Raw genomic sequence first — 144,179 nt, 5'->3', positions numbered from 1 at the left:
CATGAAGTACATTGAATTATCATACATAAATGTGATTTCTATGATTATGGATATTATGGAAATTGTAAGTTCATATGATTTTTAATAAGGCAATGTGTAATTTAATGTTATTGCCTTGATATTAAATGAGATGTAAGTTTATATGTAAGTAATACATCAATATTACTTGTATTATGATATTTTATAATAATATTGGAAATATGTTTGTGGATAATTACTTGATTGGTGAAATTGTTGGAAAAGAGAGAATCCTGTTGAACCTTGAAAAGATTGGATGATCTGAGATAGTATGTAGCTAGGTCACATGTATGGTGCTGAGTGCACATCATGTGTACAAGAGAGCTACAAGACATTATGATGTAGCTAGGTTGCATGGGTGATACTATGTGTACACCATGTAGACAAGAGAGCTACGGGATATATGTAGCTAGGTCGCATGCGTGGTTCCAGGTGAAGGACACCATGTAGACAAGAGAGCTACAAGATAAACTGGCTAGGTTACATGGGTGGTATTGAGTGTTCACCATGTGTACAAGAGAGCCGAACTATATGATGGGTGGAGCTATGTGCTGAAACCACCAAGTATCGAGGATTGATCTGAAGTGTTCAATGAGAGGCTCTCTATGTATTGCTTTGTGAGTTTTATGATAAATAAGTGCATGAACTTGGTTATGTGAATGATGTGTTCATTAAGTGACTAGGATGTGGTAAGGTTATAAACAAGTAATTTATACATGAGGATGATTTTATGGTGACCTTGTGATCATGGGCCTATACTTGTGATGTATGAAATATGGTGAAAATGACTTGTGATATGTATGTTAAAATGAGGTTAATACAAAGAAAGTGTGAAAGAATGAATTAGCAATAAATTTGTTTTGGACAGTAGCAGTGATGTGATTTTGAAAAATCACCAAAAATAGTATAAATTGAATCAGAGACTGAATGAGATATTAAATTAAATGTTAATGAGTCTATTTTCATATAAAAGAAACAGAGCAAGAAAAGGAGTTCTATATTTTGATATATTTATGTTTTTGTGAGACTGGTTCAGAATGATTGCATGATCCCCTGTTCTGACTTTAGAAAATCACAAAAATTTGGATAAAAATAATTAGAGGCTTAAAATTATATTTTTAAAATCCTTAATGAGTCTATTTTCAATATAAATCAACAAGAACATTATCTGATTTCTGTATTGTGAGATAATTAATTTTTAGTGAAGAGAGGTCAAAACTGTCAGAATGTGAAACAGGGGAAATTTTAATGAATAAACTGTACTAATTGGCTAAACCAAAAATTATGAAAATTTTATGGTGCAAATATATGTGAGTCTAGTTTCAAGGGAAATTTATGGATCTTAATTTGGAGCTCTGTAGCTAAAATTATAAATAATTAAGTGACTATGACTTGTGTGGACAGTTTGATGTGAGCATTTATTAGTAAATTGTGAAATCGTACTTACAAGAATGCTATATACATTAAGGATGTGGAATGGAGAGGAGGAGGAGGAAAATAAATATATTTGGAATACATGGAAACTATGGTATATGAAATATTGATATAATGAAATAAATGATATGTGTTTATAAGAAAACAGAAAGAGAATGATATGTATCATGACATGTATATATATATATGACTAGTCTCAATGTAATGCTTGTAGGGTATGGAGTTGAATTAAAATGTTTTAGGCAAACATGTTATTTGCGCATCTGAATTATGGTATTTTATAAAGATATGATCTAGTTTTAAATATGAATGCTTGATGATTAAGCTGAAGAAATTTGGTAAGATGATAATCTTGGTATAAATGTATAAGTGGTACTATAATAAACAAGGTAAAATGAGTATGAGAGACACATGTATGATGATATACAAATGCTATGTTTGTGGTTTAATTGAGAATATTTAATCATTAAATGAATACCATGTTATATGCTTTTGATGTTGCTTTTGAAATTTCTAATATTTTCGTAAGTTCTCGGTTTAGTCCCGAACCCTTTCTAAAGTATGTTTTGGGCTTCGTAGACTCAAATAAGGGACTATGTGTAAGTGAATGAACATTTTGAAATATGAATGAAATTTTATGGCCGGTATTTTAGTTTAATGTTTGTATGTTTGTCCAGTAACGCCTCGTACCTTATCCCGGCCTCGGGTATGGGTAAGGGGTGTTACAACAGAAGTTGTATGCGGATCTAAAGTGCAAAGAGATTGAGTTCACTGTTGGGGATATGGTTTTCTTGAAAGTTTCACCTTGGAAGAAGATCTTGAGGTTTGGCAAGAAAGGCAAGTTGAGTCTGCGGTTTATAGGGTCTTATCGGGTTCTTAAATGGGTAGGGCCAGTAGCGTATCAGTTAGAGTTACCACTAGAGTTGGACAGAATCCATGACGTCTTTTATGTGTCTATGTTGAGACGATATCGATTGGATCCTTCACATGTCGTGCCAGTGGAGGAGATTGAAGTAAAGCTGATTTGACCTTTGAAGAAGAACCCGTACAAATTTTAGATCGAGAGGTTAAAGTTTTAAGAAGGAAGTCGGTTCCATCGGTAAAAGTACTGTGGCGTAATCATGGAAGGGAAGAGGCTACTTAGGAGTCAGAAGAGACTATGCGTCAACAATACCCTCAACTATTTAGATCAGGTAAATTTCAAGGCCGAAATTTCTTTAAGGGAGGTAGAGTTGTAGCATACGATTTTCGGGATTTTTCAGTTTCGTGATTTTGGTAAATTTTGGAATTCTGGTGTTCTGAATAATGGAATTGTGTTTAAATGTGTTAGCCGGTCTTTAGAAGGCCCAAGCCTAGGTTAAACATGGTAAAATATCAAGGTTGGATTTTAAGTGAATAGGAGACTGGGTTAAGTGGGCTTTAAGAAGAACTTCGTAAGTCATGACACAAATATGGCTTTGGTAAAGTGGCAAGGTGGCGCCACTAGATTCCTAAAAAGATGGCGCATGGAAAGGAATTGAAAGTCCAAGGTTCGAGTCGCAAGGTAGGCATGTAGTTACTTTTTAATTTTGGATATGTGCTGGGACATGATCACTCAAGAGAATTTTGGCAAGGGCTTTAGGGAGGTTGGGCCGATTGCTTTAGTTGATATTAGGGTAAGGTTCTTTTCTTTTTCTATCTTGGAGGATTAGGGTTAGCCACCTGAAAGTTTTCATTCATTCATTCTGAGTTCTCACAAAAGCCGAAAACGCATGTTCCTCTTCTTGATGCCGAATTTTATCCCTCTCTTTTTCTCCATTTTCTTTCTTCCCTTATGCTTCTTCTGTTAGCCGAAACCTTCTGACCACCCTACTCACCTTCTCTGTCGATCCCATCCTCCACAAAACCTCTATAGCCGATTGCCATAAAAGCTGAATCCTGAAACTCACTGCTTGTGCCGATTTCTCCAAAGCCAAAATCCTTCAATATTTTTGTTCCTCTTGATCAACATTCATCTTCTCTAAACCCTTGCTACCGGTCGACAGCATTATTCCAAGGTTATAGCCTCGAATCATTATCTTCTTCACCACTTAAAAAGCCGAAATACCATAAGACTTAGGGGCTTATAGCCAAAACTTCAGATCTCCTGGATTCGGGTTCTGCCATCGTTTAGAGGATAGATCTACATCAGATCTGCGTAGAAATCAAAAAGGAATAAGTGGTAAGTGCTCATTACTTCAGATCTAGTCTTATTTCTTTCAAGTTAGAAAAAGCCGAAGTCCCCAAAGGTTAGGGAGGCTGTCGATTTTGGCTTGTAGCTCTAAGAGATGTTATAATTGTTTTATTTTGATAATAGTGTGATCTAGAGGCTGCTGATCGAAGGCTTGGACAAGTGGAACGACTGGATCTAAACCTAGTCGCTAATTTCGACAAAGGTAGGATCGCTAGTGCCTAAGGTGCTTTTGGCCGAATATGGTAAGGGGGTTAATACGTAGTTTGTATTTGATAGTTAGATTAACGTGTTAGTAATCCAATTGTAGGTAGTTCGTGTGTGTGGATCTCGTCAGCATATCATCCAAACAGGTGTGTAACTGACACCCTTCCATAGTCTAGATCGGCAAAAGTGGAAAAGCTGAAATGCCGAAAAATCGGTATTTTGTGGACTTATGAGTGTGCGAATGCTCGTGAGGTAAATCTATTAATGTTTTTGGTAAACTACAATGTTTAGATTGCAAAGTGCATGATTTCTGTGCCTTCGATATATTTGGATTTTATGGACCAAAATTGGGATAGTGGGCCAACAGGCCCAATTCGGTAAGTACCCTCGATAAGTGTTTCTGTTAGTACGTGAAAGGTGGGAATATGCATGAAAACCCTTAAAACTGATAAATTACTGAAATACCTTTATAGGTGGACAATTTATAGATTTACTCTTAAGAGTAAAATTACTGATTTACCCCTAGGGTTAAGGTTGACCTGAATGCATGTTTGACTGCTTTTATTTACTGCATGCCATGTTACTATTATCTGATGCATGGGACTGGGATATTGACGGAAGAAGTACTGAAAGTGGCTTATCCACGTACTGGAGGCTTTGCATCAACTTACTGATAACTGAGCAGCAATGCTGCAACTGTAGAGTGTAGGGCTGGGTGGGTTGAGCTATTCTCCACATAGAGTGTAGGGCTGGTATGGGTGGAGTGTAGCGGTTGGTTATAGGCTAGGTTGGGCTTGCATACATGAATATGTCTGATCTATTCTGGAATGGGCCTTTGGGCCATACTGTTATCTAAAAATGGGGCTAAGGTCCAGTTTATTCTGAAAAGGGCTTCGGCCCAATACATACTATTATCTGAATGGGCTTAGGCCCAATGGGCTTGAGCTGACTTGGGCTTTGATTGGGTTTTCCTTACACACTGAGTTTTCCAAACTCACCCCTTTCCCTTCCATCCTTGCAGGTGAGCCCTAGTTGGTGGACTTGGAGCTGGGCGGGATTCAGAGTGGCCACGAAGATTAATTTCTATTTTTTTAAAGTTTCGCAATTATTATTTTGATTATCTTGTTTCTGGTTTAAGTTGTAATAAGGCCGATCTTTTTATTATTTTATTTATTTTGGGTTATTAAATTGGTTAGCTTTAGGGCGCGTTTTATAAAAGTTTCCTATTTTCAAAATATCACGATAACCGAGCAAAGGTTCCGCAATGTAAACATTTTTAAAGGAAATGAATATTTTAAATAGACTTAAACTTAATTAATTATTCGGGGACTAGTAGCAGGCTTAAAGTGTGGCAATAGATGTGTGCATGTCTAGGATTGGATCCGTAGAGAGCTTGGTACTTAAGCAGTCCAACAGACTCACCTCCTCTTTTCTGGCTTCCTACCGTACACACTTAGCTCACTTTAACTTAAAACAAAACATTCTTCAAACCCGAAGAAAGATTTTTAGATAAAACATGAATTTTATAGCAACGCTTCAATGTGACACGCCGGATTCGGCCGTAACGTCTGTGCTTGGTTTGGGGTGTTACATTTCATTTCTCTTTATTACCCAAATGGCCACACTTAAAACCCCATTCTGTTGTTTTTGAAGCCTACCCTTGTCCCAATATCATTCCTTACCCCAAACCGTACACCACCCTTGTAAACCGACTACACACCGACGGTCACTAAGTTTAAGTAGTCCTTTGTGAACTTAGAGAGGAGAAACGAGCAGTAAAAGGCACGAGTGTTGAAAAAACACTCTAGTGTAGAAAAAGCCATTTAATGAGTGCATAACACGAGTGTGAGTGCCATCCAATTTTTCTTTGTGAGTGAAACGTGAGGTTTTGTGGTGAGGTATTTACTTTCTGTTTTGTTTTAATCACTTTTCTTTTCAGCAATAAATTTATGTTTCGAGAAGAATCTTCAGAATCGGAATTCCAATATGTGATGCAAGAGATGCGAAGAATGGTGAAATCTAAATTTTACAAATTGCATGAATGATTGGACCGAGTGAAGGAAAGAGCCCGACGAAAACAAATTTCGCCAAGTCGAGGGATGGAGATAAGATCATCACGGAGGCACGCATCCAATGATTATTCAAGAAGGGATCCATACAGTGATTCTTACATGACAAAAAATTCAAGACGAAGCAAAGCAAGCTCCGAGTATGAAACCCTTCAAGTTGACAAACGCAAAGGTGCGAGTATCTCTTCAAGTGCGCCAAAGTACTCATCTATGAAAATTCAACCACAAAGAGGTGATCATGTTTCGTATGTAAATCATTCTATTCATACCCAACGAAAGTCTTCCTGTTCTGATTCTTACATGATATCTTCTTCTTGTAATGAAAGAACAAGAGAAAATTAACTTATAAGAAAAGAAAGGCAAGAAATGTTAATAAGGGAAAATGAGTGAATATGGAATGAATTTGGGAGGAGAAAAATGAAAAAAAAAAGAAAGCGAAAAAGAAAAAGAGAGTGAAAGAAGGGAAAAAGAAATTGAAAGAGAAAAAGAGTTTGAGCAAGAAAATTAATTTGAAAAAGAGAGAAAGACTGAAGAAAGAAAAGACGATGAACAAGAATTGAGTGTAAAATAAAGTGAAAAGAAGAATGAAAGTGAGTTTTCAATAGAAAAAGAGATGAGTGAAAAAGATGAGAGTGCACAAGAGAAAGTGAGGAATGTTTCTACTAACCTATATGCAAGTTGTCCTCGTATTGTATTTTCTTCTTTTTAGGTATCTAAAGAATCATTCAAAAAGTTCCAACTTTCATACCTTTCCGATGTGAGAAGATTCTAAATGATCGAGAAAGGTAACATCAAAAATGACATTAGTCCACAAGTGCTTAAAGGTAAGCGAGGTAAGGAATCTTTATCAATTAAGTCATGTCAATCTGATTGGAACATTGTTGAAAAAGGTACTGATGACTTAGTTTTCGAAAGATCTCCGCACCCTATTGTGATTTATTGTCATTCTCTAATTGTTGTTGATGATTTTTTCTCAAGTGGCGTCCAAAAGAGTTTGTCTTATGACATGTATTGTGTTGGTAAGTCTATTGATGCCAATAGAATAAATTGTCATATACAAAATTTGGTCACATGTGATAAAAGTTTTCTTGTAAGACCTTTAATCTATTTGATTGCGATGATAGTGTGAAATCTCTAAATTCCTGTACGAAATACTCTTGCATTTACATGCCCATTCGAAAAAGATTTAAAAGACTTAATTGTTTGCATATTTGTTTGCTTAAATCCTTTTCATTTGGCATGAGTGACTTATTGATGAAAACAAAATTCTTGCGGTATTGTGGAATAAGTGACCAAAACCATGTGTTCAAGCCCGGAGTATGCGATCCTAATATGTTGCTAATTAAAGGTGACACATTGAAATGGTTGTCTCCTAAAGAGGGAAGGCATGTTATGTGTGATTTTCAGGTTCTCGGGAGCAACTATGCCAATTCTATCGACCAAAGGGTTGGTGATGATGCTAAATTTTTCTCGACCAAGTGGCCCGATTTGAGAACAAATAATCTATCCAGCAATATCAGCTCAATTCAACTCTTAACTAAAGGCCAAATATCAGCTGATTAAAATCTCCATTAAGCTGTCCATTGGCATTCTCTATGCAGAAGAAACTACAAGGAAATTACTTGGAAAGTTCAAGGAAGCTTCCAGCTGCAATAAGTTGTTGCATTTGTCCATTTAGTTACCTATGTGCCTATTCGGCTAACTTAGAGTTCTAACTATAAGTATATGTTTCAGCTGGTTGCAAAAGGTTACTTACTTCTAGACTTTGTCAATTTTATGAACTATATTGTTCTAGTGAGAATTCAATTCTCTTTGTTCACTAAGGACTGAATTGACTTATCGAGATTCATCTTGTGGTGTCAATCTTTCCATGTTAAACCAAACTTATCACCTTTTCTTGGTATGGCATTCAAAATTATACCTTTGGTTCCTATCACTCTTGATAATGGGTCAACGTTCTTGTTATCTCTTCTAAACCAAAATCCATCTAAACCCATTTTGAGATTCGGGTCAAATATCCCTATTGTTGGTTCTTTCTCCGATCTTAGTTGTTATTCACATCCACCGTCCAAATATCATAAACCTTTCAATTGATACCCTTTTAAGGCTATTCCACAATTTGACTTCATCTTCTTTTCTAACGAACCAAAGACTTACCCAATTTACAATCGGGCAACATAAATGATTCAAATCATCACCGAGACGAGATTGTATCAATGTGACCCGGTCGTGTGACACGCACGTGTCACAGGCCGTCTGGACATTCGAAATGGTACCACATGGCCGTGTCCCAGCCCATGTCTGACCCCGTGTAACTCTCTAACTTAGGTAACACAACCAACACACACGCTCGTGTGGCTAGCCTGTGTGCCAAAAAAATGGCCATACATTTCGTGTGCTAGCCCGTGTACTAGGCTGTGCCAAACCTGTAGGGTATACTGACTTAGACCACACGGCCAATCACATGCCCGTGTGTTGGGCTGTGTGGAGCATACTGACTTGATTTTTAATTCAACGCCAGGGGACACACAGGTGTGCAACATGATTATGTGTCACACACAGCTGAGACACACGCTCGTGTCTTTGCCCTTGTGGACAAATATAGGCTATTTACCAAGCCATTTTTCCCGTCAAACTTGTACACACCTAAACCAACCCAATTGGCACAAAACATAGCATATGCAGGCATTCATCTAATCTCAACCAAGCATAAATCAAACCATTTTAATACCAAAAACAACAAGGCACACATATACTCCAATATGCTTTTCCATTTTATACCAAATTCACATTCTCAACTCAACTAAATGGACGCTTTCAAACATTCATTAATTTGCCTAAATTTACAAGCATACAGATTCTCAAATCATCAACCATTTGACTTCCACAATACCCATTATCAACAAGCATTATATATCCATCATCAAATTCACAACACAAGCCATATGCACTAATATATACACAACCAAACCAACCAAATTAAGTCAACTTTCATGGCTATAAACAAAACCAAACTTTAGACACTTACAAGCCAATTCAAATGGCTAAATTCATTACCAACAGATATATCCAAATGACCAAAGTTCCTATACAGGCCATATACTCAAAATACTTAAGTTCAAAAGTACCAAGGTGATAGTTGGATAGTGTGATAAAGTCTCCAACAATCCCGAATTTGAGCTAGCTTTGATTTCACTATAAGATACAGAAAATTAAATAAAGTAAGCTATAAAGCTTAGTAAGTTCGTATAGCATTTAAATCAACTCATCATATATGCTCAAATTAAGCAAATAAAACATAACATAGCTTATACTGAATCACCAACCTACCACATTTGCATTCACAAAGTTAGATGTAACTTTCATAATTTTCCTTATTTTAATGTATTTCTCGGTTCATGTAGATACTTGTACCAGCCCGTATCAAACTCATACTTATCCATATATTTGACATACCTATTGAACCATTAGGAATACTATCGGATACTCGGGAATCTCGCACCCTAAGTGCCATATACATAGCCGAAGCTATCTTAATCTCGTATCACATATAATGCTCACACTAGAACTATCAACCGGTCTGCTCACACAAGTTGACAGTCATGAAGAAGTTACATGGTGTGCTCACACAATTTGACGAGTATTTGTAACACATGTTGGATAACTCAGCAACTAGTAGGACGTATGGACCATCACCCAAATCACATAACCCCTAATGACATGTCATTTGTATCCTAATCTATTCCTAAGGTTCAATCGAGATTTCTCATTTTCTGAATCATCGTCAAATATATCCGCAAGGTCGAATTCACATTTTATGCAATACCAAAGCATTTATAATACAAATATAACAGTGCTTATTACATGCTAACTTACCTCGAATGCAAAAACGACGAATTAAGTCGATTAATCCGAAACTTAGTTCTTTCCCCGACCTAAATCCATATTTAGCCTTTCTTGATATAAATATAATCAAAATTAACTTATTTAATAATCTCTCTATTCAATTTAGTCCAAATATACATTAAGGCAATTTTACACATTTGCCCCTAATATTTCACATTTTTACAATTTAGTCATTATTTCATAAAATCACAAATTCATGCAATTCAACCAAAAATCATGCTATCCAAATCTCAATTAGGTCCCTAGAATTCCATATTTTTCATTTATTTCACAATTTACCACAAAAATTACACATTTCACAATTTAATCCCTAATTCGACTTTTCACTAAAAATCACTTAACAAATGTTTTTTATCTAACAATAAGCAAGGATTTTCTATCATAAAACATCAAAACACACCAACATTAATCAATGGAAAAACTCTAAACCTTTAACAGTTTTGCAAATTAGTCCTTGGGCTAGCTAGACTAAGTTACAACGATCTAAAAAAAATAGAAATCATTAAAAACAGAACAAAAATCGTATCTAATTGAGCATAGATAACATGGCCGAATATCAAGCCCTCAAAATGGCTATTCTTCTTATTAAGAATCAGCTAGGAAGATGATAACGCAAAAAAAAAAAAGTTTTTGTTTTATTTATTTTACTTTAATAATCAAATTACTTAATTAACCTTAATGACAAAACATTAAAATCATCTAAATAGTGTCCAAGAATGTCCAATCATATTAAAAATGGGCTAATTGCAACATAAATCCCTTAACTATTTAATTTCATAGCCATTTAATACCTTTAGCTAATAGAACATCACTTTTGCATTTTACGCGATTTAGTCCTTTTTATCGAATTGACCATTTAGACAATAAAATTTCTTAACGAAATTTTTAAAAAATCATTTAATCATACTGTAAAAATTAAAATAAGAATAAAAAAATTATTTCGACTTCAGATTTGTGGTCCCGAAGCTACGTTTTGATTTAACTAAAAACTGGCTGTTACAATGAACTAAATCCCCTAGATACCTAAGGAAGATGAAATCTATGATGAATCCTTTTATTCAATTTCTGTTTTTACGAGATAAATACTTGATTCTTATTCTCAATTATGTATGCTTATTTCTTATTTTAATATTTCCGGGATATTAATTCATGTTTAATATGCTTATTTCAGTAGAGGAAAAGTCCCTGTTTAAGAGTAGATCTAGCATAATTGAGTGAAGTTGCATGCAATCCTAGAAATAGGACGACATAAATCTACTGAATTAGAGTCAAATCTAATAGGGGAATCCATAGATCGAGTTAATGCGATATAGGGGTTTTAATTAGAAAGAGATTTCAATTAATCAACCTAGAGTCAGTTGTTCTTACTCTTGAAAGAGATATTAACATAATTTAGGGATTTCTACGGATCAAAACGCAAGTGAATAAATAGTTTAATTCAGATTAATAATAAAAGGTGAAGTCTAGGTGGATTCTTTCCTGGGTATTGTCTATCTCATTGGTTATCTTCGATTATTTCCTTGATTCGTTCTCTGTTGCGTAGTTAGTTAAATTAGTTTAGTAATTTTAGATTTAAAACGTAATCACTCCAATTTGTCAGTTAAATAATAAGAAAACAGTAACTACTAGTACTTTTAGTCCTCGTGGATACGATATTCTCTACTCAATATAGCTATACTATTGTTCGATAGGTGCGCTTGCCTTTGTCGTATTTATAGTTAGTTTAGTGGCCATCAACATCCTTCTCTAATGAGGTGAAACTCTTTGCCATGCTCGCATAACCACTGCCAATTGAGGCCCCCAGTTATACTCCATCCCTTGACAACAACTTTTGTAAACTTGAAGCCCTAGATACACTTCAATCCATGACCGTTTAATTAGTGTCAACTGGGACCTTGAGTTGCAATGCAATCACGACTTCTCAGGTGATGGCTCCATTCTTAGATGACAGATGAAATTTTTAGGTCACCGCGTTCCACGGTATCACTGTGAATTTAAATGTACCTTAAAACTATAATAATGTTTATCTCAAATATAGACAAAAATAAATCTATAAACTTCTAAATTTTAACAGCAAAAAAAAAAATAACAAAATGAAAACCGACCTATAGAACCCATTTTCATTTCTATCTCCTACCAAAGCATCCTATAAAGCGCGTTTTCATTTCTCTCCCAAAGCAACATATCTCAAAAAAATAGAAAATTTGGTTAATTTACCCCATCAAAAGCTATAAATAAATTATTTTTAATTCTTAGTCAATATTATCTCTACTTTATTATCATTAGCTTTGGTGATTAAAAATCTATTAATGACAAAGAAAATAATAACCAAATAGAAAGAAGCCGCGGGTAAGGAAAACGCAGTTTTTCTACCAAGTCATATGTTCAGACAATCACATATATTAATTTCTTTCCCCATCTTTTAAGGCCTTAAACTTGAAGCTTTCCAGCCCACATTCCCTTCAATATCTTAATTTCTTCTTCCTTTTCTTCTTCAGTAACCCTGTCTTGCTCTTCTGCTTACTTTTTCCTTTTCATGTATTTATATTATTTTCTTTGTTCCTTTTATTTTCAGCAGTAAAGGGGAAAAAAACAAAAGAAAAGAAAAGAAAGTATCTTTACTTTACCTTGTGAAGAGCATATTTTCTATTGCAACTTTCAAAGAAAAAAGATTTTATTTTTATTTTTTCTTTGCATGTCTAACTCAGAAATCAATATCACAACCAAACCCAGTTCAACTTTGACTTTAATTGCTCTTATCCTTATTCTAATAAACTGTTCTAGTAGGTGGAATTTTTTCTTTTTCATTTTTTACTTCTGTTTTCTTTCAAAAATTTCTAGCTTAGCTTTTTTTTTTTTAATCTTAAAAAAATTTTCGTTTGTGATACCTTTGTCTAAAATCCCTTTTCCAGCTTTGAATAGGACTGCATTTTTCCAACATTGCATATCTATGCTCCAAAATTTAGGTCTCATCTATGCCTTAAAAGTTTCTCTTTTTTTTTTTTTTCTAATCCACCTGCTCATCAAAGCCACATGTTTTGAAATCTCTTTACAGTTCATTCATGCATTAATAAATAACTTTGGATTAAGTCATATTCTTTTCCATTATCCTGATATTCATTCAATCACTCCTCAAATCTTGTTGTTTTAGTCAAATTATTAATGCTCATTCGTTGGTAAGGGCCCTGAAGGGTAGCTTCGGGTTCTTCCCTTTTTCTTTTTGGGTTATGGTGAAGGTGGTATTTTATGCCGGCTACTTGAATTTGTGGGCTCCTGACTTTACCTTTCAGGTACCAAACTAGGAAAATGCTTGCTTCCATTTCTTCAGTATTATTAACCTTACGTTTTCTTTCTTTGATTTTTGTTGTCAATCCTTTGAAATGTTCAATTTTTAGCCGGTTTTTACCTAATCATCATTGAAATGTTGTTTCCATCACGTTGATTAAACTTAAATAGGTCACGAATTTTGAAGGTTTCAGTTATAGTTTTCTATGAGCTGCATTATGCTTGGTCTTGAAAATGATGTACTTTGCCTATTTTCCTCCTTTCTTAGCCTAATTATATGCTAAATGAGGTTAAATGGCTAGATTTATAGTGCTCTTTTTTTGTGTGTTATTGTACTGATTTTCTTGTGTTGACTCTTTAAAGCATATGCAATATGCTTGAACAGGATAGATTTCTCCATGGTTTTGCTCTCCTTTTATGTATCTGTCTTGGATCATTGCTATCTGGGATTGCAGTTTCAGAAATCCCATTGGGGTCAAAACTTTCTGTAGGAGAAAGTAATTCCTGGGTTTCTTCTAATGGTGATTTTGCAATTGGATTTTATAACTTCCCTGATCAGCCAAAACAGTTTAGTGTTGGCATTCGTTTCAATTCGAAGTCTGTTCCTGTCGACAAACAGACAGTGGTTTGGGTTGCCGGGGGTGATGTTACTGTGGGTAACAATTCATATTTCCAGCTTCAAGAGAATGGGGAATTGGTTCTTTTTGATGCCTTGCAGGGTGAAGAAGTGTGGACCAGCAAAACAAGCCAGTTATCTGTGGCATTAGCGGTTCTTCGTGACGATGGCAATCTCGTCTTACTGAATGAGAATAGAGATGTAATTTGGCAAAGCTTCGATAGTCCAACAGATACACTTCTTCCTGGCCAGAGACTTTCTACCTTTAGAACATTGAGAGCTGCCAGTCAAAATTATGTTTCGAGTTTATATAGCCTCTACATGAATGTGTCTGGTCAGTTACAACTAAGGTGGGAAAGCAGCATCATCTATTGGAGTGCCGGAAGGCCTTCTCATTCAAATCTCAGTGCTGTTCTCAGTTCAGATGGAAGCCTGCAACTTGTGGCCCCAAATTTGGAACGGTTTTGGTCCGTGTTTGGAGAAGATCATAATGACACTGTGAGATTCAGGTTTCTCCGGCTGGATGTGGATGGTAATTTGCGGTTATATTCATGGATGGAGGTTTCACAAACGTGGAGATCAGTTTGGCAAGCTGTTGAGAATCAGTGTAATGTCTTTGCAACTTGTGATCAACAAGGCATCTGCGCATTTAATGCTTCTGGTTCCCATGTTTGCACTTGCCCATTTCACCATGCAGTACAATCAAATTCAAAATGTTTGGTTTCATCTCAGCATGACTGCAAACCAGGATCCATTATGGTTGAGCATGCCAACATGTTTCTTTACGGAATTTACCCAGTTCACGATTTTATCTCCCTAACTAGTCTAGACAAATGCAAAAGCATGTGCCTAAGCGACCCAAGTTGCACTGCAGTAACCTTCACAAATGATGGAAGTGCAAAATGCAGGATGATGAAAACTCAGTATGTCAGTGGTTATTCGGATCCATCACTTAGTGCAACCTCTTTTGTTAAGAGGTGTTCGGACCCCTTAGCTGCTGATCCCATCTTCCCATTGAAGTCTCCACCGCAAGCATACAAGGAGCCTTATAATATTTGCATTCCTTGTCTAGTTGGAGCAGCCTCGGGCACAATTTTTGTTTTTATTGTGATTCAGTTGGGAATGGGATTTTACCTGTACAAAAGAAAAAACATCTACAGGAGATTGGCTTCTTTAGCTCATTCCCGTCCTGGTTCAAAATGTTTAATCATGTTATCCTTCACTGAGATCAAGGAGCTTACTGGGAATTTCAGTGATCAAATTGGGCCAAAAATGTTCAAAGGTGCCTTACCTGATAAACAACCAGTCGCAGTCAAAGAGCTGGAAGGAACTATTGAAGCAAGAAAATTTCGAGCTGCTGTGTCAAAGGTGGGAAGCATTTATCACAAAGGTCTTGCCAAGCTGGAAGGCTATTGTTGTGAGTTCGATCACAGGTATTTGGTCTATGAATATGCTGAGAATGGCTCTCTGGACAAATACATAGAAAATCCAACACTTGCTGAGAGACTGACATGGAGAAAGAGAATGGATATTAGCTTAAGTGTTGGTAGAGCCATATTTTATTTGCATACTGAGTGTAGAGAATTTCTATGCCATGGAAATTTGAAATGTGAAAACGTAGTCCTTGATGAAAACTTTGAGGCTAAAGTGAAGGAATTCGGGTTGGGGATGCTTTATGGTGAAGCATCCTCCCGTAGGGCTTCAGCACAGAAAGATGTGGAAGATTTTGGCAAGATGGTTTTGACATTAGTTAGTGGGTTTAAAGAAGTGAAGGATGTTCTCGATTGGGCTTACAAAGAATGGATGGAAGGTAACCCGGAGAACGTAGTAGATAAAAGACTCAAGAACGAAGTGGATGCTGAGGAACTGGAATGTGCATTGAGAATCGCATTTTGGTGCCTTCAAGCAGATGAACGGGTGAAACCATCTATGGGGGAGGTAGTGAAGGTGTTGGAGGGCACACTTCCCGCCGATCCTCCTCCGCCACCTTTCAGTTGTCTGATATCAGCGAGGGAGGTTGAAGATACCTCTGAATCTGGCTCAGAGGTATAGAATTGTAATCCTTTTCATTGATTTTCGCTTTTCAATTGTGTAGTTGAATTAGAGCTAACATTCTCACCTATAACAATGAGGTTTTGTTCCATAGGGCATATGCTCTTTTTCCCTACTGATGTTAGTGCAAAAGCATCTTTTGTCAAATTGTTTGCTTCTACACTATGACTTGGCTTGGACTTAAACTGCTTGATTTTTACTGTACTTGGCTTAGAGTTTGCAGTACAGTATGTGGCGGGCATTCTCTGGTTAAGTGGTTCTCATTTTTCCATGAAATTTGAAGGTATTTCCTTGTATAATTTCAATACAATGTTTGAAATCATTCTCAGTTCTTGAATTTGTGTCGATACCAAAAAGGAAAAAAAAAAAATTGTATGTTTAATTACACTATAATGATTTTAATAACTTTTTTTATATTAATGATTTTATCAACTAATGTGTTCTATTTCTTGATTTGAAAAAAAAAATACAATATTTAAAGTCAGTTATTTCTTTATCTTATTAAAATTAAAGAATCCCGTCTGCTTTTGCTTGAATTTGAAATTTGCTATCACATTTTGGACCAATCCCATTCCTCAGAAGTATGATTTTTCAATTAAATTTTTATTGTCAAATGAGTTCTGGTTTGGATAATGTTTATTATTATTATTATTATTATTTCAAAATCGATCTTAAAAAAAAAAAAAGAAAAAGAACACTTAAGTGAAAAAATGCTGAAGGGATCATTCCATTCCTAGTGAAAATTGATGCCTTCAACAGTTGGTTTTTCGAATTTAAAAACATTTTATCCCATGCTTTAGTGGCCGATAGCTTCAAATGCCTAGTTGTTTTCAGCCCTTTTCTTTTTCCTTTCATTCTCAGATCAATGCCAACGGTCCAAAGCTTTGATTCAAGCTTTATAAATTGTGTATGGCGTACTTTTCTGACATGGTATTAACTTATAATATCAACAGTGACAAATCTTGATATTAATTTAATTTTGAAGGTCAAATTAAAAGTTTATAAACTACACAAATAATCATCCAATTATAAGTGCCTTTATTTTGATCATTCAATTATAAAAATTTTCGATTTAGTCACTATATTTTTTAATTTTGATTTTTTGGTCATTGTCATTAAGTCACTAACGAAGTTGATACGCCATAATTTAATATGACAAATTAGGTTGTTTTCAAACTTAAGGAGCTTGTAATCAAACATTTTAATGCTATTTTAGTAGCTTTACAAATTAAATGTTAGTTATCTTTATTGAATAAAATGAGTCTTTTTATTATGTTTCTTAACCAATTAGGCCAATTTGAGCCTAAGGAATTCTAACGAGTTGAGGTAGTGTGCAGGAAACGACTTGAACCATGTAAAGCCAAGGAGTTAGTGGACTAGACTAAATGTCTCAACATTAAGGCACTAAAGTCATGACATTGAAGCTGCTCCAACACTTACACGAATTTGTGACCAACATTGACAGGACAAGTAAACTGTGGTCAAAGTTGCAACATTCGACCTTAGAGTCACGACATTCAACCTTTCTCCAAAGATTCGAGCAAACTGTCTCCAAAGTTGCGACATTGGACTAGGAATGTCACGACATTGATGCTCGATGGGCTTAAATTTTGCAAGGGTGTTTTTGTCCACACAATAAACATTAGCTTATAATCAAGGGCCAAGTCGACCAAGACCATGAACTCAATAATTGTAACTTAAAAACATTAGAAAAGGGGAACTCAATTATGCTTTAATTTAGTAGAGTACATAGATTTAGAGATTAAGTATTGCTCTTTTTTAGTTTTTCGTTTGATGTAAATTTTAGTTCCTTTAATTTCGTTTTTCGCTTCTTTTAATTACTATTCGCCCTCGTGGTTTACAACAGAATTTTCAATCATGGGTGTTCAAGGATCTCCATTGCCGCCCAAGTGATCTTTAGCATCATATTCATTTGATTCCTGAGCATCTCTGAACCTTTATTCTTCGCTTTTCATTATTTTGATGTTTTACGAATTAATTAGGTTAAGTGTATTTAGAATGGGTAGTAACTAAATTCGTAGGGAGATTGGTTAATTGAAGTGAGTGTAATTAATCTAAATTAGGGTTCAAAACAAATTAATTGGATTAAATCTAATGTGTTCAAAACCTTAGAATTGACAACTCAAGGTAGTAATTTACATAGATGAGATTGAAAGGATATTCTACTTAGAACCAATCTGATTTAACCCGATTTAGATCCATCAAGTTGAAAGATAAGTGGACTATGTTGATTAATTGATCGAATTATAAGCCGAAAGGTATTAATTAGTGTTGGAAAAAAATCAGCTTGAAAACGGTTTTCTTGAATAGTGAAAAAATTAAAATTTTGAAAATCAATTCGATTTGTGATATTTATAGTAATAAAACTTGAACTGAAATCATACATGTGTTTTCAGATAAGCAAATCCTTAACGTTTTCCGACTTTCAACTAAACGATCTTCTCTGCTATTCTCGTACCATGAACTGCTTCGCGTATGTGCTCAAACCAATTAAATTGAAACACAGAACTAGAAAAATTTTTCTTTTATCTATGAGGTGAAAACAAAAATTTTACAAGGTCAACCCACATCTTACCATATTTTTTCCTTGATTACAAGGTCAATATTCCCCTTTTCACTCCTATGATCCCCTTTTCATGCCTTTGTCCCTTCAACAAACCAAATTCCTCCTTTACCTTTCCTTGGCTGGCCGTGCACCTAGACATATTCATTTCACTTTTTATATTTTTCATTTTTCTCCACCCCTCTCTTTTCCATCCACCACCTTGCTCCTCTTTTTTTTTCTTCCATTTCACCACATAAGTCACCCTTTTCTTCTCATTTCTCCTCCACTCCACCACCACATAAGGTCGCCGCACCTCCACCTCACCACCATTTCTCCTCCATCGTCATCGCGCCGTCACACCACCACTGCGCCGCCATTGTCGATCACAACTGAAAATTCTCGATTTTCTTCTTTTCTCCTCTTTTCGTAATTTTTTTCTTTAACCTTTAAATTTTGATTTTTTTTCATAAAAAGATTATCCCACATTTTATTTTTTTTTCTTTCTAACTTTTATTTTTATAAAATGATTTTCTCCCTTGATGTTTCCTAGCTTTCAGCCAAACAATCTTCTTGTAACGCCCCGTACCCGAGTCCGCTGCCGGAATCGGACACGAGGGGCTAACGGCTTAAACCATTCACTTTTACAGTCCATTTTAAAATTTTTCCAAGCAGTCGGCTAACTGCGTCACTGTCACTTTAAAAATCATATCTTGAGTTCCAAAACTCGAAAACCAGTTTCGTCCTGAAACTAGACTCATATATGCATCTACAAATTTTTTTCTAGAATTTTTGGTCGGGCCAATTAGTACAGTTTATTAGTTAAAGTCTCCACTGTTACAGGGTGTGACTACACTGACCTTCATGCATTACGACCTGGATATCTCCCTGTACAGGGATTCAATACTGATGCCGTTTGTTTCTATAGAAACTAGACCCAAAGAGGAATCTATACATATATAGCATGACTCCTAATTATCTCTGGTTAATTCACAATGAATTTCCAAAGTCAGAACAGGGAATCCAGAAACCGTTCTGGCCCTGTTTCACGAAAACCTAATTATCTCTTAACATACAACTCACATGACCGTTTCGTTTCTTCCATATGAAAGTAGATTCATTAAGGTTCATTTACATAATTTATTCACTATTTAATTCCATTCCTACTATTTTTAGTGATTTTTCACATCCACCTCACTGCAGCTGTCAACCTCTGTCATTAAGGTAGATTTTACCTACTTCATAATTTCCTTGATTCAACTAGCCCTTTTAACATACATGGCACAAAAGATAATCACGATTAACCATTCCAAGGGCTAATCGATTCCAAACATTACCACATCTCTTAATGAACAACATACAAAATGATCATGATACCATGCCAAGGTGCATACAAGCCATTTTCGCATGGCTAAAAGTTTACATACCAAATTTTCAACAAAACATATTAGCCTATACATGCCAAAATGCTCTCCTAGACCCACTAAGAAGAAAGTACCAAAAGTTGCTAGCCGGTGTGATGACTTTGACGACGGTCTCGAGCACACCAAAATGGATCAAGAACCTAGGTAAGCAACAAACAAGCACACCAAATGAGAACATAACTCAGTAAGTCCTAAGCACTACTCTACCATCCAACATTAATAATCATTTTTTTGTTTCTTTCAAATCATAACAACTACGCTACAGTTTCTTAAATTCTTGGTTCGATCTCATGCCAAGTCCTTCGATTAATTCAATGCCAAGTTAGCCCAATCAATGTAGACCCATTTCCTCAAGTTTGGAACAACGATGCACTAGATAAATCTATGCATACACCGCACAACCTCAAATTCGATATTTAGTTAATAGCTCAATCACTTACCTCATTCATCACAATTTATACCAACAACCAAACGTTGCACACATAGTGCTTATTATGTTCGCACACATAGTGCCATAGTAAATCGCACACATAGTGCTATAGTAAATCGCACACATAGTGCATTTGAGATTCCCTCATGCTTCAACCTCCCAATCGGAACACATAGTGCCACTTAATTTTTGCACACATTGTGCCCTATGTCAATTCATCATGGTAAAGCAATTTGCTAAATTCAAATTGTACATATGGTCATATTAACAAGTAGGAGAATCACAGCGAAAAATATCTATCCAAGGAGTTCTCACAACAAGTGCTTAAGGACTTACCTTGCGTTGAGTATAACGGTTCCGACCCGGCTACTCGATGTCCTTGGCTTTGCCCTTGCTTGTTTCTCCTTCTTTAACTTCTCGGGCTTAATAGATAAATAAACTAGTTTAATCATCTTGCTGTACATTTATAATTCAATTACACATGCATATGTATATTTGCATATTCGCAACCCTCTTACTAATTACCCATTTAGTCGATTATATACATGATTAAAGGTAACATCATGAATGGGCATACTTATATATATATATACATACCCGATTGTGCACCAAAATTTGACTCAACATCACCTACATACTCACTTTGATGGCGAATATATATATACATGTATAGTGTTATCTACAACATCATCTAAACACCTAAATTTTTCTCATGCATACTTGATCAACCTTTTTCCCAATCTAGCATAGCTTCACCTCCATTTGTGATATCATATAAATTTGCATGTTGCTACATTTCTTAAGTTCAACATCTCTATGCCCATTATAGCCACTTCCATAATCAAATTCTAAAATCGGCAACATCCCCTTTCAACTATGTTAGCCGAATACTCCTCCCCTTCTTAGTCCCAACTTCGGCACCTCCAACAAAAAGGACTTAACATCTTCCCTTTCATGCTAACATAACAAGCAACTTAGTTCATCCATACAACTAACATGTTAATAGCATCAAGGTATCAACTAAAATTTTTAAGCTTCTTGTCAACTTCCAACTTTCCAACAACCCCAAATCCAACCTTGGGATAGATAGTATTTAGACCCATCACCCAAAGGTTGTGTAAACTTCCAAAAAATATCATTGAACATACCTTGATCTAAAGGACCACCTTGGCCGAATCTTGCTTCCTCTTCTTCCTCTAGTTACGACAATTGCAAAAGAAAGAAAACATGAGCACTCCTTCTTCCCTCCTTATTAAGCATTCAAACTCTCTCATTTTCATGCCACAAGAAGTGAAAGAAAATGATGAACATTTTTTTCTTTCTTCCCTCCCTCAACTCACGGCAATGGGGGGTACACCCACACCATTCTCTTTTTTTTTTCTTTATTACCCATGTTTCTTATTTTATTTTTTTCTACATACCCACTAACTAAACATGTTTGCAACATGTTTCCACCCATAGCATGGCCGGCCATCATGCTTAAATTTGGGTAAATTGACATGCAAACCCACCTTTTTTCACAACATGCACTTATAGGCCACCCTACATTTGCCTAGCACATTTCTAAATTTTCTCACATAAGTCCTATTTGACAAAATTCACTTATAATTAACAAAATTCAAACATGAAATTTTCACACATGCATATGTACATATAATGAGCATCAACTATGATAGTTAATTATTTTTATGACTCGGTTTAGTGGTCCCGAACCCACTTTCCGACTAGGGTCAATTTAGGGTGTTACAACTCTCCCCACATAAGGAATTTTCGTCCCCGAAAATCTTACCGGTAAATAGGTTTGGGTAACGCTCCTTCATAGAGTTCTCGGGTTCCCAAGTTGCTTCTTCCATCCCGTGTTTGAGCCATAACACTTTTACTAACGGAACCCTTTTGTTTCGCAACTCCTTCACTTCACGAGCTAGGATACGAATCGGTTCTTCTTCATAACTCATATTGGTTTGAATTTCGACCTCTGATGGACTAATTACGTGTGACGGATCAGATCTATAACGTCGAAGCATCGAAACATGGAAGACGTTGTGAATCCTTTCAAGTTCAGGGGGCAAAATCAAACGATACGCAATCGGACCGACTCGTTCGGATATCTCATATGGCCCGATGAACCTCGGACTCAATTTGCCCTTACGGCCAAATCTGAGTATCTTTTTCCAAGGTGAAACTTTAAGAAACACTTTGTCTCCCACCTGATACTCAATGTCTTTTCGTTTCAGATCCGCGTACGATTTCTGACGATCTGTGGCCGCCTTCAGACTTTCACGGATTACCTTTACTTTTTGTTAAGCATCTTTAATCAAATCAACTCCGAAAATTTTACCTTCACCGAGCTCGGTCCAAAACAATGGTGTACGGCATTTACGACCGTACAAAGCCTCGTAAGGTGCCATCTTAATACTTGATTGAAAACTATTGTTGTAAGTGAATTCAATCAAAGGTAAATACCGTTCCCATGAACCACTAAACTCGAGGATGCAACATCTCAACATATCCTCAAGTATCTGAATTATCCGCTCGGATTGACCATCGGTTTGGGGGTGAAAGGCGGTCTTTGAAATGCAACTTGGTACCCAAAGCTTATTGCAATTTCTTCCAAAATCGTGAGGTGAACCTCGGATCTCTATCCGACACGATAGAAATAGGTACCCCGTGTAATCTCACAATCGAGAAACATACAATTCAACTAATTTATCCATTGAAAAATCCATGCGACGGGGATAAAGTGAGCCGACTTAGTCAATCTATCAACAACGACCCAAATCACATCTTTCTTACTTGCCGAACGGCAACCCGGATACAAAATCCATCGTTACTCGATCCCATTTCCATTCAGGTATCATGATCGGTTGGAGTAGACCCGTAGGCACTTGATGTTCCGCCTTCACTTGCTGACATATTAAACACTTCGAAACAAAATCGGAGATGTCTCGTTTCATGCCATGCCACCAAAACCGACATTTCAAATCGTTGTACATCTTCGTACTCCCCGGGTGAATTGAGCTTCGTTCAGAATCATCGAAATGAGTTCTGAATTTCTTGGAACACACAAACGATTTCTGAACCTCAAACAATCGTCATCATCAACTTGAAACTCTGATTCCACATTCGGAACACATCCAGCCCGTTTTGCAACCAATTCATCATCGACTTTCTGAGCTTCACGAATTTGACGAATCAACAAGGGTTTGGCCTTTAATTCGCCATTAGTACATTGTCGGATAGAATGACAAGTGTACATTCATCGTCCGCAGGCAAAAAGTGATTTACGACTTAAGGCATCCGCAACCACATTAGCCTTTCCGGGTGATAGTCAATGACAAGCTCATAATCTTTCAAAGAACTCGAGCCAACGTTTTTGTCGCAGATTCAAGTCTCTTTGAGTCATCAAATATTTGAGACTTTTGTGATCCGAATACACATGGCACTTCTCCCCAAATAGGTAGTGTCGCCATATTTTCAAAGCGAATACGATGGCGGCTAGTTCGAGATCATGGGTCGGATAATTTTTCTCATGTGGCTTTAATTGTCTCGACGCATAGGCCACAACTCGACCTTCTTGCATCAATACGCAACCCAACCCAAGTAGGAGGCGTCACTATAGATGACAAACTCTTTGCACGATTCAGTTGCACTAAATTGAGCTTAGTCAAATAAGTTTTCAGTTGATCAAAACTTTTCGACATTTTTCCGTCCATTCGAACTTAACATCTTTTGAAGTAGCCGTCATGGGTGTGGCTATCATCGAGAATCCTTTTACAAACCGTCGGTAGTAAGCAAGTCCCAAAAAGCTCGAACCTCATTAATATTTCTCGGAGGCTTCCGATTAAGTATGGCTGAAATTTTGCTCGGTCGACTCGAATACCCGATCGAGATACCACATGACCCAAGAAGCTAACCTCTCTTAACCGAACTCACACTTGCTGAACTTAGCATACAACCGCTTATCCCGTAAAATTTGCAACACTAATCTCGGTGCTCGCATGTTCGGTCTCATCTCTCGAATAGACCAAGATGTCGTCAATGAACACAACTACGAACCGATCCAAATATGGTCGAAGATCCGATTCATCAAATCCATAAATACCGCAGGGCATTAGTGAGCCCAAACGGCATCACTAAGAACTCGTAGTGACCATATCTCGCTCAAGGCGGTTTGGGTATGTCCGAATCTCGAATTCGCGGTGATAATAGCCCGATCTCAAATCTATTTTTGAGAACACCGAGGCTCCTTCAGTTGATCAAACAAATCATCGATCTGTGATAACGGATATTTGTTCTTTATTGTCACTTTATTAAGGCGACGATAGTCGATGCACAACCTCATGGTTCGTCCTTCTTTTCACAAACAACAGGTGCACTCCAAGGTGAAAAACTCGGCGAGCAAAACCTCTATCCACCAACTCTTGCAACCGAGCTTTCAACTCCTTTAATTACTGTTGGTGCCATACGATACGGAGCTATCGAAATCGGTGTGGTCCTGTACAAGCTCAATACCAAACTCTATCTCCGAGCATGTGGCAAACCCGGTAATTCTTCGGAAAAACATCCGGTATTCACAAACCACCGCACAGATTCGGTTTTATTTCTAACTCCTTATCATCAATTACATACGCAAGGTATGCTTCGCACCCTTTCTTACATATTTACGGGCCAACATTGATGATATTACACCGCAACCCCTTTAAGTCCGTAGACTCAACTCGGATCATCTCGTTATTTGCGCACCTCAAATCCATAGTCTTGCTTTTGCAATTCACAACCGCATCATGCACGGTCAACCAATCTAAACCGAGGATAACATCAAATTCGTCAAGCGGCAACGACATCAAGTCCACGGAAAGCGGGAACCTCGAATTACTAGGGGCATTTCTTACACACTTTGTTGACAAGCACGAACGACCCAAGGATTTGACACCGAATTACGAACTCGATGAGACTCAATAGGTAAAGTCTTCTTTGGATGCTAACGTTCGCATATATAAGAATGAGTAGAACCGGGGTCAATCAAAGCAATCACATTAGTATCAAAGAGAGTGAATGTACCGGTGATAACATCGGGGAGGATGCCTCCTCTTGTGCACGGATGGCATATGCCCTAGCGAGTACGGGTCTCAGATCGAACAACCGTATCAGTGGCCCCTCTCGACTACCACCCTACCTCTGAAATTCTCGGTGGTCTACCTCTAGTGTCATTCCACTAGGTCTTGCACCTTGCATCCTATTCTTCTCTTCAAGCTCCGTGCAATCTCTAATGAAGTGGTCCTTGAACCGCATCATAATGAGCCCTGTTAGTAGACTTACCCCAACATTCACCTATGTGTCTTCTCCCACATTGGGGGCATTCAGTTTCTCTTGACGGTTATTGCCCACACTAGCTACCAAGTAGCTCGGAGTCCGTCGATGGTCGTGCTCTAATGGAAATTCCCATGATCGTCCTCGATTTATTAGTGTCCTCCTGAACTTCTTCACGGTAGAGAGCGGAGCTTTACCGTCGATCTTTTGCGATAGTCTCTAGCTTCAAATTCAGCCTTCTTCTTCTCCTTTCCAAGTTCCTCCGCCTTACAGGCTCGTTCAACTAGTGTTACGAATTCTTTTATCTCCAAAATACCCACTAGTAGCTTTAAATCTTCATTCAATCCTTCTTCAAATCTCTTGCACATAGCAACCTCATCACCACACACTCCGGGCATACCTGACTGGGTCTTACGAACTCATGTTCAGATTCGAGATCTTGTCATACGGCCTTGCTTGAGTTCCAAGAATTCCTTACGCTTTTGATCGATGAACTGTTGACTAATATATTTCTTTCAAATTCTATTTGAAAGAAATCCCAAGTAACTCGTTCATTTGGGACTATGGAAATCAAAGTCCTCCACCAATAGTAAGTCGAGTCTCATAACAAGGATATAGCACACTTTAGACATTCATCGGTGTGCATGACGGTTCATCAAACACTCGAATGGTGTTATCAAGCGAACTCTCCTTTCGGCATCATCAGAACTATGGCCTTGAACTCCTCAGCCCGCGCTTCCTAATCAAGTCTGGTGGCTTACTCACCTCACGGGGTCATTAAGCGATGGCATTACGGGCTCTTGGGTGGATTATTCAAATTGAATTGTTAGGCAATAGGATTGGTTCCGCATATTATGCGACCCACTCATTCATCATGGTAAAGAAGGCTTGTTTAGCCCCTCACCTTGATTATTCGCAGATAATCGAGGTTCAACAGCGGCGTCCCTTGTGCAGAGCAGCCGCTACACTTTCAACGTCATCCGCCAAGGTTCTCTCTACACCGGATCCATTTACTAATCAAAACAAAAAAAATTTTAACCGTCGAAGTCATCACACATTTAAACATTAACATTAAGGCATGTATAGCTAGACTCATACGTGCTATGGTAGTCCTAGAACCGACTAAACCATAGCTCTGATACCAATAAAATTGTAACGCCCGTGCACTCGAGTCCTTTGCCGGATTCGGACACGAGAGGCTAACGGCTTAAACCATTCACTTTTACAGTCCATTTTAAAATTTTTCCAGCGATCGGCTAATCTGCGTCCATTGTCACTTTAAAAATCATATCTTGAGTTCCAAAACTCGAAAACCAGTTTCGTAATTTTTCCTAGCTTTCAGCCAAACAATCTTCTTGTAACGCCCCGTAGCCGAGTCCGCTGCCGGAATCGGACACGAGGGGCTAACGCTTAAACCATTCACTTTTACGGTCCATTTTAAAATTTTTCCAAGCGATTGGCTAAGCTGCGTCCTTTGTCACTTTAAAATCATATCTTGAGTTCCAAAACTCGAAAACCAGTTTTGTCCTGAAACTAGACTCATATATGCATCTACAAATTTTTTTCTAGAATATTTGGTCGGGCCAATTAGTACAGTTTATTAGTTAAAGTCTCCACTGTTACAGGGTGTGACTACACTGACCTTCATGCATTACGACCTGGATATCTCCCTGTACAGGGATTCAATACTGATGCCGTTTGTTTCTAAAGAAACTAGACCCAAAGAGGAATCTATACATATATAGCATGACTCCTAATTATCTCTGGTTAATTCACAATGAATTTCCAAAGTCAGAACAGGGAATCCAGAAACCGTTCTGGCCCTGTTTCACGAAAACCTAATTATCTCTTAACATAAAACTCACATGACCGTTTCGTTTCTTCCATATGAAAGTAGATTCATTAAGGTTCATTTACATAATTTATTCACTATTTAATTCCATTCCTACTATTTTTAGTGATTTTTCACATCCACCTCACTGCAGCTGTCAACCTCTATCATTAAGGTAGATTTTACCTACTTCATAATTTCCTTGATTCAACTAGCCCTTTTAACATACATGGCACAAAAGATAATCACGATTAACCATTCCAAGGGCTAATCGATTCCAAACATTACCACATCTCTTAATGAACAACATACAAAATGATCATGATACCATGCCAAGGTGCATACAAGCCATTTTCGCATGGCTAAAAGTTTACATACCAAATTTTCAACGAAACATATTAGCCTATACATGCCAAAATGCTCTCCTAGACCCACTAAGAAGAAAGTACCAAAAGTTGCTAGCCGGTGTGATGACTTTGACGACGGTCTCGAGCACACCAAAATGGATCAAGAACCTAGGTAAGCAACAAACAAGCACACCAAATGAGTACATAACTCGATGAAGTCCTAAGCACTACTCTACCATCCAACATTAATAATCATTTTTTGTTTCTTTCAAATCATAACAACTATGCTACAGTTTCTTAAATTCTTGGTTCGATCTCATGCCAAGTCCTTCAATTAATTCAATGCCAAGTCAGCCCAATCAATGTAGACCCATTTCGAAGTTTGGAACAACGATGCACTAGATAAATCTATGCATACACCGCACAACCTCAAATTCGATATTTAGTTAATAGCTCAATCACTTACCTCATTCATCACAATTTATACCAACAACCAAGCGTTGCACACATAGTGCTTATTATGTTCGCACACATAGTGCCATAGTAAATCGCACACATAGTGCTATAGTAAATCGCACACATAGTGCTATAGTAAATCGCACACATAGTGCATTTGAGATTCCCTCATGCTTCAACCTCCCAATCGGCACACATAGTGCCACTTAATTTTTGCACACATTGTGCCCTATGTCAATTCATCATGGTAAAGCAATTTGCTAAATTCAAATTGTACATATGGTCATATTAACAAGTAGGAGAATCACTCCGAAAAATATCTATCCAAGGAGTTCTCACAACAAGTGCTTAAGGACTTACCTTGCGTTGAGTATAACGGTTCCGGCCCGTCTACTCGATGTCCTTGGCTTTGCCCTTGCTTGTTTCTCCTTCTTTAACTTCTCGGGCTTAATAGATAAATAAACTAGTTTAATCATCTTGCTGTACATTTATAATTCAATTACACATGCATATGTATATTTGCATATTCGGCAACCCCTCTTACTAATTACCCATTTAGTCGATTATATACATGATTAAAGGTAACATCATGAATGGGCATACTTATATATATATATACATACCCGATTGTGCACCAAAAATTTGACTCAACATCACCTACATACTCACTTTGATGGCCGAATATATATATACATGTATAGTGTTATCTACAACATCATCTAAACACCTAAATTTTTCTCATGCACACTTGATCAACCTTTTTCCCAATCTAGCATAGCTTCACCTCCATTTGTGATATCATATAAATTTGCATGTTGCTACATTTCTTAAGTTCAACATCTCTATGCCCATTATAGCCACTCCCATAATCAAATTCTAAAATCGGCAACATCCCTTTCAACTATGTTAGCGAATACTCCTCCCCTTTTAGTCCCAACTTGGCACCTCCAACAAAAAGGACTTAACATCTTCCCTTTCATGCTAACATAACAAGCAACTTAGTTCATCCATACAACTAACATGTTAATAGCATCAAGGTATCAACTAAAATTTTAAGCTTCTTGTCAACTTCCAACTCTCCAACAACCCCAAATCCAACCTTGGGATAGATAGTATTTAGACCCATCACCCAAAGGTTGTGTAAACTTCAAAAAAATCTCATTGAACATACCTTGATCTAAAGGACCACCTTGGCGAATCTTGCTTCCTCTTCTTCCTCTAGTTACGACAATTGCAAAAGAAAGAAAACATGAGCACTCCTTCTTCCCTCCTTATTAAGCATTCAAACTCTCTCATTTTCATGCCACAAGAAGTGAAAGAAAATGATGAACATTTTTCTTTCTTCCTCCCTCAACTCACGGCAATGGGGGCTACACCACACCATTCTCTTTTTTTTTTTCTTTATTACCCATGTTTCTTATTTTATTTTTTCTACATACCCACTAACTAAACATGTTTGCAACATGTTTCCACCCATAGCATGGCCGGCCATCATGCTTAAATTTGGGTAAATTGACATGCAAACCCACCTTTTTTCACAACATGCACTTATAGGCCACCTACATTTGCCTAGCACATTTCTAAATTTTTCACATAAGTCCTATTTGACAAAATTCACTTATAATTAACAAAATTCAAACATGAAATTTTCACACATGCATATGTACATATAATGAGCATCAACTATGATGAGTTAATTATTTTTATGACTCGGTTTAGTGGTCCGAACCCACTTTCCGACTAGGGTCAATTTAGGGCTGTTACACTTCTTCACTATTCTTGTACCACAAACTGCTTCGAGTATGGGTTCAGACCAATTATGTGACACCCCTAATGTGACCCTAGTCGGAAAGTGGTTTCGGGACCACAAAACCGAGTCACAAAAATAATTAGATGTTATATTCTATGCTTATTGTATGTGGAATTTGTATGTGTGAATATTTCATGTTTGAATTTTGTTAATTGTGAGTGAATTTTATTAAATAGGACTTATGTGAAAGAATTTAGAAATGTGCTAGGCAAATGTAAGTGGCCTATTTATGCATGTTGCAAAATAATTGTACTTGCATGTCAAATTCCCACTCTAGAGGAAGTGGCGGCCATGATGGTATGGGATACAAAAAACATGCATTTTGTGTTAATATTATAATGACTACATGGTTTTATAATAGGAAATAAGTATTAGAAAAAAAAAAAGAAAAGAAAGCCATACATTCCCACCTTGCTCTTGCCGAATGTTGGAGAAAGAAAGAAGAAATATGCTTTGAGAATTTCAGCAAGATAGCAAGCTAAAAATCCAAGGTATGTGCATTGGGTCATAGAGAAAATTGAATCAAAAATTGGTTGATCTTTGTCCTCCATTGCCGTAGCCTAAAGGGAGGGAGAAGAAAGTTTGGTTGCTTTGATTTTTGGCTTAGAAGATGGCTAGAATGAGGTATGTATTGAATGATTCTTGAAAATCTATGCATGTTTGAGATGATTAGTTCAAACTCTACTCATCCCATAGATGTGTTTTGGTTTTGGTTTGATAATGATGTTAGTGATGGTGAGTTTCGGTCATGCATTAACTGAAATTGTAAGTATGATTTATGGTATAATTTGTGTGATGGAATGGTCTTGAGAGTTGGCTTGATTAAATGGGTAAAATGCTAAGTGTTTTAAAGATGATGTAATGGTTATTTGGTTTATGTGAAGTAAATATAGATGATGGTTATAAGCTGTTTTATGATTTGATAATGGTGATTAAATCTTGTAGTTAAGTGTTTAGATATATATATATTAATAATGAATTTAGTTGTACTTGCTATGTGAGAAATGTGCAATGCTATAGGTATTTGATTATTAGATATGGCTATTTTAAGTTGATTTGTGATGGTATGATTGCATTGATGAAGTGGTGGGAAGAATTAGCTATTATGCTTGATACTAATGCGAAAATGAGAATGTTGTACTTGAAAATGTAGGTGAACATGACAAGTGTATTCGCTTAGGGCCTAGAGGATATGAAAAATTGGTATTTATTTTTGATTGTGTGCGTATGACCATGGATAATTGGCTGCACAAATATTATGAATACACAATGTATGATAAGTTTATTAAGTTACAAAACATTATACATGATCGGCTAATGTAAATTATTTGAGTAAAGCATATCTTGATGGTACATTTCGGCTAGTATAAAATGTTTATGGATGTGTATGACTATGTTTAATTTGGGAAGTAAATTGTTTGATCTAGCTCAAGAGCCTAGAGGATCAAAGTTGGATAAGGGAAAGAAAGAGGTGATCGAATAGCCGTCGTAATCGTTCGACAACGTCCGAGGTAAGTTTTAAGTGATCAAACGTTGAGTAAATTCAATCAAAATAGGACATAATGAGTTGATTTAATAAAATATGATGTGGTCATGATATGTTTAAAACTCAAATGGTAAGTTCATAAGTGTTTGGACTTGGAAATTTAAGAGCAAATTGTAATAATTTGCTTAGGACAGCAGCAGTAACGTGATTTTAGAAAATCACCATAAATTGTTGGTGTGGAATTATAGGCTGAATAAAGTATGTAATCAAAGCTTAATTAGTCTAGTTCCTTATAAAAGAGGCCGTGTGAGCAAAGAAATTTCCTATAAAGAGATATTTAAAGTTGTGCGGGACAGTGTTGGAATGACTCTGAAATTCCCTATTCTGTTTTTGGAAAATCATTATAATTTGTACAAAAATGGTTATGAGATAAGATTTATATGCTTAGACTCCTTAATGAGTCTAGTTTCAAATGGATCCAAATAGAACACATTATGAATTACGTACAATGAAAAATTTGATTCGTAGTGAAGGGTGGTCAGATTAGTCAAACAGTGAAACAGGGGAAACTTTAAGAAAAATCTGGTATTGATTGGCCAAACCTAAAATTCTGAAAATTTTATGGGTGGAAGATACATGAGTCTACATTCGGGGAAAATTAACGGCAATTGATTTTGAGTTTTTTAGCTCCAGTTATAAACAACTTAGTGACTGTTGTTCAGGAAAACTGCTTGTAGTGAATATGTGATGTTGTTGTAAACTTGATGAAACTATTTGAGTTGCTTATAGGCTATTGCTGAAATTGATGTACAAGAAAAATATGAAATTTGTATGAGATATATATATGTGATAAGGCCTAATGGCCGATGTGATGAATGTGAAAGTGTGTATATATGTGATAAGGCCTAATGGCCGATGTGATGAATGTGAAAGTGTGTATATATATGTGATAAGGCCTAATGGCCGAAGTGATGAATGTGAAAGTGTGTATATATATGTGATAAGGCCTAATGGCCGATGTGATGAATGTGAAAATGTGTATATATGTGATAAGGCCTAATGGCCGATGTGAAGAATGTGAAAGTGTGTATATATGTGATAAGGCCTAATGGCCGATGTGATGAATGTGAAAGTGTGTATATATGTGATAAGGCCTAATGGCCGATGTGAAGAATGTGAAAGTGTATATATATGTGATAAGGCCTAATGGCCAATGTGATGAATGTGAAAGTGTATAAATGTGATAAGTCCCGAAGGGCATTTGTGTCAGTACTATATCCGGGTTAAAACCCCGCAGGCTTTATGCGAGAATATTATCCTGATTAATGTCCATAGGCTTCGTGCTCGTACTATATCCGAGCTTTAAAGACCCGACGGCTAAATGCTAGGATTCAAGTAAGACTTTGATATTGAGTATCTGCATTAAGTTATCATCAAATAAGTATTATGTATTTAAGATGTTCAGGTACGTATCACTTACTCATCGGTGGAGTGATTTGAGGTGAATTATCAGTATCAAAGAGGTAAGGATTATGATTTGTAAGCTTAAGTATGGATGTGATTATGAACAAGTGGAGAGGATTATTGAAAGATGATAATCGATGAAGCATGTGCTTTGGAAATATTTGACCATCTAGGTCATTATTATTCGAAAGTATATATGTGGCAGCCAAGTGTTGCGTTTAATGACATTATAGATCGAGATGAAGCTTTAGATTAACTTCATCGAACAGTTGAAATGAATGACCAATGATAGTGATTGAGAACACTTTGTTTTGCTTAAAACTTACTAAGCATAAATTGCTTACTCGTTTCTTTGTTCTCTGTTTTATAGATTTTGCTCGTTAGCTATCGGATTCGGGATCATCAAGTCGAAGTCATCCACACTATCAAAGCCCCATTTTGGTACAATTTTGGTTGAACTTTGAAATGGCATGTATAGGACTACCCTTTTGTTGTAGGTCATGTACCTTTCGGTTTTGTGTAAACTTGGATAGCCATGCGAAAATGGCTTATATACGCTTTTAGCATAGTACTATAATCGTTTGTATGTTGATCACTATGAGGTATGGAATTGTTTTGAAACGATTAGCCATTGGAATGGTTAATCATGATCACACTTTGTGCTATGTATGCAAAAAAAAGGGCCAATTGAACCATGGAAATCATGAAATAGGTAAAGCCTACCTTAAAGGCAGATGCTGACAGCAGCAGTGATGTGAATGTGAAAAATCACTAAAAATAGTAGGAATGGTATTAAATAGTGAATAAATTATGTAAATGAACCTTGATGAACCTACATTCATATGGAAGAAACGAACCGGTCATATGAGTTATATGTTAAGAGATATGAAAGTTCTCGTGAAGTAGGGCCAGAACGGTTTCTGGATCCCCTGTTTCGACTTTGGAAATTCATTGTAAATTAACCAGAGATGATTAGGAGTCATGCCATATATTTATAGATTCCTCTCTGAGTCTAGTTTCTATAGAAACAAACGGATTCAGTATTGAAGCCTTGTACAGGGAGATATCCAATTCGTAACGCATGAAGGTCAGTGTAGTCGATCCCTGCAACAGGGGAGACTTTAACTAATAAACTGTACTAATTGGCTCAACCAAAAATTCTAGAAAAGAATATGTTGATGGACTTATGAGTCTAGTTTCAGGGAAAAATTAAGAAACTGATTTTCTAGTTTTAAAACTCAAGATATGATTTTTAAGGCGACAGTGATGCAGTAACCAGCTAGTCTGGAAAATTTTTTTTTATGGACTGTGAAAACAATTAAGTTAAGTCTGTGTGCACCTTGTGTTCGACTCCGGTAACAGACTCGGGTACGGGGTGTTACAAATTAATCGAAACAAAGAACTATAACAAGTTTTCTTTTATCGTTGGGGTGGAAATAAAAATTTTCTCTTCTTTAATAGAAACTATTAGAATTGTTATTTTAGAAAAATATATTTAATAGTTGAGAATTGTCACCCCCTATATTTTATTTATTTATTTATTTGAGCTAGTTCATACCAAAAGGGATTAAATACCCTAGTGGTTAAGTGTGTGAATTTATTCCAAGTGGTCCCAAGTTCAAGTTCCCATAATCTCACCTTTCTAATTAAATTTTTGACAACTTAGGCTAGTGTGAACACCCTTGCCGTCCAACCCACATCTTGCCATACTTGGGAAGATTCTTTCCTTGATTTCGAGGTCAACATTCCCCTTTTCACTCCCATGATCCCCTTTCCATGCCTTTGTCCCTTCAATATACCAAATTCCCTCCCTTAACTTACCTTGGTCGGCCATACTCCTATACATATCCCTTTCATTTTTTTTTCATTTTTCTCTCCTCCCCTCTCTTTGTTGTCCACCATTTTACTCCTCCCATTTTTTTTTCTTTTTTCTTCCATTTCACCACCTAAGTCACCTTTTTCTTCTCATTTCTCCTCCACTGCACCATTACATAAAGTCGTCGTACCTCTACCTCACCACCATTTCTCCTCCATCGTTGTCGCGTGACCATTGTCGATCACTACAAAAAATTCTTGATTTTTTTCTTTTCTTCTCTTTTTGTAATTGATTTCTAAATTTTTATTTTTTTTTCATAAAAGGTTTATCCCATATTCTATTTTTTTCTTTCAAACTTTTATTTTTATAATATGATCCTTTCCATTTAATCCTCATTTCTAATTAATATTTCGTGGGAAGAGTTGCGTCATTTTCCTTCGTTACTATGTAAGAATAGTTGACCTTTTGTTCTTGTTACATTCTCGTATATTATATACATACATACTCAATTAAGATAACGCTAACCGTTTCGATTTATGGGTTTCACTGAAGTGCAAATAAAAAATCCGAGATTAGTACCTCCACTTGTATAAGTGTGTGAATAAGTCGAAGGATTATGTAAGTATCTCACTGAATCGAATAATTAAAGGATTACTTATTTTAGTAACCAATTGTAATACGTGTGAATGGTTTTAACCTTAGAGGCTTGAGAATCAAACTCTCTTGTTAGTAGTTGGAACCGAGATCATTGTGAACATAATTGCAAAGGTGTGGGGATTTATTTTTGTTAACAATGATTGGTATCATGTTTAATTAAGATAAATATTCTTTTTTCAAATAATTAATTATTTTTTAAAGAATTATCTGAAAAAAAGTGATATTAGACGAATACTTTAAGTGTTCGTATGGATTGGTAATAATCTTGTAAAGGAGGATTTCAAGTAAGTGTTTCCAAAACTTTAGATTTGTGATGAAACATGGGTTTGTGTGATTTTTCTATTAAAAATATTGATGTGTGATTTCCTTACACTCATGACATGTGATATATGGCGATTTGGATAATACATGTATTGTAACCATGATATTGCTACATAGATATTTTGATTCGTATGTGATTATGTATATTCTGATTATGATTCACATGTTAAGTGTAACACCCCTAACCTGAATCCGATCGCCGGATTAAGGCTAAGAGGTATTACCGAACTAAACATTTAATAATCTCTTTCACAAACAGAGATCGAGCTGAAATACATACTGATATTTAAGTTATACGCCATTTTCGTATGGCCAGAATATTTACAATTTCAAAACATCGTTATCATCAGCCTAACCTATACATGCCATATCGAGTCCAAAATATAACTGTACCCAAAAAGATCGATAGTGTGATTAACTGCTGACGATCCCCGAGTCGGTGGCCAGAATCAACAATATATAAAACAGAGAAATAAAGAACAGAGTAAGCTTTTAAAGCTTAGTAAGTTTTAAGCAATACAAACAATTAAAACTTGTCATTTAAATCGAGCATTTAGTATCACAAAACTAATATTCTAATTAGTTATCACTTGGCCGAATATAAACAAGTACACCAATTAAAAAGCCTATTGGTCGAATATATATGTATATAAATATATGAATACACAAAGAAATTTCAGCACATACTTTACTTTACTTTATAGCTCATACAATTAATTTAAGTCACATACTTTCATATAATGACAGACATCGACTGAATAGGTCATGCTCTTATTCGAAGATATAGTAATCATCACACACATATATCGTTCTTTGATACTAATAATTCACCTTAAAAATCAATTCGCATGCGAGTACATAATACGTACCTGACTATCATAATGTATCATACATAATCAATAGTAGTTTACCTCGAACTTTCGAATTCATAAACTTACTTGAATCACCGGCGTTAAGCTTGCTAGGTTTAAAACCTGCATCCAGTCACCAGCACAAAACCTGCGGGACTTTAAGTTTGAATATAATACCAGCACTAAGCCTGTGGGATTTAACCCAGATATAATACCAGCACGAAGCGTGCGGGATTTAACCCGGATATAATTCCAGCATATAGCCTGCGAATCTTTCAGCCCGGATATACATCAAATATCATGCATATTTAATCATATATTAACACATCTCATTCAACATATCACATTAGTAGTCATTTGCTACATTTGAATACAAGCTCCATATGAACATCATCATTTACATTTCGGTTCAAAAGTCATACATAAATATCACATATCCATTTCACCATTCAAGCTTAACCCATAGTGACCATTCAACTATATGTCATATACATAAATTATTTATCACACAACTCAATTCAAGTATAACCAAAAGGTCACAATTCATCTAATATATACATATCAAGGCATCATCAATTATATACTAAAGGTGACTACTTAAAACTTACCTCGGATATACTTGAACGGTTGCGGAAAGGCTACTTAATTATTTTCTCCATTCCCCTATCCAACTTCGACCCTCTTTGCTCTTGAGCTTAATAAAACTAATAGATTTGTTTAATTACTTACTCAACTTTATTTCTTAATAGTCACATTTGACAATCATATATAACTTCAATATGTATTATATTTTATAAAATATGCCATGACTCGATTTCATGCTTATTTAATCTATATCTAATTCGCACATACAAGCAAAGATTCACATAACTTATCATGCTTCCTTATACATGAATTTAACCATATTCCCGAATGTCTCTATAAGCACAAGGTACATACATAAGGCATATATATATATATACACCTATATATGACTATCACAATTTAATCATTTACTCATATTTATGCACAAGTGTATACACATGCATATATATAATGCATGCTTTAAAATTATATACTTTTATTTATTTTTCAAATTTACACTATAGCTCCAAGACAAATAACTAACTCCGAATGTCAACTTATTACACATTTACCACATTACCAATTGCCATTTATCATCAATGCCGCACACACAAATACATACATACTCATATGCATAAAATACATTTATGATTAATATATAACCCATTCAACCCTAACTACTCAACTTAACTTTCATATTCAATTCTATTTTATGATCGAATGTAGCAAAATTCATATAGGTTTCACCTATGCCAAAACAATGACTGAACCATCTATTCATGCTTATGGCCAATTCTATCTTGCTCAAATCAAGGTCATAATTCACTTAAAAAAAATTCTAACCTTTCATACACTCATATCCAATGTTATAAGTAATGCCGAATGCCCAAACTTAACCAAACTCAAAATTTAACCTTCATCATTTTAATTAATCACTACCTATTCTTCAAAACCTCAAATACAAGGTAATTAACACCTATACACTTATACCGAATTAGCTAGCACATATAGTCCTTGGCCGAATGTTACTAAACTCAAGTCACCATAATCTTATTATTTATCACCTTATATAATATTATCAAAATGGATTAATTATACTTATATATATATACTATCAACGCTGAACATAATAATTTCACCTATGCATAACATTACTCACATTCCATTACTTACATTATTCAAAATCATACCCTTAAAAATCATGTACAATGCCGAACCCTTAGATATTCAACCATCTAATTTATTCATTTCAAATCACCCAAATGGCATTTGCTCACATTTTAGCATTTAAATACAAAACACTTGTTCAAGTCATTAAGCAAGTCCAAGTCCGACTATTACACATATAAGTACTAGAAATTTAAATTTTTAACTAGCTCAAACTTCTTTCATCAACAATTCTTCATCAAAACATAAAGGCAATAATCCAATCCCTTCCTTATCTACCATAATCGAATGCTCAATTCATCACCCAAAATTCAAAGTTTTGACATGGGCTAAGTAAGAAACTTGATAATTAACTTAAAACAAGCTAAAATTTCAAAAATCTAACAAAATTTACTAACCTTCCTCAAGCTTAAAATGACCGAATGTTTTGCCCCTTTTTTTTTCTTTAAAATTCGGCTAAGAAGAACAAAGATGAAACTTTGTTTTCTTCACCCCTTTTTTTTATTTTATTATAATCATCAATATTATAAAATACAAAGCCATTTAGTTGCCATTAAACTAATAAATAATACATATATTTTATATTAAACATCAACATGGCCGGCCACTACATTAAAAATGGATAATTTGACATGCAAGTCCATTCTTTTTATATCATGCATTAATAGACCATTTTTAAATTAACCTATCACATTTCAAAAATGTCTCACATAAGTCCTATTTAATAAATTTCACTTACAAATGACAAAATCAAAGCATGAAACTTTCACACATGCAGTTACACATATAATAAGCATAGAATATAACGGTTAATTATATTTTATGACTCGGTTTTATGGTCTCGAAACCACTTTTCGACGAGGGTCAAATTAGGGCTGTCACAACTCTCCCCCCTTAGAAATTTTCGTCCCCGAAAATCTTACCAGCGAAAAGATTAGGATAATGTTCTTTCATCGAGTCTTCTGGCTCCCAAGTCGCTTCTTCAACCCCGTGTTTGAGCCACAGTACTTTCACTAATGAGATTTTCTTATTTCTTAGTTCTTTTACTTCACGAGCCAAAATACGAACCAGTTCTTCTTCGTAACTCAAATCAGATCGAATCTCAACCTCTGGTGGACTAATTACATGCGATGGATCAGATCTATAACTTCGAAGCATCGAAACATGAAAAACATTGTGAATCTTTTCAAGTTCAGGGGGCAGAATCAATCTGTATGCTACCGGCCCAACTCGTTCGGATATTTCATATGGCTCGAAGAACCTCGGACTCAATTTGCCCTTACGGCCAAATCTGAGCACCTTTTTCCAAGGTGAAACTTTAAGAAAAACTTTGTCTCCGACCTGATACTCAATGTCTTTTCGTTTTAAATCTGCATACGACTTCTGACGATCTGAAGTTGCTTTTAGACTTTCACGGATCACTTTTACTTTCTGTTCAGCATCTTTAATCAAATCAACCCCGAAAATTTTACTTTCACTGAGCTCGGTCCAAAACAATGGTGTACAACATTTACGACCGTACAAAGCCTCGTAAGGTGCCATCTTAATGCTTGATTGAAAACTATTGTTGTAAGCGAATTCAATCAAAGGCAAATACCATTCCCATGAACCACTAAATTCAAGAATGCAACATCTCATCATATCCTCGAGTATCTGAATTATCCGCTCGGATTGACCATCGGTCTGGGGATGAAAAGCGAAGCTAAAATGCAACTTGGTACCCAATGCTTCTTGCAATTTCTTCCAAAATCGTGATGTGAATCTCGGATCTCTATCCGAGACAATAGAAGTAGGCACCTCGTGTAACCTTACAATCTGAGAAACATACAGTTTGGCTAACTTGTCAAGTGAATAATCCGTACGTACGGGGATAAAATGAGCCGACTTTTTCAATCTATCAATAACAACCCAGATCACATCTTTCTTGCTTGGTGACAATGGCAACCCAGATACAAAATCCATCGTGACTCGATCCCATTTCCATTCGGGTATCATAATCGGCGGAAGTAATCCCGAAGGCACTTGATGTTCCGCTTTCACTTGTTGACATATCAAACACTTCGAGACAAAATCAGAAATATCTCGTTTCATACCATGCCACCAATACTGACGTTTTAGATCATTGTACATTTTCGTACTACCCGGGTGAACTGATATTCGGCTGTTATGAGCCTCGCTCAAAATCATCGGAGTAAGTTCCAAATTTCTTGGAACACACAATCGACTTCTGAACCTCAAACAATCATTGTCGTCAATTTGAAACTTTGAATCCCCATTTGCTACACATTCAACTCGTTTAGCAACCAATTCATCATCGACTTTCTGAGTTTCACAAATTTGATGAATCAATAACGGTTTGGCTTTTAATTCTGCTACTAACACATTATCGGATGAACGGACAAGTGTACATTCATCACTTGGAAAGCAAACAGTGACTTGCGACTTAAAGCATCGGCAACCACATTAGCCTTTCCCGGGTGATAGTCAATGACAAGCTCATAATCTTTCAACAATTCAAGCCAACGTCTTTGTCTCAGATTCAAATCTCTTTGAGTCATAAAATATTTGAGACTTTTGTGATCTGAATATACATGACACCTCTCTCCAAACAAGTAGTGTCGCCATATTTTCAAAGCAAATACAATGGCAGCTAATTATATCGTGGGTCGGATAGTTTTTCTCATGTGGTTTCAACTGTCTCGAAGCGTAAGCTACAAATCGACCTTCTTGCATTAATACACAACCCAGCCCATTTAAAGACGCATCACTGTAAATGACAAACTCTTTACCGGATTCAGGCTGCACTAACACTGGAGCTTCAGTCAAATAGGTTTTTAGTTGGTCGAAACTTTTCTAGCACTTTTCTGATCATTCAAACTTAACATCTTTCTGAAGTAGCTTCGTTATTGGTGTCGCTATCATCGAAAAACCCTTTACAAACCGTATGTAGTAACCGACAAGTCCCAAAAAGCTCTGAACGTCAGTAACATTTCTAGGAGGCTTCCAATCAAGTATGGCTAATATTTTACTTGGATCAACCTGAATACCCGATGCGGATACCACATGCCCCAAAAAGCTAACTTCTCTCAACCAGAACTCACACTTACTGAACTTAGCATATAACTGCTTGTCCCGTAAAATCTGCAACACTAATCTCAGGTGCTCGGCATGTTTGGTTTCATCTTGCGAATAGATCAAAATGTTGTCTATAAACACAACTACAAACCGGTCCAAATACTATCTGAAGATTCAATTCATCAAGTCCATAAATACCGCAGGGGCATTAGTGAGCCCAAACGGCATCACTAAGAACTCGTAGTGACTATATCTCATTCTGAAAGAAGTTTTAGGCACATCTGAGTTTCTAACTCGCAACTGATAATAACCCGATCTCAAATCTATCTTTGAAAACATGAGGCTCCCTTTAGCTGATCAAACAAATCATCAATACGCGGTAACGGATATTTTTTGTGACAGCCCAAAATTGACCCTAGTCGGGATGTGGTTTCGGGACCACAAAACCGAGGCATAAAAATAATTTAAAAATTTATTTTGATGCCTATGATATGTGTTAATTTGTGTATGACATTTTGATGTTTCAATTTAGAATTATAAATGTGAATTTCACTAGAAAGGACCTAGTAGTAAACTTTGAAAGTATGATGGGGAAATGTGTGATGACTAGTTGATCATGCATGCAAAAATAAGGATTTGCATGTCAAATTTCCCCAAAGATGGTATAGTGGCCGGCCATGACAAGGGAATATGGGCAAGGAAAACATGTTATGACATGTTTTGTTAATGCATGATGTGATAAATGATAAAAAATTAAGCATGTAGGAAGAGAAACAAAAAATCAAAATTTGCTCATCCTTTCCCCCCTTTTGCCGTGAGTGAAAGAGAAGCAAAGAAAAAATTTTGTTCATCTATTTTCTCTTCTTTGGCCGAAAATACTAAGGAAAAAGGAAGGATTTTTGCTTCATTTTCTTTGTTTAGAAGAGATCTAGAAGGAAATTTGGCTAAACTTGCATCAAGAGTAAGGTATGTATGAGGTTGTGTTATGAGTTTCATGCATGTTTTAGTTGCTAACTTGATGTTCATGTTAGCCATGGTTCAAATCCTTGTTATGCCATGGGAATGGTATTTGGCCAAAGTTGTTATTGTGTTAAAGCCATTGCATGCTAAATGTGAAGCTTGCTAATGATGCATGCAATGATGGATTTTCTACTCTTGAAATTTCTTGTAGCCATCTTGAGTAAGACATTGAGTTTTCTTTTGTTTAACCATGATTGAAGTTGAAAGGGCATGATTGTGATGTATTCGACCATGATGCATTCATGAGCATGGTTCATGCTTCTTGCATGTTAGTAAAATTTGTGTTTTGGATGGCTATGGACACCTTGAAATTGACCTTGCACCTATATGTGTATATATGATTGCACATGATATTTTGATTATGAAGAAAGTGATAAATATGTTGTTTAAAGAAGAAATTTGTTGAAGAATGTTGTGAAATTTGCATGTACAATCGGCCTAGTACACATATGATGTGAAAATCTTGCAATTTATTGTTGATTTTGTGCAAGTATGACTAAGTATAATCGGCCACATGGGGGAATTATTGTGCATGCATTCGGTTAGAGGCAAGCTGAATGATGCCTATTCTTGACTTAGGTAATCGGCTACCTTGTTGTGAGCTAAGGCCGAATGTGTGCGTAATTAAAGAAAATTGACTAAAGTGCTTAGTTATGTGATGTTGAGTCAATGATATGTGTATTCGCCAAGGCTAGCAAGCGAGACTTTAATGAATTGAATTTGTTTGAATTAGCTCAAGAGCTTAGAGGGCCACAATTGGATAAGGGGAAGGAAAAAGTGATCGATTAGCCGTCAAAGCCGTTCGACAACATCCGAGGTAAGTCCTCAAGAAATGACCCTACTCGAATTATGTGAAATGAAATATGGATGTGTAATGATTATTGATTTATGTGTGTATGAGTATTTGAATGATACCGGGCTAAGTCCGAAGGCGATTATGCAAGTGATATGTTTGTGTTTGAGCCTTAGTAACGAAAATGAAACATGGATGTGTAATGATTATTGATGTATGTGTGTGCATGAGCAATTGAATGATATCCAGGCTAAGTCCCGAAGACATTTATGCTAGTAATTATACCGGGTTAAGACCGAAGGCCATTGTGCTAGTGACCACATCCGGCTAAGACCAAGGCATTCGTGCAAGTTGTTAAATCCGGGCTAATACCGAAGGCATTTGTGCAAGTCGTTCTATCTGGCTAAGACCGAAGGCATTCGTGCATGTGGTTATATCCGGTTGTATTCGAAGAAGCTTGGGCTGAAGGTGGCGTTGGTTGCTGTAATAAATTTAATTAGTACGCTCGAGAAGCCCAAAGGAAAAGGTATGTTTATATGTGCATTGGAAAAGTCGATATGTTTGAGTAACATTCGTTCAATCGACTAACGAATTTTCAGCTATTGAATTGGTTGATATCTTGTGAAAGTATACAATGATGAAGTGTGAAGCAAGTATGATTATGTGAATGTGTATTAATGAAATGATTCATTTGGCTATGTGAATGTAATGCCTTAGTTAAAGCTGATTTTATTGCTTGAGACTTACTAAGCATAAAAATGCTTACCCGTTGCTTTGGCTCTCTGTTTTATAGATTTTGCTCGTTAGCGATCGGATTCGGGATCATTAAAGTCGAAGTCATCTACACTATCAAAGCCTCCATTTTGGTATAATTTTGGTTGAACTTTGAAATGGCATGTATAGGACTACCCTCTGTTGAAGGTCATGTACCTTTCGGTTTTGTGTAAGCTTGGATAGCCATGCGAAAATGGCTTATATCGTTTTAGTATGATTCTATAATAGTTTGTATGATAATCATTATGGGGTATGAAATTGTCTGAAAGGATTAGCCATTGGAATGGTTAATCATAATCACACTTTGTGCTATGTGTGCAAAAGGGCCATTTGAATCGTGGAAATCATGAAATAGGTAATGGTTACTTTGAAAACAGATGCTGGCAGCAGCAGTGGTGTGGTTTTGAAAAATCACCAAAATTTGTAGGAATGGTATTAAATAATGAATAAATTATGTAAATGAACCTTAATGAGTCTAATTTCATGTGGAATAAACGAAACGGTCATAGGAGTTACATGTTAAGAGATATTAAAGCTATTGTGAGATAGGGCCAGAACGGTTTCTGGGTCCCCTGTCGTAACTTTAAAAATTTATTATAAATTATCCAGAAAGAATTAGGAGTCATGCCTTATATGTACAGATTCCATTTTGAGTCTAGTTTCATTAGAAACAAACGGTACCAGTATTAAAGCCCTGTACAGAGAGATATTCAAGTTGTAACACGCGAAGGTCAGAGCAGTCGATCCCTGTAACATGGGTGACTTTAACTAATAAACTGTACCAATTGGCCCGACCAAAAATTCTAGAAATAAATCCATGGATGGATATATGAGTCTAAATTCAGGGAAAATTTACGGAATCAGTTTCTGAGTTTTGAAACTCGAGATATGATTTTTAAGGTGACAGTGACGCAGATTTCCAGCCTGTCTGGAAATGTCAAATTGGTGGGTGAAATATGTGGATTTGGCTTGTTAACCCCTCGTGTCCGACACCGGCGATGGTCTCGGGTTCGGGGTGTTACATTTTTTCTTTATTGTCACTTTATTTAATTGACGATAGTCGATGCACATTCTCATGGTTCTGTCTTTCTTTTTCACAAACAATACTGGTGCACCCCAAGGTGAGAAACTCGGTCGAGCGAAACCTCTATCTGTCAACTCTTGCAACTGAGCTTTCAATTCCTTCAATTCGGTTGGTGCCATACGATACAGAGCTATTGAAATTGGTGTAGTCCCAAGTACAAGTTCAATGCCAAACTCTACCTCTCGAATAGGTGGTAATTCCAGTAACACCTCAGGAAAAACATCCGAAAACTCACAAACCACTAGCATTGATTCAAGTTTCTTTTCTGACTCTTTACTATCAAGTATGTACGCAAGATATGCTTCACACCTCTTCTTTACAAATTTCTGAGCCAACATCGAGGATATTACTGCTGGTAACCCGTTCAAATCAGTAGACTCAACTTGGATTATCTCACTATTTGCACATCTCAAATCAATAGTCTTTCTTTTGCAATTCACAACTGTGTCATGTATGGTCAACCAATCCATACCGAGAATAACATCAAATTCATCAAACGGTAAAAGCATCAAATCGGCCGGAAAACAGGAACCTCGGATTATCAGGGGGCATTTCCTGCACACTTTGTCGACTAGCACATATTGACCCAAGGGATTCGACACTCGAATCACAAACTCAGTGGACTCAACAGGTAAAGTCTTGCTGGATGCTAAAGTCTCACATACATATGAATGAACAGAACCAGGTCAATCAATGCAATCACATCAGTATCAAAGAGAGTGAAAGTACCAGTAATAATATCAGGTGAAGAAGCATCCTCGCGTGCGCGTATAGCGTAAGCTCTAGCAGGAGTACGAGCCTCAGATCTGGTCGTAGCATCTTTAGATCCTCTTTGACCACCGCTAGCATTTCCCGTATTTCTAGGTGGTCTACCTCGTACTGTAGTAGTACTCAGTTTCCTACTCTAATTCACATTCTGTTCAGACAATCTCGGGCAGTCCTTGATAAAGTGGTCAGCTGATCCACACTTATAACAGGAGCGGTCATGAAATCTACAACTCTCCGAATGCCATTTTCCACAAAACTTGCACTTAGTCCTATCCCGACGATCATTTCCAACACTGGCAACTGAAGTGGCTCGCGTACTCACAGGGGGTCTATCACAATCTCGTCTGAAAAAGCCCAAAGTGTTCTTAGATCGGCCTGAATCATCTCAGAATTTCTTCAGCGACTGCTGAATGGGCTTTCCCAAAGATCTTTTACGAAACTCTCTACCTCCATCTTCAGCTTTTCTTTTCTCTTTACTAAGCTCCTCGGCTTTGCAAGCTCACTCGACAAGTACTACAAACTCTCTAATTTCAAGAATGCCAACAAACAGTTTTATATCTTCGTTCAATGCATCTTCGAAACGTTTACACATAATAGCTTCTGAAGAAACACATTCTCGGGCATACCGGCTAAGTCTCACAAATTTTCATTCATAATCCGTAACTGACATGGAACCCTGTTTAAGTTCAAGAAATTCTTTTCGTTTCTGATCGATGAATCTCTGGCTAATATACTTTTTCCAGAACTCGTTTTGGAAGAATTCCCAAGTCACTCGCTCTCTGGGCACAACAGAAACCAATGTATTCCACCAATAGTAGGCAGAATCACGTAGCAAAGATATAACACATTTTAGGCATTCATCGGGTGTGCAAGACAGTTGATCGAACACTCGGATAGTATTTTCCAACAAAAATTCAGCTTGCTGAGCATCATCACTGTCTGTAGCTTTAAATTCAGTAGCCCCGTGCTTTCGAATTCTGTCATATTCAACCTCATTTGATCAATTACCGTAGGTATCGTAGGTGCAGGGGGTGTATTATTCGGGAGTGGGGGTTGTGAAGCAGCCGCATTAGTTCGAATGTATTGGTTGAACCAATCATTCATCACATTATAAAAGGCTTGTCTAGCCTCGTCATTTTGATTGCTCGATATAGGTTGAGAGTCCACCGGCGCTGTCCCTTGCGCGGGAGCAGGCGCTACACTCTCGATATCATCAGTTACCGCTCGATCGGGATCAGGATCCATTACTATACGAAAACACATTTTTAACTGTCAGAAATCATCACACTATCGTATTAACACTATATGACATGTATAGCTAGACTCATATATGCTACATTAGTCCTAGAATCGACTAAACCTGGCTCTGATACCAATAAAATGTAACACCCGTAACCCGAATCCGATCGCCGGATTAAGGCTAAGAGGTATTACTGAACTAAACATTTAATAATCTCATTCACATTGTAAATAAACATAAACAGAGATCGAGCTGAAATACATACTGATATTTAAGTTATACGCCATTTTCGTATGGCCAGAATATTTACAATTTCAAAACATCATTATCATCAGCCTAACCTATACATGCCATATCGAGTCCAAAATATAACTGTACCCAAAAAAATCAATAGTGTGATTAACTGCTGACGATCCACGAGTCGGTGGCCAAAATCAACAATCTATAAAACAGAGAAATAAAGAACAGAGTAAGATTTCAAAGCTTAGTACGTTTTAAGCAATACAAACAATTAAAACTTGTCATTTAAATCGAGCATTTAGTATCACAAAACTAATATTCTAATTAGTTATCACTTGGCCAAATATACACAAGTACACCGATTAAAAAGCCTATTGGCCGAATATATATGTATATAAATATATGAATACACAAAGAAATTTCAGCACATACTTTAATTTACTTTGTAGCTCATACAATTAATTTAAGTCACATACTTTCATATAATGACAGACATCGACCGAATAGGTCATGCTCTTATTCGTAGATGTAGTAATCATTCACACAAATATAGCGTTCTTTGATACTAATAATTCACCTTAAAAATAAATTCACATGCGAGTACATAATACGTACCTGACTATCATAATGTATCATACATAATCAATAGTAGTTTACCTCGAACTTTCGAATTCATAATCTTACTTGAATCACAGGCGTTAAGCCTGTTAGGTTTAAAACCCGAATCCAATCACTAGCACAAAACCTGCGGGACTTTAAGCTCGAATATAATACCAGCACTAAGCCTGCGGGATTTAACCCGGATATAATACCAGCACGAAGCCTTCAGGATTTAACCTGGATATAATACCAGCACGAAGCCTGCGGGATTTAACCCGGATATAATTCCAGCATATAGCCTGCGAATCTTTCAGCTCGGATACACATCAAATATCATGCATATTTAATCATATATTAACACATCTCATTCAACATATCACATTAGTAGTCATTTGCTACATTCGGATACAAGCTCCATATGAACATCATCATGTACATTTCGGTTCAAACGTCATACATAAATATCACATATCCATTTCACCATTCAAGCTTAACCCATAGTGACCATTCAACTATATGTCATATACATAAATTATTTATCACACAACTTAATTCAAGTAGAACCAAAAGGTCACAATTCATCTAATATATACATATCAAGGCATCATCAATTATATACAACTTACCTCGGATATACTTAAACGATTGCAGAAAGGCTACTCAATTACTTTCTCCTTTCCCCTATCCAACTTCGACCCTCTTTGCTCTTGAGCTTAATAAAATAAATAAATTTGTTTAATTACTTACTCAACTTTATTTCTTAATAGTCACATTTGACAATCATATATAACTTCAATATGTATTATATTTTATAAAATATGCCATGACTCGATTTCATGCTTATTTAATCTATATCTAATTCGCACATACAAGCAAAGATTCACATAACTTATCATGCTTCCTTATACATGAATTTAACCATATTCCCAAATGTCTCTATAAGCACAAGGTACATACATAAGGCATATATATATATATATATATATACCTATATATGACTATCACAATTTAATCATTTACTCATATTTATGCACAACCGCGTATACACATGCATATATATAATGCATGCTTTAAAATCATATACTTTTATTTATTTTTCAAATTTACACTATAGCTCCAAGACATATAACTAACTCCGAATGTCAACTTATTACACATTTACCACATTACCAATTGCCATTTATCATCAATGCCGCACACACAAATACATACATACTCATATGCATAAAATCCATATATGATTAATATATAACCCATTCAACCCTAACTACTCAACTTAACTTTCATATTCAATTCCATTTTATGACCGAATGTAGCAAAATTCATATAGGTTTCACCTATGCCAAACAATGACCGAACCATCTAATCATGCTTATGGCCAATTTTATCTTGCTCAAATCAAGGTCATAATTCACTTAAAAAAAATTCTAACGTTTCATACACTCATATCCAATGTTATAAGTAATGCCGAATGCCCAAACTTAACCAAACTCAAAATTTAACCTTCATCATTTTAATTAATCACTACCTATTCTTCAAAACCCCAAATACAAGGTAATTAACACCTATACACTTATACCGAATTAGCTAGCACATATAGTTCTTGGCCGAATGTTTCTAAACTCAAGTCACCATAATCTTATTATTTATCACCGTATATAATATTATCAAAATGGATTAATTATACTTATATATATATACTATCAAAGCCGAACATAATAATTTCACCTATGCATAACATTACTCACATTCCATTACTTACATTATTCAAAATCATACCCTTAAAAATCATGTACAATGCTGAACCCTTAGATATTCAACCATCTAATTTATTCATTTCAAATCACCCAAATGGCATTTGCTCACATTTTAGCATTTAAATACAAAACACTTGTTCAAGTCATTAAGCAAGTCCAAGTTCGACTCTTACACATATAAGTATTAGCAATTTAAATTTTTAACTAGCTCAAACTTCTTTCATCAACAATTCTTCATCAAAACATAAAGGCAATAATCCAATCCCTTCCTTATCTACAATAACCGAATGCTCAATTCATCACCCAAAATTCAAAGTTTTGACATGGGCTAAGTAAGAAACTTGATAATTAACTTAAAACAAGCTAAAATTTCAAAAATCTAACATAATTTACTAACCTTCCTCAAGCTTAAAATGACCGAATGTCTTGCCCCTTTTTTTTTTCTTTAAAATTCAGCTAAGAAGAACAAAGATGAAACTTTGTTTTCTTCACCCCTTTTTTTATTTTATTATAATCATCAATATTATAAAATACAAAGCCATTTAGTTACCATTAAACTAATAAATAATACATATATTTTATATTAAACATCAACAAGGCCGGCCACTACATTAAAAATGGATAATTTGACATGCAAGTCAGTTCTTTTTATATCATGCATTAATAGACCATTTTTAAATTAACCTATCACATTTCAAAAATGTCTCACATAAGTCCTATTTAATAAATTTCACATACAAATGACAAAATCAAAGCATGAAACTTTCATACATGCATTTACACATATAATAAGCATAGAATATAACGATTAATTATATTTTATGACTCAATTTTGTGGTCCCGAAACCACTTTCCGACGAGGGTCAAATCAGGGCTGTCACATTAAGCATGCTATTGTTCTACCTATGATTTGCATGTTAAGCATGCCATAATTTTGATTTTGATTCACATGTTAAGTATGCCACTATGTTAAACAGAAAATAAATATGATTCGCATGTCAAGCATGCCTATTATAAAACTTGTTCTATATGCTATATCACATGCATGGGGTTGGGATAATGTGTACGGAAGAAGTATTTGGTAGTATATCTGAAATTTCTGGTGGCTTGACCATAATATTCTGTATTTGACAATATATTTGCAATTATCTGGTGGCTCGTCTACAATATTCTGTTATGGTAGCTTGACTACACTATTTGGTGGCTTGTCCACAATATTGGTGTGTTATTGGATGGATGAATTCTGGGGAACTCATTATGGTGTGTAGTGGAGATGGGGAACATCTATTTTCAAAAATATCTGCACTGATTCTGAAAAAAAGTTGCATTGACATTGTTATTATGCACTCTGATAAATGTGGTTCTGTGAACTGAATATTGTATGAATATGATCTGCTTAAACTGATGCTGTTATGTGTTAATTTCTATTATTATGAATTGCAATCCACACTAGGCTTTTTAAGCTTACCCCTTTTTGTTCTGACCTTTCAGATAATAATCGAGGTTAGGATAGGCTTGACTTTCGGAGTTGCTCTCGGATGTTTTTAGAAAAAAAACTTATTTATTTGGTACTTGATATATTTTGGGATGTGTTTTTATTTCAATGGACTTTGGATTGGGTCTTTCTTTTGGATTTTGGATTTTGGTTTTTTGATGGTTTTTGCATGATGTACGTTTTTAATCACTTCCTCAAAACAAAAGATTTTCCTTCACCAAAGTGTTTTTAATTGCATTTCATAAATATTTTCTTACACAGTCCCACCAGATACAATAACTTGACATTTACTTGTCATTTTATTACTCGTTGCGGCTGTGTACACTTGCACATTTCCATCGTTCCAAGTACTTACTGTACTCTCAAATAATTATTTAATAGCTTTTTATTTAATAATAAAATAATGAAACCCACACCTTAATCCATGATCTAATTGCCACAGTCCTATTATAAGAGGTTTCGTTTAGATTTAAATCAGGTAGATGAATCTACCGCATCAAACATGTATTTTAGTTATAGATCTATTGGATGTGTCTTAATACTTAAAGTTTAATCATTGAAATGATTCTCACCAATTACTTACCCTTAAATCAACACTTGGATTCGATGCACTCCTTAACATGCTAAGAATTTCTTCGATTGGCATTGTTTGGTCCCTCAAAGAATATATGAAAAAAGTGTTAACACATGAAAAATGAATGTGTCTTAACACTATTCGGCTATAAGGAAAAATAATAGACAGAAAGGAATGTTATTGTAACAGCTCTTTTTTAGTCAAATCAGAACAGTGGTTTCGGGACCACAAATCCAAAGTTAGAATAATTATTTCATTATTATTTTAATGTTTACAACATGCTTGAATGATTGTGTGAAAGTTTTGTTTAGAAATTTTATTGTTTGGTTAGTCAATTTGATAAAAAGGACTAAATTGCATAGAGTGCAAAAGTGCTGTTCTAATAGCTAAAGGTGTCAAATAGCTATAGAACCTTACAGTAAGGGTCCTTAAGTAGTAATTAGACCATTATAATGGTAAGTGGACAATATTGGTCATTAAATGGATGATTTAAATGGTTTTATAATAAGGTTAATATAATAATTTGCAAATATAAGTTAAATAAGTAAAACAAAAACATAAAAATTTGTTTTCATTCATCTTTCTTAACCATACATAGCAAAGAAGAAAGCCATTCTAGGGCTTTAAACATTCGGCCATTTCATTGCTCAATTGGTAAGTAATTTTGACTCTGTTTTTAATGATTTCTATGTTTTTATGATCGTTGCAACTAGTTCTATCTAGCCCAAGGACTATTTTGCAAATCTGTTAAAGATTTTGAAAGTTTCCATTGATGAAAATATGTGTTCTTTGATGTTTGATGATGAAATATGAAATCTTGTTGCTAGATTTACATATTTTGTAAAGTGATTTTGAGTAAAAATGCAAAATAGGGATTTATTTGTGAAAATGTGAAAATGTGTGGTTAAATATGTGAAAAGTTGATAAATGTGGGCTGCTAGGGGCATTACAGTAATTCAGCTATCATGGGTATTAAAGAAATTTCATGAATTTGTGATCTGTATAATAAGGACTATATTATAAAAATGGTGAAATTCTAAGGGTAAAAGTGTAAATGTGCTTAAATGTGTGTTTTGGATTAAATTGAGTAGAGAGATTATTAAATAAGTTAAATTTGAATATATTTAGATCAAGAAAAGCGAATTCGAATCTAGATCAGGGGAAAACTAAAGTTATCGACTAATCGACGAATTGACTTATTCCGTTATTTTCACATCCAAGGCAAGTTCGTATGTGATAAATTTCGTTATAAGTGTATTTTAAATGCTTTGATATTGTGTAATTGTGAATATGAGACTTCGGATAAGTTCGATAATGACTCGATGGTGATTCAGCATTTGAAATCCTGGTTGAACCTTAGGAATAGTTTAGGATACTAGTGACATGTCATTAGGGGGTACATTGAGTTGGCTTCGGGCCATGATATTAGCACTTTGGGTTTGAGTTATATCGATTTGGCTTCGAGCCATGAATATTGGCTGATTTGGCTTCAGGCCATGATATCAATACTGCGGATATAAGTTACCTTGATTTGCTTCGGGCCATGATATCAATACTTCGGATATAAGTTACCTTGATTTGCCTTCGGGCCATGGTATAGGTACTTAATGTGCAAGACTCTTGAGTATCCGACTTCTATTTTGAATGGTTCAACGGGTAAATGAATGATATTGTAACACCCATTACCTGTACCCGAGGCTGGGATAGGATACGAGGCATTACCAGACTTAAACATACACAATTTCATAAAATCGGGCCATAAAATTTCATTTAGTTTAAAATGAATCAAACACATGTACATTGTCCCTTATAAGGGCCTACGAGGCCCAAAACATACACCGGAGGTGATCTGAGACTAAACCGAGAATTTTTTGAAAATTTTACAGCATTTAAGAAATTTTCTATGTTTGGAGAGTCACACGCCCATGTGGATTAGGCCGTGTGGTCATACAAGCCTGTGTGGCTTGGGACACGCCCGTGTCCTCAGCCCTTGTAACTCTCTGTTTATGACGTCATCAACAAATAAAGGTTACACGGCCAAGTCACATGCCCGTGTGCTAGCCTGTGTCCTCGACACTGCTGAGACACACGGCCGTGTCTCTGCCCGCGTGGCAAAAAAAATGGCTATTTACCAAGTCATTTGTCACCCTTATTTACACTTAAACACAACTTCAATAGTACATTTCATGACATAAATAAACTACCATCAAGCAATAACATATCATTTTCATACCATCATCTATCATGCATTAAACATCATGCCTTACCAAATCATTTCATGCTAAATTCACACTCAAAAGGCATTAACATATGAATAAATTCATATCCATTATATATATCAAGCAAATATAAACCACATCTGTAACACCCCAAACCCGAGACCATCGCCGGTGTCGGACCCGAGGGTTAACAAACCAAGTTCACATGTTTTTGCCCACCAATTTGACATTTCCAGTCAGGCTGGAAAACTGCGTCACTGTCGCCTTAAAAATCATATCTCGAGTTTCAAAACTCGGAAACTGGTTTCGTAAATTTTCCTGAATTTAGACTCATATATACATCCATGGATTTATTTCTAGGATTTTGTTCGGGCCAATTGGTACAGTTTATTAGTTAAAGTTACCCAAGTTACAGGGATCGACTGCTCTGACCTTCGCGCGGTATAACTTGAATATCTCTCTGCACAGGGCTTTAATGCTGGTGTCGTTTGTTTCTAATGAAACTAGACTCAAAATGGAATCTGTACATATAAGGTATATCTCCTAATTCTTTTGGATAATTTATAGTGAATTTTTAAAGTTGCGACAGGGAACCCAGAAACCATTCTGGCCCTATCTCACAATAGCTTTAATATCTCTTAACCTGTAACTCCTATGACCGTTTCGTTTCTTCCATATGAAAATAGACTCATCAAGGTTCATTTACATAGCTTATTCACTATTTGATTCCATTCCTATGAATTATGGTGATTTTTCACATTCACGCCACTGCAGCTGGCAGCATCTGTTTTAAGGTAGGACTTACCTATTTGGTAGTCTCCATGATTCAACTAATCTTGCCATACATAGGTTCATATATGATCATTTTAACCATGCCAATGGCTGATCATATGACCAACATTCCCATTTCCAAACCATAGCCACATCATGACCCCAAATATATATACATACAACCCACAATAAGTCTAAGTTCATGCTCCCTTTTGAGCCATTTTCGCATGGCCATACATACTTACATTACAACGTATTTAACAAACAAGAGGTAGTCCTATACATGCCATCTCAAGTTCAACCAAAATTTATACCAAAATGGAGGCTTGATAGTGTGGATGACTTCGACTTCAACGATCCCAAATCCGATTGCCTCGGCGAAATCTAGAAAACTAAGAGCCAAAGCAGCGGGTAAGCATTTTATGCTTAGTAAGTCTCAAGGAATATAATGAACTATAATTTACAGCAATACATTCACATAGCCAAATGCATCATTTCATTAATACACATTCTTACTTCATACTTCATCATTGTATAAGTTCGCAAAGCATCAATCAATTCAATAACTGAAATTCATTAGTCGATTGAGCGAATGTTGCTCAAACACGTCGACTTTCCAATGCACATATAACGTACCTTATCCTTTGGGCTGTCCGAGTGTACTAATTAAATTCATTTCAGCAACCAACACTCACCTCCAGCCCAAGATTCTTGAATATAACGGATATAATCACGTGCACAAATGCCTTGGTCTTAGCCGGATAGAATAACTTCATACGAATGCCTTCGGCCTTAGCCCGGATATAACCACTAGCACAATTGCCTTGGTCTTAACCGGATATAATTTCAACATAATTGTCTTGGGCTTAGCCCGGATATCATTCAATTTCTCATGCACACATACATCAATAATCATTGGACATACATATTTCATTTTCAGTTACTAAGGCTCAAACACAATTAATATCATTAGCATATTCGCCTTGGGACTTAGCCGGGTGGAATTCAAATACTCATACACACATAATCAATAATCATACACATCCATATTTCATCTCACATAATTCAAGTAAGGTCACTTCTTGAGGACTTACCTCGGATGTTGTCGAACGGCTTTTTCGGCTATTCGATCACCTTTTCCTTCCCTTGTCCAATTGTGGCCCTCTTAGCTCTTGAGCTAATTCAAACAAATTCAATTTATTAAAACCTCATTGTGCTTGCTTATGGCGAATATGACAAGGATTTTAAATGGTCATATGGCCACTCTTTAGCTTGAATACACAATGGTCATGCACATTTTATACTACATCAAGCAATTCAATACAATTTATTTGAGCATCAAGGAAATGCTAAGGCCTTCAATAGGCTACCCAAGGCCGAATATTCATGTACATGTTGAGGTCAATTTTGCACTTAATACCTCACAAGAACAGCATGCAATCTACTAATTTATGCTTTGCACATTGTGGCCCAAAACTTATAATATAGCATCAAGCACTTATATGTGTGCTAGGCGAATTGTGCTTGCAATTTCACAAGCATTCTTCCACATTTTCTTCTTTAAATCAATATATTCATCACTTAGTTCATAACCAAACATAATGTGCAATCATATATATGCATATATGAGCATGGCGAATTTTCAAGGTGTCCATAGCCATCCAAAACACAAACTTTTAACTAACATGCAAGAAGCATGAATCATGCTCATGGCCAAGTATGACAATCATGCTCCTTTTCAACTTTAATCATGATAAAACAAAGAGAAAACTCAAAATCTTACTCATGAGTAGAAAATCCATCATTGCATGCATCATCATCAAGCTTCACACTTAGCATGCAATGGCTTTATCACTATAACAACTTTGGCCAAATACCATTTCCATGGCATACCAAAGATTTGAGCCATGGCTAACATGCACATCAAGTTAGCAACCAAAACATGCATGAAACTCCCAACACAACCTCATACATACCTTAATCTTGATGCAAATTTAGCCAAATCACCTTCTAGATCTCTTCTAAACAAAGGAAATGAAGCAAAAAAATCCCTTCTTCCTCTTAGTATTTTCGGCCAAAAAGGAGAGAGCAAGCATGAACAAAATTTTTTTTTTGTTTCTCTCTTCTTGGTTGCACTGACAATGGGGTATGCCACTCTCACACACATTTTTTTTCATTCTTTTCTTACCCATGCTTATTTGTTTACTATTTCTCCCTAATGCCCAACAAAACATGTTTCATGACATGTTTGACCCATATTCTTTGTCATGGCGGCCGTTACTTGTAGAAAGGGGAATTTGACATGCAAGTCCATTATTTTGCATGCATGCTTTAATTAGTCATCACCTATTTCCCTATCGTACTTTCAAAGTTCACTACTAAGTCCTTTCTTATAATTTAGCACCTAATTAATAAAAATCGAGACACGAAATATTTACGCATACCAATTCCACATACAATAAGTACGGAATATAACACTTAATTATTCTTGTGACTCGGTTTCGTGGTCCCGAAACCACTCTCCGACTAGGGTCACATTCGGGGTGTCACAACATCACAAAACATTGTCATATGCACATGCATAATTATATGGGCTTACAACCAATTAGCCAATATAGCCAATTTACTTGGCTACAAATCACATCTAACCTTTAGCCTTCACAAGCCAATACATTTAACCAATTCATAATGACTCATACAGAAAATAACCAAGTCCCTATACATGCCATAAACTTAAAGGGTTTTGCATTCACTTATACATAACATGATAGCTTGATAGTGTGATAGCATCTTCAGCGGTCTCCAACCCGAGCGCTAAACTAACCTATAAGAGATAGGAAAAGAAAGGAAGTAAGTTTTAAAGTTTAGTAAGTTCGTATGAAAATAATAATCATTTTATTAACATGCTTTTACCAATTCTCACAACATGATCTCAAGATAATACAATCATATTTGCACTTTTTTACTTATATTCATGACAAGCTGTCCACTCGAGTCATGGTCACTCAATTATTTATAACTTGAGCTACAGAATTCTAAATTAAGACCTGTTAAAAGAATTTGAAAATAGACTCATATATATTTCTACCATGAAATTTTTAGAATTTATTGATTAGCCAATAAGTACATTTTATTCTTCAAAGTTACCCCTGTTCTGCTATTTGACAGCTTTGACCTTTCTTTACTAAAAATTAATTATAACTTAATATGAGATTAGGATGATGTTTCCATCTATTTCTATTGAAAATATACTCATTAATAATTTAGTCATATAAATTCTAATCCATAATTATTTTTGTACAATTTTTAGCGATTTTCCAAAGTCAGTACAGGGGAATCCAAAATAATTCTGACCTTGTCTTACAAAAATTCAAATATCTCATAATATAAAATTCTTTTGCTTACAAAGTTTATTATATGTAAGACTAGACTCAATAAGATTTAATTTAATATTTTATTCAGTCTCTAATTCTATTTCCAAAATTTTTGGTGGATTTTCAATCAGACTACTGCTGCTGTCCAAAATTATTTTAGTGCAACATAATGATAACTATCATAAGTTCATTTTCAATTAATCATGAACGCACCATTTCATGGATTCCATGTTCAATTACACAATGTAAGTTAGCATGATATTGCAACAAAATTCATTTTCATAGTTCCTACACCCTAGCTCACCGAGGTCTCGACATTTCATAATCTCAATAACCATAAGCTTAGCGTACATACCTGTACCCTTTCAACATTTTTCACATATTCATTCTTGTCTTTGACATACCCTTTTGGAACTATCATCAAATCATTCTTTGAACTACCTGTTGAACACTTTAAATACTATTAGATACGCAAAAAACTTGCACATAAGTGCCACATATACATACGTAGCCAAAGCTGCCTTATAACATGTAACACTCGCAACAGAGCTACTCACGGGCTTGCAGCATAAGCTATCAGTCAAGGTGTAACTATGCGGGCTGCTCACACAAGCTGTCAGGTATTCGAACCACTCAATATTACCTAGCCACCAGTAGGACACAAAAGACTAGTACCTGGAACCAAATTACAAGTATCTCGTATATCATGAACTTAGAACACTCAATGAGCTCAGATGTCACATATATATCACGAACCCAAACCGCTCAATGAGTTCAGATTCCTTAATTCTTAGTGACATGTCACTTGTATCCTAAACTATTCCTAAGGTTTATATGGGGTTTCCTTGCTTGTCGCAACACTGTCGAACTTGCTCGTAATGTCATTTACGATATCCATAATACCGACCATGTACTCATGAAATATAAAGGCATATAATTCATAATAGCAAATAAGCATTTAAATTCATATAACATGAAAACATTAAAATATGTAACACATCACGTTATTTACACGTGAACTTACAATTCATGTACTAGCAAGCATTAACATTCAAGTATACATTGCATTATTATTATCGCACGAACTTACCTCGATACCAAAATGGTGAAAAAATGACTTAACCGTCAAATACTCGTTTTCTCCGATCTAAGTCCGAATCTCATTTTCCTTGATCTATAATATGACATTTAGCTTACTAATTAGTCACATTATTCATTGTGACCCAAAAATCATATTATAGAAAAATTACATTTTTACCCTAAACTTTGTCATATTTACATTTTTGCCCCTAGGCTCGTAAAATGAAATTTATTCAATTTCTTGTACTTTAAGCCTAGATGAATCATTATCATAACTATAGCATCCCAAAATTTTCACTAAATCACACTTTTATGACAAATTTTATACCTTTTACAAATTAGTCCTTTTTAGCATTTTCACCTAAAACTACTTAGTAAAAGTCATTTAACACACAACAAATATTAATATTCCTCCCTTAAACATCAAATTACACACATGTAGCACATGAGTAAATTTTTAAACATCAACCTTAGCTCAAATAAATGGTAGAAATAGCTAGATCTTGTTACGAGGATTTCAAAAACGTAAAAATCATTAAAAATGGGGCAAGAAAGGACTTACAATCGAGCTTGGCAGCTTGAAAAACCATATCCATGGTTTCTCCATGCAATTTTCAGCCATAGCTTGAAGATGGACAAAAAATGGCTTTTAATTTTGTTTTTAATTCATTTTAATTACTAAATGACCAAAATGCCCCTAACTTAAAATATTCTATTTCACCTATTTCAAGTCCATTTTTTGTCTAAAAAATTATCCAATGGTCTAATTACCATTTAAGGACCTCCAATTTAAAACTTCATAGCAATTAGACACCTCTAGCTTCTAGAACTCAAATTTTTCACTTTTTACAATTTAGTCCTTTTGACCAAATTGAGAGCCCAAACGTCAAAGTTTTCGAACGAAATTTTCATAAAATCATCCAGTGAAATTTTATACCATAAAAATATAATAAAAATAAATTTTCTTACGTCAAATTTGTGGTTTCGAAACCACTGTTCTGACTAAACCTTAAATCGGGATGTTACAAATGTGGTTAAGAATGAGATTGATACGAGATGGTACAGGTATGTCCATAGACTATATTAGCTCTGAGTCGAAGAAATGGTGAAGAAAGTATATAGTTTTGTGAATGAGTAATTGAAAGGTTTCTTAGTTGATGTGAATTCATGTATCCATAATCAATTGTTGAATTATGTGGTTATGGTTATATCGAGTTTATTTCATATGAGTTTACTAAGATTTATATCTTACATCATTTATTTTCTATGTTTTATAGTGAATTCAAAGCTAGCTCAGATTCGGGGACCGTTGGCGATTTCATCACACTATACTACAAACAATTTGGTACCTTTAAGCTTTTGTTTTGAGTATATGGCATGTATAGGGACTTTAGTCATGTTGGTTATGTTTTAGTAATGATTTTGGCCATTTGAAATGGCTTGTAAATGTATATGTCTTGTTTTATATATAATAGCCATGAGAGTTGGCTTATTTTGAGTTAATTTGCTTCTGTATATGTGTATGTGCCTATAGTTTATGTTATGTAAATTGAGGTTGGTTTTGTGATGCTTATTAATAGTTGGTATTATAGAAGTTGAATGTTGATATTGGTAATGTTACTTGTTTGTGAATCAAGATAAAGAATGCATGTTTTAAGTAGCCATATTGATGATCTAAGTTTATGATATTTTGGTATGAAAGGATTGGTCTATTTTACAACTTGTGTGTATTGAGAAATGTGTATAGAATATGCATGAATTAGGTTTGAATTGGCTGGTTTAAATTCCTATTTATTCCATGGGATGGTGCAAATTGTTGTGTTGTAGGTACATTCAAATTTGGGTGGCAAATTGGCTTGGTAAATAGCCTATTTTTGTCCACACGGGTAGAGACATGGGCGTGTGTCTCAGCCGTGTGCGATACACGGTCATGTTACATGGCCGTGTGTCCCTAGTGTGGATTTGGAAACCAAGTTAGTATGCTCCACACGGCCTCACACACGGGCATGTGACTTGGCCGTGTGGCATAACTCAGTATACCCTACAGGTTTGGCATGGACTAGCACACGGGTGCGTATGACCATTTTTAGGGCACACAGGCTAGCCACACAGGGCGTATGTGTTGGCCGTGTGACCCAAGTCAGAGAGTTACATGAGGTCAAACATGGGCTGGGGCATGGCCATGTACTCCCACTTCGAGCAACACGGGCGTGTTTCCCTTATTTTGATAAAAATTTTCAAGGTTTCATAAAAGCTTCCTAAGTTATCAGTTTAGCCTTGAGTCACCCCGAATGCATGTTTAAGGCATCGTAGGCTTGTATTAGGGACAATCTGATTGTTTATGAATGATGTTTATATTTGAAATGGAAAAGTGTATGAGAATCGTATGTGCATTTGTGTAATAAGTCTGGTAATACCCCATAACCCTTTTTTGACGTTGAATACGGGTGAGGGGTGTTACAATTCCCAACACCCCTCAAACACTTGCACTACTCAACATGTAACACCCCTTACCCGAGACCATTGCCGGAGTCAAGCACGAGGCGTTACCAGACTTATCTTACTTGTTCGGGACATAATTTTTTTTTTACTTTTAAAAATTAATTTGCTTGCATTCATCCAATAAATCCCTAAAAAAGGCCTTCGAGGCTCTAAAACGTGCAATTGGAACGGTTCGGGACCAAACCTGGAACATTAAAAATTTTCCAATTACTTACACAAATCAAAACAATTTATTTCACTATTCATAATAAAACTATCCATCTACATAATAGTCACTAAATTAATTATAACTCAAGTTACGAAACTCGAAATTTAAATACATAAATTTTTGCTAAAACTAGACTCATATATCTTCTTACCATAATTTTTCCAGGATTTTTGGTTTGGCCAATTAGTACAGTGTATTCATTAAAGGTTCCCCTGTTTCGCAGTTCAGCGGACCTGACCTCTCTTCACTAAAAATCAATTATCTCATTATAAAGAATTTGGATAATGTTTCTGTTTGTTTCTAATGAAAATAGACTCACTAAGGAATCTAGAAATATAAACTATGACTTATAATTATTTTTTTAAAATTTCTAGTGATTTTCCAAAGTTGGAATAGGGGATCACGAAGTCACTCTGAACCAGTCTTACAAAAATTTAAATATCTTAGAATATAGACTTCCTTTGCTTGCTCTGTTTTTTCCTATGAAAATAGACTCAATAAGATTTAATTCTATATCTCATTCACCATTTAATTCCATTTCTAAAATTTTTATTGATTTTTCAAAATTACGTCACTGCTGCTGTTTCCTAACTGTTCCATGACCAACTCTTACTCCTTCATAATTTCTTTGCATCAAACCTCATTTAGGCATACACAATACCAAAACATGTTCTTGTTTAGCTATATCATAAGCTAATCATTACCAAGTATTCACATGCCATTCTTTAATCATATCATAAGGACATACGCACAAAATAGCCAAGTCCCTATACATGCCATAACTTAATGTATTTCTAGTCACAAAATACCGAGATAGCTCATTGATAGTGTGAGGTGATCTCCGACATCCTTACGATTTTCTGAATTGGCTTTGCGATACTATAAAAAAGAGAGAAAAGAAAGGGAGTAAGCATAAAGCTTAGTAAGTTTGCATGTAAACAAATAACAACATTCTTAATGAATTATCAAGATAACCTGAACCTTTCGAACATGGACTTATCTTACCTTCCCTTTGGTACACTCTTTAAATTTTCTGTTAAACCACTTGGAATACTAAGGATACACGGGTACCTTTACTTTTTAAACTTACCATTGCCATGTCTTGACATGGTCTTACGTGGTATCCCTACCTTATGAACTCACCATTGACATGCCTTGGCATGGTCTTACATGGGATCTTTGCCTTATCGTAGTTTATCAATGCCATGTCTTGACATGGTCTTCCTTGCCTTGTAAAACTTACCAATGCCATGCCTTGGCATGGTCTTACTTGGTATCCTTAAACCCTAATGTCATGACATTTGTATCCTACACATTCCTAAGGTTCAATCGGGACTTTTAAGTATCATTTCTCCATCAATTCTTGCTTGAATCATCAAGGAATAAATTTACAAAATAAATATATAGATGCTGAAAAATAACATCATTAATTATAAATAACAAAACATTGCATTTATTTACCACAAACTTACCTCGATACAGAATATGATCAAATATTTTGATTTAGTCCTCAACCTTTTTCTTTCCTCGGTCTAACCCCGAATTTCGTTCTTCTTGATCTATAATAGAAAAATTAACTTATTGAATATTCACATTCATCAAAACAGTCCTTAACTCTAACTTTGGAAAAATTATGATTTTGCCCCTAAACTTTTGCATATTTACACTTTTTCCAAAGGCTCGGAAATGAAACTTTATCCCTAATTCTTATGTTTTATGACATGCTGATCATTTATTTACCTACGGCAACATCAAATTCCCACTCTAACATGTACTTATGACCATTAGGTATTTTTACCGATTATGTCGTTTTACTTGTTTTCGATTAAAATCGCTTAGCACAAGTCGTTTAACATAATTTCAAGCTTCATATTCTACCATAAAACATCAAAATAAACACATTTCACCTATGATACTTTTCCAAATATGAACCCTAGGTTAAATTATTGCTAGAATAAGCCAAATCAAGTTACCGGGACTTCAAAAACATAAAGAACATTAAAAACGAGGCTTGAAATCACTTACTATGAAGCTTGGAAGCTTGACAAAACCCTAGCTATGAAGAACCCTTGAAATTTCGGCCTAATGAAGAAGATGGGCACATTTTGCCATCTCTTTCCCCTTTTTAATCTTTTAATTACCAAATGACTAAAATACCCTTCATTAAAACTTTAGTTATTTTTATGTATATATGTCCATTTTTGTCGAAGAAAACCTAATGGTCTAATTACCATTTAAGGACATCTACTTCAATTATGCTCTTCAATTTAATACATTAGCATCTAAAACTCATATTTATCAACTTTTGCAATTAAACCCTAGTAGGTAAATTAAGTATGCTATCTATAAAATTTTCCATCGATACTCTAACTGTAACATCCAAAAATAGGGCCTAAATGGAACAGTGGTTGTGAAACCACTAATCCGAGGTAGAAAAATTTATTTTATTATTATTTTGAGGTTCATGATATGATTGCATGATTGTGTGAAAATTTCGTGATGAAATTCTATGCATAAAGTGCTTAAGTTGAGATTAGGGACTAAATCGAATAATTTGCAAAACTTGCATTCTAGAAGTTTTTAGTATGAAATTGCTTTGGAATATTAATTAGGAGGGTTTAAATAACAATTTGACCAATTTCTAAGTTCACAGACAAAATAGGACATGGATGAAATTTTTGAAAGTTTAATAAAGAAGGGCATTTTGGTCATTTGGATATTAAATGAAATAAAAAGGGAAAAATAACAAAAAATTCATCATATTCTTCATTAGCACGAAATTTCAAGGGTTCTCCATAGCTAGGGTTTGTTTCAAGCTTTCAAGCTCCATAATCAAGAAGAGCGAAATTCGGGAGTAGATCAGGGAAAAGAAAAAGTAAAGGACTAAATTGTAAAATTTAGTCACATTTTGTATCGAGGTAAGTTTACAGTAAATAAATACAATATTCTTTTATTTTACATTATTATTGTCAATTTCTAGCATTTATATACTTATTTTCTTTGAATTTTTAAAGTCGAATTAAAGGCGAAGTGACAGAGAAAAAGCATTAGGAAGCCCCGTTTGAACCTTAGGAATGTTAGGATATTGGGGTTGATAGGACAGATGAGATGAATCGAGCCATGTAAGTCCATATCAGATATATGGCTTTGGAGACAGGAATAATTCATGTAAGTCCATGTCGAAGACATGGCATTGGCAGGATATTGATAGACAGGAACGACCCTAGTATCCTTAGTATTCCAAGTGGTTCAACGGGTCATTGTACACGCTAAATTACAGTGAATTATCAGCAAAAGGGAAGGTAGATTATGTTTATGAATAGTGAAAGGTCAGGTAAGAAAGGAGGTAAGTGAGTAAAGAAAAAGGTAGAAAATGAGAAGTAAAGAAAGTTTATGAGGCTAGGTGACATTATGTATAATTATTCATTATGTTGAATGTTGTAATTTATTTGCTTGTAAGCTTACTAATCCTAGTGCTTACTCTCTTTATTTTCTTTTTCTTATGGTTTTTATCAAGCCACTCGTAGATCGAAGGAAACGTCAGAGACCCAATCACACTATCAAAGAAATCACATTGGTATAGTTGGACGTTTCGTTTTGTGTATGGCATGTATAGGAACTTGGTTTCTTTTGATATGATATGATCAATGAATGATGTGTAAATACTTGCTAGTGATTAGATAATAGAATGGCTGATGATATACATGTTTAATAGTATGTATGATTAAATAGTAACTATCACATGAAAACTATGAAAAATGTGAAAGTAACTTAAAAACGGATTCAAGTATCAGAAATAACGTGACTTTGAAATATCACAAGAAATTGTAGAGACACGGTTTGATGGTGAATAATATATGAAATTAAAGGTCATTGTGTCCATTTTCATATGGAATAAGCAAACCAGGTAAAGGCTTTGTATTTTATAAGATATCTGAGTTTTAGTGAAATGGGGCCACAGCAATTTCTGGATCCCCTGTTCCAACTTTGAAAATTCACCATAAATTTTAAAACAATATTTAGGTGGTGTACTTTATATGGTTAGAATCCTTATTGAATATAGTTTTAATAGAAACAAACAGTATAGTCATATGAATTTTGTACTGGGAGAAAAGTGGTTCGTAGTAAGTAGAGTTCAGTGCAGTTGAATTCTAAAGCAAGGGTAAATTTAACTAATAAACTGTACTAATTGGCTGAGTCAAAAATTCTAGAAAAAATAAGTAGATATATATATGAGTCTAGTTTCTGTAAAAATTTACGGATCTTAATTTTGAGTTTTGAAACTCAAGAAATGAATTTTTAAGCAACCATTTATTCCGAAAATTAAAATAAGTGGTTTAGAGTTGTTTAAAAGGTAAGATAAGTTTAGTAACACCTCAAGCTTGACACCAGTGACGGTTTTGGGCATGGGGGCGTTACATTTATTGGTATCAGAGCAGGTTTAGTGGGTTCTCGGAACGGTTAGTGTGAGTAAAAGTCTAGCTATACATGCCATACCTGTATTTTGATAGTGTGACGACTCCTGACGATTTTTAGATATTTTGTTTTATAGTAATGGATCCCGAGCGAGCTGGTGATGATGATGTAGAAAGTAATGCGCTGCTCAATGGAAGGGCAGCGTGGTTGCTCGAGTGTGATTAATCGTGGAGGAGTGACTCGAGAAGCTCTCTTCCAAGCTTTGAATGATTTGTTTGCCGAGTTCCTTCTTACGAATCCGGCAGTTAGACTTTCACCCCCTCATGATTCTCAGGCTACCCATGTAGCTCAAGCTTCCCCAGTCACAGGTACAGTGATAAGAGAAAAGCCACCAGTTGATAGAATCAAGAAACAAAGGGTAGAAGAGTTCCGAGCAACAAAAGATAATGATGCAAAAAGAGCAGAATTTTGGTTAGAAAATACTATCAGAGTCTTTGACGAATTATCTTGTACACCCGAGGAATGTATGAAATGTGTAGTATCACTTCTTAGAGACTCAGCCTATTACTGGTGGAAGACACTTGTATCAATTGTACCAAAGGAGAAGGTCACTTGGGATTTCTTTCAAGAGGAATTTCGTAAAAAGTACATCAGTCAGAGGTTTATTGACCAGAAGAGAAAGGAATTCCTGGAATTGAAACAAGGTAATATGAGAGTGACCGATTATGAGCGCAAATTTGTCAGGCTTATAAAATATGCTCGAGAATGTGTGTCCATAGAGGCTATTATGTGTAAAAGGTTTGAGGATGGGTTAAATGATAATATCCGACTATCAGTGGGTGTCCTAGAAATAAAAGAGTTCGTTATTTTAGTTGATAGAGCCTGTAAGGCAGAGGAGATATTAAAAAGAAAAGGCAAAGTTGAGACAGAGGCACAAGATACAAAGAAGACACAGAGGAGCAGGTCTGTGACAGCCCAAAATTGACCCTAGTCGGAATGTGGTTTCGGGACCGCAAAACCGAGGCATAAAAATAATTTAATGCTCATTTTGATGCTTATGATATGTGTTAATTCGTGTGTGACATTTTTGATGTTTGATTTAGAGTTATAAATGTGAATTTCACTAGAAAGGACCTAGTAGAAAACTTTGAAAGTATGATGGGAAATGTGTGATGACTAATTAAAGCATGCATGCAAAACAATGGACTTGCATGTCAAATTTTCCCCCAATAGCTAGTGGCCGCCATGACAAGGAATTATGGGCAAAATCATGTCATGAAACATGTTTGGTAAGTGGGTTATGTTGGAATGAATAAAATAAGGAGTATGGAATAAAAAAAATGTGTGTGTGAAGGCTTCTCTCCCTCCCCATTGCCGTGTAGGTAGGAAAGAAAACAAGAAAAATTTGTTCATCCATTTCACTCACTTTTTGGCCGAAAATACTAAGGATAAGGAAGGAGTTTTGCTTCATGCTTGGTTTGGAAGAGGATTAGGAAGGGGTTTGGCTATACTTGCATCAAGATTAAGCTCAAGGAGTTAAAGAAGGAGAATCAAGCAAGGGAAAGACGAAGGTCATCGAGTAGCCGACTTGGACTATTTTACCCAACACAAGGTAAGTCACTAAGCATATATTTTGTATTGATTTGAATAGACATAATGTCTATATAATTATGCCGAAAGGAATGATGAATTTATATACATGTATGTATGTGGTGATGGAAGTATTGAATGAAAGGAAAAGAGGTGAGATGTATTGAGTTGTTGATTTCGGCACTAAGTGTGCGGGTATAAACATTTGTGATCATGAGAATGGCACTAAGTGTGCGGGTTTAAAACTTGTACAGCACTAAGTGTGCGAGTTTGGTCATATAGCACTAAGTGTGCGAGTTGATTATATAGCACTAAGTGTGCGGACTCACTATATGCTTTTGAATCACTATTGACACTGAGTGTGCGACACTATTGAGTTGATCACGGACAGCGGATCGGGTAAGTACCTTGAGTTCATGGCTAATAGGCGCTATGTTTATATTTGGGGTTGAGCTTGGTAAGTTTGAACCTATGTGACAATGTAAATTGAAGTCACGTACATAAGAATTATCGTGGAATGAGTGAAAGGTCATGTAGATGTATGATTGTGACGAAAACAAAATGGTGTATAGAAATGCTTCAAATATCCTATTGATTAGTATATGGAATGTGAATGTGTAACTTGGTATGTGGTTGAATCGAATGGTCTAAGGAACTATGGTATAGTTCGGTTTGAATGGAGTAATTAGCCTCGTTCCATTTTGTTTCCTTTTGCGATAATGTTATTAATGGTTGGTAGTGCATTGCTTATGACTTACTGAGTTATATACTCATTCGGTGTTTGCTTGTCACCTATTTTAGGTTTCTTGGACTCGACTTTTTGCGTATTCGGGACCGTCATTGAAGTCATCACACCGACTAGCGACTTTTTGGTACCTTCTTCTTAGATGGTCTAAGAGAACATTTCGGCATGTATAGGCTATTATGTTTTGTTTGAACTTGGTATGTAAAATTTTGAATAGCCATGCGAAAATGGCTTATAAATGTTTTTGAGCATAATGTTAAAATCATTTGGTATGTATATGCTCATTAAGAGGCACGGAAATGTTTGGCAATGACCAGCCATTAGAATGGGTCATCATGATTATATTTTGGACTATATATGAAAAAGGGGTGGTTGAATCATAGAAACTATGTGTTAGAGAAAGTATGGCAGCAACAGTGATGTGGATGTGGAAAATCACTAAAAATAGTAGGAATGGAATTAAATAGTGAATAAATTATGTAAATGAACCTTGATGAATCTATATTCATATGGAAGAAAGCAAGCGGTTGGGTTTTTAGTGAAGCAGGGCGTAACGGTTTCTGGATTCCCTGTTCCGACTTTGAAAATTCATTATAAATTAACCCGAGACATTTAGAAATCATTCCATATGTGTATAGATTCCTTTTTGAGTCTAGTTTCTATAGAAACAAACGGCATCAGTATTGAAGCCCTGCACAGGGAGTTATTCGAGTTGCAACGCTCGAAGGTCAGTGTAGTCGACCCCTATAACATTAGAGATTTTAACTAATAAACTGTACTAATTGGCTGGACCAAAAATTCTAGAAAAAAATCTGTAGATGGAAATATGAGTCTAGTTTCAGGGAAAAATTACGAAACTGAGTTTTGAGTTGTAGAACTCAAGTTATGATTTTTGAGGCGACAGTGATGCAATGACCACTAGTCTGGAAATTTCTAAATGGATTTGTGAAAATAGTTAAGTCATGTGCATTTTGTGTCCGATTCCGATAACGGACTCAGAGTGCGGGTGTTACAATTTATTGGTATCGAGCTATGGTTTAGTCGGTTCTAGGACTACCATAGCACGTATGAGTCTAGCTATACATGCCTTAATGTTAATGTTTAAATGTGTGATGACTTCTGACGGTTAAAATTTTTTGTTTTGATTAGTAAATGGATCCCGATGTAGAGAGAACCTTGGCGGATGACGTTGAAAGTGTAGAGGCTGCTCTGCACAAGGGACGCCGCTGTTGAACCTCGGTCATCTGCGAATAATCAAGGTGAGGGGCTAAACAAGCCTTCTTTACCATGATGAATGAGTGGGTCGTGCAATATGCCCGAACCAATCCGGCTGTCCAACAATTCCGAATTTGAATAATACACCCCAAGAGCCCGTAATGCCATCGATTCGACCTCGTGAATTTGAGTAAGCCACCAGACTTGATTAGGAAGCGGGGCTGAAGAGTTCAGGCCATAGTTCTTGATGATGCCGAAAGGGCCGAAGTTTCGCTTGATAACACCATTCGGTGTTTGATGAACTATCATGCACACCCAATGAATGTCTAAAGTGTGCTATATCCTTGTTGCGAGACTCGACTTACTATTGGTGGAGGACTTTGATTTCCATAGTCCCAAACGAACGAGTTACTTGGGATTTCTTTCAAATAGAATTTCAAAGAAATATATTAGTCGTGGTTCATCGATCAAAAGCGTAAGGAATTCTTGGAGCTCAAGCAAGGCCAGATGACAAGATGTCGAATCTGAACATGAGTTCGTAAGACTCGATCGGTATGCCCGGAGTGTGTGGCTGATGAGGTTGCTATGTGCAAGAGGTTTGAAGAAGGATTGAATGAAGATTTAAAGCTACTAGTGGGTATTTTGGAGATAAAAGAATTCGTAACACTAGTTGAACGAGCCTGCAAGGCGGAGGAACTTGGAAAAGAGAAGAAGAAGGCTGAATTTGAAGCTAGAGACTATCGCAAAAGATCGACGGGTAAAGCTCCGTTCTCGGCTGTAAAAAAGTTCAGGGAGGACACCAATAAATCAAGGATGACTGCAGGAATTTCCATAAGAGCACGACCATTGACGGACTCTCGAGCTACTTCGGTAGCTAGTGTGGGCAATAACCGTCAAGAGAAACCTGAATGCCCCCAATGTGGGAGAAGACACAGAGGTGAATGTTGGGGTAAGTCTACCAATAGGGCTTGTTACGGATGCGGTTCGAAGGACCACTTCATTAGAGATTGCACGGAGCTTGATGAGAAGAATAGGATGCAAGGTGCAAGATCTAGTGGAATGACAGCTAGAGGTAGACCACCAAGAATTTCAGGAGGTAGGGGTGGTAGTCAGAGAGAGGCTGTGACAGCCCAAAATTGACCCTAGTCGGAAGGTGGTCTCGGGACCACAAAACCGAGGCATAAAAATAATTTAAAATTTATTTCGATGCCTATAATATGTGTGTATTCATGTATGACATTTTTTGATGATTGGTTTAGTGTTATAAAGGTGAATTTCACTAGAAAGGACCTAATAGTGAACTTTGAAAGTATGAGGGGGAAATGTGTGATGACTAATTAAAGCATGCATGCAAAATAATGGACTTGCATGTCAAATTCCCCCTTTATAGGTGGTGGCCGCCATGACAAGGAGGATGGGCTAAACATGTCATGAAACATGTTTTGTTGGTGCATTAGGGTGAAATAATAAACAAAGGAGTATGGGTGAAAAAAAATGAAAAAAAATGTGTGTGAGTGTGGTAATCCCCCCTTGCCGTGAGTTGAGAAAGAGGGAAGAAAAAATTTTGTTGTGTTCATCCTTTCTCATCCTTTTGGCCGAAAATCATAAGGGAAAGAAAGAGGATTTTGCTTCATGCTTGGTTTAGAAGAGATCTAGAAGGTGATTTGGCTAAATTGGCATCAAGATTAAGCTCAAGAGCTAAGAGGGCCACAATTGGACAAGGGAAGGAAAAGTGATCGAATAGCCGAAAAAGCCGTTCGACAACATCCGAGGTAAGTCCTCAAGAAGTGACCTTACTTGAATTATGTGAGATGAAGTATGGATGTGTATGATTATTGATTTATGTGTATGAGAAATTGAATGATACCGGGCTAAGTCCCGAAGGCGAATATGCTTGTGAATATATGTGCGTTTGAGCCTTAGTAACGAAAATGAAATATGTATGTCCAATGATTATTGATGTATGTGTACATGAGAAATTGAATGATATCCGGGCTAAGCCCCAAGACAATTATGCTGAAATTATATCCGGTTAAGACCGAAGGCAATTGTGCTAGTGGCTATATCCGGCTAAGACCAAGGCATTCGTGCGAAGTTATTCTATCCGGGCTAAGACCAAGGCATTTGTGCACGTGATTATATCCGGTTATATTCAAGAATCTTGGGCTGGAGGTGAGTGTTGGTTGCTGTAATGAATTCAATTAGTACACTCGAAAAGCCCAAAGGATAAGGTACGTTATATGTGCATTGGAAAGTCGACATGTTTGAGCAACATTCGCTCAATCGACTAATGAATTTCAGTTATCGAATTGATTGATACTTTGTGAAAGTATATAATGATGAAGTGTGAAGTAAGAATGTGTATTAATGAAATGATGCATTTGGCTATGTGAATGTATTGCTGTAATTAGAGCTGATTATATTCCTTGAGACTTACTAAGCATAAAAAATGCTTACCCGTTACTTTGGCTCTCTGTTTTATAGATTTCGCTCGATAGCAATCGGATTCGGGATCAATAAAGTCGAAGTCATCCACACTATCCACACCTCTATTTTGGTATAAATTTTGGTTGAACTTTGAAATGGCATGTATAGGACTACCCTTGTTGGTTGAATATGTTGTGATGTATATATGTACGGCCATGCGAAAATGGCTCGTAAAAGTGAAGTATCGACTTAGACTAATTGTGGTTTGTATGTATATATTTGGTGTCATGATGTGGCTATGGCTTGGAAATGGGAATGTTGGTCATATGATCAGCCATTGGCATGGTTAAAATGATCATATATGAACCTATGAATGGCAAGACTAGTTGGTTCATGGAGACTACCAAATAGGTAAGACCTACCTTAAAAACAGATGCTGCCAGCTGCAGTGACGTGAATGTGAAAAATCACCAAAATTCGTAGGAATGGAATTAAATAGTGAATAAGCTATGTAAATGAACCTTGATGAGTCTACTTTCATATGGAAGAAACGAAATGGTCATAGGAGTTACATGTTAGGAGATATTAAAGCTATTGTGAGACAGGGCCAGAATGGTTTCTGGGTTCCCTGTCGCAAGTTTAAAAATTTACTATAAATTATCCAAAAAGAATTAGGAGACATACCTTATATGTACAGATTCCATTTTGAGTCTAGTTTCTTTAGAAACAAACGGCACCAGCATTAAAGCCCTGTACAGAGAGATATTCAAGTTATACCACGCGAAGGTCAGAGCAGTCGATCCCTGTAACATGGGTGACTTTAACTAATAAACTGTACCAATTGGCCCGACCAAAAATTCTAGAAATAAATCCATGGATGGATATATGAGTCTAAATTCAGGGAAAATTTACGAAACCAGTTTCTGAGTTTTGAATCTCGAGATATGATTTTTAAGGCGACAGTGACGCAGTTTTCCAGCCTGACTGGAAATGTCAAATGGATGGGCAAAACAAGTGAACTTGGCTTGTTAACCCCTTGTGTCCAACACCGGCGATGGTCTCGGGTTCGGGGCGTTACAATTTTATTGGTATCAGAGCACGGTTTAGTCGATTCTAGGACTACCGTGATGTGTTTGGGGTCTAGCTATACATGCCATTAAATGATGAATCGATAGTGTGGTGATTTCTGACAATTTGACTTTGTGTTTGTTTATAGCAATGGATCCCGATCCCAACCGAAGCGATAGCTGATGATGTGGAGAGTGTGGCGCTGCTCCCGCAAGAAGGGACAGCGCCGCGGACTCTCAACCTATGGCCAGCAATCCTAATGACGAGGCTAGGCAAGCCTTTTATAGTGTGATGAACGAATGGTTTAATCAATACATTCGAACCAACACTACTGTTCCACAACCTCCATTCCCGACAAATGCAACCCCGCACCTACAATACCTCCGGTGATGACCAAATAAGGTCAAGTAAGCCCCATCGATAGGATTCAAAACATGGGGCCACTGAATTTAAGGCTACGGATGATGATGATGCCGAGCGAGCTGAATTTTGGTTAGATAACACTATCCGGTGCTTGATGAGCTATCCTGTACAACCGATGAGTGCTTAAAGTGTACCATCTCCTTGCTACGCGAGTCCGCCTACTATTGGTGGAGTACTCTGACTTCTGTGGTGCCTAGAGAGCAAGTGACTTGGGAATTCTTTCAAACCGAGTTCCGAAAAAAGTATATCAGTCAGAGATTCATCGACCAAAAGCGGAGGGAATTCCTTGATCTTAAGCAAGGTTCGATGTCGCCATCGACTACGAACGAAAATTTGTGAGGCTTAGCCAGACGCGAGAATGCATTTCGTCCGAAGCTATTATGTGTAAACGCCGAGGATGGGCTGAATGATGATATAAGGATGTTTGTTGGCATCCTCGAGATACGAGAGTTCGTAGTACTTGTTGAGCGAGCTTGTAAAGTCAAGAGCTTAGAAAGGAGAAACAAAAAGCTGATGTGGGAACTGGAGAATTCCGAAAGAGGTCCTCGGGAAAGTCTCTTCAACAAGCATCGAAGAGATTTCGAGATGATGTGAGCCGGTCTAGAGGCGTTTCGGGCTTTTCTAGACGAGGACGCGATCGACCCCTGTGACCACACGAGTCACCTCGATCACGGTGGTGGAAATGATCGCCGAGAGAGGGTGGAGTGTCCACATTGTGGCAAATGGCATTCGGGGAGTTGTTGGTTTCGTGATCGCCTCGCTATAAGTGTGGATCGGCCGACCACTTTATGAAGGATTGCCCGAGGATGCATGAGCAGAATGTAAGTCGAGTGCAAACCCGGGTGCTACCATCGCTCGAGGTAGGCCACCTAGAAATATGGGCAATGTTAGTGGCGGTCGAGAGGATCTAGAGATGCTACCATCGATCCGAGGCTCGTGCTCTGCTAGGACTTATGCCATACGCACGCGAGGATGCTGCCTCTCCGGATGTTATTACCGGTACTTTCACTCTTTTCAATACAAATGTGATTGCTTTGATTGACCCCGGTTCTACTCATTCATATATATGTGAAACCTTAGCATCCAAAGAAGACTTTGCCCATTGAGTCTCTCGAGTTTGTAATTCGGTGTCAAACCCTTGGGTCATTACGTGCTTGTCAACAAAGTGTGCAAGAAAAGTCCCCTAGTGTTCCGAGGTTCTTGTTTTCCCGCGGACTTGATGCTTTTGCCGCTCGATGAGTTCGACGTTATTCTTGGTTTGGATTGGTTGACCATGCACGATGCGGTTGTAAATTGCAAGAGCAAGACTATCGATTTGAGGTGCGCGAATAATGAAATAATTCGGGTTGAGTCTACGGACTTAAAGGGGTTGCCACCGTAATATCGCCGATGTTGGCCCGTAAATATGTAAGAAAAGGGTGAAGCGTACCTTTGCGACGTGCGTTTCGATAACAAGGAATCGAAAAGAAACCCGAATCTGTGCCCGTGGTTTGTGAATACCGGATGTTTTCCCAAGAATTGCCGGTTTACCACTTGTTCGGAAATAGAATTTGGCATCGAATTGGTACCGTACCACTCAATTTCGATAGCTCCGTATCGTATGGCACCAACGGAATTAAAGGAGTTGAAAGCTCGGTTGCAAGAATTGGTGGATAGAGGTTTTGCTCGCCGGAGTTTTTCGCCTTTGGGGTACGCCAAGATTGTTCGTGAAGAAGAAGGATGGAACCATGCGGTCGTGTATCGACTATCGTCGACTTAATAAAGCGACGATAAAGAACAAATATCCGCTACCACGTATTGATGACTTGTTCGATCAATTGAAGGAACCTCGGTGTTCTCGAACATAGATTTGAGATCGGGCTATTATCAATTGCGAATCCGAGATTCGGACGCACCCAAGACCGCCTTCGAACAAGATATGGTCACTATGAGTTCCTAGTGATGCCGTTTGGGCTCACTAATGCCCTCGCAGATTTATAGATTTAATGAATCGGATCTTTAGACCATATTTGGATCGATTAAGTAGTCGTGTTCATTGATGACATCTTGGTCTATTCAAGAAATGAGACCGAACATTTGAACACCGCGGTTAGTGCCGCAAATTTTACTGGATAAGCAATTATATGCTAAGTTCAAGAAGTGTGAGTTCGGTTAAGAGAGGTTAGCTTCTTGGGTCATGTGGTATTCAGATCGGTATTCGAGTCGACCGAATAAAATTTTAGCCATACTTAATTGGAAGCCTCCAGAAATATTAACGAGGTTCGGAGCTTTTTGGGGCTTCTTAGGTTATTACCGACGATTTGTAAAAGGCTTCTCAACGATAGCCACGCCGATGACGGTTACTCCAAAAGGATGTTAAGTTCGAATGGACGGAGAAATGCCAAAAAGTTTCGATCAATCGAAAACTTATTTGATGAAGCCCCAATTCTAGTGCAACCCGAGTCCGGCAAAGAGTTTGTCATCTATAGCGACGCCTTTCTACTTGGGTTAGGTTGCGTATTAATGCAAGAAGGTTGAGTTGTGGCCTATGTGTCGAGGCAATTAAAGCCACATGAGAAAAATTATCCGACTCATGATCTCGAATTGGCCGCCATCGTATTCGCCTTGAAGATTTGGCGACATTACTTATTTGGTGAAAGGTGCCATGTATACTCGGATCACAAAAGTCTCAAATATTTGATGACCCAAAGAGACTTAAATCTGCGACAAAGACGTTGGCTCGAGCTGTTAAAGGATTATGAGCTGATCATTGACTATCACCCGGGAAAGGCGAATGTGGTTGCGGATGCCTTGAGTCGTAAGTCGTTATTCACTTTACGAGCGATGAATGTGCACTTGTCTGTCCGATCCGACAGTGTGTTAGTGGCTGAATTGAAAGCCAAACCATTATTGACACACCAAATTCGAGAAGCTCAGAAAGTCGACGACGAGTTGGTTGCAAAACGGGCTGCGTGTGTTCCGAACAAGGACTCGGAGTTTCAAATCGACGATGACGATTGTTTGAGGTTCAAAAGTCATCTGTGTCCCAAAGAATTGAACTCATTTCGATAATTCTGAATGAAGCCCATTGTAGCCGAATGGCAATCCACCCGGGGAGTACGAAGATGTACAATGATTTGAAACGTCGGTTTTGGTGGCATGGTATGAAGCGAGACATCTCCGACTTTGTTTCGAGATGTTTAATATGTCAACAAGTGAAAGCGGAACATCGGTGCCTTCAGATTACTTCACCAATCACGATACCCGAGTGGAAATGGGATCGAGTCACAATGGACTTTGTATCCGGACCGCCATTGTCGCAAGTAAGAAGGATGCGGTTTGGGTCGTGGTAGATCGATTGACTAAGTCGGCCCACTTTGTCCTCGACGCACGGATTTTTCAATGGACAAATTAGCGGAATTGTACGTTTCGATTGTGAGATTACACGGGTGCCTATTTCCATCGTGTGGGATAGAGATCCGAGATTTACCTCGCGATTTTGGAAAAAGTTGCAAGAAGCTTTGGGTACCAAGTTGCATTTCAGACCGCCTTTCACCCCAAACCGATGGTCAATCCGAGCGGATAATTCGAGATACTTGAGGATATGTTAAGATGTTGCGTCCTCGAGTTTAGTGGTTCATGGGAGCGGTATTTGCCGTTGATTGAATTCGCTTACAACAACAACTTTCAATCAAGTATTAAGATGGCACCTCACGAGGCCTTGTACGGTCGTAAATGCCGTACACCATTGTTTTGGACCGAGCTCGGTGAAAGCAAGATTTTCGGTGGACTTGATTAGGGATGCTGAGCAGAAAGTGAAAGTAATCCGTGAAAGTCTCAAGATAGCCTCCGATCGTCGAAGTCGACGCGGATCTGAAGCGTAAGGATATCGAGTATCGTGGGTGATAAAGTGTTTCTCAAGGTATCGCCTTGGAAAAAGATACTCGTGTTCTACCGTAAGGGCAAGTTGAGCCCGAGGTTCATTGGGCCATATGAGATATCAGAGCGAGTCGGTCCAGTGGCATATCGTTTGATTTTGCCCCCTGAACTCAAAAAGGTTCACGATGTCTTTCACATTTCGATGCTTCGACGCTATAGATCCGATCCATCGCACGTGATTAGTCCATCAGAAATTGAAATTCAAGCTAATATGAGTTATGAGGAAGAACCGATTCGTATCCTATCACGAGAAGTGAAAGAGTTGCGAAACAAGCGGGTTCCGCTAGTGAAAGTGTTATGGCTCAAGCACGGGATAGAAGAAGCTATTTGGGAGACCGAGAACTCTATGAAAGAGCGATATCCAAGCCTATTTATCGGTAAGATTTTCGGGACGAAAATTTCTTAAGTGGGGAGAGTTGTGACACCCAAAATTGACCCTAGTCGGAAGGTGGTCTCGGGACCACAAAACCGAGGCATAAAATAATTTAAAATTTATTTCGATGCCTATAATATGTGTGTATTCATGTATGACATTTTTGATGATTGGTTTAGTGTTATAAAGGTGAATTTCACTAGAAAGGACCTAATAGTGAACTTTGAAAGTATGAGGGGAAATGTGTGATGACTAATTAAAGCATGCATGCAAAATAATGGACTTGCATGTCAAATTCCCCCTTTATAGGTGGTGGCGGCCATGACAAGGAGGATGGGCTAAACATGTCATGAAACATGTTTTGTTGGTGCATTAGGGTGAAATAATAAACAAAGGTGTATGGGTGAAAAAAAAAATAAAAAAAAAATGTGTGTGAGTGTGGTAATCCCCCCCCTTGCCGTGAGTTGAGAAAGAGGGAAGAAAAAAATTTTGTTGTGTTCATCCTTTCTCATCCTTTTTGGCCGAAAATCATAAGGGAAAGAAAGAGGATTTTTGCTTCATGCTTGGTTTAGAAGAGATCTAGAAGGTGATTTGGCTAAATTGGCATCAAGATTAAGCTCAAGAGCTAAGAGGGCCACAATTGGACAAGGGGAAGGAAAAAGTGATCGAATAGCCGAAAAAGCCGTTCGACAACATCCAAGGTAAGTCCTCAAGAAGTGACCTTACTTGAATTATGTGAGATGAAGTATGGATGTGTATGATTATTGATTTATGTGTATGAGAAATTGAATGATACCGGGCTAAGTCCCAAGGCGAATATGCTTGTGAATATATGTGCGTTTGAGCCTTAGTAACGAAAATGAAATATGTATGTCCAATGATTATTGATGTATGTGTACATGAGAAATTGAATGATATCCGGCTAAGCCCAAGAAAATTATGCTGGAAATTATATCCGGTTAAGACCAAGGCAATTGTGCTAGTGGCTATATCAGGGCTAAGACCAAGGCATTCGTATGAAGTTATTCTATCCGGGCTAAGACCAAGGCATTTGTGCACGTGATTATATCCGGTTATATTCAAGAATCTTGGGCTGGAGGTGAGTGTTGGTTGCTGTAATGAATTCAATCAAGTACACTCGAAAAGCCCAAAGGATAAGGTACGTTATATGTGCATTGAAAGTCGACATGTTTGAGCAACATTCGCTCAATCGACTAATGAATTTCAGTTATTGAATTGTTTGATACTTTGTGAAAGTATATAATGATGAAGTGTGAAGTAAGAATGTGTATTAATGAAATGATGCATTTGGCTATGTGAATGTATTGCTGTAATTAGAGCTGATTATATTCCTTGAGACTTACTAAGCATAAAAAATGCTTACCCGTTACTTTGGCTCTCTGTTTTATAGATTTCGCTCGATAGCAATCGGATTCGGGATCAATAAAGTCGAAGTCATCCACACTATCCACGCCTCTATTTTGGTATAAATTTTGGTTGAACTTTGAAATGGCATGTATAGGACTACCCCTTGTTGGTTGAATTTGTTGTGATGTATATATGTACGGCCATGCGAAAATGGCTCGTAAAAGTGAAGTATTGACTTAGACTAATTGTGGTTTGTATGTATATATTTGGTGTCATGATGTGGCTATGGCTTGGAAATGGGAATGTTGGTCATATGATCAGCCATTGGCATGGTTAAAATGATCATATATGAACCTATGTATGGCAAGACTAGTTGGTTCATGGAGACTACCAAATAGGTAAGACCTACCTTAAAAACAGATGCTGCCAGCTGCAGTGACGTGAATGTGAAAAATCACCAAAATTCGTAGGAATGGAATTAAATAGTGAATAAGCTATGTAAATGAACCTTGATGAGTCTATTTTCATATGGAAGAAACGAAATGGTCATAGGAGTTACATGTTAGGAGATATTAAAGCTATTGTGAGACAGGGCCAGAATGGTTTCTGGGTTCCCTGTCGCAAGTTTAAAAATTTACTATAAATTATCCAAAAAGAATTAGGAGACATACCTTATATGTACAGATTCCATTTTGAGTCTAGTTTCTTAAGAAACAAACGGCACCAGCATTAAAGCCCTGTACAGAGAGATATTCAAGTTATACCACGCGAAGGTCAGAGCAGTCTATCCCTGTAACATGGGTGACTTTAACTAATAAACTGTACCAATTTGCCTGACAAAAAATTCTAGAAATAAATCCATGGATGGATATATGAGTCTAAATTCAGGGAAAATTTACGAAACCAGTTTCCGAGTTTTGAAACTCGAGATATGATTTTTAAGGCGACAGTGACGCAGTTTTCCAGCCTGACTGGAAATGTCAAATGGATAGGCAAAACAAGTGAACTTGGCTTGTTAACCCCTTGTGTCCGACACCGGCGATGGTCTCGGGTTCGGGGCGTTACAGAGGCCACTGATACGGCTGTTCGATCTGAGACCCGTACTCCTGCTAGGGCATATGCCATCCGTGCACGAGAGGAAGCATCCTCCCCTGATGTTATCACTGGTACTTTCACTCTCTTTGATACTAGTGTGATTGCGTTGATTGACCCTGGCTCTACTCATTCATATGTATGTGAAACCTTAGCATCCAGTAAGACTCTACCTGTTGAGTCTACTGAGTTCGTAATTCGAGTGTCAAACCCTTTGGGTCAATACGTGCTTGTCGACAAAGTGTGCAAGAAATGTCCCCTAGTAATCCGAGGGTCCTGCTTTCCGGCAGACCTGATGCTTTTGCCGTTTGATGAATTTGATGTTATACTCGGTTTAGATTGGTTGACCGTGCATGATGCGGTTGTGAATTGCAAAAGCAAGACTATTGATTTGAGGTGCGCAAATAACGAGATGATTCGAATTGAGTCTACGGACTTGAAGGGGTTGCCAACTGTAATATCATCAATGTTGGCCCAGAAATATGTAAGAAAAGGGTGCGAAGCATACCTTGCGTATGTACTTGATGATAAGGAGTTAGAAATAAAACCCGAATCTGTGCCGGTGGTTTGTGAATACCCGGATGTTTTTCCCGAAGAATTACCGGGTTTACCACCTGTTCGGGAAGTAGAGTTTGGTATTGAGCTTGTACCTGGGACTACGCCAATTTCGATAGCTCCGTATCGTATGGCACCAACCGAGTTGAAGGAGTTGAAAGCTCAGTTGCAAGAGTTGACGGATAGAGGTTTCGCTCGACCAAGTTTTTCACCTTGGGGTGCACCAGTGTTGTTTGTGAAAAAGAAGGACGGAACCATGAGGTTGTGCATCGACTATCGTCAGCTTAATAAAGTGACAATAAAGAACAAATATCCGCTATCAGCGATCGATGATTTGTTCGATCAACTGAAGGAGCCTCGGTGTTCTCAAAAATAGATTTGAGATCGGGCTATTACGGCCATGAATCCGAGATTCGACATACCCAAACCGCCTTGAGCGAGATATGGTCACTACGAGTTCTTAGTGATGCCGTTTGGACTCACTAATGCCCCTGCAGTATTTATGGATTTGATGAATCGGATCTTCAGACCATGTTTGGATTGGTTCGTAGTTGTGTTCATTGACGACATCCTGGTCTATTCAAGAGATGAGACCGAACATGCGGAGCACCTGAGATTAGTGTTGCAAATATTACGGGATAAGCAGTTATATGCTAAGTTCAGCAAGTGTGAGTTCTGGTTAAGAGAGGTTAGCTTCTTGGGTCATGTGGTATCTACATCGGGTATTCGAGTCGACCCGAGCAAAATTTCAGCCATACTTAACTGGAAGCCTCCGAGAAACATTACTGAGGTTCGGAGCTTTTTGGGACTTGCTTACATTACCGACGGTTTGTAAAAGGATTCTCGATGATAGCCACACCCATGACGTAAACCGCTTGTAAAGATGTCAAGTTTGAATGGACGGAAAAGTGTCGAAGGTTTCGATCAATTGAAAACTCAATTGACGGAAGCTCCAAGATTAGTCTGACCGAATCGCAAAGAGTTTGTCATCTATAGTGATGCCTCCCTACTTGGGTTAGGTTGCGATTGATGCAAGAAGGTCGAGTTGTGGCCTATGCGCCGAGACAATTAAAGCCACATGAGAAAAATTATCCGACCCATGATCTCGAATTGGTCGCCATCGTATTCGCTTTAAAGATATGGCGGCATTACTTATTTGGTGAGAAGTGCCATGTGTATTCAGATCACAAAAGTCTCAAATATTTGATGACTCAAAGAGACTTAAATCTGCGACAAAGACGTTGGCTCGAGCTGTTAAAAGATTATAAGCTTGTCATTGATTATCACCCGGGAAAGGCTAATGTGGTTGCGGACGCCTTAAGATGAAAATCACTATTTGCTTTACGAGCTATGAATGTACACTTGTCTATCCTACCCGACAATGTGTTAATAGCCAATTAAAGGCCAAACCATTATTGACTCATCAAATTCATGAAACTCGTAAAGTTGACGATGAGTTGGTTGCAAACAAATTTGAGTGTGTTCGAACAAGGAATCGGAGTTTCAAATTGATGATGACGATTGTTTGAGGTTCGAAATCATTTGTGTGTTCCAAGAAATTCGAACTCATTTCGATGATTTCGAACGAAGCTCATTGTATCCGAATGTCAATTCACCCAGGGAGTACGAAGATGTACAATGATTTGAAATGTCGGTTTTGGTGGCATGGTATGAAACGAGACATCTCCGACTTTGTTTCGAGATGTTTAATATGTCAACAAGTGAAAGCGGAACATCAAGTGCCTTGAGGTTACTTCAACCGATCATGATACCCGAGTGGAAATGGGATCGAGTCACAATGGACTTTGTGTCCGGACCGCCATTGTCACGTGAGCAAGAAGGATGCGATTTGGGTTGTTGTTGATAGATCGACTAAGTCGGCTCACTTTATCCCCCGCGCGTCTGATTTTCATTGGATAAACTAGCTGACTTGTACGTTTCTCGATTGTGAGATTACACGGGTACCGATTTACATTGTGTCGGATAGAGATCCGAGATTCACCTCACGATTTTGGAAGAAATTGCAAGAAGCTTTGGGTACCAAGCTGCATTTTAGCACTTTTCATCCACAAACCGATGGTCAATCCGAGCGGATAATTCAGATACTTGAGGATATGTTGAGATGTTTCGATCCTCGAGTTCGTGGTTCATGAGAACGGTATTTACCTTTGATTGAATTCGCCACAACAATAGTTTTCAATCAAGTATTAAGATGGCGCCTTACGAGGCCTTGTACGGGCGTAAATGCCGTACACCATTGTTTTGGACCGAGCTCGCGAAAGCAAAATTTTCAGAGTGGATTTGATTAAAGATGCTGAATAGAAAGTAAAGGTAATCCGTGAAAGTCCTGAAGGCGCCACAGATCGTCGTAAATCGACGCGGATTTGAAGCGAAAAGACATTGAGTATCGTGGGAGATAAAGTGTTTCTTAAAGTTTCGCCTTGGAAAAAGATACTCGATTTGGCAGAAGGCAAATTGAGTCCGAGGTTCATCGGGCCATATGAGATATCCGAACGAGTCGGTCCGGTTGCGTATCGTTTGATTTTGCCCCCTGAACTTGAAAAGATTCACGACGTCTTTCATGTTTCGATGCTTCGATGCTATAGATCTGATCCATCGCACGTAATTAGTCCATCAGAGGTTGAAATTCAAGCCGATATGAGCTATGAAGAAGAACCGATTCGTATCCTAGCTCGTGAAGTGAAGGAGTTGCGAAACAAAAGGGTTCCGTTGGTGAAAGTGTTATAGCTCAAACACGGGATAGAAGAAGCTACTTGGGAACCCGAGAACTCTATGAAAGAGCGATACCCAAATCTATTTACGGTAAGATTTTGGGACGAAAATTTCTTAAGTGGAGGGAGTTGTGACAGCCCAAAATTGACCCTAGTCGAATATGGTTTGGGACATAAAACCGAGGCATAAAAATAATTTAATGCTCATTTTGATGCTTATGATATGTGTTAATTCGTGTGTGACATTTTGATGTTTGATTTAGAGTTATAAATGTGAATTTCACTAGAAAGGACCTAGTAGAAAACTTTGAAAGTATGATGGGGAAATGTGTGATGACTAATTAAAGCGGGCATGCAAAACAATGGACTTGCATGTCAAATTCCCCCAATAGCTAGTGGCCGGCCATGACAAGGAATTATGGGCAAAATCATGTCATGAAACATGTTTGGTAAGTGGGTTATGTTGGAATGAATAAAATAAGGAGTATGGAATAAAAAAAAGTGTGTGTGAAGGCTTCTCTCCTCCCCATTGCCGTGTAGGTAGGAAAGAAAACAAAAAATTTTGTTCATCCATTTCACTCTCTTTTGGCCGAAAATACTAAGGATAAGGAAGGAGTTTTGCTTCATGCTTGGTTTGGAAGAGGATTAGGAAGGGTTTGGCTATACTTGCATCAAGATTAAGCTCAAGGAGTTAAAGAAGGAGAATCAAGCAAGGAAAGACGAAGGTCATCGAGTAGCCGACTTGGACTATTTTACCCAACACAAGGTAAGTCACTAAGCATATATTTTGTATTGATTTGAATAGACATAATGTCTATATAATTATGCCGAAAGGAATGATGAATTTATATACATGTATGTATGTGGTGATGGAAGTATTGAATGAAAGGAAAAGAGGTGAGATGTATTGAGTTGTTGATTTGGCACTAAGTGTGCGGGTATAAACATTTGTGATCATGAGAATGGCACTAAGTGTGCGGGTTTAAAACTTGTACAGCACTAAGTGTGCGAGTTTGATCATATAGCACTAAGTGTGCGAGTTGATTATATAGCACTAAGTGTGCGGACTCACTATATGCTTTTGAATCACTATTGACACCGAGTGTGGGACACTATTGAGTTGATCACGCACACGGATCGGGTAAGTACCTTGAGTTCATGGCTAATAGGCACTATGTTTATATTTGGGGTTGAGCTTGGTAAGTTTGAACCTATGTGACAATGTAAATTGAAGTCACGTACATAAGAATTATCGTGGAATGAGTGAAAGGTCATGTAGATGTATGATTGTGACGAAAACAAAATGGTGTATAGAAATGCTTCAAATATCCTATTGATTAGTATATGGAATGTGAATGTGTAACTTGGTATGTGGTTGAATCGAATGGTCTAAGGAACTATGGTATAGTTTGGTTTGAATGGAGTAATTAGCCTTGTTCCATTTTGTTTCCTTTTGCGATAATGTTATTAATGGTTGGTAGTGCATTGCTTATGACTTCATCGAGTTATATACTCATTCGGTGTTTGCTTGTCACCTATTTTAGGTTTCTTGGACTCGACTTTTTGCGTATTCGGGACCGTCATCAAGTCATCACACCGACTAGCGACTTTTTGGTACCTTCTTCTTAGATGGTCTAAGAGAACATTTCGCATGTATAGGCTATTATGTTTTGTTTGAACTTGGTATGTAAAATTTTGAATGGCCATGCGAAAATGGCTTATAAATGTTTTGAGCATAATGTTAAAATCATTTGGTATGTATATGCTCATTAAGAGGCACGGAAATGTTTGGCAATGACCAGCCATTAGAATGGGTCATCATGATTATATTTTGGACTATATATGAAAAAGGGTGGTTGAATCATAGAAACTATGTGTTAGAGAAAGTCTACCCTAGAATTAGATCTTCAAGAATAAAGTGATGTGGATGTGGAAAATCACTAAAAATAGTAGGAATGGAATTAAATAGTGAATAAATTATGTAAATGAACCTTGATGAATCTATATTCATATGGAAGAAACGAAACGGTTGGGTTTTCGTGAAACAGGGCCAGAACGGTTTCTGGATTCCCTGTTCCGACTTTGAAAATTCATTATAAATTAACCCGAGACATTTAGAAATCATTCCATATATGTATAGATTCCTTTTTGAGTCTAGTTTCTATAGAAACAAACGGCATCAGTATTGATGCCCTGCACAGGGAGTTATTCGAGTGGCAATGCTCGAAGGTCAGTGTAGTCGACCCCTGTAACATGGGAAAATTTAACTAATAAACTGTACTAATTGGCTGGACCAAAAATTCTGGAAAAAAATCTGTAGATGGACATATGAGTCTAGTCTCAGGGAAAAATTACGAAACTGATTTTCGAGTTGTAGAACTCAAGTTATGATTTTTGAGGCGATAGTGATGCAGTGACCAGCTAGTCTGGAAATTTCTAAATGGACTGTGAAAATAGTTAAGTCTGTGTGCACCTTGTGTCCGATTCCGGTAACGGACTCGGGTACGGGGTGTTACAAGGGCATTCCAGGCTGCATCGAAAAGGACAAAGGAGTTTTCTACCAGATCTAGTTTCTCAGCCGGGTATTCTAGTTAGAATAGAGGCAGCAGATTTAAGGATCCGAAGGCTCAGACCATCTTGACTGCGAGTGTAGGTAATGTTGGACGTTAGATCAGGGTGTCCACGGTGTGGTAGACTTCATTATGGTCCTTGTCGGGCAGGCGAAAATGTTTGTTATAAATGCGGTGCTCCAGATCATTTTGTACGAGAATGTCCAGAGGTGGCTAATCGAGAGATAACACAGAGTGCTAGATCCAGAAATGCTCCTACTAGAGGCAGATCACCGAGGCAACCGGGAGTAGGAGCAAGTAATGTGAGGTACCTCAAGAGATTCTTGTGAGACCGGATGTTAGAGCCCTGCAAGGACTTATGCTATTCGTGCACGCGAAGAGGCATCCTTCCCCGATGTGATTACGGGAATATTTTCTCTATATGATATTAATGTCATTGCTTTGATTGATCCGGGTTCAACTCATTCATATGTTTGCAAGAAATTGATGTCTAGTACAAGTATGCCTATAGAATCTACAGAATTTCTGATTAAAGTATTGAATCCATTAGGCAAGCATGTATTAGTAGATAAAACAATTAAGGAACAAAAGTATTGCACTTGTGAAAGTACTATGGAATAGACATGACGAGGCTACATGGGAACCCGAAGAGGCTATGCGAAAACAGTACCCAAATCTCTTCACAGGTAAGATTTTCGGGGACGAAAATCCCTAAGGGGGGGAGAAATGTAACATCCCGAAATAGGGCCTAAACAAAACAGTGGTTGCGAAACCACAAATTCGAGGTAGAAAAATTTATTTTATTATTATTTTGAGGTTCATGATATGATTGCATGATTGTGTGAAAATTTCGTGATGAAATTCTATGCATAAAATGCTTAAGTTAAGATTAGGGACTAAATTGAATAATTTGCAAAACCTGCATTCTAGAAGTTTTAGTATGAAATTGCTTTGGAATATTAATTAGGAGGGTTTAGATAACAACTTGACCAATTTCTAAGTTCATGGACAAAATATGACATGGATGGAATTTTTGAAAGTTTAATAAGGAAGGGTATTTTGGTCATTTGGATATTAAATGAAATAAAAAGGGAAAAATAACACAAAATTCATCATCTTCTTCATTAGCACGAGATTTCAAGGGTTCTCCATAGCTAGGGTTTGTTTCAAGCTTTCAAGCTCCATAATCAAGAAGAGCGAAATTCAGGAGTAAATCGGGGAAAGGAAAAAGTAAAGGACTAAATTGTAAAGTTTAGCCACATTTTGTATCGAGGTAAGTTTACAGTGAATAAATACAATATTGTTTTATTTTACATTATTATTGTCAATTTCCAGCATTTATATACTTATTTTCTTTGAATATTTAAAGTCGAATTAAAGGCGAAGTGACAGAGAAAAAGCATTAGGAAGCCCCGTTTGAACCTTAGAAATGTTAGGATATTGGGGTTGACAGGACAGGACAGGACAGAAATGAGCCATGTAAGTCCATATCAGATATATGGCTTTGGAGACAAGAATGAGCCATGTAAGCCCATATTAGATATATATATGGCATTGGAGACAGGAATAATTCATGTAAGTCCATGTCGAAGACATGGCATTGGCAGGATATTGATAGACAGGAACGACCCTAGTATCCTTAGTATTCCGAGTGGTTCAACGGGTCATTGTACACACTAAATTACAGTGAATTATCAGCAAAAGGGAAGGTAGAGTATATTTATGAATAGTGAAAGGTCAGGTAAGAAAGAAGGTAAGTGAGTAAAGAAAAAGGTAGAAAATGAGAAGTAAAGAAAGTTTATGAGGCTAGGTGACATTATGTATAATTATTCATTATGTTGAATGTTGTAATTTATTTGCTTGTAAGCTTACTAAGCCTAGTGCTTACTCTCTTTATTTTCTTTTTCTTATGGTTTTTATCAAGCCACTCGGGGATTGAAGGAAACGTCGGAGACCCGATCACACTATCGAAGAAATCACATTGGTATAGTTGGACGTTTCGTTTTGTGTATGGCATGTATAGGAACTTGGTTTCTTTTGATATGATATGATCAATGAATGATGTGTAAATACTTGCTAGTGATTAGATAATAGAATGGTTGATGATATACATGTTTAATAGTAGGTATGATTAAGTAGTAACTATCACATGAAAACTATGAAAAATGTGAAAGTAACTTAAAAACGGATTCAAGTATCAGAAATAACGTGACTTTGAAAAATCACAAGAAATTTTACACTAATATATGAAATTAAATATTATTGTGTCTATTTTCATATGGAATAAGAAAAACAGGTAAAGGTTTTGTATTTTATAAGATATCTGAGTTTTAGTGAAATAGGGCCAGAGCGATTTCTGGATCCCCTGTTCAAAATTTAGAAATTCACCACAAATTATAAAAAAATAATTAGGTGGTGTAATTTATATTATTAGAATCCTTATTGAATCTAGTTTTTATAGAAACAAACAGTATTGTCATATGAATTTTGCACAGGGAGAAAGTCGTTCGTAGTAAGTAGAGTTCAGTGCAGTCGAATTCTGAAACAGGGGTAACTTTAACTAATAAACTGTACTAATTGGCTTAGTAAAAAATTCTAGAAAAAAATTAGCAGATATATATATGAGTCTAGTTTTAGGAAATATTTATGGATCTTAATTTTGTGTTTTGAAACTCGAGAAATGAATTTTTAAGCAACCATGACGCAGAAAAATAGTTTATTCCGAAAATTAAAATAAGTGGTTTAGAGTTGTTTAAAAGGTAAGATAAGTTTAGTAACACCTCAAGCTTGACTCCGGTGACGATTTCGGGCATGGGGGCATTACATTTATTGGTATCAGAGCAGGTTTAGTCGGTTCTCGGAACAGTTAGTGTGAGTAAAAGTCTAGCTATACATGCCATACCTGTATTTTGATAGTGTGACGACTCTTGACGATTTTTAGATATTTTGTTTTATAGTAATGGATCCCGAGCGAGCTGGTGATGATGATGTAGAAAGTAATGTGCCTGCTCCCGTGGAAGGGCGGTGCCATCCGGAATAGGCCAAGAATGATTAATCGAGGAGGAGTGACTCGAGAAGCTCTCTTCCAAGCTTTGAATGATTTGTTTGCCGAGTTCGTTAAATACGAATCCCTAGCTAGACCTTCACTCCCTCATGATTCTCAGGCTACCCATATAGCTCAAGCTTCCCCAGTCACAGGTACAGTGATAAGAGAAAAGCCACCAGTTGATAGAATCGGGAAACAAGGGGCAAAAGAATTTCGAGCAACAAAAGATGATGATGAAGAAAGAGCAGAATTTTGGTTAGAAAATACTATCAGAGTCTTTGACGAATTATCTTGTACACCCGAGGAATGTATGAAATGTGTAGTATCACTTCGTAGAGACTCAGCCTACTACAGGTGGAAGACACTTGTATCAGTTGTACCAAAGGAGAAGGTCACTTGGGATATCTTTCAAGAGGAATTTCGTAAAAAGTTCATCAGTCAGAGGTTTATTGACCAGAAGAGAAAGGAATTCCTGGAACTGAAACAAGGTAATATGACAGTGACTGATTATGAGCGCGAATTTGTTAGGCTTAGTAAATATGCTCGAGAATGTGTGTCCACAGAGTCTATTATGTGTAAAAGGTTTGAGGATGGGTTAAATGATAATATCCGATCGCTGGGTGTCCTAGAAAAAAGAGTTCGTTATTTTAGTTGACAGAGCCTGTAAGGCAGAAGAGCTATTAAAAACAAAAGGCAAAGTTGAGACAGAGACACAAGATACAAAGAAGAGACAGATGAGCAGGTCATTCCATGCTACATCTAAAAGGCCAAAGGAGTTTTCTACCAGATCTAGTTTTTCAGCCGGGTATTCTAGTCAGAATAGAGGCAGCAGATTTAAGGATCCGAAGGCTCAGACCACCTCGACTGCTAGTGTAGGTAATGTTGGACAGGGTAGATCAGGGTGTCCACAGTGTGGTAGACTTTATTATGGTCCTTGTCGGGCAGGCGAAAATGTTTGTTACAAATGCGGTGCTCGAGATCATTTTGTACGAGAATGTCCAGAGGTGGCTAATCGAGAGATAACAAAAAGTGCTAGATCCAGAAATGCTCCTACTAGAGGCAGATCACTGAGGCAACCGAGAGTAGGAGCAAGTAACAGAGGTACCTCAAGAGATTCGGCTGTGAGACCAGATGTTAGAGCCCCTGCAAGGACTTATGCTATTCGTGATGCGAAGAGGCATCCTTCCCCGATGTGATTACGGGAATATTTTCTCTATATGATATTAATGTCATTGCTTTGATTGATCCGGGTTTAACTCATTCATATGTTTGCAAGAAATTGATGTCTAGTACAAGTATGCCTATAGAATCTACAGAATTTGTGATTAAAGTATTGAATCCATTAGGCAAGCATGTATTAGTAGATAAAGCAATTAAGGAACAAAAGTATTGCACTTGTGAAAGTACTATGGAATAGACATGGGGTAGATGAGGCTACATGGGAACCCGAAGAGGCTATGCGAAAATAGTACCCAAATCTCTTCACAGGTAAGATTTTCGGGGACGAAAATCCCTAAAGGGGGAGAAATGTAACATCCTGAAATAGAGCCTAAACGGAATAGTGGCTACGAAACCACAAATTCGAGGTAGAAAAATTTATTTTATTATTATTTTGAGGTTCATGATATGATTGCATGATTGTGTGAAAATTTCGTGATGAAATTCTATGCATAAAGTGCTGAAGTTTAGATTAGGGACTAAATTGAATAATTTGCAAAACTTACTTTCTAGAAGTTTTTAGTATGAAATTGCTTTGGAATAATAATTAGGAGGGTTTAAATAATAATTTGACCAATTTCTTAGTTCATGGACAAAATAGGACATGGATGGAATTTTTGAAAGTTTAATAAGGAAGGGCATTTTGGTCATTTGGATATTAAATGAAATAAAAAGGGGAAAATAACACAAAATTCATCATCTTCTTCATTAGCACGAAATTTCAGGGGTTCTCCATAGCTAGGGTTTGTTTCAAGCTTTCAAGCTCCATAATCAAGAAGAGAGAAATTCAGGAGTAGATCGGGGAAAAGAAAAAGTAAAGGACTAAATTGTAAAGTTTAGTCACATTTTGTATCGAGGTAAGTTTACAGTGAATAAATACAATATTCTTTTATTTTACATTATTATTGTCAATTTCCAACATTTATATACTTATTTTCTTTGAATATTTAAAGTCGAATTAAAGGCGAAGTGAGAGAGAAAAAGCATTAGGAAGGCCCATTTGAAACTTAGAAATGTTAGGATATTGGGGTTGACAGGACAGGACAGGATAGAAATGAGCCATGTAAGGCCATATCAGATATATGGCTTTGGAGATAGGAATGAGCCATGTAAGCCCATATTAGATATATATATGGCATTGGAGACAAGAATAATTCATGTAAATCAATGTCGAAGACATGGCATTGGCAGGATATTGATAGACAGGAACGGCCCTAGTATCCTTAGTATTCCGAGTGGTTGAACGGGTCATTGTGTAACATCCTGATTTTCGGATTTATTCACGGTTTTCAATATTTTGTAAAGATTTTAAAATTTTGTATTCGGATGTGAAATTAATATTGTGAGTAGGTAAATGGGCTTATGGAAGGCCCATGTGTTGGCCAAAACCCGGTTGAATTTTTGGATTTAAAAGGTTAGCGGTTCTGGCTAAGTGGCCCTTAAGTGGAGTGATGGGTAAATTGCATCACAAATGAGCCTCTGGTAAAGTGGCAAGGGTGACGCCACTAGGTTCCTAGAAAAGTGGCGTGTGGAGCATTGGGGAAGGCATGGGATCGATTCCCTGTATTGGCAAATGGATGCATTTATTTTTATGTGCAGGAGGGGAAAGTGTTGGAGTCTAGGTGGATTCTGCTAAAGGAAAGTTTGAATCAGTCCAAATGCATGAATTAAGGAGTGATAAGGGGAGAGATTTAAGGGATTGGGTGAGAGACTGAGAGTTGGTCGAATTTAGGGAATTGAAGAGGGAAAATTCGGCAGAGGGATTAGGTTAACATTTCGGCACCTAGGGCTTTGTGAGGTGCCGTTTTCTTCTGCTCAGGCACCACAAGGGTTTTCTTTTCCTCTCTTTTCCTCTCTAGCCGAAACTTTCACCTATCCTGTTCTTCTTTCTCTACTTTTTTCTCCAAAGCCGTCCATCAAACCTGTGATTCATCAGCACCTTTGCCGAAGCCGCAAAAGCCGAAATCCTGTGACCACTGCTTGTGCCGATTTCTTCAAAGCCAGGACCTTCTATGTTCTTTTGTTTTTATTAATCTACGATTATCTTTTCTTAATCCTAGATACCTGACGGCAATTCTACTTCAAGGTCATAGTCTCACATCGTCATCCCCTTCACCACCCAAAAGCTGAAAGTACCATTGGTTTAGGGCTTATAGCGAAACTTCTTCAACCCCGGATTCGGTTTTACCATTGTTCTAAGGATAAATCTGCACCGGATTGCGTGGAAATCAAGTAGGAGTAAGGGTAAGTACTTATCATCTCGGATCTATTCTTATTTTACGATGTTAGAAAAGTCAAGTCCCTAAAAAATTAGGGAGGTTGTCGATTTGAGCATAAGGCTTTAAGAGTTGTAATCGATGTTTTCTTTCGGTGATTAGAGTCTTGTTAATCATTGGATCAAAAGCGTGAATCATTGGAGCAATCGGATTCGGAGCTAGCTATCGATTTTGGCAAAAAGGTTAGGGTTCAAAGGCTTTTTAGGAACATGGTTCGACTTTGGTTGAGCAAGTTTTGGGTTTAGTGATTACGGTTTGTAAATAAGATTTGTGCTAATCAATTGTAGGACATCGGAAGAGATCTCAGTAGCGGTCGTCGCGAATCAGGTGTGTATCGAACACCGTTTCTTAGTTCAATTCGACAAAAGCCGAAATGCCGAAATTCCTTGCAAGTGAGCCCTAGTTGGTGGACTTGGAGCTGGGCGGGATTCAGAGTGGCCATGAAGATTGATTGCCGGATTTAATAAGTTTAGCATTTAATTTGGATTATTTTTATTATGCTGAAGGTTGTAATAAGGCCGCTTTTTTTAATTAATTTTATTTTGGGGATTATTAAACTGGTTAGCACTAGGGTTCATTTTATAAAAACTACTTGTTTTTAAAAGATCACGATGACGCGCAAAGTTTCCGCAAAGTAAATGTTTTTCCAAGAAAATAAATATTTTAAGCAGACTTAAACTTGTTTTAGTGTTCGTAGACATGTAACCTGCTTAAAGTGTGGCAATGGATGTGTGCATGTCTAGGATTGGATCCGGGAAGAGCTTGGTACTTAAGCGGTCCTATAAGACTCACCTCCTCTTTTCTGGCTTCTTACCTGGTGCACAACTTCCATCCACTTTAACTTAAAACAAGAACAGATTTTTGCTAAACTCTAAACAAAGAATTTAGATAAACACATGTTTTTTTTGAAACATCTCCATGTGACATACTAAATTCGGCCGTAACGTCTGGGCCGAGTTTGGGGTGTTACATTTAGTGGTATCAGAGCCTGGTTGCAACAACTCGGCTGTGGATCGGATCCGAAAATCGTTTAAAAAACTTAGGCCTAAAAAGGGTATTTGTGGATATGGTAAGTTTTTCGAAGAATGTTCAAGTTTTTTTAAACGGGGTTAAATCAATAGTTTTAAAATAAAAGTGTTTTCAAATCAAACCCTTTTATTTTTGGTAAACAAAAACATGGTTTTTAATTTTTACGTGGACTGATAAGGAAGTGGCGATCAATCCTCGCACCAAGTCTGTAAGTGTTCTTTTTTCGCTTTAAATATTTATGGAACTGGACTGGAAATAATACTGTAGATAGTACTGAGCCTTAGAGATAGTGCTATTGATAATATGATATTAGGGCTACAAAACTGAGACCGTAGCTAAATTGTGATTGCACAAAAATAACTCTGAAACTCTATCTGTTCATAAGACATTCTGTAATAAACAGTGAAACTAGTAAACTAATGTCATAAAATTCGTAATCAGATAAATCGTTATGAGTACAAGGGTTACTCGGGGAAGAGGCCGTGGACGAGGCCGAGGTAGCACTCAAGCCGGATCTGCGTCATCTCAACACATACCACCCGGCGAGGTACGCCCACCACCGGTTAATGAAAATGGGCCATATGACCGGGCCGCAGGGGATGACGCTCTGTCTCAGGCCATGTTGAGGGTTTTGGAAAGGGTGGCCGGAGCTAACATTGGGCCCATGAATAGGGGGTCCATTTCTGAACGCCTTCGGGCCAATGGAGCTGAGATTTTTAAGGGCGTATCTGGAGTGGCCCCAAATGTGGCCGATCATCGTTGGAAGCCACAGAGCGGATCATGGATGACTGGATCGCTCAAGAGAATGAAATTGAAAGGGCGGTGTCGTTGTCTTTGGGATGAAGCGATCGATGGTGGATTATTGTGAGAGAGGGAATCCCAGCTGAGAGGGTAACATGGGAGCTGTTCAAACAGACATTTAAGGCAAAATATGTTGGAGCTAGCTATGTGGATGCACGCAGAAAAGAGTTCTTGAATTTGACTCAGGGGAATAAGACCATTGCTGAATATGAGGCGGAGTTTCTACGATTGAGTCGGTATGCTAATGGCATCGTTTCCACTGAATATGAGCGCAGCGTTCATTTTGAGGATGGTCTCAGAGATGACTTAAGGGTGCTCATAGCTCCGCAGAGAGAGCGAGATTTCGCTGCACTGGTAGAGAAGGCTAAGATAGCCGAGGAGGTGAAACAAACCGAACGGAAGAATCGTGATAGAGATCGGAATCGGTTTAGGAGGGATGCTGGACCAGCGGGTGCTGCAAATCGAAATGCTAAGAGAGCTAGGATAGAGGAACCGATTCGAGCAGTTCCGGTGAACACAGGTAGACCGCAAGCTTGTGGGGATTGCAGCAGAATGCATCAAGGAGAGTGCTGGAAGCATTTTGGGGCTTGTCTTCGTTGTGGGTCTAAGGAGCATAGGATTAAGGAATGTCCTAGGAGGGCCACTCAGCTCGTGTGGCGAACAAGGGGTCTGGCGACCGCTCAACCTGTGAGGGATGGACCGCTGCTGCCAAGAGGTCGTGGACAAGGTCGCGGTGGTAATGGCCGTGGACATGGGGCACCTGGCAGGGGTATTGGTAACGCGGATGCTCGTCAGCTAGCTTTGGTGTATGCTGCTCGTCGCCGCGAGGAGGGTGACGCACCTAATGTCATAACTGGTACGTTTTTTTATCTATGGTGTACCTTATACTGCTCTTATTGATGTGGGATCAACCCATTCATATGTGGCATATAACATTTCTGGGGCACTGGGTGTGCACTTCGAGGAGACTGTATGTGGGGTGTCTGTGATAAGTCCTTTAGGTCATTCAGTTAAGGTAGAGAAACTCTTCAAGGAGGTGCCTCGGAGATTCAAGGTGGTTTTCTCGTGGGGATTTGATGGAGTTACCGCTTGAAGAATTCGATTTGATACTAGGGATGGATTGGTTGACCAAGCATAAGGTAACTTTAGATTGTGCAGCTAAGAGGATGGTGTTAAGGATTGCCAATGATGAAGAGGTAATGATTATTGGAGAACGAAGGGATTATTTATCCTATGTAGTATCAGTGTTGAGGGCTGAGAAACTGATGCGCAAGGGCTGCGAGGCATATCTGGCTTTGGTAAGCCAAGCTGGAATTGAGGATCTGACTGTGGAGACCATCAGAACTGTTAGGGAATTCCGGGATGTTTTTCCGAAAGAGCTTCCTGGATTACCTTTGAATCGGGAAGTTGAGTTTGGAATCGATTTGTTGCCGGGAACAGCTCCAGTATCTATTGCACCCTATAGGATGGCACCGAAGGAGTTAGTGGAACTGAAGGCTCAAATTCAAGAGTTGTTAGATAGAGGCTTCATTAGGCCTAGTGTGTCTCCTTGGGGAGCACCGGTCCTGTTTGTGAAGAAAAAGGATGGAACGATGCGCATGTGCATCGATTACCGCCAGTTGAACAAACTGACGATTAAGAATAAGTACCCACTACCAAGGATTGACGATCTGTTTGTGTAACACCCCGAACCGAGACCGTCGCCGGAGTCGAACACGAGGTGTTAACAGACTTCAAACCACTTATTGAAAAGTTCCAGACAAGCTGCCAATCTGTGTACTAGTCGCTTCAAAAATCATAACTTGAGTTTTAGAACTCGAAAATCAGTTTCGTAATTTTTTTCTGGAACTAGACTCACATTTCCGTCTACAGAATTTTTTCTAGAATTTTTGGTTGGGCCAATTGGTACAGTTTATTAGTTAAAGTCACCCGTGTTACAGGGACCAACTACACTGACCTTCACGCGTTACAACTCAAATAACTCCCTGTGCAGGACTTCAATACTGCTACCGTTTGTTTCTATAGAAACTAGACTCAAAGAGGAATTCATACATATATGGTATGACTCCTAATTATTTCTGGTTAATTTATAATGAATTTTCAAAGTCCGAGCATGGAATCCAGAAACCGTTCTGGCCCCGTTCCACTAAAACCCAAATATCTCTCAACATACAACTCATATAACCGTTTCGTTTCCTCCATATGAAAATAGACTCATCAAGGTTCATTTACATAATTTATTCACTATTTAATTCTATTCCTACTATTTTTAGTGATTTTCACATCCACGTCACTGTTGCTGCCAGCATCATATTCTAGGATAGACTTTCTCTAACACATAGTCTCTATGATTCAACCACCCTTTTTCATATATGGTCCAAAATATAAGCATGATGACCCATTCTAATGGCTGGTCATTGCCAAACACTTCCATGCCTCTTAATGAGCATATACATACCAAATAATTATAACATTATGCTCAAAACATTCATAAGCCATTTTCGCATGGCTAGGCAATATTTTACATACCGAGTTCAAACAAAACATAATAGCCTATACATGCCGAAATGTTTTCTTAAACCATCTAAGAAGAAGATACCAAAAAGTCGCTAGACGGTGTGATGACTTCGATGACAGTCCCGAGCACGCAAAATGGATCAAGAACCTAAATAAACAACAAATAAGCACACCAAATGAGTACATAACTCAGTAAGTCGTAAGCACTACTCTACCATCAACAATAACAATCATAAGTGAATAATCAAATAATACAAAATAGATGTTTCTAGCCATATCAAACTATATTGCAATTTCTAAGATTTTTGGTTCGATCTCATGCCCAATCCTTCAACCAAATCAAACGACAAGTCATCCCAATCGATTTGAATCCGTTTCCTCAAGTTGGAACAACAATGCACTAGATAATTTTATGCGACACCGTACAATCCCAATTTCGATATTTAGTTAGTAACTCAATCACTTACCTCGTTCATGCACAATTTATTTCCACAACCGAATGTGACTATAGCAAATCGCACACATAGTGCTATAGCAAATCGCACACATAGTGCCATAGTAAATCGCACACATAGTGCTATAGTAAATCGCACACATAGTGCCATAGTGAATCGCACACATAGTGCCATAGTGAATCGCACACCTAGTGCCATAGTAAATCGCACACATAGTGCCATAGTGAATCGCACACATAGTGCCATAGTGAATCGCACACATAGTGCCATAGTAAACCGCACACATAGTGCCATATGGTCCTTGCACACATTGTGCCTTATGTCAATTCATCATGGTAAAGCAACTTACTAAATTCAATTTGTACATATAATCATAATAATAAATAGGAGAATCACTCAAAAATATCTATCCAAGGAGTTCTCACAACAAGTGCTTAAGGACTTACCTTGTGTTGAGTATAACGGTTTCAACCCGGCTACTCGATGTCCTTGGCTTTGCCCTTGCTTGTTTCTCCTTCTTTAACTTCTCGGCTTAATAGATAAATAAACTAGTTTAATCATCTTGCTATACATTTATAGTTCAATTACACATGCATATGTATATTTGTATATTCGCAACCCTCCTCACTTATTACCCATTTGGTCAACAATCTAAGCCAAGATAAGGCTTCAATATGGTTGCCTCTAACCGAATACATGCACACCAATCTACTTCCTTTGGCCGAATATGCATGTCTATGTGGAGGCAAATTTTACACTTTATACTACACAAAAAAACAGCATACATTTTCCTAATTAACGATTACATATTGTAGTTCTATACACATCTCTCATTTATTTCATAACCAAACAACATCACAAGCAAATAGACACCTCAAAATAGTATACATGTCATACCAATTCATCATGTGCAAACATATATTCATGTAGGTGCAATGGTCAATTCTCAAGTGGCTTATATCCAAATATACACACATATCCAAAGCTTAAATCTTACTCACCATGCAACATGCATGAATCATATTTATGGATACAACATGGCCGAATACCACAACACCATACCGTTTCAATTTGGTCATGGTTAAACAAAGAACTTAGTATCTCATTCAAAAATGCTAAAAGAAAATCTAAGAACCCTCAATCTACCATCACATGAATCATTATCAAGCTTGATATTTAGCATGCAATGGCATTTACACCATAACAACTTTGGCCAAATACCATTTCCATGGCATAACAAAGATTTGAGCCATGGCTAACATGCACATCAAGTTAGCAACCAAGACATGCATGAAACCCCTAACACAACCTTATACATACCTTAATCTTGATGCAAACTTAGCCAAATCTCCTTCTAGATCTCTTCCAAACCAAGCATGAAGCAAAAATCCTCCCCTTTTCCTTAGTATTTTCGCCAAGAAGTGAAAATGGATGAGCAAAATTTTCTTTTCTTTCCTTAGGACATTCGCCAAGAGCAATGGTGAAAGATGAACACTTTTTTTTTTCATACTCTTATTTTATTATTTCTAACATGCACCACTAGCAAAACATGTTTGAAACATGTTTTCTTTTGCCCATATTCATCACCATGGCCGGCCACTATAGTCAAATTTGGGGAATTTGACATGCAAGGACAACATTTCCTAGTGTGCATCAATAGGCCACTTCCACATTTGCCTACCTCAATTCTAAATTTTCACACAAGTCCTTTCTAGTGAAATTCACCCTTATAACACTAAATCAATCATCAAAAATATCATACATGAATACTCACATATTATAGGCATCGAAATAAATTTTAAATTATGTTATGCCTCGGTTTTGTGGTCCCAAACCACATTCCGGCTAGGGTCTATTTTGGCTGTCACAACCCCCTCTTAAGGAATTTTCGCCCCAAAATCTTACCGTAAATAGGTTTGGACATCGTTCTTTCATAGAGTTCTCGGTCTCCCAAGTAGCTTCTTCTATCCCGTGCTTGAGCCATAACACTTTCACTAGCTAAACCCGCTTGTTTCGCAACTCTTTCACTTCTCGCGATAGGATACGAATCGGTTCTTCCTCATAACTCATATTAGCTTGAATTTCAATTTCGATGGACTAATCACGTGCGATGGATCGGATCTATAGCGTCAAGCATCAAACGTGAAAGACATCGTGAACCTTTTGAGTTCGGGGGCAAAATCAAGCGATATGCCACTGGACCGACTCGCCTCGATATCTCATACGGTCCAATGAACCTCGGCTCAACTTGCCCTTACTACCGAACTCGAGTATCTTTTTCCAAGGCGATACCTTGAGAAACACTTTATCACCCACCGATACTCGATATCCTTACGCCTCAGATCCGCTGCACGACTTTCGACGATCGGAGGCTATCTTCGACTTTCACGGATTACCTTCACTTTCTGCTCAAAGATCCCTAATCAAATCCACCGAAAATCTTGCTTTCACCGAGCTCGGTCCAAAACAATGGCGTCACGGCATTTACTTAATCGCATAAGGCCTCGTAGGGTGCCATCTTAATACTTGATTGAAAGTCGTTGTTGTAAGTTTAATTCAATCAACGGCAAATACCGCTCCCATGAACCGCTAAACTCGAGGACGCAACATCTTAACATATCCTCAAGTATCTCGAATTATCCGCCGGATTGACCATCGGTTTGGGGGTGAAAGGCGGTCTTGAAATGCAACTTGGTACCCAAAGCTTCTTGCAACTTTTTCCAAAATCGCGAGGTAAATCTCGGATCTCTATCGACATGATAGAAATAGGCACCCGTGTAATCTCACAACTGAGCAACGTACAATTCCGCTAATTTGTCCATTGAAAATCCAGACGACGGGGACAAAGTGGGCCGACTTAGTCAATCGATCTACCACGACCCAAACCGCATCCTTCTTACTTGTCGACAATGGCGTCCGGATACAAAGTCCATTGTGACTCGATCCCATTTCCACTCGGGTATCGTGATTGGTCAAGTAATCCTCAAGGCACTTGGTGTTCCGCTTTCACTTGTTGACATATTAAACATCTCAAACAAAGTCGAGATGTCTCGCTTCATACCATGCCACCAAAATCGACGTTTCAAATCATTGTACATCTTCAGACTCCCGGTGGATTGCCATTCGACTACAATGGGCTTCATTCTGAATTATCGAAATGAGTTCAATTCTTTGGGACACAGACGACTTTTGAACCTCAAACAATCGTCATCGCCGATTTGGAACTCCGAGTCCTTGTTCGAACACACGCAGCCCGCTTTGCAACCAACTCGTCGTCGACTTCTCGAGCTTCTCGAATTTGGTGTGTCAATAATGGTTTGGCTTTCAATTCAGCCACTAACACATCGTCGGATCGGATAGACAAGTGCACATTCATTGCTCGTAAAGTGAATAACGATTACGACTCAAGGCATCCGCAACCACATTCGCCTTTCGGGTGATAGTCAATGATCACTCATAATCCTTTAACACTCGAGCCAACGCCTTTGTCGCAGATTTAAGTCTCTTTGGGTCATCAAATACTTGAGACTTTTGTGATCCGAGTATACATGGCACCTTTCACCAAATAAGTAATGTCGCCAAATCTTTAAGGCGAATACGATGGCGGCCAATTCGAGATCATGAGTCGGATAATTTTTCTCATGTGGCTTTAATTGCCTCGACGACAGGCCACAACTCGACCTTCTTGCATTAATACGCAACCTAACCCAAGTAGAGAGGCGTCGCTATAGATAACAAACTCCTTGGGACTCGGGTTGCACTAGAATTGGGGCTTCAGTCAAATAAGTTTTCATTGATCGAAACTTTTTGGCATTTCTCCATCCATTCAACTTAACATCCTTTTGGAGAAGCCATCATCGGCGTGGCTATCGTTGAGAAGCCTTTACAAATCGTCGGTAATAACCGCAAGCCCCAAAAGCTTCAACCTCGTAATATTTCTGAGGCTTCCAATTTAGTATGGCTGAAATTTTATTCGGTCGACTCGAATACCCGATCGCAGATACCACATGACCCAAGAAGCTAACTCTCTTAACCGTAACTCACACTTGTGAACTTAGCATATAATTGCTTGTCCCGTAAAATTTGCAAGACTAACCGCAGTGTTCAAAGATGTTCGGTCTCATTTCTTGAATAGGCCAAGATGTCATCAATGAATACGACTACTAATCGATCCAAATATGGTCTAAAGATTCGATTCATTAAATCCATAAATACCGTAGGGCATTAGTGAGCCCAAACGGCATCACTAGGAACTCATAGTGACCATATCTCGCTCAAGGCGTCTTGGGCACGCTCAATCTCGGATTCGCAATTGATAGTAGCCCGATCTCAAATCTATTTTCGAGAACACCGAGGCTCCCTTCAATTGATCGAACAAGTCATCAATACGTGGCAACGGATATTTGTTCTTTATCGCCGCTTTGTTGTCGACGATAGTCGATGCACAATCGCATGGTTCCATCCTTCTTCTTCACGAACAACACCGCGCACCCCAAGGCGAAAAACTCAAGCGAGCAAAACCTCTATCCACCAATTCTTGCAACCGAGCTTTCAACTCCTTTAATTCCGTTGGTGCCATACGACACGGAGCTATCGAAATTGGAGTGGTACAGTACCAATTCGATGCCAAATTCTATTTCGAACAGTGGTAAACCCGCAATTCTTCGTGGAAAACATCCGGGAATTCACAAACCACTGGCACAAATTCGGGTTTCCTTTCCGACTCCTTGTCATCGAGCACATACGCAAGGTACGCTTCGCACCCTTTTCTTACATATTTCTGGGCCAACATCGCTGATATTACAGCTGGCAACCCCTTTAAGTCCGTAGACTCAACCCGAACAATCTCGTTATTAGCGCACCTCAGATCGATAGTCTTGCCTTTGCAATTTATAACCGCATCGTGCATGGTCAACCAATCCAACCCAAGAATAACGTCAAATTCGTCGAACGGCAAAAGCATCAAGTCCGCCGGAAAACAAAAACCTCGAAACACTAGGGGACTTTTCTTACACACTTTGTTGACAAGCACGTAATGACCCAAGGGGTTTGACACCCGAATTACAAACTCAGTAGACTCAATAGGCAAAGTCTTACTGGATGCTAAGGTTTCGCATATATAAGAATGAGTAGAACCAGGGTCAATCAAAGCAATCACATTAGTATCGAAAAGAGTGAAAGTACCGGTGATAACGTCAGGGGAGGATGCCTCCTCTCGTGCGCTGGATGGCATATGCTCTAGCAGAGCGCGAGTCTCAGATCGAACAGTCGTATCAGTAGCCCCTCTCTGACTACCACCCCTACCTCCTGAAATTCTTGGTGGTCTACCTCTAGCTGTCATTCCACTAGGTCTCGCACCTTGCATCCTATTCTTCTCATCGAGCCCCGTGCAATCTCTAATGAGGTGGTCCTTCGAACCGCATCCGTAACAAGCCTTATTGGTAGTCTTACCCCAACATTCACCTATGTGTCTTCTCCCACATTGGGGGCATTCAGATTTCTCTTGACGGTTATTGCCCACACTAGCTACCAAGTAGCTCTGAGTCCGTCAATGGTCGTGGTCTAATGGAAATCCCCTGCATCGTCCTCGATCTATTGGTGTCCTCCCGAACTTCTTTACAGCCAAAACGGAGCTTTACCCGTCGATCTTTTGCGATAGTCTCTAGCTTCAAATTCAGCCTTCTTCTTCTCCTTTCCAAGTTCCTCCGCCTTGCGAGCTCGCTCAACTAGTGTTACGAATTCTTTTATCTCCAAAATACCAACTAGTAATCTTAGATCTTCATTCAACCCTTCTTCAAACCTCTTGCACATAGCAACCTCATCAGCCACACACTCCGGGCATACCGATCGAGTCTTACTTAACTCATGTTCGATTCGACATCTTGTCATGCGGCCTTGCTTGAGTTCCGTGAATTTTACGCTTTTGATCAATGAACTGTTGACTAATATATTTCTTTCAAACTCCGCTTGAAAGAAATCCCAAGTAACTCGCTCGCTTGGAACTATGGAAATCAAGGTCCTCCACCAATAGTAGGTCGAGTCCCGCAACAAGGATATAGCACACTTTAGACATTCATCGGTGTGCATGATAGTTCATCAAACACCGAATGGTGTTGTCAAGCCGTAACTCGGCCTTTCGGCATCATCGATAATTACGGCCTCGAACTCTTCAGCCCGCGCTTCCTAATCAAATCTACGGTGGCTTACTCAGCCTCACAGGTCGATGAATCGATGGCATTACGGGCTCTTGGGGTGGATTATTCAAATTCGGGATTTGTTGGACAGCCGGATTGGTTCGGGCATATTGCGCGACCCACTCATTCATCATGCTGAAGAAGGCTTGTTTTGCCCCCTCATCCTGATTATTCGCAGATGACTGAGGTTCAACAGGTGGCGTCCCTTGTGCAGGAGCAGCCGCTACACTTTCGACGTCATCCGCCAAGGTTCTCTCTACTGGGATCCATTTACTAATCAAAACAAACAAAAAAACATTTTAACCGTCAAGTCATCACACGCTTAAACATTAACATTAAGGCATGTATAGCTAGACTCATACGTGCCATGGTAGTCCTAGAATCGACTAAACCATGGCTCTGATACCAATAAAATTGTAACACCCCGAACCGAGACCGTCGCCGGAGTCAAACACGAGGTGTTAATAGACTTCAAACCACTTATTGAAAAGTTCCAGACAAGCTGCCAATCTGTGTACTAGTCGCTTCAAAAATCATAACTTGAGTTTTAGAACTCGAAAATCAGTTTCGTAATTTTTTTCTGGAACTAGGCTCACATTTCCGTCTACAGAATTTTTTCTAGAATTTTTGGTTGGGCCAATTGGTACAGTTTATTAGTTAAAGTCACCCGTGTTACAGGGACCGACTACACTGACCTTCACGCGTTACAACTCAAATAACTCCCTGTGCAGGACTTCAATACTGCTACCGTTTGTTTCTATAGAAACTAGACTCAAAGAGGAATTCATACATATATGGTATGACTCCTAATTATTTCTGGTTAATTTATAATGAATTTTCAAAGTCCGAGCAGGGAATCCAGAAACCGTTCTGGCCCGTTCCACTAAAACCCAAATATCTCTCAACATACAACTCATATAACCGTTTCGTTTCCTCCATATGAAAATAGACTCATCAAGGTTCATTTACATAATTTATTCACTATTTAATTCTATTCCTACTATTTTTAGTGATTTTCACATCCACGTCACTGTTGCTGCCAGCATCATATTCTAGGATAGACTTTCTCTAACACATAGTCTCTATGATTCAACCACCCTTTTTCATATATGGTCCAAAATATAAGCATGATGACCCATTCTAATGGCTGGTCATTGCCAAACACTTCCATGCCTCTTAATGAGCATATACATACCAAATAATTATAACATTATGCTCAAAACATTCATAAGCCATTTTCGCATGGCTAGGCAATATTTTACATACCGAGTTCAAACAAAACATAATAGCCTATACATGCCGAAATGTTTTCTTAAACCATCTAAGAAGAAGATACCAAAAAGTCGCTAGACGGTGTGATGACTTCGATGACAGTCTCGAGCACGCAAAATGGATCAAGAACCTAAATAAACAACAAATAAGCACACCAAATGAGTACATAACTCAGTAAGTCGTAAGCACTACTCTACCATCAACAATAACAATCATAAGTGAATAATCAAATAATACAAAATAGATGTTTCCAGCCATATCAAACTATACTGCAATTTCTAAGATTTTTGGTTCGATCTCATGCCCAATCCTTCAACCAAATCAAACGACAAGTCAGCCCAATCGATTTGAATCTGCTTCCTCAAGTTGGAACAACAATGCACTAGATAATTTTATGCGTACACCGTACAATCCCAATTTCGATATTTAGTTAGTAACTCAATCACTTACCTCGTTCATGCACAATTTATTTCCACAACCGAATGTGACTATAGCAAATCGCACACATAGTGCTATAGCAAATCGCACACATAGTGCCATAGTAAATCGCACACATAGTGCTATAGTAAATCGCACACATAGTGCCATAGTGAATCGCACACATAGTGCCATAGTGAATCGCACACCTAGTGCCATAGTAAATCGCACACATAGTGCCATAGTGAATCGCAAACATAGTGCCATAGTGAATCGCACACATAGTGCCATAGTAAACCGCACACATAGTGCCATATGGTCCTTGCACACATTGTGCCTTATGTCAATTCATCATGGTAAAGCAACTTACTAAATTCAATTTGTACATATAATCATAATAATAAATAGGAGAATCACTCCGAAAAATATCTATCCAAGGAGTTCTCACAACAAGTGCTTAAGGACTTACCTTGTGTTGAGTATAACGGTTTCAACCCGGCTACTCGATGTCCTTGGCTTTGCCCTTGCTTGTTTCTCCTTCTTTAACTTCTAGGGCTTAATAGATAAATAAACTAGTTTAATCATCTTGCTATACATTTATAGTTCAATTACACATGCATATGTATATTTGTATATTCGCAACCCTCCTCACTTATTACCCATTTGGTCAACAATCTAAGCCAAGATAAGGCTTCAATATGGTTGCCTCTAACTTGAATACATGCACACCAATCTACTTCCTTTGGCGAATATGCATGTCTATGTGGAGGCAAATTTTACACTTTATACTACACAAAAAAAACAGCATACATTTTCCTAATTAACGATTACATATTGTAGTTCTATACACATCTCTCATTTATTTCATAACCAAACAACATCACAAGCAAATAGACACCTCAAAATAGTATACATGTCATACCAATTCATCATGTGCAAACATATATTCATGTAGGTGCAATGGCGAATTCTCAAGTGGCTTATATCCAAATATACACACATATCCAAAGCTTAAATCTTACTCACCATGCAACATGCATGAATCATATTTATGGATACAACATGGCGAATACCACAACACCATACCGCTTCAATTTGGTCATGGTTAAACAAAGAACTTAGTATCTCATTCAAAATGCTAAAAGAAAATCTAAGAACCCTCAATCTACCATCACATGAATCATTATCAAGCTTGATATTTAGCATGCAATGGCATTTACACCATAACAACTTTGGCCAAATACCATTTCCATGGCATAACAAAGATTTGAGCCATGGCTAACATGCACATCAAGTTAGCGACCAAGACATGCATGAAACCCCTAACACAACCTTATACATACCTTAATCTTGATGCAAACTTAGCCAAATCTCCTTCTAGATCTCTTCCAAACCAAGCATGAAGCAAAAATCCTCCCCCTTTTTCCTTAGTATTTTCGGCCAAGAAGTGAAAATGGATGAGCAAAATTTTTCTTTTCTTTCCTTAGGACATTCGGCCAAGAGCAATGGTGAAAGATGAACACTTTTTTTTTTTCATACTCTTATTTTATTATTTCTAACATGCACCACTAGCAAAACATGTTTGAAACATGTTTTCTTTTGCCCATATTCATCACCATGGCCGGCCACTATAGTCAAATTTGGGGAATTTGACATGCAAGGACAACATTTCCTAGTGTGCATCAATAGGCCACTTCCACATTTGCCTACCTCAATTCTAAATTTTCTCACACAAGTCCTTTCTAGTGAAATTCACCCTTATAACACTAAATCAATCATCAAAAAATATCATACATGAATACTCACATATTATAGGCATCAAATAAATTTTAAATTATTGTTATGCCTCGGTTTTGTGGTCCCAAACCACATTCCGGCTAGGGTCTATTTTGAAACATCACAGTTTGATCACTTAGGGAGCTTCAGATTCTCCAAAATCGATCTTCGATTCGGATACCATCACTAAGGGTAAAAGAAGGGATATTCATAAGACGACATTTGAACTCGATATGGACATTATGAGTTTGTGGTCATGCCATTTGGGTGATGAACGCACTGCACTTTTATGGATCCGATGAACCGAGTATTCCAACCTTACTTGGATCGATTAAGTAGTCGTCTTTATCGACGATATCTGGTATACTCAAATAGAGGCGAAGCATGATGAGCATCTCCAGACAGTCTGCAAGTGTTAAGGAAAAAGAGCTCTATCTGAAATTTGAGAAGTGTGAATTTCGGTTGAAGGAGGTAACCTTCCTAGGGCATGTGGTCTCTGCCAGGGATTAAGGTGGATCCTCGTAAAATTGAAGCGATTCGGAATGGAAGCCACCTAGGTCAAGTCGAAAATTCAGAGTTTCCTAGGGTTGGCAGGTTACTACAGAAGGTTTTTGGAAGGTTTCTCGGTGATGGCGGCACCCTTGACAAAACTCATAAGGAAAGGAGTACCATTTGTGCGGATCGAGATCTGACAAAAAGCTTTTGACTGGTTGAAAAAGGTATTGTCCGAAGCGCCAGTGTTGATTCAACCGGTGTCTGAGAAGGACTTTACTGTATACAGCGATGCGTCGCATGTGGGGTTATGTTGCGTACTGATGCAAGAGGGCAAGGTGGTCGCTTATGCATCGCGACAGTTTAAGGCTCATGAGGTGAATTACCCTACGCATGATTTGGAGCTAGCAGCGGTGATTTTTGCATTAAAAATTTGGAGACACTACTTATATGGGGAAAAGTGCATCGTATACACAGATCATAAGAGCTTAAAGTATCTGTTGACTCAGAAGGAGTTGAACCTTAGGCAACGGAGATGGGTGCGATTGCTTAAAGACTACGACGTTCGATAGAGTACCACCCAGAAAGGCCAATGTGGTGGCGGATCGTTGAGTCGAAGGGTTGTTCTTGATTTGAGAGCCTTGTTCGCACGCGTTTAAGTCTGCAGACGACGATGGAAGCTTGTTGGCGAAGCGCAAGTAAGGCCTACCTAGACCGAAAGCGAGTTAGGGAAAAACAGGTTGAAGGACGATTCATTAGCTCTTGGTTCCAGCAAGTTAAGAATGGTGAGAACGAGGATTTTGGGTTGAACACCGAGGAGTTACGTGCTTTCGTGGAAGGGATTGTATTCCAAAGGACCCTGAATTGAGGCGATTAATTACGAAAGAGGCTCATGGTGGACTCGTGCCATGAATCCTGGAGGGAATAAGTTATATCGAGACTTGAGAGAGATGTCTTGGTGGCGGATTAAAACGTGAGGTGATGAATTTGTTGGGAAATGTTTCACGTGCCGTGAGTTAAGGCCGAGCACCAATTGCCTTCGGGATTATTGCAACCTGTGAAAATTCCGCTATGGAAGTGGGAAAGAGTGACAATGGACTTTGTGAGTGGGTTACCTTTGACACCCACCAAGAAAGATTCGGTGTGGGTGGTTGTGGATAGGTTAACAAAATCTACTCATTTCATACTGTTCGCACTGACTACTCTTTGCAAAAGTTGGCCAAGTTATATGTGGCGGAGGTAGTGCATTGCATGGGGTGCCGTGTGATGACCCTAAAGTGACCCTAGTCGGAAGCGGATTCGGACCGCTAAACCGAGTCACCAAATTTTTGAACATGATATTTATTGTCTAAAATATGTGATTATGAATGTGTGAAAGTTTTAGGCTTCGATTTAGTAAATTGCATGCGAATTTAGTCAAAAGGACTTATGTGAGAAAATTTAGAAATGTGCTAGGCAAATGTAAAGTGGCCTAATAATGCATGTTGTAGAAATGGTGGGTTTGCATGTCAAATTGCCCAATATTTGAGCTAATGGCCGGCCATGCTATGAGTGGAAACATTTCACAAACATGTTATGTAGTGATGTATGTTAGGAACAATAAAATAATGAGAATGGGTAATAAAGAAATGGAAAAAGGAAAAAAAATGTGTGTGGTTGCCCCCCCTCCATTGCCGTGAATAGAGAAAGAAAAAGAAAAAAAAATGTGTCCATCCTTTTTTTTCATTCTTCTTGACCGAAAATTCAAAGGAAAGAAGGGAGGAAATGTTGAAGAGATTCGGCCATGCTTGTAGCTAGGTGAAGGTAAGTTTGATGTTGTGCCATGAGATTCATGCATGTTTTTTTTTTGTTAGCTTGAGTTCTAACTAGCCCATGGTTCAAATCTTTACTATGTCATGGAGATGATATTCGGCTAAGGTGGATTTGTGTTGATGTTAATTGCATGCTAAAAGTGAAGCTTGTAATGATGCATGTGATGGTGGATTGATGACTCTTGAATCTCCTTTTTAGCATCCTTGAGTGAGACATTAAGTTCTTTGTTTAACCATGACCAAAATCAAAATGATATGGTGTTGTGATGCATTCGGCCATGGTAGGAAATAAAAGAGAAATAAGGTTGTTGTTAGATGAAGTAGAGTCTAACAAATGAGCTCGTATGTGCATTAGTTGCTAGATGGAGAAGAATCGGCTAGCAAGTTGTGTGCTAAGGCCGAATATAATTTTGTATATTATGGGTAATGCATGTGTTGAATTAATGTAAAGGGAGAGGATGCTTTAATAGTGTATATATGTGTATTAGCCAAGTTTTGAACTTGAAACAAATGGTGTTTAGTCAATACAAGTGACCATACTTGTAGAATGTATTAAGTGTTGCAATCGGCCTTAGCATAGATGTGTATGTTCGGCCATAGGTAGCCTATTGATGGCTTTAGCTTGACTTAGAAAATTCGGCTAAGGGGAAATATTAGCTAAAATGTTGAGTTTGATTCAGGATTCCATATATATATGTGACTCTAATGCCTAAAGTATATATGGGCTAAGTACCTTGAGGTTTCCTTTTTGATGTTCGAATGAATTGTATTAAATTGCTTGATGTGATTAAAAATGTGTATGATCATTGTGTATTTGAGCTAAAAGGTGGCCATATGACCTATCAAACTCCTTGTCATATTCGGCCATAAGCTAGCAAAATGAGACTTTAATAAGTTAAATTTGTTTGAATTAGCTCAAGAACTTAGAGGACCACAGTTGGATAAGGGAAAGGAAAAAGTGATCGAATAGCCGTTGAAGCCGTTCGACAACATCCGAGGTAAGTTTTCGAGTAATGGAACTTAGATTATGATTTGATTAGATCATGCTCTTTGTGTGTGGCTATTGAGCCGAAATTGCAAGTGTGATAAGTGTCTTGTGTTTGAGTTTTGCTAATGAAGATGAAATACGAATGTGTCATGATTTATTGATAATTGTGCTTGGTTATTCGAATGATGTTTGGGCTAAGTCCCGAAGGCTTTGTGCTAAGTTACTAAATCCGGACTAAGATCCGAAGGCATTAGTGCGAGTTACTAAATCCGGGTTAAGTCCCGAAGGCATTTGTGCGAGTTACTATAACCGGGCTATGTCCCGAAGGCATTTGAACGAGTAGCTATATCCGGTTAAACTCCGAAGGTACGTGATTCGGGAATGAATGAACTTGCTGTAAAAATTTCAGTTAATACGCTTGTGAAATCCCGACAATGAGGTATGTTTCAGTATGTGCTTTGAATTAGTTGAGCCCTTACAAATAAGTATTATTTCGGTTGATAAATGAGCTACCGCCTTTGGCTAAGTTGATCTTTGTGTATAAATATAAGGGTTGGTAATGTGAAGTAAGTATGATATTGAGAATTTGTGCATATGAAATTATCATTTAGCTACATGAATGCTATACTTTGGTTGTGTTTAAATTCATGGCTCAAACTTACTAAGCATTAAATGCTTACTCCGTTTTCTTTGATTTTCTGTTTTATAGATTTTGGTTCTTCACTATCGGACTCGGGATTTTGAAGTCGAAGTCGCCCACACTATCAAAGCTCCTTCTTGGTATACTATTTTGGTTGAACTTTGAAATGGCATGTATAGGACTACCCTTTTGTTGTAGGTCATGTACCTTTCGGTTTTGTGTAAATTTGGATAGCCATGCGAAAATGGCTTAAGTATACTTTGGGCATGGTATTATAATCATTGTATGTTGTTCATTAAGAGGTATGGAAATGTTTGGAAACGATTAGCCATGGGGATGGTTAATCATGATCATATTTTGTGCTATTTATGTTAAAGGGCTAGTTGAATCATGGAAACTATGAAATAGGTAAAGCCTACCTTAAAGACAGATGCTGATAGCTGCAGTGACGTGGATGTGAAAAATCACTAAAAATAGTAGGAATGGAATTAAATATGGAATAAATTATGTAAACGAACCTTGACGAGTTTGTTTTCATAGGAAAGTAACGAAACGATCATATGAATAGTATGTTAAGAGATATTTAAGTTTTCGTGAGACAGGGCCAGAACGGATTCTGGAGTCCCTGTTCCGACTTTGGAAATTCATTATAAATTTCCCAGAGATAATTAGAAGTCATGCCATATATGTACAGATTCCTTTTTGAGTCTAGTTTCTGTAGAAACAAACGACATCAGTATTGAAGCCCTGTACAGGGAGATATCCAAGTCGTAATGCGTAAAGGTCAGTGTAGTCGATCCCTGTAACATGGGGGAATTTAACTAATAAACTCTACTAATTGGCACGACCAAAAATTCTAGAAAAAAATTTGTAGATGCATATATGAGTCTAGTTTCAGGGAAAAATCACGAAACTGATTTTCGAGTTGTGACACTCAAGATATGATTTTTTTAGGTGATAGTGACACAGTTAGCCGGCTGTTTGGAAATTTTAAAAATGAACTGTGCAAGTAAGTGGATTAAGCCCGTTAACCCCTCGTGTTCGACTCCGGCGACAGTCTCGGGTACGGGGTGTTACAGCCAGTGTTGATAATTTCTGATCGAGACCCTAGGTTTACATCTCGGTTTTGGCGGAAGTTGCAGGAAGCGTTGGGTACACGATTGGATTTTAGCACCGCTTTTAACCCACAGACAGATGGACAGTCAGAAACGGTTATTCAGGTTCTGGACGATATGTTGAGGGGTTGTATCATTGATTTTCGTGGAAGTTGGGAGGACTACTTGCCATTGGCGGAGTTTGCTTACAATAACAGCTATCAAACAAGTATTCAGATGGCACCATATGAAGCGCTTTATGGGCGAAGATGTCGTACGCCGACGTGTTGGACAGAGTTGGGTGAACGACGAGTGCTTGGACCGGAATTGGTGGTAGACACTGAAAGCAAGGTTAGGCTGATAAGGGATCGGTTAAAGGAGGCATCTGATAGATAGAAGTCGTATGCGGATCTGAAGTGCAAAGAGATTGAGCTCGCTGTTGGGGATATGGTTTTCTTGAAGGTTTCCCCTTGGAAGAAAATTTTGAGATTTGGTAAGAAGGGTAAGTTGAGCCCACGGTTTATTGGGCCTTACCGAATTGTTAAGCGGGTTGGACCGGTGGCTTATCACTAGAGTTACCACGAGCGCATCGTATCCACGACGTTTTCATGTATCCATCTTTGGTGATCGATCGACCCAACTCATATTATACCGATTCTGTAAATCGAGGTGCGATCATTTAACTTTGAAAAGGAACACGTGCAAATACTTGATCGTGACGTCAAGGTGTTGAGAAGGAAATCAGTTCCACTAGTGAAAGTACTTTGGAGGAACTATGGCAAAGAAGAAGCTACTTGGGAGACTGAGGAGGCTATGCGTCAACAGTACCCTCAACTGTTCTAATAAGGTAAAATTTCGAGGTCGAAATTTCTTTAAGGAGGGTAGAGTTGTAACATCCTGATTTTTGGATTTATTCGCGGTTTTCAATATTTTGTAAAGATTTTAAAATTTTGTATTCGGATGTGAAATTAATATTGTGAGTAGGTAAATGGGCTTATGGAAGGCCCATGTGTTGGTAAAACCAGTTGAATTTTTGAATTTTGGACTTAAAAGGTTAGGGGTTCGGCTAAGTGGCCCTTAAGTGGAGTGATAGGTAAATTGCATCACAAATGAGCCTCTGGTAAAGTGGCAAGGGTGACGCCACTAGGTTCCTAGAAAAGTGGCGTGTGGAGCATTGGGGAAGGCATGGGATCGATTCCTGATTGGCAAATGGATGCATTTATTTTTAAGTGCGAGGAGGGTAAGTGTTGGAGTCGGTGGATTCTCGCTAAAGGAAAGTTTGAATCGGTCCAAATGCGTGAATTAAGGAGTGATAAGGGAGAGATTTAAGGATTGGGTGAGAGGCGAGAGTTGGCGAATTTAGGGAATTGAAGAGGAAAATTTGGCAGAGGATTAGGTTAACATTTTGGCACCTAGGGCTTTGTGAGGTGCCGTTTTCTTCTTTCAGCACCACAAGGGTTTTCTTTTTCTCTCTTTTCCTCTCTAGCCGAAACTTTCATCTATCCTGTTCTTCTTTCTCTGCTTTCTTCTCTAAAGCCGTCCATCAAAACTGCGATTCATCAGCACCTTTGTCGAAGTCGCAAAAGCCGAAATCCTGTGACCACTGCTTTTACCGATTTCTTCAAAGCCAAGTCCTTTTATGTTCTTTTGTTTTTATTAAACTACGATTATCTTTTCTTAATCCTAGATACCTGACGGCAATTCTACTTCAAGGTCATAGTTTCACATCGTCATCCCCTTCACCACCCAAAAGCCGAAAGTACCATTGGTTTAGGGGCTTATAGCCGAAACTTCTTCAACCCCTGGATTCAGGTTTTACCATTTTTCTAAGGATAAATCTGCACCGGATTGTGTGGAAATCAAGTAGGAGTAAGGGGTAAGTACTTATCATCTCAGATCTGTTCTTATTTTACGATGTTAGGAAAAGTCGAAGTCCCTAAAAAAAATTAGGGAGGCTGTCGATTTGAGCATAAGGCTTTAAGAGTTGTAACTGATCTTTTCTTTCGGTGATTAGAGTCTTGTTAATCATTGGATCAAAAGCGTGAATCATTGGAGCAATCGGATTCGGAGCTAGCTATCGATTTTGGCAAAAAGGTAAGGTTTCAAAGGCTTTTTAGGAACATGGTTCGACTTTGGTTGAGCAAGTTTTGGGTTTAGTGATCACAGTCTGTAAATAAGAACTGTGCTAATCAATTGTAGGACATCGGAAGAGATCTTAGTAGCGGTCGTCGCGAATCAGGTGTGTACCGAACACCCTTTCTTACTTCAATTCGGAAAAAGCCAAAATGCCGAAATTCCGGCATTTCATGGGCTTGTGAGTATGCGAATGCTCTCAAGACGTGGAGTAATTGTTAGATCTAGCACCGCAAGGTGGTAAGTAAGTTTGTGTGACGTCTTAGCGTACTTCAGGAAAAGAGGGCCTCGATGGGCCAAAACTGGGCCCAATGGGCTTACGGACCAATATGGGTAAGAGATGGGCAAAGTAGCTCGTTAGTTAGATGGTGGAACCAAATTGCATAAAAGCGCTAAAATTATGAAGTAGCTTGTGTAGTTGCGTAAGTTGAAATTACCCTAAAGAGCATAATTACCAAATACCCCTAGGGTTTAAATCGGCTAAACTACATGGTGATTGATCTTGTATTTTGCATGATATGCTTTTATTAATATCTCATTGCATGGGATTGGGGTATTGATGGAGGAAGTATTGAAAGTGGTTTATCCACGTCTTGGAGGCTTTGCCTCAACTCATCGATATTTGAGCGACGTTGTTGCAACTATGGAGTCTTGGGGTTGGGTGGGTTGAGATATTCCCACATGGAGTGTAGGGGTGATGCAGGCGGTGTAGCGGTGGGTGGGTTGAGTAGTCTCCCAGTTGGGCTTGCATTCATTACTACTATTGTTACTTATGTTATTGAATCTGGGCCTATGGGCCACACTTGTTATGTAAAAAGGGCTAAGGCCTTGCTTGTGATACGAAAAGGGCTTGGTCCTTTGTGTCTGTTATCTGGATAGGGCTTAGGCCTAATGGGCTCGAGTGATTTGGGCTTTGGATGGGTTTCAGATACACCGAGTTTCCCAAACTCACTCCTTCCTCTTCCATCCTTGCAAGTGAGCCCTAGTTGGTGGACTTGAGTCAAGGGATTCAGAGTGGCCATGAAGATTGATTGCGGATTTAATAAGTTTAGCATTTAAGTTGGATTATTTTATTATGCTTAAGGTTGTAATAAGGCCGCTCTTTTTAATTAATTTTATTTTGGAGATTATTAAACTGGTTAGCACTAGGGTTCGTTTTATAAAAACTACTTGTTTTTAAAAGATCACGATGGTAGCATAAAGTAAATGTTTTTCCAAGAAAATAAATATTTTAAGCAGACTTAAACTTGTTTTCTTGTTTCAGAGACACGTAACTCGCTTAAAGTGTGGCAATGGATGTGTGCATGTCTAGGATTGGATCCGGGAAGAGCTTGGTATTTAAGCGGTCCTATAAGACTCACCTCCTCTTTTCTGGCTTCCTACCTGATGCACAGCTTCCATTCATTTTAACTTAAAACAAGAACAGATTTTTGCTAAACTCTAAACAAAGAATTTAGATAAACACATGTTTTTTTTGAAACATCTCCATGTGACATACTAAATTCGGACGTAACGTCTGGGCCGGGTTTGGGGTGTTACACATTTTACACGCTAAATTACAGTGAATTATCAGCAAAAGGGAAGGTAGATTATATTTATGAATAGTGAAAGGTCAGGTAAGAAAGAAGGTAAGTGAGTAAAGAAAAAGGTAGAAAATGAGAAGTAAAGAAAGTTTATGAGGCTAGGTGACGTTATGTATAATTATTCATTATGTTGAATGTTGTAATTTATTTGCTTGTAAGCTTACTAAGCCTAGTGCTTACTCTCTTTATTTTCTTTTTCTTATGGTTTTTATCAAGCCACTTGGGGATCGAAGGAAACGTCGGAGACCCGATCACACTATCGAAGAAATCACATTGGTATAGTTAGCGTTTCATTTTGTGTATGGCATGTATAGGAACTTGGTTTCTTTTGATATGATATGATCAATGAATGATGTGTAAATACTTGCTAGTGATTAGATAATAGAATGGCTGATGATATACATGTTTAATAGTATGTATGATTAAGTAGTAACTATCACATGAAAACTATGAAAAATGTGAAAGTAACTTAAAAACGGATTCAAGTGTCATAAATAATGTGAATTTGAAAAATCACAAGAAATTGGAGAGAAATGGTTTGATGGTGAATAATATATGAAATTAAAACGCATTGTGTCTATTTTCATATGGAATAAGCAAAACAGGTAAACATTTTGTATTTTATAAGATATCTGAGTTTTAGTGAAATAGGGCTAGAGCGATTTCTGGATCCCCTGTTCCAAATTTGGAAATTCACCATAAACTTTAAAAAAATAATTAGGTGGTGTAATTTATATTATTAGAATCATTACTGAATCTAGTTTTAAAAGAAAGAAACGGTATAGTCATATGAATTTATCACAGGGAGAAAAGTGGTTTGTAGTAAGTAGAGGTCAGTGCAGTTGAATTTTGAAATAGGGGTAATTTTAACTAATAAACTGTACTAATTGGCTCAGTAAAAAATTCTAGAAAAAAATTAGTAGATATATATATGAGTCTAGTTTCAGGAAAAATTTATGGATCTTAATTTCAAGTTTTGAAACTCGAGAAATGAATTTTTAAGCAACCATGATGCAGAAAAATAGTTTATTCCGAAAATTAAAATAAGTGGTTTAGAGTTGTTTAAAAGGTAAGATAAGTTTAGTAACACCTCAAGCTTGACTACGGTGACGGTTTCGGGCATGGGGGCATTACATTTATTGGTATCAGAGCAGGTTTGGTCGGTTCTCGGAATAGTTAGTGTGAGTAAAAGTCTAGCTACACATGCCATACCTGTATTTTGATAGTGTGACGACTCCTGACGATTTTTAGATATTTTGTTTTATAGTAATGGATCCCGAGCGAGCTGGTGATGATGATGTAGAAAGTAATGCACTGCTCCAAAGAAGAGGCAGCGCCATCCGGAATAGGCGATGTGATTAATCGTGGAGGAGTGACTCGAGAAGCTCTCTTCCAAGCTTTGAATGATTTGTTTGCCGAGTTCGTTCGTACGAATCCAGGCTTAGTAAATATGCTCGAGAATGTGTATCTACAGAGGCTATTATGTGTAAAAGGTTTGAGGATGGGTTAAATGATAATATCCGACTGTCAGTGGGTGTCCTAGAAATAAAAGAGTTCGTTATTTTAGTTGACATAGCCTGTAAGGCAGAGGAGCTGTTAAAAACAAAAGGCAAAGTTGAGATAGAGACACAAGATACAAAGAAGAGACAGATGAGCAGGTGATTCCATGCTACATCCAAAAGGCCAAAGGAGTTTTCTACCAGATCTAGTTTCTCAGCCGGGTATTCTAGTCAGAATAGAGGCAGCAGATTTAAGGATCCGAAGGCTCAGACCACCTCGACTGCGAGTGTAGGTAATGTTGGACAGGGTAGATCAGGGTGTCCACGGTGTGGTAGACTTCATTATGGTCATTTTCGGGCAGGTGAAAATGTTTGTTACAAATGCGGTGCTCCAGATCATTTTGTACGAGAATGTCCAGAGGTGGCTAATCGAGAGATAACACAGAGTGCTAGATCTAGAAATGCTCCTACTAGAGGCAGATCACTGAGGCAACCGGGAGTAGGAGCAAGTAACAGAGGTACCTTAAGAGATTCGGCTGTGAGACCAGATGTTAGAGCCCCTGCAAGGACTTATGCTATTCGTGGACGCGAAGAGGCATCCTTCCCCGATGTGATTACGGGAATATTTTCTCTATATGATATCAATGTCATTGCTTTGATTGATCCGGGTTCAACTCATTCATATGTTTGGAAGAAATTGATGTCTAGTACAAGTATGCCTATAGAATCTACAGAATTTGTTATTAAAGTATTGAATCCATTAGGCAAGCATGTATTAGTAGATAAAGCAATTAAGGAACAAAAGTATTGCACTTGTGAAAGTACTATGGAATAGACATGGGGTAGACTAGGCTACATGGGAACCCAAGAGGCTATTCAAAACAAAGACCAAATCTCTTCACGGTAAGATTTTCGGGACGAAAATCCCTAAATGGGGAAGAAATGTAACATCCCGAAATAGGGCCTAAACGGAATAGTGGTTGCGAAACCACAAATTCGAGGTAGAAAAATTTAATTTATTATTATTTTGAGGTTCATGATATGATTGCATGATTGTGTGAAAATTTCGTGATTTAAATTCTATGCATAAAGTGCTTAAGTTGAGATTAGGGACTAAATTGAATAATTTGCAAAACTTGCATTCTAGAAGTTTTTAGTATGAAATTGCTTCGGAATATTAATTAGGAGGGTTTAAATAAAAATTTGACCAATTTCTTAGTTCATGGACAAAATAGGACATGGATGGAATTTTTGAAAGTTTAATAAGGAAGGGCATTTTGGTCATTTGGGTATTAAATGAAATAAAAAGGGAAAAATAACACAAAATTCATCATCTTCTTCATTAGCACGAAATTTAAAGGGTTCTCCATAGCTAGGGTTTGTTTCAAGCTTTCAAGCTCCATAATCAAGAAGAGAGAAATTCAGGAGTAGATCGGGGAAAAGAAAAAGTAAAGGACTAAATTGTAAAGTTTAGTCACATTTTGTATCGAGATAAGTTGACAGTGAATAAATACAATATTCTTTTATTGTACATTATTATTGTCAATTTCCAACATTTATATACTTATTTTCTTTGAATATTTAAAGTCGAATTAAAGGCGAAGTGACAGAGAAAAAGCATTAGGAAGCCTGTTTGAACCTTAGGAATGTTAGGATATTGGGGTTGACAGATGTGACGGAGATGAAATGAGTCATGTAAGTCCATATCAGATATATGGCTTTGGAGACAGGAATGAGCCATGTAAGCCCATATTAGATATATATATGGCATTGGAGACAAGAATAATTCATGTAAGTCCATGCAGAAGACATGGCATTGGCAGGATATTGATAGATAGGAACGACCCTAGTATCCTTAGTATTCCAAGTGGTTCAACGGGTCATTGTACACGCTAAATTACAGTGAATTATCAGCAAAAGGGAAGGTAGATTATATTTATGAATGGTGAAAGGTCAGGTAAGAAAGAAGGTAAGTGAGTAAAGAAAAAGGTAGAAAATGAGAAGTAAAGAAAGTTTATGAGGCCAGGTGACATTATGTATAATTATTCATTATGTTGAATGTTGTAATTTATTTGCTTGTAAGCTTACTAAGCCTAGTGCTTACTCTCTTTATTTTCTTTTCTTATGGTTTTATCAAGCCACTTGGGGATCAAGGAAACGCGTCGGAGACCCGATCACACTATCGAAGAAATCACATTGGTATAGTTAGACGTTTCGTTTTGTGTATGGCATGTATAGGAACTTGGTTTCTTTTGTTATGTTTTGATCAATGAATGATGTGTAAATACTTGCTAGTGATTAGATAATAGAATGGCTGATGATATACATGTTTAATAGTATGTATGATTAAGTAGTAACTATCACATGAAAACTATGAAAAATGTGAAAGTAACTTAAAAACGGATTCAAGTGTCAGAAATAACGTGAATTTGAAAAATCACAACAAATTGGAGAGAAATGGTTTGATGGTGAATAATATATGAAATTAAAGCGCATTGTGTCTATTTTCATATGGAATAAGCAAAACAGGTAAACGTTTTGTATTTTATAAGATATCTGAGTTTTAGTGAAATAGGGCTAGAACGATTTCTGGATCTCCTGTTCCAAATTTGGAAATTCACCATAAACTTTAAAAAAATAATTAGGTTGTGTAATTTATATTATTAGAAACCTTATTGAATCTAGTTTTAAAAGAAACAAACGGTATAGTCATATGAATTTTGCACAGGGAGAAAAGTGGTTCGTAGTAAGTAGAGGTCAGTGCAGTTGAATTCTGAAACAGGGGTAAATTTAACTAATAAACTGTACTAATTGACTTAGTAAAAAATTCTATAAAAAATTTAGTAGATATATATATAAGTCTAGCTTCAAGAAAAATTTACGGATCTTAATTTCGAGTTTTGAAACTCGAGAAATGAATTTTTAAGCAACCATGACGGAGAAAAATAGTTTATTCCGAAAATTAAAATAAGTGGTTTAGAGTTGTTTAAAAGGTAAGATAAGTTTAGTAACACCTCAAGCTTGACTCTGGTGATGGTTTCGGGCATGGGGGCATTACATTTATTGGTATCAGAGCAGGTTTGGTCGGTTCTCGGAACAGTTAGTGTGAGTAAAATCTAGCTATACATGCCATACCTGTATTTTGATAGTGTGACGACTCCTGACGATTTTTAGATATTTTGTTTTATAGTAATGGATCCCGAGCGAGTTGGTGATGATGATGTAGAAAGTAATGCTCTGCTCCCCTTGAAGGGGGCGCCATCCGAATAGGCCAAGAATGATTAATCGGGAGGAGTGACTCGAGAAGCTCTCTTCCAAGCTTTGAATGATTTGTTTGCCGAGTTCGCTCGTCACGAATCCCGTAGTTAGACCTTCACCCCTCATGATGCTCAAAGCTACCCATGTAGCTCAAGCTTCCCCGATCCACTGTGCAAGGATAAGAGAAAAGCCACCATTGATAGAATCAGAAAAACAAGGCGTAAGAGTTTCGAGCAACAAAAGATGATGATGAAGAAAGAGCGAATTTTGGTTAGAAAATACTATCGAGTCTTTGACTAATTATCTTGTACACCGAGGAATGTATGAAATGTGTAGTATCACTTCTTAGAGACTCAAATTTACTACTGGTGGAAGACACTTGTATCGCTTGTACCAAAGAGAAGGTCACTTGGGATTTCTTTCAAGAGGAATTTCGTAAAAAGTACATCAGTCAGAGGTTTATTGACCAGAAGAGAAAGGAATTCCTGGAATTGAAACAAGGTAATATGACAGTGACTGATTATGAGCGCGAATTTGTTAGGCTTAGTAAATATGCTCGAGAATGTGTGTCTATAGAGGCTATTATGTGTAAAAGGTTTGAGGATGGGTTAAATGATAATATCTGACTGTCAGTGGGTGTCCTAGAAATAAAAGAGTTCGTTATTTTAGTTGACATAGCCTGTAAGGTAGAGGAGCTGTTAAAAACAAAAGGCAAAGTTGAGACAGAGACACAAGATACAAAGAAGAGACAGATGAGCAGGTCATTCCATGCTACATCCAAAAGGCCAAAGGAGTTTTCTACCAGATCTAGTTTCTCAAGCGGGTATTCTAGTCAGAATAGAGGCAGCAGATTGAAGGATCCGAAGGCTCAGACCACCTCGACTGCGAGTGTAGGTAATGTTGGACAGGGTAGATCAGGGTGTCCACGGTGTGGTAGACTTCATTATGGTCATTTTCGGGCAGGCGAAAATGTTTGTTACAAATGCGGTGCTCCAGATCATTTTGTACGAGAATGTCCAGAGGTGGCTAATCGAGAGATAACACAGAGTGCTAGATCCAGAAATGCTCCTACTAGAGGCAGATCACCGAGGCAACCGGGAGTAGGAGCAAGTAACAGAGGTACCTCAAGAGATTCGGCTGTGAGACCAGATGTTAGAGCCCCTGCAAGGACTTATGCTATTCGTGCACGCGAAGAGGCATCCTTCCCCGATGTGATTACGGGAATATTTTCTCTATATGATATTAATGTCATTGCTTTGATTGATCCGGGTTTAACTCATTCATATGTTTGGAAGAAATTGATGTCTAGTACAAGTATGCCTATAGTGTAACACCCCGAACCCGAGACCATCGCCGGTGTCGGACACGAGGGGTTAACAAGCCAAATCCACATATTGCACCCACCAATTTGTCATTTCCAGACAGGCTGGAAATCTACATCACTGTCACCTTAAAAATTATATCTCGAGTTTCAAAACTTAGAAACTGATTCCGTAAATTTTCCCTGAATTTAGACTCATATATCCATCCATGGATTTATTTTTAGAATTTTTGGTCGGGCCAATTGGTACATTTTATTAGTTAAAGTCACCCATGTTACAGGGGTCGACTACACTGACCTTCGAGCGTTATAACTTGAATATCTCTCTGTACAGGGTTTCAATACTGATGCCGTTTGCTTCTAATGAAACTAGAATCAAAAAGGAATCTGCAAATATTAGGCATGACTTCTAATTCATTCTGGATAATTTATGGTAAATTTTCAAAGTCGCGACAGGGGACCCAGAAACCGTTCTGGCCCTGTCTCACGATAACTTTAATATCTCTTAACACGTAACTCCTATGACCGTTTCGTTCCTTCCATACGAAAGTAGACTCATCAAGGTTCATTTACATAATTCTTTCACTATTTAATACCATCCCTACAATTTTTGGTGATTTTTCACATTCCCGTCACTGCAGCTGGCAGCACCTGTTTTTAAGGTAGGTCTTACCTATTTTGTAGTCTCCATGAACCAATTAGTCTTGCCATACATAGGTTCACATATGATCATTTTTAGCCATTCCAATGGCTGATCATGTGACCAACACTCCCATTTCCAATCCATAATCACATCATGAAACCATATATATATATACAAATCACAAATGGTCTAAGTTCGTACTTTACTTCTACGAGCCATTTTCGCATGGTCGTACACATGTACATCACAACACATTTGAACCAACAAGGGGTAGTCCTATACATGCCATTTCAAAGTTCAACCAAAATTATACCAAAATGGAGGTTTTGATAGTGTAGATGACTTCGACTTTAATGATCCCGAATCCGATCGCTAACGAGCAAAATCTATAAAACAGAGAGCCAAAGCAACGGGGTAAGCATTTTTATGCTTAGTAAGTCTCAAGCAATAAAATCAGCTTTAACTAAAGCATTACATTCACATAGCCAAATGGATCATTTCATTAATACACATGCACATAATCATACTTACTTCACACTTCATCATTGTATACTTTCACAAGATATCAACCAATTCAATAGCTGAAAATTCGTTAGTCGATTGAACGAATGTTACTCAAACATATCGACTTTTCCAATGCACATATAAACATACCTTATCCTTTGGGCTTTTCGAGCGTACTAATTAAATTTATTAAAGCAACCAACGCTCACCTTCAGCCCAAGCTTCTTCGGAGTACAACCGGATATAACCACATGCACGAATGCCTTGGTCTTAGCTCGATAGAACGACTTGCACAAATGCCTTGGTATTAGCCCGGATTTAACAACTTGCACGAATGCCTTGGTCTTAGCCCGGATGTAGTCACTAGCACAATTGCCTTGGTCTTAACCGGATATAATTACTAGCATAAATTTCTTGGGACTTAGCCGGATATCATTCAATTGCTCATGCACACATATACATCAATAATCATTACACATCCATATTTCATTTTCGTTACTAAGGCTCAAACACAAACATATCACTAGCATAATCGCCTTCGGGACTTAGCCCGGGTATCATTCAAATACTCATACACACATAAATCAATAATCATTATACATCCATATTTCATTTCACATAATTCGAGTAGGGTCATTTCTTGAGGACTTACCTCGGATGTCGTCGGACGGCTTCAACGGCTATTCGATCACTTTTTCCTTCCCCTTATCCAATTGTGGCCCTCTAAGCTCTCGAACTTTATGTTAACAAGTAAATTGATTTAGTCGTTTGAATATCAAAGGGGAATCCAAGGTACTTAGCCCTTATAAGGCAAGCACACAATTATATTCACACACTTGAGCTCATTAATTATAACATAGCATCAAGCACTCATATGGCCGATTATACTTAGTCATACTTGCACCAAATCAACAATAATTTCAAGGTTTTCATACTATACATGCACTAGGCGAATGTACATGCAAATTTCACAACCATTCTTCAACAAATTTCTCCTTTAAAGAAACATATTTATCACTTTCTTCATAACCAAAACATCATGTGCAAACATATATACACATATAGGTGTAAGGCCGAATTTCAAGGTATCCATAACCATCCAAAACACAAATTTTTAACTAACATGCAAGAAGCATAAACCATGCTCATGAATGCATCATGGCCGAATACATCACAATCATGCCCCTTTCAACTTCGGTCATGGTTAAACAAAACAAAAAAAAAAACTCAATGTCTTACTCAAGATTGCTACAAAGAAATTTCAAGAGTGGTCAATCCATCATTGCATGCATCATTAGCAAGCTTCACATTTAGCATGCAATGGCTTTAACACAATAATAACCTTGGCCAAATACCATTTCCATGGCATAACAAGGATTTGAACCATGGCTAACATGAACATCAAGTTAGCAACCAAAACATGCATGAATCTCATGACACAACCTCATACATACCTTAATCTTGATGCAAGTTTAGCCAAATCTCCTTCTAGATCTCTTCTAAACAAAGAAAATGAAGCAAAAATCTCTTCTTCCTCTTAAGAATTTCAGCCAAAGGAAGGAGGGGAAAAGATGAACAATTTTTTTTGTTTTTCTTTATCACCTACACAAAGAATGGGGGGATGCTACACTCACACACATTTTTTTGTTTCTCTTCCCACATTTTAATTATTAATCATTTCTCTCATGCTCCATTAACAAAACATGTTTCAACATGTTTTCTTTGCCCATAAACCATGTCATGGCCGCCACCACCTATAAAAGGGGAATTTGACATGCAAGTCCATTGTTTTGCATGCATGCTTTAATTAGTCATCACACATTTCCCATCATACTTTCAAAGTTTACTACTAGGTCTTTTCTAGTGAAATTCACATTTATAGCTCTAAATCAAAACATCAAAATGTCACACATGAATACACATATTATAGGCATCAAAATAAATTTTAGATTATTTTTATGCCTCGGTTTTGTGGTCCCGAAACCACGTCCGACTAGGGTCAATTTTGGGTGTCACAACTCTCCCCACTTAAGAAATTTTCGTCCCCAAAATCTTACCGTAAATAGGGTTGGGTATCGCTCTTTCAAAGAGTTCTCGGTTTCCCAAGTAGCTTCTTACATCCCGTGTTTGAGCCATAACACTTTCACTAGCGGAACCCGCTTGTTTCGCAACTCTTTCACTTCACATGATAGGATACGAATCGGTTCTTCCTCATAACTCATATTGGCTTGAATTTCAACCTCCGATGGACTAATCACGCGATGGATCGATCTATAGCGTCGAAGCATCGAAACATGAAAGACATCGTGAATCTTTTCGAGTTCGAGGGCAAAATCGACGATATGCCATCGGACCGACTCGCCGGATATCTCATATGGCCCAATGAACCTCGGGCTCAACTTGCCCTTACTACCGAATCGAGTATCTTTTTCCAAGGTGAAACCTTGAGAAACACTTTATCTCCCACCGATGCTCGATGTCTTTACGCTCAGATCCACGCGACTTCCGACGATCGAGGCTATCTTCGGACTTTCACGGATTACTTTCACTTTCTGCTCAAAGATCTCTAATCAAATCCACCCGAAAATTTTGCTTTCACCGAGCTCGGTCCAAAACAATGGTGTACGGCATTTACGATCGTACAAAGCCTCGTAGGGTGCCATCTTAATACTTGATTGAAAGTTGTTGTTGTAAGCGAATTCAATCAACGGCAAATACCGCTCCCATGAACCATCGAACTCGAGGATGCAACATCTCAACATATCCTCAAGTATCTGAATTATCCGCCGGATTGACCATCGGTTTGGGGGTGAAAGGCGGTCTTTGAAATGCAACTTGGTACCCAAAGCTTCTTGCAACTTTTTCCAAAATCGCGAGGTAAATCTCGGATCTCTATCCGACACGATGGAAATAGGCACCGTGCAATCTCTGTCTGAGAAACGTCTGATTCGGCTAGTTTGTCCATTGAAAAGTCCGTGACGTATGGGGACAAAGTGAGCCAACTTAGTCAATCTATCTACAACGACCCAAATCGCATCCTTCTTACTCACCGACAATGGCGGTCCGGATCACGAAGTCCATTGTGACTCGATCCCATTTCCACTCGGGTATCGTGATCGGTCAAGTAATCCTCGAAGGCACTTGATGTTCCGCTTTCACTTGTTGACATATTAAACACCTCAAACAAAGTCGAGATGTCTCGTTTCATACCATGCCACCAAAATCGACGTTTCAAATCGTTGTACATCTTCGTACTCTCGTGGATCGCCATTCGGCTACAATGGGCTTCGTTCAAGATATCGAAATAAGTTCCGAATTCTTTGGAACACACAGACGACTCCTGAACCTCAAACAATCGTCATCATCGATCTGAAACTCCGATTCCTTGTTCGGAACACACTCGGCCCGTTTTGCAACCAACTCATCGTCGACCTTCTGAGCTTCACAAATTTGATGTATCAATAATGGTTTGGCTTTCAATTCAGCTACTAACATGTTGTCGGATCGAACGGACAAGTGCACATTCATTGCTCGTAAAGCGAATAATGATTTACGACTCAAGGCATCCGCAACCACATTCGCCTTTCCCGGGTGATAGTCAATGACCAGCTCATAATCCTTTAACAGCTCGAGCCAACGTCTTTGTCGCAGATTTAAGTCTCTTTGAGTCATCAAATATTTGAGACTTTTATGATCCGAATACACATGGCACTTCTCACCAAATAAGTAATGTCGCCAAATCTTTAAGGCGAATACGATAGCGACCAATTTGAGATCATGGGTGGATAATTTTTCTCATGTGGCTTTAATTGCCTCGACGATAGGCCACAACTCGACCTTCTTGCATCAATACACAACCTAACCCAAGTAGGAGGCGTCACTATAAATGACAAACTCTTTGCCGATTCGGGTTGCACTAGAATTGGGGCTTTAGTCAAATAAGTTTTCATTGATCGAAACTTTTTCGACATTTCTCCGTCCATTCGAACTTAACATCCTTTTGGAGTAGCCGTCATTGGCGTGGCTATCGTTGAGAAACCTTTACAAATCGTCGGTAATAATCGGCAAGCCCAAAAAGCTCGAACCTCGGTAATATTTCTGGAGGCTTCCAATTAAGTATGGCTGAAATTTTGTTGGTCGACTCGAATACCGATGCGATATCACATGCCCCAAGAAGCTAACCTCTCTAACCGTAACTCACACTTCTTGAACTTAGCATATAATTGCTTATCCCGTAAAATTTGCAAAGACTAACCTCGTGTGTTCAAAGATGTTCGGCCTCATTTCTTGAATAGACCAAGATGTCATTAATGAACACGACTACGAACGGATCCAAATATGGTCTCAAGATCCGATTCATTAAATCCATAAATACCGCAGGGCATTAGTAAGCCCAAACGGCATCACTAGGAACTCATAGTGACCATATCTCGCTCAAGGCGGTCTTGGGTACGTCTCAATCTCGAATTCGCAATTGATAATAGCCCGATCTCAAATCTATTTTCGAGAACACCGAGGCTCCTTGATTGATCGAACAAGTCATCGATACGTGGTAACAGATATTTGTTCTTTATCGCGCTTTATTAAGGCGACGATAGTCGATGCACAAACCTCATAGTTCCATCCTTCTCTTTCACAAACAACACCGGCGCACCCCAAGGTGAAAAACTCGGCGAGCAAAACCTCTATCCACCAATTCTTGCAATCGAGCTTTCAACTCCTTTAATTCGTTGGTGCCATACGATACGGAGCTATCGAAATTGGAGTGGTACCAGGTACCAATTCGATGCCAAATTCTATTTCCCGAACAGGTGGTAAACCCGACAATTCTTCAGGGAAAACATCCGAGTATTCACAAACCACTGGCACTGATTCGGGTTTCTTTTCTGACTCCTTGTCATCGAGCACATACGCAAGGTACGCTTTGCACCCTTTTCTTACATATTTCTGGGCCAACATTGCTGATATTATAGCTGGCAACCCCTTTAAGTCCGTAGACTCAACCCGAATTATCTTGTTATTCGTGCACCTCAAATCGATAGTCTTGCTTTTGCAATTTACAACCGCATCGTGCATGGTCAACCAATCCAAACCAAGAATAACGTCGAATTCATCGAACGGCAAAAGCATCAAGTCCGCCGGAAAACAAGAACCTCGGAATACTAGGGGACTTTTCTTGCACACCTTGTTGACAAGCACGTAATGACCCAAGGGTTTGACACCGAATTACAAACTCAAGAGACTCAATAGGCAAAGTCTTCTTTGGATGCTAAGGTTTCACATATATAAGAATGAGTAGAACCAGGTCAATCAAAGCAATCACATTAGTATCGAAAAGAGTGAAAGTACAGTAATAACATCCGGTGAGGCAAGCATCCTCGCGTCTTGCAGTATGGCATAAGTCCTAGCAGAGCACGAGCCTCGGATCGATGGTAGCATCTCTAGATCCTCTCGACCGCCACTAACATTGCCCATATTTCTAGGTGGCCTACTTGAGCAATGGTAGCACCTGGTTTCCACTTTGACTTACATTTTGTTCGAGCAACCTCGGGCAATCCTTGATAAAGTGGTCGGCCGATCCACACTTATAGCAGAGCGATCACGGAACCTCTGACTCCCGAATGCCATTTGCCACAATGCGACACTCGCTCTCTCGGCGATCATTTCCACCATGGCGATCAAGTGACTCGTGTGGTCATAGGGGTCAATCGCGATCTCGTCTAGAAAAGCCAAGCGCCTCTAGACCGGCTCACATCATCTCAAATCTCTTCGATGCTGTTGAAGAGACTTTCACGAGGACCTTTTCGAATTCTCCAGTTCCCACATCAACTTTTGTTTCTCCTTTCTAAGCTCTTGACTTTACAAGCTCGCTCAACAAGTACTACGAACTCTCGTATTTCGAGAATGCCAACGAACATCCTTATATCATCATTCAACCCATCCTCGAAGCGTTTACACATAATAGCTTCGGATGAAATGCATTCTCGCTGCTCGGCTAAGCCTCACAAATTTTCGTCAGTAGTCGATGAATCGACATAGAGCCTTGCTTAAGATCAAGAAATTCCTTCGCTTTTGGTCGATGAATCTCGATCGATATACTTTTTTGAACTCGGTTTGAAAGAATTCCCAAGTCACTTGCTCTCTAGGCACCACGAAGTCGAGTACTCCACCAATAGTAGGCGGAATCGCGTAGCAAGGAGATGGTACACTTTAAGCACTCATCGGTGTACAAGATAGCTCATCGAGCACCGGATAGTGTTGTCCAACCAAAATTCAGCTTGCTCGGCATCGTCGCTATCCGTAGCCTTGAATTCGGTGGCCCCATGTTTACTTAATTGTCATTGGGGCTTACTTGACCTTATTTGGTCAAGAATCGGAGGTATTGTAGGTGCGGGGTTACATTAGTCGGGAATGGAGGTTGTGGAATGCCATGTTAGTTCGAATGTATTGGTTGAACCAATCATTCATCACACTATAAAAGGCTTGCCTAGCCTCATCATTCGGATTGTTGGCCATAGGTTGAGAGTCCGCCGGCGCTGTCCCTTGCGCGGGAGCAGGCGCCACACTCTCCACATCATCAGCTATTGCTCGGTTGGGATCGGGATCCATTGCTATAAACAAACACAAATTCGGATTGTCAGAAATCACCACACTATCAATTTATCACTATATGGCATGTATAGCTAGACCCCAAACATATCACGGTAGTCCTAGAATCGAATAAACCGTAGCTCTGATACCAATAAAATTGTAACACCCCGAACCCGAGACCATCGCCGGTGTCGGACGCGAGGGGTTAACAAGCCAAATCCACATATTGCACCCACCAATTTGACATTTCCAGACAGGCTGGAAATCTGCGTCACTGTCGCCTTAAAAATCATATCTCGAGTTTCAAAACTCAGAAACTGATTCCGTAAATTTTCCCTGAATTTAGACTCATATATCCATCCATGGATTTATTTTTAGAATTTTTGGTTGGGCCAATTGGTACAGTTTATTAGTTAAAGTCACCCATATTACATGGGTCGACTACACTGACCTTTGCGCGTTACAACTTGAATATCTCTCTGTACAGGGTTTCAATACTGATGCTGTTTGTTTCTAATGAAACTAGACTCAAAAAGGAATCTGAAAATATTAGGCATGACTTCTAATTCATTCTGGATAATTTATGGTAAATTTTCAAAGTCGCGACAGGGGACCCAGAAACCGTTCTGGCCCTGTCTCACGATAACTTTAATATCTCTTAACACGTAACTCCTATGACCGTTTCGTTTCTTCCATATGAAAGTAGACTCATCAAGGTTCATTTACATAATTCTTTAACTATTTAATACCATCCCTACAATTTTGGTGATTTTCACATTCCCGTCACTGCAGCTGGCAGCACCTGTTTTAAGGTAGGTCTTACCTATTTTGTAGTCTCCATGAACCAACTAGTCTTGCCATACATAGGTTCACCTATGATCATTTTTAGCCATTCCAATGGCTGATCATGTGACCAACACTCCCATTTCCAATCCATAATCACATCATGAAACCATATATATATATACAAATCACAAATGGTCTAAGTTCGTACTTTACTTCTACGAGGCATTTTCGCATGGCCGTACACATGTACATCACAACACATTTGAACCAACAAGGGGTAGTCCTATACATGCCATTTCAAAGTTCAACCAAAATTATACCAAAATGGAGGCTTTGATAGTGTAGATGACTTCGACTTTAATGATCCCGAATCCGATCGCTAACGAGCAAAATCTATAAAACAGAGAGCCAAAGCAACGGGGTAAGCATTTTTATGCTTAGTAAGTCTCAAGCAATAAAATCAGCTTTAACTAAAGCATTACATTCACATAATGAATCATTTCATTAATACACATTCACATAATCATACTTACTTCACACTTCATCATTGTATACTTTCACAAGATATCAACCAATTCAATAGCTGAAAATTTGTTAGTCGATTGAACGAATGTTACTCAAACATATCGACTTTTCCAATGCACATATAAACATACCTTATCCTTTGGGCTTTTCGAGCGTACTAATTAAATTTATTACAGCAACCAACGCTCACCTTCAGCCCAAGCTTCTTCAGAATACAACTGGATATAACCACATGCACGAATGCCTTCAGGTCTTAGCCCGGATAGAACGACTTGCACAAATGCCTTCGGGTATTAGCCCGGATTTAACAACTTGCACGAATGCCTTGGTCTTAGCCGGATGTAGTCACTAGCACAATTGCCTTCGGTCTTAACCGGATATAATTACTAGCATAAATGTCTTGGGACTTAGCCCGGATATCATTCAATTGCTCATGCACACATATACATCAATAATCATTACACATCCATATTTCATTTTCGTTACTAAGGCTCAAACACAAACATATCACTAGCATAATCGCCTTCGGGACTTAGCCCGGGTATCATTCAAATACTCATACACACATAAATCAATAATCATGTAACACCCCAAACCCGTGACCGTCACTGGATTTGAACACGTGGTGTTACCGGGCTTACTTCCCTTTTTTTTTTCTCTCTTGACAATAATTGATTTCAGTTCCAGGCAGGCTAGCTAACTGCATCACTGTCACCTTAAAAATCATATCTCGAGTTCCAGAACTCGAAAATCAGTTCTGTAAATTTTCCCTGAAACTAGACTCATATATACATCCCTGGATTTATTTATAGAATTTTTGGTCAGGCCAATTGGTACAGTTTATTAGTTAAAGTCACCCATGTTACAGGGGTCGACTACACTGACCTTCGCGCGTTACAACTTGAATATCTATCTGTACAGGGCTCTAATACTGGTTCCGTTTGTTTATAAAGAAACTAGACTCAAAATGGAATCTTCACATATAAGGCATGACTTCTAATTATTTCTGGATAATTTATAGTAAATTTTCAAAGTCGCGGCAGGGGACCCAGAAACCGTTCTGGCCCTGTCTCACAAGAACTCTAATATCTCTCAGTATACTGCTCATATGGTCGTTTCGTTTCGTCCATATAAAAATAGATTCATCAAGGTTCAATTTCATAATTTATTCACTATTTAATTCTACTTCTACTATTTTTAGTGATTTTTCAATCTCATCTCACTGCTGCTGTCAGCAACAGTTACTGCAGTAGACTATGCCAATTTCATGAATCTTTCCTTGGCCTTACTAATCATCCATCATACATGACACAATTTATGGCCACCTTATCAAAATTAAAGTTTCTAAGACTCGTGGCTATAGGTTCTAGCATCCCACTCGACGACCACATAGGCCATTTTCACATGGCTTAAAATTTACAACCCACAATTCAACAAAATATAATAGCCTATACATGCCAATTGTTCTCCTAGTTCAACTACGAAGACAATACCAAAAGGTTTCCAGCCGGTGTGATGACTTCAACGACGGTTCCGAGCATGCGACAATACGAGTCCAAGAGACCTAAAATGGGTGACAAGAAAACACCGAGTGAGTTTATAACTCAGTAAGTCATAAGCATTCATCAACCAACCATTAATAAAATTATCACAACATGAAACGATAAACGAGGCTAGGTACTCCATCCATATCGAAACTATACCATAATTCCTCGGACCTTTCGGTTCAATCTCATACTAAGCCATACATCCACATTTCATATTCTATACAATAAGATATTTGAGGCATTTTCACACACCAACTCATTTTCACCACAATCATACAAATGCAATCATCACATAGATTTAAAGCTTACCAAGCTCAACCCCGAGCATGAACATATTGCCTATTCGTCATGAGCTCAAGGTACTTACCGATCCGCTGTCCGGATTAACTCGATAATGTCGCACACTCAGTGCCAATTGTAATGCAAGAGCATATAGTGAATCCGCACACTTAGTGCTATATATTTTCAGCTCGCACACTTAGTGCTATATAATTTTCAGCTCGCACACTTAGTGCTATATATTTTCAGCTCGCACACTTAGTGTTGTATAATCAAACTCGCACACTTAGTGCTGTACAATTTTAAACCCGCACACTTAGTGCCAATCTTGTCACCGTGTCCATTTATACCCGCACACTAAGTGCCGAGACCAATACTTTATGCAATTTACCACCTTTATACATTCAACGATGGCATCATTCCATACACATACATTTCCATTTACACATCAATTCATTAAACACAATTGCATATATATTATGATCATTTAAATCAATACCAAATATATGCTTAATGACTTACCTCGGACGTTGTCGCATCGCCTTCAACGGCTATTCAATTACTTTTTCTTTTCCTTGTCCAACTTCGATCCTTTGAGCTCTTGAGCTAAATCAAACAAATTTACTTCCCAATCAAACACACACATACGGCAACCATATATTGTTTTTAACACATTCGGTCACTTAGGCGACCCATTTAACTTTTAAGCATTCATTTCAAATTTTTAGTTAAACAATGCCAATGCTATTAGCTACTAATGCCACACACACATATGCATAAAATTTAATCATACATGACCCATAGCTCATTTGGTCATTCATCTCTCAAACTTACCAAGCTTCATACCACACTTCCTTGGCCGAATACATATATAAGCACAATTTAGCATTTTCATTTACTTAATATTTCATACCTATCATGCTAGCCGAATATTGTTTAATCAAGTTCAACATCCTCATATACGGCATTAGCATCCAAACAACCTATATGAACATTTAACTAATTCAAGCTTCACCCATCCACACTTATTCATTTAACATAAAGAAAATATATCAACCTCTTCACTATCAACCATGGCCGAATGCTTCATGGGTTTAAGGTAGATTCAAGAAAGAACCTCATAATTATTAAGATGTAAGCAACTACCCTTGTTCATCTAGATTTAGTATGAACAACAACTATCACCATTATTAATCACCATAGCCGAAAACCTCACCCTCATGGCCGAATGTACCAAACATTTCCTAACTAAACTTTCACAAATTTTAACCTCATATCGATCTCAACTTGTTCAATACAACATGAAACAATCCCTTCTCCTAACCTCTTGATACACGGCTTGATGTTCAAACCCCATGAAAGTTTGATTTTCATGACATTACCAAAATGCATTATGACAATTAGCTCAACAAACTCAAGAAGTTAAAGCCAACATCTCAAAGCTTACCTCCAACTAGAAGAAGGGTTGCGAATTTGCTTAATGAAAAGCTCTCCAATTCTTTCCTTTGGTTCACGGCAAGAAGAACAAAGCATAACCAAATTCCCTTTTTTTTCTTTCTTTGGTTAGTCACAGCAATGGGGCATCCACACACTTTTTTTTTTTTTTTTGTCAACATTTTCTTTAATGCTAGCACATTATTTTATTGCTTCATACATCACTCACTAACCAAACATGTTGGGAGCATGTTTCCTTTGCCCATCAACACCCACCTTGGCTAGCCACTATAGTCAAATTTGGGAAATTTGACATGCAAGGACAACATTTCCTAGTATGCATCAATAGGCCACTTCAACATTTGCCTATCTCATTTCTAAGTTTTCTCACACAAGTCCTTTCTAGTGAAATTCACCTTTATAACACTAAATCAAATCATCAACAATGTCACACACAATTTAACACATATCATAGGCATCACAATAAATTTTAAATTATTTTTATGCCTCGGTTTTGTGGTCCCGAAACCACACCCGCCTAGGGTCAATTTTGGGCTGTCACAACTCTCCCCACTTAAGAAATTTTCATCCCGAAAATCTTACGGTAAATAGGCTCGGGTATCGCTCTTTCATAGAGTCCTCAAGTTCCCAAGTGGCTTCTTCAATTCCGTGTTTATGCCACAACACCTTCACTAACGGGATTTTCTTATTGCGCAACTCTTTACTTCACGCATCATAATGCAAACGGTTCCTCTTCATAGCTCAAATTAGGTGAATCTCAATCTCGGGCAGGCGATTACGCGATGGATCGACCTATATCGTCGAAATCGAAACATGGAAAACATTGTGAATCTTTTCGAGCTCGGGGTAAAATTAATCAGACGCCATCGCCCAACTCGTTCAGATACTTCATACGGACCGATGAACCTCGGACTCAATTTGCCCTTACGGCCAAATCTAAGCACTTTCTTCCGTGGTGAGACTTTGAGAAATACCTTGTCTCCAACCCGATATTCAATATCTTTTCTTTTCAAATCCAGATACGACTTTTGGCGATCCGAAGCGACTTTCAAACTTTCACGAATTACTCGAACTTTTGCTCGGCATCCTTAACCAAATCAACCTCAAGATTTTTCCTTCACTAAGTTCGATCCGAATAATGGGGTACGGCATTTACGATCGTATAAAGCCTCGTAAGGCGCCATCTTGATACTTGATTGAAAGCTATTGTTGTAGCGAATTCAACCAAAGGTAAATACCGTTCCCATGCACCACTAAACTCAAGGATGCAACATCTCAACATATCCTCGAGTATTTGAATTATCCGTTCGGATTGACCATCGGTTTGGGGGTGAAAAGCAGTGCTAAAATGCAGCTTGGTACCCAAAGCCTCTTGCAATTTCTTCCAAAATCGCGATGTAAATCTTGGGTCTCTATCCGACACGATAGAAATAGGCACCCCATGCAATCGAATAATTTGGGAGACGTATAATTTTGCCAATTTATCAAGCGAAAAATCCGTGCGAACAGGAATAAAATGAGCAGACTTGGTCAGTCTATCAACAATGACCCAGATCGCATCCTTCTTACTTGTTGACAAAGGCAGTCCGGATACAAAGTCCATGGTGACTCGATCCCATTTCCACTCGGGTATCGTGATCGACTGAAGTAATCCCAATGGCACTTGATGCTCCGCTTTCACTTGTTGACATATTAAACATCTTGAAACAAAGTCAGAGATGTCTCGTTTCATACCATGCCACCAAAACCGACGTTTCAGGTCATTGTACATTTTAGTACTACCCGGGTGGATTGACATTCGACTACTGTGAGCCTCGTTCAAAATCATCGAAACAAGTTCCGAATTCCTTGGAATACATAATCGACCCTTGAACGTCAAGCAATCATGGTCGTCAATCTGAAATTCGATTCCTCATTCAAACACATTCGCTCGCTTAGCGACCAATTCGGCGTCGACCTTCTGAGATTCGAGTACTTGATGAATCAATAACGGTTTGGTCTCTAATTCGACTACTAGCACCTCATCGGGTGAAACGGATAGATGAGCATCCATCGCTCTCAAAGCAAATAGTGCCTTGCGACTTAAGGCATCAGCCACCACGTTGGCCTTTCCCGGGTGATAATCAATGATGAGTTCATAGTCTTTCAACAACTCAAGCCAACGTCTTTGTCGCAGGTTTAAATCTCTCTGAGTCATCAAATATTTTAGACTCTTGTGGTCCGAATAAATGTGACACCTTTCCCCAAACAAGTAATGCCGCCATATCTTCAAGGCGAACACTATGGCTGCTAGTTCAAGGTCATGGGTCGGATAGTTTCTCTCATGCGGCTTTAGTTGTCTCGACGCGTAAGCCACAACTCGACCTTCTTGCATCAACACACAACCTAACCCAAACAAGGATGCGTCATCAGATATGACAAACTCTTTACCGGACTCCTACTGTACTTAGTAATCGGGCCTCGGTTAAGCAGGTTTTAGTCGATCGAAACTTTCTTGTGATTGTTCCAACCACTCGAACTTAACATCTTTTTGAAGTAGTTTTGTCATCGGTGCAGCTATCATCGAAAAACCTTTCACAAATCGTCGATAGTATCCGGCAAGCCCCAAAAAGCTCCTAACCTCGGTAACATTCCTTGGAGGTTTCCAATCGACTATGGCCGAAATTTTGTTCGGGTCCACCCGACACCGATGCGGACACCACGTGCCCCAAAAGCTAACCTCTTTCAACCAAAATTCACATTTCTTGAACTTTGCATATAATCGCTTATCTCGTAAGATTTGCAATACTAGCCTCGGTGTTCAAAGATGTTCGGTTTCATCTCTCGAATAGACCAAAATGTCATCGATAAATACAACTACGAACCGATCCAAGTATGGCCTAAAAATTCTATTCATTAAATCCATAAACACCGTAGGGCATTAGTGAGCCCAAACGGCATCACCAAGAATTCAGTAGTGACCGTACCTCGTTCTAAAAGGTCTTGGGTATGTCCGATTCTCGGACCCTCAACCGATAGTACCCGACCTCAAATCTATCTTTGAAAACACCGAGGCTCCCTTTAATTGATCAAACAAATCGTCAATTTGTGGCAACGGATATTTGTTCTTTATCGTCACTTTATTCAAGCGGCGATAGTCGATGCACAATCTCATAGTTCCATCCTTCTTCTTCACAAACAATCTTGGTGCGCCCCATGGAGAAAAACTTCGGTCGGCGAAACCTTTATCCGTCAATTCTTGCAATTGAACCTTCAATTCCTTTAATTCGTTAATGCCATACGATACGGGGCTATTGAGATCGGCGTAGTACCGGTACAACTTCGATGTCAATTCCACTTCTCGAACCGGTGGCAATCTCGGTAACTCCTCAGAAAAACATCGAATACTCACAAACCACCGGTACCGATTCGAGTTTCTTTTCCATCTCTTTACTTTCAAACACATACGCAAGGTATGTTTCACACCCCTTTTCACATATCTCCGAGCGGTCATAGAAGATATTATCGCGGCACTCCTTTTAAATCAAGAGACTCGACTCGGACTACCTCGTTATTTGCACTCCTCAAATCAATGGTTTTCCTTTGCGGTCCACCATTGCATCATGTACGGTCACCAATCCATACCAAGAATAACATCGAATTCATCAAATGGTAGAAGCATCGATCGGCCGAAAAACAGATTCTCGAATTATTAGGGGCATCTCTTGCACACTTTATCAACTAGTACGTATTGACCCAAAGGGTTTGACACTGAATTATTTAATTTAGTAGACTCAACGGTAGAGTCTTCTTTGGATGCTAAGGTTTCACATACATATGAATGAGTAGAGCGGGGTCAATCAATGCAATCACACTAGTATCAAAGAGAGTAAAAGTACCAGTGATGACGTCGGGGAGGATGCCTCCTCTCGTGCTGGATGGCATATGCTCTAGCAGAGCACGGGTCTCGGATCGGACAGCAGTATTAGAGGCTCCTCTCGATTACCACTCCTACCTCCGAGAGATTCTCGGGGCCTACCTCCATCGTCGTTCCACTAGGTCTTGCACCTTGCGCCTTATTCCTCTCATCTAGCTCTCGTACAATCTCTAATGAGGTGGTCCTTGAACCGCATCCATAACAGCCCTATTAATGACTTACCCCAACATTCACCTAGGTGTCGTCTTCCACATTGGGGCATTCGGTATCTCTTGACGATTATTGCCCACACTAGCTATGAAGTAGCTCGGAGTCCGTCAATGGTCGGGCTCTAATGGAAATTCCCCTTGATCGTCCTCGACTTCTTGGTGTCCTCCCCGAACCTCTTTACACCGAGAATGGAGCTTTACTCGTCGATCTTTTACGATAATCTCTTGCTTCAATTCAGCCTTCTTCTTCTCCTTCCCAAGTTCTTCCGCCTTGCGTGCTCGTTCGACAAGTGTCACGAACTCCTTTATCTCCAAAATTCCCACTAGTAACTTTAACTCTTCATTCAATCCTTCTTCAAATCTTTTGCACATCGCAACCTCATCAGCCACACACACTCCGAGCATACCGACTAAGTCTTACGAACTCATGCTCGATTGAGATCTGATCATACGGCCTTGCTTGAGTTCCAAGAATTCCTTACGCTTCGATCTATGAATCGTTGACTAATGTATTTCTTTGAAATTGGATTGAAAGAAATCCCAAGTAACTCGTTCATTTAGGACTATGGAAATTAAAGTCCTCCACCAATAGTAAGTCGAGTCTCTTAACAAGGATATAGCACACTTAAGACATTCATCGGTGTGCATGATGTTCATCTAACACTCGAATGGTGTTATCGAGCGAATCGGCTCTTTCAAAGCATCATCGGTGACTATGGCCTTGAACTCCTCGGCCCCGCGCTTCCTAATCAAGTCTACAGGTGGTTTGCTTAGCCTCACAGGATCAATAACTGGAGGCATTGCGGACTCTTGGGGCGGAGTATTTAAATTCGGGAATGGTTGGACAGCCGGGTTGGTTCGGGCATATTGTGCGACCCACTCATTCATCATGGTGAAGAAGGCTTGTTTCGCCCCTTCATTTTGATTATTCACGGATGACTGAGGCTCAACAGGCGGTGTCCCTTGCACGGGAGCAGCCGCTACACTTTCAACGTCATCCGCCAAGGGTCTCTCTATTCCGGGCTCCATTGCTAATCAAAATAAAAATTTCAACCGTCAGAAGTCATCACATTATTAAGCACTAACAAATTGGCACGTATAGCTAGACTCACACGCTCTATGGTAGTCCTAGAACCGACTAAACCATAGCTCTGGTACCAATAAAATGTAACACCCCAAACCCATGACCGTCACCGGATTTGAACACGTGGTGTTACCGGGCTTACTTCCCTTTCTTTTTCTCTCTTGACAATAATTGATTTCAGTTCCAGGCAAGCTAGCTAACTGCGTCACTGTCACCTTAAAAATCATATCTCGAGTTCCAGAACTCGAAAATCAGTTCCGTAAATTTTCCCTGAAACTAGACTCATATATCCATCCCTGGATTTATTTCTAGAATTTTTTGTTGGGCCAATTGGTACAGTTTATTAGTTAAAGTCACCCACGTTACAGGGGTCGACTACACTGACCTTCGCGCGTTACAACTTAAATATCTCTCTGTACAGGGCTCTAATACTGGTTCCGTTTGTTTATAAAGAAACTAGACTCAAAATGGAATCTTCACATATAAGGCATGACTTCTAATTATTTCTGGATAATTTATAGTAAATTTTCAAAGTCGCGACAGGGGACCCAGAAACCGTTCTGGCCCTGTCTCACAAGAACTCTAATATCTCTCAGTATACTGCTCATATGGTCGTTTCGTTTCGTCCATATAAAAATAGATTCATCAAGGTTCAATTTCATAATTTATTCACTATTTAATTCTACTTTTACTATTTTTAGTGATTTTTCAATCTCATCTCACTGCTGCTGTCAGCAACAGTTACTGCAGTAGACTATGCCAATTTCATGAATCTTTCCTTGGCCTTACTAATCATCCATCATACATGACACAATTTATGGCCACCTTATCAAAATTAAAGTTTCTAAGACTCGTGGCTATAGGTTCTAGCATCCCACTCGACGACCACATAGGCCATTTTCACATGGCTTAAAATTTACAACCCACAATTCAACAAAATATAATAGCCTATACATGCCAATTGTTCTCCTAGTTCAACTACGAAGACAATACCAAAAGGTTTCCAGCCGGTGTGATGACTTGACGACGGTTCCGAAACGCGACAATACGAGTCCAAGAGACCTAAAATGGGTGACAAGAAAACACCGAGTGAGTTTATAACTCAGTAAGTCATAAGCATTCATCAACCAACCATTAATAAAATTATCACAACATGAAACGATAAACGAGGCTAGGTACTCCATCCATATCGAAACTATACCATAATTCCTCGGACCTTTCGGTTCAATCTCATACTAAGCCATACATCCACATTTGATATTCTATACAATAAGATATTTGAGGCATTTTCACACACCAACTCATTTTCACCACAATCATACAAATGCAATCATCACATAGATTTAAAGCTTACCAAGCTCAACCCCGAGCATGAACATATTGCCTATTCGTCATGAGCTCAAGGTACTTACGATCCGCTGTCCGGATTAACTCGATAATGTCGCACACTCAGTGCCAATTGTAATGCAAGAGCATATAGTGAATCCGCACACTTAGTGCTATATATTTTCAGCTCGCACACTTAGTGCTATATAATTTTCAGCTCGCACACTTAGTGCTATATATTTTCAGCTCGCACACTTAGTGCTGTATAATCAAACTCGCACACTTAGTGCTGTACAATTTTAAACCCGCACACTTAGTGCCAATCTTGTCACCGTGTCCATTTATACCCGCACACTTAGTGCCGAGACCAATACTTTATGCAATTTACCACCTTTATACATTCAACGATGGCATCATTCCATACACATACATTTCCATTTACACATCAATTCATTAAACACAATTGCATATATATTATGATCATTTAAATCAATACCAAATATATGCTTAATGACTTACCTCGGGCGTTGTCGCATCGTCTTCAACGGCTATTCAATTACTTTTCTTTTCCCTTGTCCAACTTCGATCCTTTGAGCTCTTGAGCTAAATCAAACAAATTTACTTCCCAATCAAACACACACATACGGCAACCATATATTGTTTTTAACACATTCGGTCACTTGGGCGACCCATTTAACTTTTAAGCATTCATTTCAAATTTTTAGTTAAACAATGCGAATGCTATTAGCTACTAATGCCACACACACATATGCATAAAATTTAATCATACATGACCCATAGCTCATTTGGTCATTCATCTCTCAAACTTACGAAGCTTCATACCACACTTCCTTGGCGAATACATATATAAGCACAATTTAGCATTTTCATTTACTTAATATTTCATACCTATCATGCTAGCGAATATTGTTTAATCAAGTTCAACATCCTCATATACGGCATTAGCATCCAAACAACCTATATGAACATTTAACTAATTCAAGCTTCACCCATCCACACTTATTCATTTATCATAAAGAAAATATATCAACCTCTTCACTATCAACCATGGCGAATGCTTCATGGGTTTAAGGTAGATTCAAGAAAGAACCTCATAATTATTAAGATGTAAGCAACTACCCTTGTTCATCTAGATTTAGTATGAACAACAACTATCACCATTATTAATCACCATAGCCGAAAACCTCACCCTCATGGCGAATGTACCAAACATTTCCTAACTAAACTTTCACAAATTTTAACCTCATATCGATCTCAACTTGTTCAATACAACATGAAACAATCCCTTCTCCTAACCTCTTGATACACGGCTTGATGTTCAAACCCCATGAAAGTTTGATTTTCATGACATTACCAAAATGCATTATGACAATTAGCTCAACAAACTCAAGAAGTTAAAGCCAACATCTCAAAGCTTACCTCCAACTAGAAGAAGGGTTGTCGAATTTGCTTAATGAAAAGCTCTCCAATTCTTTCCTTTGGTTCACGGCAAGAAGAACAAAGCATAACCAAATTCCCCTTTTTTTTTCTTTCTTTGGTTAGTCACGGCAATGGGGCATCCATACACTTTTTTTTTTCTTTTTTTTTTGTCAACATTTTCTTTAATGCTAGCACATTATTTTATTGCTTCATACATCACTCACTAACCAAACATGTTGGGAGCATGTTTCCTTTGCCCATCAACACCCACCTTGGCCGGCCACTATAGACAAATTTGGGAAATTTGACATGCAAGGACAACATTTCCTAGTATGCATCAATAGGCCACTTCAACATTTTCCTATCTCATTTCTAAGTTTTCTCACACAAGTCCTTTCTAGTGAAATTCACCTTTATAACACTAAATCAAATCATCAACAATGTCACACACAATTTAACACATATCATAGGCATCACAATAAATTTTAAATTATTTTTATGCCTCGGTTTTGTGGTCCCGAAACCACATCCCGTCTAGGGTCAATTTTGGGCTGTCACAAATCATTACACATCCATATTTCATTTCACATAATTCGAGTAGGGTCATTTCTTGAGGACTTACCTCGGATGTCGTCGGACGGCTTCAACGGCTATTCGATCACTTTTTCCTTCCCCTTATCCAATTGTGGCCCTCTAAGCTCTCGAACTTTATGTTGACAAGTAAATTGATTTAGTCGTTTGAATATCAAAGGGGAATCCAAGGTACTTAGCCCTTATAAGGCCGCACACAATTATATTCACACACTTGAGCTCATTAATTATAACATAGCATCAATCACTCATATGGCCGATTATACTTAGTCATACTTGCACCAAATCAACAATAATTTCAAGGTTTTTCATACTATACATGCACTAGGCCGAATGTACATGCAAATTTCACAACCATTCTTCAACAAATTTCTCCTTTAAAGAAACATATTTATCACTTTCTTCATAACCAAAACATCATGTGCAAACATATATACACATATAGGTGTAAGGCCGAATTTCAAGGTATCTATAACCATCCAAAACACAAATTTTTAACTAACATGCAAGAAGCATAAACCATGCTCATGAATGCATCATGGCCGAATACATCACAATCATGCCCCTTTCTACTTCGGTCATGGTTAAACAAAACAAAAAAAAAAAACTCAATGTCTTACTCAAGATTGCTACAAAGAAATTTCAAGAGTAGTCAATCCATCATTGCATGCATTATTAGCAAGCTTCACATTTAGCATGCAATGGCTTTAACACAATAATAACCTTGGCCAAATACCATTTCCATGGCATAACAAGGATTTGAACCATGGCTAACATGAACATCAAGTTAGCAACCAAAACATGCATGAATCTCATGACACAACCTCATACATACCTTAATCTTGATGCAAGTTTAGCCAAATCTCCTTCTAGATCTCTTCTAAACAAAGAAAATGAAGCAAAAATCTCTTCTTCCTCTTAAGAATTTCGGCCAAAGGAAGGAGGGGAAAAGATGAACAAATTTTTTTGTTTTTCTTTATCACCTACACGGCAATGGGGGGGGATGCTACACTCACACATTTTTTTTTGTTTCTCTTCCCACATTTTAATTATTAATCATTTCTCTCATGCTCTATTAACAAAACATGTTTCAACATGTTTTCT

The 144,179-nt window shown here is 38.0% G+C and overlaps 1 protein-coding gene across 1 annotated transcript; it reads left to right on the top strand.

Moving 5' to 3' along the window:
* Positions 1–12,154: 12,154 nt before the first annotated feature.
* On the top strand, positions 12,155–16,072 carry LOC108489659 (G-type lectin S-receptor-like serine/threonine-protein kinase SD3-1). The gene is made up of 2 exons (XM_017794341.2): positions 12,155–13,133; positions 13,492–16,072. The coding sequence occupies exon 2, from the start codon at positions 13,502–13,504 to the stop codon at positions 15,794–15,796; it is 2,295 nt and encodes a 764-aa protein (XP_017649830.1). The 5' UTR covers positions 12,155–13,133; positions 13,492–13,501; the 3' UTR covers positions 15,797–16,072.
* Positions 16,073–144,179: the final 128,107 nt, after the last annotated feature.

The sequence above is a fragment of the Gossypium arboreum genome, chromosome 2, assembly GCF_025698485.1.
Source record: "Gossypium arboreum isolate Shixiya-1 chromosome 2, ASM2569848v2, whole genome shotgun sequence".
Taxonomy (NCBI): domain Eukaryota; kingdom Viridiplantae; phylum Streptophyta; class Magnoliopsida; order Malvales; family Malvaceae; genus Gossypium; species Gossypium arboreum.
The sequence above is the reverse complement of the archived record's forward strand: the minus strand, read 5'-3'. Positions and strand labels throughout refer to the sequence as shown.

Excerpts from the sequence above, each read along its gene's own strand:
- LOC108489659 (XM_017794341.2), top strand. The coding sequence starts at position 13,502 with ATGCTTGAACAGGATAGATTTCTCCATGGTTTTGCTCTCCTTTTATGT.